Source organism: Coptis chinensis, chromosome 8 (assembly GCF_015680905.1).
Source record: "Coptis chinensis isolate HL-2020 chromosome 8, ASM1568090v1, whole genome shotgun sequence".
NCBI classification, from domain to species: domain Eukaryota; kingdom Viridiplantae; phylum Streptophyta; class Magnoliopsida; order Ranunculales; family Ranunculaceae; genus Coptis; species Coptis chinensis.
The window spans coordinates 28739598-28883776 of NC_141463.1; the positions used below are offsets into that span (position 1 = coordinate 28739598).

Consider the following 144179-nt stretch of genomic DNA (forward strand, 5'->3'; position numbering starts at 1 on the left):
TTCGATTTAAACATATCAGTAATGCCGTTTTCTCAAAGTTCAATATTTGCCGACTCTGTTAATGGTTAGACACCATTTTGAACGACTGCAGTAGATCAATTAGGACGACTTTTGGCATTGCAACTGCCGAAGTCTGGACACCGGTGGCTAATGGCGTCGCCATCAGCAGCACCAAACCGTTCCTTGTTTTTTTGTATGGTTTTTATTTGTTTTGTGGAATTGTTAAATTGTTAACTTTGAATGTTATTGATGATGTTTGGTTGGAGTAGTGAAGAGTTGGATATTGAATTGGGTGCTGTTGGGATGAGGATTGGGTGTGCTGTTGAAGCTCCGGAAGAGCTTCAAGGGTAACCAAACCGTCCTGCATTTTTGAGTGTTTGGATTTTGTTTGGATTAGTTTTGTTTGGATTTGGTTGTGAGATTGTTGTGGGTTGAGGTGGATGTGTTGGTGGTGGATTGGGTGTTGGAAATTGGACAATTGAAGCTTGAAAAAAACCTTTAATGGCGTCGGTCGAATTTTGGCAGTATAACAGAATCAAGTATTGTTGATATGGGTAGCTAGGGTTTTTCTCCCTGAACCAAACCGCTGGGTTTGTTTTAATTAGGGGTGGCCGCTGGTGGCTGTGTGGTGGTCGGTGGTGGTTGGTTGAAATTGGAGAGGAAGGAGATGAACAGTAGCCAAAAACGATTTTGGGCTTGGGCCAAAATCGTGGGCTAATATCTTTTTATTTTGGATTTTTAAAAATTTGACTTTTAGATTAGACTATGGGCCTTAGGATTTGGGCTTTTGGGTTTTTGGAGTTTAGGCCGGGTTGACCAAAGTTGACTGTTGACTTTGACCAGAGTTGACTGTTGACTTTGACCAGGGTTGACTTTGACCAATTGACCCGAAAATTTGACTTTTTCCTAAAATTATGATTCGGTCTATTAGGATAAGTCTAGGACTATTAGCATGTTTGACCTTAGGCTAGGACCTTTATAAATATACATGTGTACGTGTATTTACTGCTTTGTGATTTTTCAGTCTTTTGCGATATACAACGTTATGACACTTATACATTCATGAAATTAATAACGCGTACACCAAAAATTAATTGAATCAAGATATTCCTACGTTCTCTGAAATAATCTATGCAATAAAGTACAATAATGCGTAAACAAAAATTTACCGCACCCTTTTAGAACTCTCCACGCCTCAAGTTTTAGAATTGAATTTATGACTAATGAAGTCATATGTTAGGTGGGCATTTATTGAATGTGCCATAAATGGCCCGTTAGTGTTATATAAGGGTATTCATTGAATGTGCCATGAATGACCCGGGTATTCATTGAATGTGCCATGAATGACCAGATTGCAGTGGACTGCCCTAAAGAGGAACTAAGGTATTCGCCTTGCGGGTTAGTTGTATTCCTTGAGTGTACGGGGATGTAGGATTGGGTATTCCTTGAATGTGGCAGGAATGACCCAGGGCATTCATTGAATGTGCCATGAATGGCCCGTTAGTGATATGATAGGTATTCCTTGAATGTGGCGGGAATGACCTAAGGTATTCATTGAATGTGCCATGAATGACCTGAGTTTTGTGCCCAGAGATGGCTATGATATTGTGGTATTCGGTGGAAGAGAGGCACACAAGAATGTGTGATTTGGCAAATGTGTGGAGTGCAAATTGTGGAGTAGGTACTAAAGGGTGGGTGTATAAGAAAAGTAATTGAGTAATTGACAAGAGAAATTGATTTGTTTATACGAGCGTGCTTGGGTTTACATTTGAATACATATAGAATATCTACATCCATTATATATACAAGTTCTAACTTTCTTTTGCGGGGAGGGTAGGACTTAATAATATTTTGTCTTGAGGGGCCGGGTCCTACCCTTATCTGTGGCAGATATCGGTAAGTGTAATTCAATTATTTAGATATAAAAAGGAGTTATTAGAATGAGTAGTAAGATGGAAGTTAATAAAATGGAAGTTTTGCTTGGGAAGAAATTATGCCGTTTGAGATGACGGAACTACTTGTCTTCCAAGCTGAGAATGATTAGGTTATGATATATTTAAAGTGTTAGTGGGATAAGTAAGGTTTTGAAATGTTTATATGTAGTTAGTCTACTCATACCAGCAAATTCCATTTTGCTGACCCATGTTTGCTTTATTTTGGCAACATGGGTGTGTTCTTGGGAACATAGGTGGAAGGCAGTGGAACCGCGGCGTGTGATTGGGATTCGTGCCTGGAGCGGTCCGTTAGTTTTCTTTTAGGTTTGATTTCTTTGTTGGAAGAATGTAATAACGTAGTTTACCTTTTTCATGGCATGAGGACGTGGTAGTGATGAACTTTATTTGGAGAGTTTGTTTGATGTTTTATTTGGAAGGATGTTATCTTAATAAAGAGATTTCGGATAATTATTGGGATTATTGTTATTTAAGTTGTTTCTTTTATGACATGGCTATTAGGGTTTGTATGTGTAGTATTCTCCGTCATAGTCTGGGTTTTTAAACAAGTGAACCTAGTGATTTTGAGATAATTATATTTCAAATATTCACTTTGTTATTGTTTAGAAATTCGGGCTGTGACATGTAGCGCGGCCTCTTCTCCGACTTGCTCCTCGCTCGAGGGTTGAAAACCACCGTTTCCAACTCCACAGGCGCATCGATAGAACCCCCTTCAGGACGAAAGTTCAATCCTCCAGCCCCTGAGGCACCACCTCTAGCAGGTCGGCTCGCGCCGCGCTGCGCCCTTTGCCTCTCTTCTCGCGTCACCAAGTCACTCGTTCGTGCCTCCATCCCCTCTTCCCTTGTCTGACCTCGAGCTCGATCTTTTTGCGCCTTCCTTTTTTCCCGGATCGCAGGCCCACCCTTCTCCACAAAGAAGTGTGCAACTTCAGGCAGCTTCGCTTTGCTTTTTCTTCAGTCAACCGCGAACCTCTCTATCTCCCCACGATCAGTTCGCTTCTTCACAGAAAACTCTGTAATCAAAGCAAAACAAGGACCTGTTAGAACAACTATCAATCGTTATGTAAAGCAACAACATAAAAATGTTCCTACCCACCGGATATGTTACAAATCCTAGTTCGCAATCTACACCCGTTCACACAGTAGTTGCCAACTAGCAACAACGGCCTCTTGGTCCAGGCCTCATTGCTTACTCCATCGATCACAGCAGAACGCGTTGTCATGGTTTGCAAGCTAAAGTTCAGATTCCCAGATCGCCTTACTACATAGTGCTCCACTATGTCAGATACCCCTATGTCGTATTCCCCACTCACATTTAACAAGTCAAACACCTTAAACAATCTCCAGGTGTTACCAACGAACTGACAAGGAGACTTCCAACAATGGGCCAAGAAGTCACATACCAATTTCGAGAACGGTATTTGCATATGCGCTCTCAGCTGGCCCTCACAGATTATTATGCCACCATTCGGCGGGTTGTACTCCTCACTACGAACATTTTCACTCAACCGTGGTTCGTATATCTCCAGGTCGGGGACATTAATCCCATACGCAGCCCTCAGTTCGGAGAACGAGCTAGCAGCACGATGGTTTACACTTCTAAGGGGCACATCGCTTGATGACGACATCTCCCCTCGACCTGACGTACTGGCGACGCCACCTTCTGACCTAGATCGGGCATTACCCTCATCTATCCTATCCTCTTCATCCAATTCAACCTCAACGCCAACACTCACTGCTTCTTCATCCTCATACTCTTCGCAACTCAAGGATATCTCTCGGACCTCCTCCGATCGCGTATCATCCGACTCAGACATTATAGCAAGTCTTTTTTATCAATTACTCAAGCTTAAACCCTATAACCTTACGATGACCTGCCGACTTACCCAAACGCACTGGACAGAGAGGAAAGTAAATTGAAAATGGAAAGGTAACAGCAGCAGAAGCACTCACCTGAGGAACCCTAGCTTGCGTTTTTGCGGAAGATGAAAACACGCAATACCTTTTCGATGTCCCAAAATTTGATTTTGTATAAACTGCCCGTTCAGTTACCAAGAAGTTATGATTACAGCCTAGGCTCTAGCCCGCACACGTGTTCCAAGGTACTGTCTTTTCAGCAGTTCCGTATAAGGCGGCGACACGTTTCTTCCTCAACTGCTACGATTCTGTCACGTGCATATTATGACACAACTTCCCTTTCCCGCCAAATCATCACGTTACATAACTTCCAAAGTTGCGCCGTCCTGGTCGAAGCGTCCACCATAGCTCGCTCACGTTCCACACGTTCTTCCATTTTTTCTCTCAGCAGAACGTTTCCTGTGGCATAAACACCCTACTGAAAGGGGGCTGTGTAGGGGAGCGATATCCTATCATGCACGCAGCGTAAACGTAGGCTTAACGGGACATCGATCTCCATGACCGAACCGCGTGAGTAGCTCCCTTGAGAACACGCAGTGCGTGAACTCAATGCATCGACCTCCAAGCCCGACCTGTGAGTAGCTCCTTTCAGGTAGGTGGTGCGAACAAAGATGTCTCGGTACGAGCACACGGCTAGAGACAGAACGCCTCGGATAAGGTCACCACCAGGGGTAATCATTACCAAAATCTTGATTGTATTTCCCACCACCGGGAAATAGGGGTGACCTCGCCAACACAATCAGGACACGATTTATAATATAACCAGCCCAACACTCATTCACGATCTCCACCTTACACATGGATCAGAGACACACGTGTCTTCCAGATTGACATTTCCTTAAGCCTATAAATACCACCTGATTGAACTACGTCGGGCTTGATTCCTCTCTCCCCTAGAAGTGGAAAACCAACAGGAGGATACGTAGGCAGTTCGCTCACAAGCGAACTCGGTCCACCCAGAGAATCACAACCCTTTTTCCCCCATTCTTCACAAACATCAACGGAAACCAAAACGCTCCTTTACATTGTCAATTAAATTCCTTTACATGTACCCTGTTAGACTGCAAAAGTACTGAGGGACTCATGCTCGATCTGCATTTCTAATACATAAGATGCACGTTAAAGCTCATTGTCAGCTCTATTTTTCGAAGTTTAGTGCTTCAAATCATAATCAAGAGATGGACAAAGTCGTCAAGGTGTTCCATAGACGCGACCAAACCAAACGATTAGCAATAGCAACTACAAATTGCGTTCTCCAAATGACACATTACAATCTCTATTAATTCAAAAGTAGTTTTGTCCGGCCATTTGTCTCTCTCCTAACAAATTTCTGTTTTCTCGCTTGCCTTAGAAAGTAAGAAAACCCAAAGTAAAAAACAGTGGGTCCCTTCGCATCAAGATTTGCCTATCTTCCACTACTGTGCCGGTGCAAATCACAGTTCCAATCAAAACTTAGCATGTCACCGGTATGGGTAGGGAGGCTCTAAGAAATAGTAGCGATAACCCCACCGTAAGTAGAATCTGGGTTGATGTGTTAAACTTTGTTGATAGCTCGAAATTTTCATGATTTTTAGTTTTCTCTGGCTTGCAAAAATTTTATCAAACCTTATCCGTTTGCGTGTAATTATGCTGGATGGGAAACAGACCTACATACACTTGTCAACAACGCTCAGGATTAGCTTTTATACGTGGGTATCAGTACGAAACAATATCACCATTTATGAAAATTATAAAATCTTTAACAAATAACAGAACAAAGTTTCCAAAATATAAGGCATGAAAATGCTCAAATGCATATATAGATCGAACTATAGAAGTGTCAAAGAATAGGAGTCTCCAAGCTTTCAATGAAAATTAGGGAGTGGTTTCTTCTAACTTAACCATCTCTAAATCATGGCTTGATACAAATAACAATTCTATTTTCCCCCTAGTGGAAGCAAACACTATTTTAATGCGTTTTGATACTGCTTATTGTAGGGCTACGAGAGTTGCAGCAATAGAAGTCTTGGCATGGGATGGGGAAGGAATGCTGTTGGGAGCAGCTACTCGAAGTTTTGAAACTGGAAGTGCAGAGGAGGCAGAGATGGTGGCATTAGAAGTGGTTGCCAAACTAGCTAGGACCACAGGAGGTTTGTCGTGTCTGTTTGAGAGAGACTGCCGTCAAGTCATTTTGGGTTTACAGAACTTGAGCGAGGAGAACTCTATGAACTGGAAGTTATAACCTATTAGATGTATGATTCAGGGTTTATGTCAGCCTTTAGTTTTCTGTCGTTTTAGTTGGATTAATAGACAGTTTAATGGAGAAACTCACCACCTTGCTAAGTGGGCTTTCCATAACCAAGATGTGAGCTCTCTGCCCACATTGCTAAGTGGGCTTTCCATAACCAGTGCTTTGATAAAATAAGACATGTTTCTATCGGAAAAAAAGAAGTGTCAAAGAAAAGGCAAGTCTAGACAACAATCTCTCACGCTAAAGAGTCCATGACACTTTTACGAATCTTAGTTTTTTCTCATTTAGTTCACCCTCTATGAATAGAAAGCTTGGTGGCGAGTAAAGTTAGATAGCACCTTCCAGCGCCTACTCACGGTCATAAAACATTATAAGTTTGTCCAATTGAGTTAAATAACAAATCTGAGCAATCGTTCCAAGAAACTAAATCTTAAAACTTTTCTTAGTAGTGTATCATGTAATCAAAAAAGATGAAGCACATAGTGTAATTCAAAAATAAAAACTTCACAGATGAAATGTGGGTAGATGAAAATCAGTAGTTGCTACCAAGGTTTTTATTCAGGGAATTTAAAAAGGGAGGGGGGGGACTCATGTACAAGGGTCATGGACTCTTATGTAAATGAGAAACAGAATGGTAATGGACTCCTTTCGTATTTGTGTGCTAGTTTTACTGCTACAGGGTATAATGCATGACTTGACGGTGTAGCTGCCCGACTTTTCTATACCTTTAATTAGGGTTAAGAATGTATTATAGGGCCCATCTATTCTTGGAAAATGTACTATCTTGGAAAATGACACCCATCTATTCTTTGAATGTGAGTGGTCTAGGGCCCTGTGGTTCACATCAGAACTGGGCCTGAGAATGGAGGTTCATGGAAGGAATGGGGTCAGAGATTGGATTTATAAGTTCCTAAGATGGAGCTGTAGCAGCAAGCAGCCCAAGCTGGGGTACAAGCATGCTATCTTCTCTATAACATCTGGAAAGCCAGAAATGAAGCCAAATTTGAGCATAGACAACCTAACAGGGAAAGGATAATCAGAAGAAGTGTTGTGGAGGCAGAACAATGTTATGCGAGCTTAGCTGCATGCCAACTTGAGAACAGAGCTTCTACTGCTCATGATCTCCCTGATGCTAACCTTGACTTTGATTCAAAGTTCTCTGTTATACCTAATGAGTGTATTAATATTAGGTTTGATGCCTCCTTTCAGGCAACAACTGGAAAGGCGGCAGCAGGAGCAATTGCTTGGAACAGTGAAGGGATGATAGTGGGAGCTGGCACTAGAAGGTACCAAGCCAGATCAGCAGAGGAAGCTGAGATGGTGGCAGCTAAAGTCGCTATAGCATTAGCACTAAATTCAGGATGGACTGAGCTTTTGGTAGAGAGAGACTGTATAGCAAGTATCAAGGCTCTTAATAGGAAAGATTGCGCTTGGCAGCATGAGAGTCTGAGAAACTATGTGCTTAGATTAAGCTCTTCCTTATCTTTTTGTAATTTTAAGTGGGTTAGCAGAAAAGACAATGGAGAGGCACACTTGTTGGCAAAATGGGCATACTACCAGTAGCAAGTGTGTCATCTCCCACAGTGCCTCCTGAACTACAATGTTTTGCCGGTATCGGTTTAAGTTTTATGATATATATATAAGGTATTATCGAAAAAAATATATATATATATTATAGACCGTGTCACTTGTTCTTAGGGTAGAATGATGTACTCAAATTCATCAGTAAAAGAAGAATTATGTACTTTAGTAACGAGTTTCATAATTTCATGTAAGCCGAGTCAACCCAAGTCAGACTCTAAAACACTTGCCACTGTTGCCAGCCATGCAACTCACGTAACAAGACCTGAGACATGTGTTATGTGTAAACCATATAAAAAGACAACAACCTCTCAAGCTAAAGACTGCATGACTCTTCTACAAATCTTAGTTTTTCCTCATTTAGTTCACCCTCTTTGAATAAAAAACTTGGTGGCGAGTAAAGCTAAAATAGCACATTCCAGCGCCTACTCACAGTCATAAAATATAACAAGTTTTCTGTGTCTAATTAATTTAAATAACAATTTGAGTGCAAGAATCCAGTTTTCATGCAGAGAACATCGGAAGGTTACATCTAAACAAGCATTGTAAGAAGTAAATCTTAAAACTTTTCTCACTAGTGTATCATGTAATCAAAAGAGATGAAGCACATAGTGTAATTCAAAAATCAAAACTTCACAAAACTCCAAGGGCTTGAAACGGCTTTTTGTCAGATTCCCTAGGTGTGCTAATATATGTCCCCAAGTAATTGGTTTCTTTCGAAAGATTAAGAGATTCAAACTTTGATTTGATTCCCTAGGTGTGCTAATATGTGTCCAAGTTATTGTTTCCCTAGTTTTGAAAGATTAAGAGTTTCGAACTATGATTTGATTCGAACTCAAGGGGGGTGTTAGAGTTGATGCATGGCGTTAGGTTTACCAAGTAACTCCTTGTGAAAGCCCTTCACGAGTCACAACAATCTACAACTAGCAGCCGCCTCAGGCCTCTTTTGACAACAGAGCCACAAACACATAATTAAAGCAGAAAACATAACAAATTCATCTGAAGTTCTTGAACAACAAATTCAACAGATTAAAAGTACTGCAAAAAAGTTATATTCCTCTTTCATTATCCACAATTAGTAACAAGAATGGAGCTTAAAAGTAGAAGGACAAGGTTTACTTGATGCCTACTCAACTCCAATTCCAGAGCACCAAAACTAGACTTGGGATGCTCACAAAACAATTCACTATTCCTAGTAAGAGATGCAACAAAGAAAAAACATAAAATCCATGAAACCTAACAAAATGAAGGTGCCGAGTGCTGACACTGAGGTAACAAGAAACACAAACTCTATTATGCCTACCTCAATTCAAGTATTAAATTGATATATTTTACTTGTTCAACTGTCAAAGCAAGAGTAACATACAACTCTGTCCCATTTCCAATTCTAGAACCCGTATAGCACCACAACCTATTGGACCAAAATTAAACAGCCAGAGAGGATGTTTGTTCACATCTCTGTAACAGAAATGAACTTGTGTGCAATTAAGAATAATATACCATACCAAAAAGAATGAAAGACACAAGTATAGACACAGACAAACAATATTCTATGTTTGTTGATGTACTACAAAAATGATGAAGCACGTTGGTGGTAGAATGTGCCCAAACCTTTATTGACAGTACGATCAAACTAGATGGCAAAATTTCTATTCCAATATACCAAAATCCTCAAGTAGTATCATGTACAGGATTTTAGTAATCCACTTTCTTAGTTGTAACAAAATTAGGAGACTTCCAAACTATGGCTTAATTCAATCCATCCTATTAATCTCCATTATCCAATAAGAGACATTGGGTCTAATCAAAACCCGCAAGCCACAAACCTATTTTGTCAGGAACAAGGTGTGCAGGTTTCCAAAGCAACAACCTTTCACGACAATCTACAACTAGCTTTCTAGCCTTCAAAAACAGCACGCATAGCCACAATCACACAATAAAAGCATAAAAACAAGTCCCATTTCATTTCAACCAACAGATTAAACTAAACCAGACAAACAGTAACATAAGCATCTAACAAAATGCCAAACATAACCACAATCATCAATCAACATAACAATATCTCAATAAAAAGGTTCCAAAACTTCAGTATTACCAACATAATTAAAAAGCAAAGGGTCTTAAAACATTTCCCACCTTAACAAAACATAATAAATCCAACTAAAGGTTCCAAAACCTCAATACCAACATAACAAACTAAGAAAAAATTCAGTCACCACCAGCTTTCTGATAAACATAAGTCAAACCACACTTACCACAATAATGCCTATCAAAATGATTAGCCATAAAAGTCCCAGCACCACATTCTTGATTAGGACATTCTTTCCTCAGCTTCTGAACCTTCCCAGAATCATCCACCTTATAAAACTGCAACACAGCTAGCTTAACCTTCTTATGCTTATGCTTAATCTTCTTAGGCTTAGTATAAGTCTTCTTCTTCCTCTTCTTTGCACCTCCACGAAGACGTAAAACCAAATGAAGGGTTGACTCCTTTTGAATATTGTAGTCAGCAAGTGTACGCCCGTCTTCTAACTGTTTCCCTGCAAAGATAAGACGTTGTTGGTCTGGGGGAATGCCTTCTTTGTCTTGTATCTTGGCCTTAACATTGTCGATGGTGTCAGATGATTCTACTTCTAGGGTGATGGTCTTCCCAGTGAGGGTTTTCACGAAGATTTGCATCTTCGATTAGGTGCTTACTGTTTTCTCTCTCTGCGCCTTTTTTTTTTTTTCCGAGGATGGTGAAGAAGATGTACTGATGTTTATATAGAGCTCTTCAAGGGTTAGGGTAGTCGTGAGTTTACGATATTGTCCTTGATCTTTTACCATTTTTGGAGTCAGGGCCCGGCCCAATTATCATTTTAATTTTAGGATGGGTTTGGAAACGAGAAATGGAATTCTAATGGAATCCGATTCTCATGATTATGCGAGAATTATGGTTGTTTGGCAAACTATGATAATTCTCGGTAATTCTCACTGTCAATTTTCCACATGTTGTTTGGCTGCTAAGAATTCTCACATCAATTTCCCAGACCATTTTTGTTAAATTTTTTTTGCTCAAGTATTTCACAAAACCAAAATAATAGTCATTCCAAACACAATGTATAAATGTGAAAATCAAATTTCATACATTACAACATATTATACATCGTCAATCTTAATTTATCTAAGCTAACATATAAAATGGGCATTGTCAAAATTATAGAATATCAATTTATTTCAAAATAGTTGCAACATAAAAATAAGAAACAAATGTCCTGTCATAGAATTTTTACGTACTTTAGACAGAAGTACATAAAAACTTGTTGAAATTACAAAAAAAAAAAAAAAAAAAAAAAAAAAAAAAAAAAAAAAAACTGACTGAAATTCAAAAATCAACTAAAAATATTTAAAAATAGAAAGGCATGTCTTCAATCATCAGGTTGCACTTGATCTACAATCTCCTCAGATAATTGGTTTTCAATAGGGGGTTCATTCTCAATCATTATTTTGATCGTTAAAAAATTCAGCAAAGTGTTGGTACAGGGGAAGTGATCTTCCAAGATATCGTAACAAGTGCCTTCTCTCCTGTTAAATTTACAAAATGTGTCAATCATATGTATATTAACTAAAATAGCATGTAGATAGAATATTTGTATATATAATTTGGTAGTACCGGCATTGTTGATAGAGAGCTCCAAATAGCTTCCTCGGCTTGAACTTAATTTACTTCATCATCCCATGTAAACCCTGCAATTGATATCAATTTTTGTATATCCTCTTTGATCTTTTTCTATTGACGAACCCTACCTGTAATACTGGGACCTGAGACGTCAATACTACATATGCAACTCACTTTATTGGCAATACAAAAAGAAATAATTCTAAAGCCCCTTCTATTTATGTTGTCTTCCAACTCTCTCAATGTGTCCACCAAAACAGAGTTCATTTCAGTTGTCCACATAACATGACGATGTGGTAGGAAAGTTGGCATACCTGTCTAAATAAGTATTAACAACAAATATTTATATATATAAATATTTCATATAACTAAATAATGTTTAACAAAGCAAAACACAAACACTAATAAACAACCATCATTAGTACATCAATTATTTCAAAGACTTAATAAATTAAAGAACTACTTATTAGCCTAAGCAATGTAACCATCTCCTAACGCCAGCTAGAAATAAAAAGTTTAACGAACCTAAAAACCATAAATCCTAAATGTTAAACAAGTGTTTTCCACACTACTTTATTCTACTAAAATGTAGTTCCTTAGTAGAAACCAAATGCCAACTAAAATTGAGTTGGATATGGCATCGGGTTGTAATTAAACTTCCTAACGAGCCATCGTTGACGTTGATGTTCGTCCATATTGAGAAACATTCTTCGCTTCTCAACATCTTGAGCAAACCACTCCATAGCTTCAATTTTAATGTCTTCATCCACATCAGCAAAGACTTTTAAAGCTTCCCTCACAGGAGCCCAAAGAGAATCATTCATTTCATTTGTCGACTCCATAGCACCTGCAATGCGACCAATTTCCTTACGCATTCCAACCATCTCACGTTGCACCCCTGCAATCACAGACCGACGACCCTTTAGTTTGTCATTTGGTTGAGCAAGGATTGGGTTGGATGAAGACGAATCAGGAGTAGGCGGCATTGTGTCTTCATCCCCAACATTATCATCGGCATCCTCCATGTTCACATTATCTTCTGTATCATAAGCATGCATGTCTTCATCAGCCATGGTTGTAGTTGTCTCTCTCAAGCCATTTGCTTGATCATTCCCTACCACTTCAAGAAGTTCTGCATAATTCTCAATTCCCTTGCCCTTTAGTTTTTTCAAATGTTTCCTTCCTTGTCAAATATGAAATAACAAGTGTTAAATGTTTACTTCTTATTAGATATTGGGAAAAAAAAATATGACACGTAATACATAAAACTAATACCTTCAAAGCATCAGCCCAAACAGACTCATCAGCAGTAACAGTTTTCTTACAGTCATCCCAACCAAAATCACTCAAACCTAGTAATTATTGCACTCTGCTCACAATTTTCTTCCATGTCTTCAAACGGTTTCTAGCATTGGTACTCGTGATTTTCATTATGCATATGTGCAACACATTGTTAACCACTGCTGTATATGCTACAACTTTCCATCCCCCTTGGCCTTTGTTACCAAGCAACAATTGTTCACGCAACGTGTCCAACATCACCTGGTCCATCTGGTCATTCCAAAATAAACGACCAGATTGTTGAAACTTTGGTCCAGATTCAGATTGGGATTCCATACATATTTAATAAAATAGTCAAAAATGTATTCATCTAATTTACAACATAAAATTAGTCATATTAATTATTACCCAACCCCAACAAATAAATGGATAAAAAATGAAACCAATCAAGTTCCTCAAAAAAAAAAAAAAAATACTATTAACATACCACAAAGATGAAATTCATAAAAAAAAATTTATCATAAAATCATATCATATAAAGACAAACTAATTATTTCTATGAGGGGGCCGTTCATTCCACATTGTCGTTGTAAGTTGATTCCTAAAATTTGTCCAATCATTATTTGGTTCAAGTGCTGCAATTGCCTCCTGGTCATTTACTAAATCATTGTGTTGCTCCTCAGGCTCGTCTACCCATTCATTGCCATTATCATTTGGATCATCATCTAGTATTATGTTATGCAAAATACAACAAGCAAGTATTAGCTTTATCTGTGTATCAACAGGATAAAACGGGGTTGTCCTCAAGTAAGCGAAACATTTTTTTAACAGCCCAAATACACGCTCAATCACATTGCGCAAAGATGAGTGGCGATAGTTGTATAACTCCTTGGCTGTTTCTGGTTCTCGTCCTAGACGTTCAGCCAGATGATATCTAGTCCCACGATAAGGCGTCATAAAACCAGGAGCGTGTGGAAAACCCGCATCACCAAGGTAATACTTGCCTACGAATCGAATTTAGGAAAATATATGTGAACATGAAATCGATTATATATAATAAGTTACCAAAAAAAAAAAAAAAAACAGTTGAGAGGTATACCATTTGGAACAATTAACTTGTCTCTAACTCTTGTTACAGAGGATCTCAACATCCTACTGTCATGAACTGATCCTTCCCACCCAGCTAAAATGCATGTTATCTTCATATCAAAAGAGCAAGCAACCAAAACGTTATGTCTAATATCACCCTTTCGGTTGCGGTAACGTGGTTGGTCATCTAAGGGTACCATTGCTGCCATGAAAGAATCGTCTAGTGCACCAACACAATCCTATAAGAAATTTAAATGTGAATGGTCTCTAAGAATTTGAGTGCCCTTAAACTTTATGATGTACATAACTAATATTTACCTTGAAATATCTCATGGCCCAAGGTCTTGGGTGTACACTACGACCCATTTGTGGAGAAAAACTTGCACGTGCAGGCTTCACAACTTATTTTCCAAGTTTTAGGATAGCTCGCAAGACATTGTGAAAATGTCGATGCACTGTTTTAGAAAATCTTATGACACCAAATGCACTGTGCCTAATACGTGTGTCGTGGCCAACAATGAGAAGGAATAGAGCCACTTGCTCGTCTACAACAACCCACCTACTAGATTGCAAACCCTTCCCTTTAATCGTGCACACAACCTATGAAATGCAAACCTATTCATTCTGAGCATGTCATGACAATTGTTATCACTTTCCAAGTAAAGCCTCCTAAGAATTTGATGTATCTCTAAATCCCTATTCCTAGATGGTTCTCGATCTATGTATACAATAGACAATCCAATCTGATAATAAATCCATGCAACAATACAACAAATCCATGTAATAGCTTGGTAATCGTTTGTCATTTTCCTACATTTCCAGAGTATATATACAAAAGTAAGTAACAAGTTGTGAGGAAAAAAAATGTAAACAGTAGAGCATATCATCACTAATTATTTGACTGCAATATTATTTACTTATTATTTAGTAAGTAAGTAACAATGTGTTTTCGTGCAAGTTGAACTATATTGGACTCCAACCTTACTCTGCTTATTTTGTGCCTGGGAAGGAACATTTGAAGATGTGGATCCCTGCTGTTTTCCCGACTGGGGGATGCTTTAAGTGACACTTTATAGGTTGAAACATCAAGACACAGACTGTTTACAACAAGAACCACAAGAGAGTGTATGTTCGTCATTTGTCATTAAGTTACGTCACTAAGCAATCATGTGCTAATAGTGACGGAAAGTGAGATGCTTGCCTACTCATGATCGAAGTTTGATACATTCTCTAAATAATAACTCATGCAGATGACTGAGATGAGTCAACATATATATATGGGTGACTTATTCAGTAATAATCCCCCAAGACACTCCAAATGAAAACTAGACTTAGTTTCTAAGCTTGATTGACTCATAGTTATTGAGTGTTGATTATTATGAATTATGACAGCCATTTGAAAATCCTTTTTTTTTTTTTTTTTTTTTTTTTAAATGATATAACAACGCAAGAGGAAGAGTTTTGGAATCATCTTGAGAAGGACGACAATCTAAACTACAATATCCATAGTCTACCACCCAACATTCCTTTGCTTCCTTCTAAAGGCATTCTTCAGCAAACCTTCCTTGCTTCTCTTTACAATCTTCAATAGACTCAGCATGCAATCATTATACAAACCACAACTACTCCATCTCTCTCAGTACTTATATCTAGGATTAATTCAAATAATAAGATAGGAACTATGATCAGGAATAACAAGGTTATTGTCATCATTGGTTTTCTAATAGCGAATTTCATACAGGTTTCATATTCTTCTATTGTATCCGTGGGGGATTTCAACAAGGATTGTTGGTGTGAACTAACAAATATGTCATACTAGATAACTGAAATAACCTTAATACAGTGTAATAAAATTGAAGGGAAAAATCACGCCAACTTGAATACAGAGAAAAAAAAAGACCAAAGGATAAGTAGTAGTACCTGCGAGAGTATCACCATTACTACAAAACGATTTTCGAACCTGCGTATCAACGAAGAGAAAATAATGAAGATTAAAGAAGACTTTGTGTATAACGAAGAAGAAGACATACAATGATTTTTTTTTTACAAGAATAAAACTTTACTGTACCTTGTTGGTTTTAAGTATTATAGACTATAGAGATATTGGCAGTATAAAAACAATCTTCAAGGTCATACCATGGTCGAGGGAAGACCATAAATATAGGGGCTACCAAGTGCAAGTATAGAAATACCCAGCTGCTAGAAACTAATTATGTGATAATTGGTCATTATTGCCGAAAGGAAAATCAACATATAGTTGGTGTGAACTAACAAATATGCCATACTAGATAACTTATGGTAACCTTGCAAGATCATACCTAAAGGGGAAGCAGATTACTTTAATCGAGTAATCTCAAATTTTCGTGGGATGATATGGACTTCTTAACTTAGTTTATTCTAGAGTTGATAGAACTTATAAGCTTAATGACAGCAGACCTATAGGGGAAGCATATTACTTTTCTACGTAGGTGTCTTAGTGAAATCTTATGTTCAATTCCTACAAAAAGTGAAGATAGCAGGTCGCTAAATGGAGTATGCTATGTTCTAAAAAATACAACTCAGTACGAGTCTTCTTTCTCCATTAAATTTGAGTTTCTTCAAAGCTATTTTTACCAACTCAGTCCATTTCAAAGCTATTACTATTATTTTAAAATCTCTTGCCCTTGTAGAATCTTCAAACCTGTACACTAATCAGATCTGTCACTAATTTTTTCCTAAGCTTCACATCACCATATCTTCTTGAACATTTCCCTTCGTTGATACTACTACTCATCTTTCAGATATGTTTTACTATCAGTTGGGTTTAATAAAATGCATCAATAAAGCAATTGAGTTATTCGTTACTATCAGTGTAATTAAGTAACCTTGCAAATTAGGATTAACCCCCCACCCCAACCAGTGTAATAAAATTGAAGGAAAAAATCACGCCAACTTGAATACAGAGAAGAAAAAAAAGACCAATGGATAAGTAGCAGTACCTGCGAGAGTATCACCGCTACTACAAAACGATTTTCGAACCTGCTTATCAACGAAGAGAAAACAAAGAAAATTAAAGAAGACTTTGTGTATCAACAAAGAAGAAGACATACAATGAATTTTTTTTTTACAAGAATAAGACTTTACTGTACCTTGTTGAACTTGTTGCAAAAAAGAATATGTTTGAGGTAGAGGATGAAGCTTGGAGAGTGGAGTTGTTAAATAGATTTGAGCGTAACAAACCCAACTATTCTCGGCAACTAACTTCGCGAGAATTCCCCTAAAATCTTATTCCTGTTTCTCACTCAATTGGGTGCGACTTCGAGTACAGCTGAATGTGGTAGTCCTATTCTCACGAAAATTCTAATTCACGCAGTTGTTTTTACCAAACAGCCCATGAGAATGGTAATACCCACCAAAATCAGTTAATATGAGAATTCTCAAGGTTGCCAAACGCACCCTTAATTGCAATATGCACTTTCCTAAGCCTCGTTATGAAGGCCAGTAAGAGCATCTTTAATTTTAATAGTGAAATCTGAAATTTAGCAACATTTTCAATCAAATAAATCAGCAAACATTTGATGAAAGGTGCTGCAACTTCAATCTTCCCATCTTACCTTATGCAGCAAATGGCGCGCCACTTCAAGTGTAGTTTGGTACACTTCATGCATTTTGCACTCAACAAAAAAATCCAAGTGCCACTTGGCAGTGTCGGCCCTAAGACAGTCTACACAGGTGGGAGGTTTGCCCCCCCCAAACTCATGACTGAAAAAAAGCCTCCAATCCCACCCCATGCCCAAGACATAGTTCTCTCCAGTGTTCTAAAAAACGCTAGGCGGTAGTCGGGCGGTGGGAGAGCGCCTAGTGCCTAGGCCTTCTAGGCAGTGCCTAGACGGGCTAGGCGCTAGGCGGTTTTTTTCCTAATATATATAGTAATATACACATATACTACAAGAAATAAAGAAAATCATTTACCATAATTCAAAAAATAAACACAAACAAAAATACTTATTACAAAAATGTGTAATAGTTGAAGAATATTGACTTCATATAAAAACATACTCTTTGTTACAGTGACATAATTTACATTAGACTTAAGTATTTTAAACTCATTTAAATCTTAAGCCTATACGGGCCTTTATTTTTTGACATTAAAAAAAAAAAAAAAAAAAACTTGACTGGACCGCCTAGACCCGCCTAGCCCGCCTAATCGGTCCGCCTAGACCCGCCTAGTCGGTTCACCAATTTTTTAAACGACTAGGGCCTAGGCGAGTTGGTTGGACACCGCCTAGGCGGCCGCCTAGACCGATTTTTAGAACAGTGGTTCTCTCTATCATACTCAAAGTCTGTCATATATTTATAATTCAAGTTAGTATTCCCCAATGCATTTAGGTCCAGAATAGGTGCTCACCACGTCCAAATCTCATTAACTTTGTAAGCCCACTTTGACCTTCGATTCATTATCCATTTATTTCACTTGCTCAATAGTAAAACGATAAGAACGAAATCCCACAGATTCAAACCTAACAACTAAATGTAAAATTGCACACTTCAAACGATAAGAGCATTTGCAATGCAAGTCATAGTTTTCCCCCCCTCTATCACCGCCACCTCATCACTTTTCACCCCTCTTTTCACCAACCCGGTGAAAAACAAGGTGAAGTTGTGCAATGCAGAGGTGATAAAAAATATTTCGGACGGGATGTTGGATTCCGCCGGAGGTTTTAATCTGAGGCGGAATGTAACATCCCGCCTGATATTTTATAACGAGACAGGATGTAACATCCCCGCCCGATAGCTCAATATCAACGAGACGAACGGGGCTCCATTTTCACTTCATTTCCAGCCAAAATTCCGATTTTGTAGCCTCCATTAACAACCTTTGAACACAAATTTCCATTCATAATGACTTCTCCACCCCCCAACCCATCCCCACCAACCTCACCACATGTAGAGCATTCCCGATGGTTTGGAAATGTTAAAATTTCCAAAAAAAAGGGGCAAAAAGGATCATCGTCGAGAACGCGTAATGTGGGTGAGGAGGACGAAATTGAACTTGGGTTTAATTTTCCACCGCGTTGTGAAATCGAGGACCACCCACCATTAGCGTCAACATCGGTCCGACACGTAGCAAATCGAGTGGCGGAATCTCAAGTAAGTTTTTGATTTTTTTTTTATGTTAATTATTATTATTTATGTTAGTTTATATCAAGTTTGTTGTTGTTTGAATTTGTCGTATTATTTTAGTTTGAATTTGTATTAGTTTATATTAGTTTATTTTAGTTTGAATTTGTCGTATTATTTTAGTTTGAATTTGTATTAGTTTATATTAGTTTATTTTAGTTTGAATTTGTCGTATTATTTTAAAAAAAAAATAGTTGTAATTATATCGTATTGCGTGTTTGTTGAATGTAGGAAGTACACTTATGGAAAGTGCGTTGTGCACTTTCAAATGTTGTGTCGTGGTGGCGTTGTATGAAATCAAAAACGGATCCTAATTTTGTCACGGTTACCGATATTATATCCGCCACACCATTTGGGAGTTTTTTGAATTCTAATTTGGGACAAAATGATCAGGCGTTGTTGTTTGGGATAGTTGAGCGGTGGTGGCCAACTACCCACACATTTCATTTCCCATGGGGTGAGCTTGGGATTACCCCTCTTGATTTCACAATGCTCACGGGTATCCCAATTGGTTATGGAGATGCCGTTCCTTTTGATGAAACTTAAGAGGTTTTTACTACGGCGATGAGTTTCTTTGAAGGTTTTGATTTGGTTGAAGATGATGAGCAAGACGAGTTTTTGAGATTATCGGCTGAGCAGTTTAAGGGAGGAGCTATAAATATGAGTTGGTTTACTTCGAGATATTTGAATAGACTCAAGGAGAAGCCGAAAGACTATCATATTGGTGAGGAGTCGATCACTTAGTATGTACGTGCCTTCCTCTTCTACTTTGTTGGTGCGGTATTATTTGGATATCCGATAGTTATTTACGTATCGGGTGGATGGCGGCCCTCGGGGCGTAGAGAGGATGTGGGATTATGACCGGGTCAATCCATCTTGGCATACCTTTACCGGCTAGACCTCGCATGAGTTGAGACGAAAAGCCGCTAAAGGCAATTTGTGCGGCTTTGTTTGGATTATACGGTAAGTCTTATTTATTAAGTTATTGTTTCATTTCATTTATTTATCTAATTATTAATGTTGACATGTTTATATATATATTGATATTGTATTTTATCTATTGATGACAAGATTGGTGGTAACGAGCATTTTCGGTGTGATGCATCCTGTGTTGAAGAGGTTGGAAGAGGATGAGACTCATGACCGATTCCACGTATTCAAGCATGGGGGCTTCATCGAAGGCAGAGGGGTATGGGGACCTATCACATAATATTCATAACACTCGTCCGCCAGATTGAGCTTTTAGGAGCTAGTCGAATTGAGTGGCAACCCCGGGCCGGAGTCCTTCATCTTCGGACCCTTTACGCGGATATTCCGGATGTTCCGAGAACGGTGAGTACCGTAGACTATCATATATGTGTCATAGAGCAAGGTTTCTTTCTCGTGGCCGAATGATACTTATAGGGTCGATCCACTACATGGTACCTTGGGGACGGATGTTGGCGGCAAGTATCTAGAGAGATTGTTATACCTTACCCACCACCTATGGATATGGACAAATGACCTCGATATTCTTCCCCTTTGTTCTTTCACACTATAGAGCAAACCCAAATGAGTGGCCGACGCATCGCCTTTCGGTTTTACGGCGACTTATGACTTATATTGGAAGAGGGTTGGTCGAGGTCTCTCTTGCTAGGGTGCGTTATACCGGGGGGCACCAATTTTGAAGGGGTTACTTCGGAGCATTGAGGCCCGACATTCATTTCCCGGGAGGAGTGGAGTTGCCACGATCCACAGCCAGGTGTTTCATGATATTCAGATGCATAAAAAGAACTCCCACAGATATTTGATGATGATGACCTTTGGCATTGGAGCATGATTACTTCTCAGGGGCAAGATATGAGAATACCTATTCTACCAGTAGATGCCGCAGTGGTAGCAGATTTGTCAAGATCTGACCGAAAGCGCTTAGCCGAGGTTAGTATGATTTGAATTTATTTATGATTTGTTATTATTAGTATTCACTATAACCCCTAACTTGCATTTGTTTTGTTAAACAGGATGAAGTAAGGTCAGAGCTCCTTAACTACAGCTCTCTCAGTTATGCCATGCGTGAGTCCTTCATGGAGTCCTCTCGTCGTAGTTTTGAGTGCTTACAAGAAGAACGTAATCGAACTTTGCAGCTTCAGAGACGTGTGCAAGAGTTGGAGAATGCTGGAAGTGGAGTACCTCAAGCTCAAGCTCAACCAGAGAGGCGACAACGACGTAGGGGGGAGAGCTCTTCGACCGAGCCTTCTCGTAGGGGGAGGAGGTCTCAGTAGATATTTTTTGTAGTTTGTAATAACCGCGTATGCGCCATTACTTGTCTTATGGCGTTTGGGATTGTTGTTTGTAATGAATTTTTGATTAGCAGGTTTTTCTTTGATGATTTTTGGATATGAATATGTCATTAAACAAAGGAGGTTATGTCCAATTTTTTTTAGAAATTATAAGTTAGTTTTTTTACCGAGTTTCTGTGTTAGACTTGGGTGTTGTTCATGATTGTTGTTTGTCTTATTTATTATTTTCAAAGTATATTAGCAGGTTTTTGATATGAATATGTCAATAAAACAAATGAGGTTATGGCCAAAAAAAATTAAAAATTTATAAGTTCGTATGTTTCCAAAAATGGAACATTCGTTTCGCTCGTTTCACATTCGTTTCACTCGTTTCATATTTGTTTCACTCATTTCCTGTTTTTGTTGAAACAGAAAATTTTTAGTTTGGAATATCACTCATTTTTGCACAAGGTGAAGTTCTGACAGGTTCTGACAGGAATAGTGTATGGGGATGCCGAGACGGAATGTAACATCCCGTCTGGGTTTTTTTGACCGAGACGGAATGTAACATCCCGTCTGGTTTTTAAGCCCTCCTCCCTGCACATTTTACTATTCCAAATAATGCAATTTTATGGAGGAATTATTGAGGGTACATTTGGATAGACATTTGGATACAATGTGTTGTCACTTGGAGAGTGAACAAAAATCTAATAAAATGTGTTGTCAATTGGTAAGTGGACCAAAATCGGAATTATTGAGGGTACATTTGGATAGACATTTAGATACAATGTGTTGTCACTTGGAGAGTGAACAAAAATCTAATAAAATGTGTTGTCAATTGGTAAGTGGACCAAAATCGAAGTATCACATGTGACCTTATCATATGTGACCTTACCTTTCATATTTCGTTTTACTCTTCTTTCTTTTTAGATCAAACAAACAACACGACCATCTTCTTCCCCCCACAACCAAGCTAAAAATAGGAAAAATGTCTAGAGAAGAAAGAATTGCATATAACCAAAGGTTATGGGGAGGATCTAGTAGTAATAGTTCGTCTTCTGGTTTCACCGGGTCGTCTTCTGGTACTTCTGCTGAAGATGACTACATGGAAAGAGTAAGAGATGAGCATAATGATATGATGAGGCGAAGGAGGAGGAGGAGGTTGCAGTTATTATCCACTGCTGGGGCATTAATGACTCAAGCAGCCATTGAAATTGAAGATGTGGATACAGACAAACGCGGTGGATCCGCGGAAGGGCGAGAGTACACGTTTAGAGATGGTGGTGATTTCAGTAAACAAAAGATAATGAGGGATTACTTCACAACACCTTGTAGGTGGCCTCCTCATAAGTTTAGACGAAGGTACAGGATGACAAGAGAGCTTTTTATGTATATGTTGCATACTGTTGCATCATTCGACGATTACTTTAAAGACAAGGTGGATGGATTGGGTCGGCAAGCAATTTCTGGGTTACAAAAGGGACTTGCCTGCAGTTGCACAATTAGCAACCGGTAGTTCTTCCGATTCAACGGATGAGTATTTACAAATTGGAGATTCCACAAGCAAATGTATCTATGAAGCGTTGGTGCAAGGCAATTATCACGGCTTTTTGAGGAAGAGTACTTGAGACGACCAAGTGAGGCGCATTAATCGCTAGGATATTAGCTGAAAATGCGGCAAGGGGTTTTCCAGGAATGCTTGGATCAATCGACTGTATGCACTGGGTGTGGAAGAATTGCCCAAGTGGATGGGCTGGAACACATGTAGGGTACAAGAAGGAACCAACTTTGATACTTGAAGCCGTTGCGCACAAACATTGTTGGATCCGGCATTGCTTCTTCGGCCTACCAGTTCGCGATAATGACATTAACGTGTTTCATCGTTCTCATGTTTTTGAATCATTAGAGCAAGGTGAGGCTCTCCTGCTGTTGCATTTAATGTGAATGGTAATGACTATGATATGGGATATTATCTTGTTGATGGTATTTACCCAAAATGGGGCACATTTGTTCAAGCCATTCGTTATCCAAGAAATAAGCATGAAAAGATCTTTACTCAACGCCAAGAAGCCGCAAGAAAGGATGTTGAAAGGACGTTTGGAGTTTTGCGGGCACGATGGCATATTGTTAAGGCTTCGCGTTGTCATAGTGTTGTTGTTCTTGGAGATATAATGAAGGCATGCATTATAATGCATAATATGATTGTTGAGAATGAACGTGAAAGTGGAGTTTGGAATTGGAAAGGTCGAGGAAAGAAACAATACCGCGCTCTTTCGGGGAAGATGATGGTTTTCATTTTGTCTATCGATGATTGAAGCAAGAAATAAGATCGAAATGAAGTTACACATACTAATCTTCAAAAGGACTTAGTTGAACATGTTTTAATTGGTGGCATTGAAGAAACAGCCAGATCCGGTACCAATTTATGATCCAAATTGGTCGGATCCAGATGAGGGAGAAGGAGGCAAAATTTAAAATGGAAATGAAAATGTATTTCCTATGTATTTCCTAACGTGAACTATTAAGTTCCAACGTATTTCCTATGTATTTCCTATGTAGTTCCTAATGTATTTCCTATGTAGTTCCTAATGTATTTCCTATGTAGTTCCTATGTATTTCCTAATGTATTTCCTATGTATTTCCTAATGTATTTCCTATGTAGTTCCAACGTATTTCCTATGTATTTTCTAATGTATTTCCTATGTAGTTCCAACGTATTTAATCAGTTGTATTTTAATGAACTATATTACAATGTATTTTAATTTTATTGGTAATTGTATTTCTATGAAAATAATTATATTGGACAGAACATACATAGTGCATTAATTAAAAAAAAACAGTTAGATAAAAATACATAGTTCATTAATTAAAAATACAATGAAATTAAAATACATAGTGCATTAATTAAAAAGACAATTGAAATTAAAATACATAGTGCATTAATTAAAATACATAGTGCTTTAATTAAAATAAAATACTAGATAATTAAAATACATAAGCTTAGTTAGAGCTAGAACCACCTCTAGCCCTTCCCCATTCAGCACGTATTTCAGCTTGTTGTTGCTCGATTATAAAAGCGGTATCGGGATGGAGGACACTTGTATCGGTCGCTAAAATCTTAGCTTCATATTGCATCTTTTGAAGCCGATTTTTTTCCAATTGAACCTGATTTTTTTCTGCTTGAATCCGATTTTTTTCTTCTCTTGCCATCACAGTTCTTTGACCATATGCAAGTTCCCTTTCCCTAAGTTCTAAGCATTTTTGTGTTTCATTTGCATCCTGTGAAAATGTATCCTCTAAACGTGTAAAGTAACCCTCCAACATACCAATTGATTTTTCTTGGTTCCTTTTGGACTTGGCTTTCTTCGATCCAAGAGGACGCTCCATTTCTTTTGGACGCTTCTATTTCTTGAGAACCCTCCAATTCAACTCCACCAATACTTGGTGAATTAGAAGTTGAATCTTCACCATCATTTTTTGCGACCTTTTCCCTTTGTGGGGCGGCTTGACCTTGCCTCAAAAACGTTACTCCACTTTGGATTATCCTTGAGTATAACGTAACAATGATCAAGTAAAAAGCCGATTTTTCTTGTAGTTGGTACGCCATCCTTGCCTCGGACAACTAAAAATGGTGGTAATTAGACTAAAATAATCACTAGGACTAAGATAATTAAACTGCAATAATAATTAGACTAAGATAATAATTAGACTAAGACTAAAATGGAAATAATAAATACACTAAGATAATTAGACTAAGACGGAAATAATTAGACTAAGACTAAGATAATTAATAAATTCCAAATTGACAACGCGTTGTAATTACCCGGCTTTGTATTGTTGTACCACTTGCATGTCGAGCCTCCACCGAGATTCACAATTGCAACAAATTTGTTCATCATTTTTGAAATATATTTCCACCTTCCGCTAATTGGATCGGGAGACCTATTCGACCCACGTGCTTGATTGAACTCGTTTGTTACACGATTCCAAAATCCTTTTGCATTTTGGAAAGCACCAACAATAGAGTCTTCACTAATTTTTATCCAAGCAAGACATAGAGCTTGATCATCGGACATGCTAAAGTGAGCTCTCGCTTTTGCTTGAGTGCTACCACTTGATTGAGATGCTTGAGTTGATGCCATTTGATATTTGGTTTTTTTAAGAACTGATTTTAAAGAAGAAGAAATATGAAGTTCTGATTGTTGGAAGTGTGAGTTGAAATGAAACAAATGTTGTATATATACCAAAGTTTTTATTTTGACCGTTTTTGACCGTTTCGACTTTTTGACCGTTGGTAAACTAGCCGTTAGGACTCGGACGGGATGTTGGATTCCGATCGGTGATTTTTGTAATCCGCACGGAATCCAACATCCCGTCCGGTTAACAAGTCGGTGAAAACTTCGGTGGAAGGTTTCACCTCGTTTTGAACTGGGGAAAATTATCACCTTCATTATCACCCTGCATTACACAGCAGTTTTGGACCCAAGTAGGTGATAGTTTTCACTACCCCCTCTCTATCACCTGCATTGCAAATGCTCTTACAAATCAAAATTTTATGCTTTACCTTACAATTTTTTTATCTCTATCTATATATACAGATTACTCCAACTTCTCTGGTTGACTTACAACTCCACTTTCCGTTTTCACTTCTCACACTTTGTCCTATTTCTATTATACTTTTTACCTTTAAAATAAGTTTACCTTTTTGAACAAGACAGATGCAACTAAACATTTTTCTCCTATAAATTGAGAAATATATATTTTTTGTTTAATATAGACCCCATTTTAGGAACTCGCCTAGGGTCCCTACAAACTTAGGGCTGCTCCTGCCACTTGGACAGTTGGACATGAGTTTTTAAAGCTCGTGCACCACTTCAAAAACCGTTTGAGAATATTGGAAAAGTGAAGCTAATCTTATTTAACCGCACTACATTTTGTTTTTCTGTTTTGTACGCCAAGGTTGCCGATAATTTAGTGTTGATAGATGATTGGTGAAGGACAGAAGAAGATTTGGTGTTGATGTTTGAGTTGGTATCACCATTAAAGGTGCTCTAAAGCACTAATTCAATTGCATTTTGAATTAGACTAATGGTGTATAGCTAATTAACATACTATCAAATGCATTAATTAATTCAGTTATGCAAACTACTATTGTTAAATAGATAAGCTAGTAATGGATAATTTAGTATGTGCACCATGGATAATCGGTCACTAGCTTTGAGCACATGGCAAAGCCACTTTCCAAGTGTCACAAGAGAGAGAGATTTTGTTTTGCTTGTTTTATTTGTTTAATTGGTGGGGCCCATAACATAGTTTAAAAAAACAAAACAAAACAAAAAGAAAATAAAAAAAACGACAACAAATTTCAGACACTGTGACAACTACACGACTAGCTCTAATGCGCTGCATTATATACACTAGCAAAATACACGTGCTCTGCACATGAACAATACACAAAACTTATTGAAGAGAATGTGAACATAGTTATCAAGAGGAAACAGAAATGAATCTAACAACAACATCTACTGAATTGAACCAGCTTTGTTAAGTAGTTGTAGCCTTTTCTATAACAAATTATATATTTATCTGACAGAATACTTGGTACAGTTGTTGGCCTTTTATCTACCTGGTACATTTCAAATTCATTATAATACATACAAAAAGTATGCCTTTGGCACTCAGGTTGTCAGGTTGATACATAATCTATGCTAATTCCTGAGGGTAGTTAGTAGTGGAAGTGAAAATTACGCTTATGCCTCTGCAGAAACTTCCTGAGAAGATTCCTGCAAGTTATTCATTTGTATGTAGCTACTCAGGCTGTATTGTGAGACTTCAGATCCATCAATTTGTGCCTCTTAACCAACCTTGCAAGTGAAAGCAAGATGCATATACCAGAAATCAAGCTACCCTAGTTTCTCTTGAGTCGCTTTTTCCCTTGTTGATCATATCCTCAAGTTCCTTAGCTCGGCTGGTGATACCATTGCTAGCATAAGCTTTGATCATGGTGTCAGAGGTAATTCTCATTTCGGCTTTACAACCTCTCTCTATCATCATTTTCGATGCCTCTTTCATCTCTGCGAGGCAACCCATTCGCCCATATGCATCAAGCAGACAATTGAAAAATGTAGTATCTAACGTTACATCTGAGTTCTCAATGAACCTTAATACGCTTCCAATATTCAATTCTCTGCAGATCCTGCTCCCATATGCCTTTACAAGCGAGCTCAACGTGATGCAGTTGGGTTTGATTTTCTCACTTCGCATCAACCTGAATAGGTACTCCATCTGCTTCAGATCCCCTGCCCTCCCGAATGCATCTATAACCACATTGTATGTAGGTCACAATTGTCCATGAGAAGTAGTACTTTTGCATGTACTCCATCACAACACTCATTTTCTCATAGCTCCCAGCCTTCCCATAGGAATACAAAAGTATATTGAATGTCTTAATGTCAGGACGGATACCGGAGTTCTGGAACTTCTCGTAACAACTCTCCATTGTTTCGATCTGTCCACTGCCACCAAAGGCTCATAGTGTTGTGTTCATGGTCCATACATCAGGCTCACATTCCCGCTCACGGAGCATCTCCATGAGTGTTGATTCCATCTCCCCACATATTTTAACAAAATAAACAACAAAATCAATACACCGAATCACTTAAACTTTAAGAAAGCAAAAAGCTCGAGACTACATAGACTAATACAAAAGATAAAAAAAAAAAAACAAAGAATCCTGCCAGGATACCTGCCTGCTCGTCCATAGGCATCAATGAGAGTGTTATATGTCACATTGCTAGGCTTAATTCCTTGGAACATGATACCGATTCGCTGGATAATCCAACAACGCAGATGTACTGGGTTTCATTTGGAGTGTGTTCCTGAGCAGCCTATGAGACGCTTCTCCTAAATGAGGTCCAAAGATAGCTCCCGACACTTGCGGCCTGTAAAAGTAGATACATAAATGTCGCATTCAATTAATAGTGATTAAATCCAGTCAACCAGTGTATAATGTACAATAATGGGTTAGTCAACTTAATCACCATTGGAAACTCAATATGTCCAAAATATGACAACACGAAATCAGATCGTACCAATATCTAACAGTGTTTTGATTGCATGGGAGAATTTTCAATGGTAAACCCGACTTTGTAATATGAAAATATTCGAGCTAGGAGAATCCTGATTTTTCACTTGCTCCAGTTCTCCAATGGAAGTACCGAGGCAGGGGAGTTACGATACATACACTTACTATCACATGGAAAAGTCCCCACTACAAAAGAGATTTATCCATCCCAATCATTTTCTGAAGCACACTACACCATAACAGGCTATTTGCAACGGCAAAAAACCGTTGCGAATAATTTTTGCAACGCTTTTTAAGCGTTGCAAATAGGGCGCGTCGGTAAAGTGTTGGAAATATTTGCAACGGTTATTTACCGTTGCAAACCAAATTTTCCAACGGTTATTAACCGTTGCAGAGTGACAATTACTAACGGTTAAAAAGCGTTGCAAACCAAATTTTCCAACGGTTATTAACCGTTGCAGAGTAACAATTACTAACAGTTAAAAAGCGTTGCAAACCAAATTTTCCAACGGTTATTAACCGTTGCAGAGTGACAATTACTAACGGTTAAAAGTTTAATGTAGTTTGATTTGTAACGATTATTGATGATGCTTTAATATATTTTTTTGCTTTGCAACAGTTTACAACCGTTACTAATTTGTTGATATTGTAAAAAAAATTATTTTTATTTTTTTCTTGCCCTAAATTTGAACCTCCTGGTTTCATATAGAAACAAAGAAAATTACCAATGCTTTTGCAAATAGGACGAAAGAAATTAATCAAAACAGGAGCATTTGTATTATGGTTTGATGACTAAATCTCAAAAGATAGTGAAAGAGGTAAAAGAAACTACCTCATCTATACAGCAACCAAATAAAAAATACAATTTTATGAAATCAAGTAAAATAATGAAATCAAGTAAAATACAATTCTATACTCCCAAGCAAAGTTTTGTACATCCTGACAACTTCAGCTCCCTATCAAAGATGACAACAATAATCCACAATCCTTAAATTGCCAAATGAAGTCATAGTGCAACATGAAGATGAACAAGAGCTGCGAGAAGAAAAACGAACCTTCTCATATACCTGTAGTCAGAAAATAAGAAACCTTTTAGGCCTTGTATAACTTTTTTAGTAAGGAAATAGACAATGGAACTATATGTATCTTTCAGATGAAAGGAATGGCCAACTTAACCAGTTTATCATACTGACCAGGCGGACTCACCCAACAATTTCTCTTTAGAAAAACCCCTTGATTCTTTTCTTCTTCACAAAGTTTACAGAGTTTATCAATTAGTGGTAGAAGGTTTCTCAATCTTTTTCTAATTTTCTCTCTACACTTTTATTAAAACTAATTACTTTTGTTTCTCTCCCTATCTCTCTCTCTCTCAATATATAATTATATATATATATATATATATATATATATATATATATATATATATATATATTTGTTCTCATTGTGGTTTCTTTTGAGGGGAAGTTCTTGGTGTGTAAAGAAATATAATATATAAGGTATTGAATAGAGTACACATAAAGTGGGTTAAACAATTTTTTCAAATACTTGATATAAATGAGAGCTTTCTTTAGATATGTTTTGGAACCAAACTAACCGATGAACCGACCTGAAATTTTTGGTTCAGTTTGGATACCTGAAATCGTGACCCCACTCTGAAATGCAATGTGCTTCATCAACAGCCAACAAACAGATTCCCGTTTGTAAAGAATTAGACCAAAACCTACAATACCGTATGAAAAAAGAATAAATATTACATTTAAATGAATCTTGGCTACCGACATGTAATAGAATAAATTCAAGTCATAAAGCAACATAAATCTTACTTGAGTAAACTACCAGTAGGGACTAAAATCATACTAATATTTGCTTGATGGTCAACTGCATATGATTTTAGTACAATCAAATTATTGAAAAAGGAGAAAATATAAGTTTGTTTTACCTTTCCTCTGCCTTCCTTTTGCCCATAGCCCTGGAATTATCCGGATTTACAATTTCACACAAAGTGATCAACTCACATGTTCTTTACCAAAACAAAAAATCAACTCGCCTGTTGAGTCTCCTACTTTTACATTGGTTTCAACTTTAAAGTGTGCTAATTGTGGGCCAGAAACCTCTCCAACATATAAGCAAATGTTGTACAAATGTAAGTTCACGATTTATAATCTGCTTTTACCAGGATGCCCAACTTGTTGAGGCCTTAAGGGACAAAAACAGTGGGAAACACTCAGACAGCAAGAGTGCAGCAAATTAACTTAGTGCATTTCTCTAATGTCTCAAATCCACCCCATCGACCACGAATCTTGGAGACTGCTAGGAAATCACCATAATGGACATTGTATGGATTGATCATTGTAATCCAAGGCTTATCAAGTTTTTCAAATGATGCTCCCATGTGCTTCTGTAAAAAGGCTGTGTTGGTTCTGACCCCAACCAGAGTTTGAAAAGAGAGGTAAAACATCGATTAGAGACATCAAGGTTCCAAGCATCCCTGATGGCATAAGAAACACAGATATTCTATATATGCTGCTTTACCTGATGAAAAAGCACCAAAACCATCCTCTCTCCGGACATAATTATATTTATATGTTGCAAAAAGCAACAGAGAAGGTGAAGAACATACATATTCCAATTTTGCGGTGCTCTTCCCATGACTCAATCTCCAATGTATGCTCCCCTAGCAGAAAAGTAATAGTCCTGTGTCACCCTATAGGGTGTTGCAAATACATACTGAGATCCATCTGAGTCCAAATTTGTGAGCAAAGACTTGTATGAGGAGAAAAAACAAAATAGAGGGAGAATATAATTGCAAAGTCTGAGTAATGTGAATAATAAGGCAGTGACCCTTATAGAAAGCCATACAGGATCTAATGCAATACGCCTTACACAGATATCATTCATATTTGTAAGCAAGCAAATTAAAGTCGTCAAATGGTGAAAGATACAAATAACCTACAAACAGCCAAATTACAGTGTTGATGCACTAAAAAGGGAAGCATATATGCCGGTGTAGCAATTGTACTAATAACTTTCATGTAAATGAGGTCGCTATGCAGCCAAAGAAGAGTAAGGTAAGATCGTGTTGCGAGACTTAAAAAGTTCCAAATTTAGACATTGAAAATGTTCTCTCCCATCTTAGGCAACTTAGGAGCATTTAAACATACTAACAGGTGAACAACTTTGTGTCTTGAACTCTAATATACTTCCGGTTTGATATCATTAGTATGTCATGAGTCATTTTTACATAAATTTCCAATGCTGCAAATATATGTCCACAGAGGAAGAACTTTGTAGTCTGGTGTTGTAATATACTTTTTGATTTTATATCCTACATAAACATATGTGATGTGAATTAAAGGCGAAAGCAACTTCAATCAACACACCAATGATAAACTAAGGCTAATTCTAATACCATGTAAATAATGTGAACAACTAAATGTGTAAATGACGTGTAGGTTTTCTTCAGAAGGCCATTGCATCCGTCATTCCCTTCGACGTGATTCTAGACTAATAAAACTTGTTATAAGCATTTTTTATTTTTTCTTTTGCTTGAGGGTTTAAAAACGTAATGTTGAGTGTAGTGCTATGACCTCAAACCCAAAGCTACACCAACCAAGCTATGTCATAAGGCTGGTTGTCATACAAATATTTAATTCAATAGAAGCACATTATTACAATATGAACTTTGGGCCATAGGCACTGCTGTCATAAGTAGATATTTAGAATTCAAATAATACCTAACTCAAATATGAAGAAGTTCAATGACATGCATGTTTTCATGTTAATAGCGGCATGTGAGATTGTGAGTACATAGACAATGAAGTAAAGAAGTAAATAACAAATTGAGGATTTAAAAAAAGGTAATACAAACAGAGGGATACATTCATAGATTTCTAAATCGCAGGAACGACATTGATCTCATATGTAATTGAAAGACAATAAAACATAGGTACAAAGCTCTAAATGAGCATCTGCATGGGACTGAAAGGCTTAGGGAGAAAATAGTCTCCACAGAGATGGCCTTATAGATCTTTAAGACCACAAAACTTGTCTATTCGTTCACAAACTTAATAAGAGAGCAAAATGCATTTGTATGTATGATTTTTGCTAAGGATAGAAAGTTTAAGACAAAAAAAACACCCTTAAAGAATGTCCCTTAAATTGAAGTATTCTACCTCTTGTTTATCAATGACTAAACCACTGAAAAGATAATGTAAATAAACTTATTAACAAATAAGTACCTCCTTTTTCTTTAAATCAGCTAAGCAAGATTCTAGCAGTCTATGGTAGTCTGTATATCCACATATCAATGCAGAACCTCTTTGGACCCATCCCATGCTGTAGTGCTACTTGAATACAAAGGTTAACAATGTCTAAACAAATGACATATTACAAAGAAAAGCATACCTCTGCAGCCGCCCCATGGACCGTTGGATGAGAACTCAAGCCTAGATAATCATTTCTTGAAAAGAGAATAAGTTTTCGCAACAACCCGGGTGGTTTCATATTTCCATTACCTCCTATAAAAATCACAAGAGCCACTGTCTTTCAACCCAAAATTTACTCTAACTATCTAAAAAAGAATGAATGGTTACTTACCAGAGCTAGGAACATTATGAACCCATTCCTGGAAAGTGAATTCTGAGAGTTGAATTTCAACTCAAGAACGGTCCCATGATTGTAACCCATCGAAAGCCTTGAAATCTTTTTCATGTGTAGTTGTTGTTGAGACTGAAATGGGTCAGAGTGAACGAAGTAGATTCAGTGTATCTAGTTTAGATACTGCTTTCTCTACCAATGTGTCCCAAGAAGAAGTCATTTTCTGAGACAAACAAAACTAAACCGATTACAGAAACTGATATGAGAAACCAATTTAGAGCACCCCCAATAATTTAAACAACAAAAACAAAAACAAAAACTAAAAACCAACAGAAATACACAAACCTATTGTAACATCGAGAACAACAACAAAACATGTATAGAATTGAACAATAGCGACAATCCATTCAAGAAAATCATAGAAAATAAATAAAAGAGGCGATCACTGTTAAACTTACCAAGTTCTTGAAATCAAAATAGTGAGAAAGTTCAAGTAGATAGTTTTTTCTTCTTGCGAGGGAGAGGGAGTGACATTTGGAGAGACAGGTGATATTAGAAACGATGTCTGGTACCAAAATAAAGTAGGTATCCGATGTGATTCCCAAAAAGATTGAGATTTTCGATAAAATATTTGACTGAAGAACACCATCAAAGGCTTTTAATCTAGTTGCAGTACTATCATTAGCAAAAAATCCACTTCTTTTGCAATCTGAAGCAATTCAAAAAAGAAAAAAAAAATGCTAAGTTCAGAATAGGCGATGGGGGAACTACCAGTCAGATGAGTAGATTCTTTAAGCAAACAGAAGCAGTAACCTGAAACCTAAGCTTTCAGTGAGAAAGAAAAGTCCATAAACTGCAACTGCTGTGCAGACACCCCAGGCACTCGATACACAGATGGAGGAGGGCAACTGATAAAACGCTCTTTACACACGTTTGTTTATTGGTTTTCGCCAGTTACTTATTTTCTTAAGTCCGAGGTCCACAGTCCCAAAGTCCAAGTCAAATTCAAAGTCCAAAGTCCAAAGTCCAAATTCCAACGTCCGTATAGTCGTGCGTTTTAGTCAAGTTACCTTACTCACGTGGATTTGGTAGGATAGGTCGAGTAAGGGATCGTCCAAACCTTAGGGCTCGGATAGGTTCACAACTGGAAATTACAACTTTAAGTGAGTAGGATTTTTAGGTTTCTTTTTAGTTGGTTTTTAATTAAAATAACGGTAATGCAAATAAAATAAATTACTACGGCGATTATATATAGGTAAACAAAATGTAGAGAAACAGGGAGAGAGTTAATCATGCTCATGCAAGAATCATTTTTCAATAATTTTTATTACTAAATCACTACATCTCTAATTCGTCTCGTTTCGGAGACGACGTCGAGTATTGATCCCTAGTGCATGCCCACATCTCTAGGTCGCATTTCACTAGCATAAGGAGTTTCGATAATACCTCATCTCTGGTATATTATTTCAGCTCCTGGCACAAGTTCACATCAGCTGGACGAATTGGAGAGATGTCTGACACCAGAGAGTCACGCGAGACATTTGGTCGGTACAGCGATGACCTGTTCTCAGAGCATCGAAGATCTCAACTTTGTACGATCTCGATCATTTTTGGGACCGGATGTTAATTCTATGCCTAATTCCTAAGTAGTGATTCTAGAATATTAACGAGTCAATCCGGATTTTCACACGAGCAGCATAACCCTCCCCCTGAGGGGATTAGCTCATCATCATAGAAGGAATAATAAAACTTGCTGTATACATTAAGTAAATAAATGCAGGACAGAAATTAAACAAGAAAAGAAATAACTGTTATTAAGGGTAAAATAACTTACTGTATTAAGCTGCTGAAATAAAAATGGCGGAAGGTAAGTACTGAAGAAAGAAAACTAAACGTAGCTAAAGCATTAATATGCTGAAGGCCTCATAATGAAGGCGACCCCTTCATATTTATAGGCATCATAGGATGACCATCCGTGAATGATTTTAATTTGCTTTTGGCCGGTAGCTGATTTATTTGTTCAAAACTTTGAGAATCAAAGTTTTGTTTTGATATGTTTATCTTTTCGTCTTTTAGCTGTTTTAAGTTTCGTTTGTTAGCTAATTTCAATTCAAACCACCTGGTTTGAATTGTCACGTACGTGTCTTCTTTCTTGCCAGGTGGTATCAATTTGAAACCATCATTTGCCACCTACCTATGCTATCTTGACTCTCATCATGCCTTCGGGCCCGAGGGTGTCGATGGCATGGCCGATTTTGGCATTTTTACGACTTTTTGTCCTTGCGCAGAGTTCGTCACCCGGGTCGCTATGGCAGCTTCACTAGCCAACGTCGGCACCTAGATTTATCCGATTTGAGCTTCGGAAGTTTCCTGCCTCTTTATATGTGGTCCGCACTGGCGGTTCTTCATTCTTTTGGAAACCGGCTCTAGTAGTCGCTTTGTTGGGCTTCACGGGGATTGAGTGGGAATTCCAAATATTCCCGTATTCTTGTACTTGGCAGCTTCACTAGCCAACCTCGGCACCTAGATTTATCCGATTTGAGCTTCGGAAGTTTCCTGCTTCTTTATATGTGGGCCCGTTCTGCACTGGTTTTGTTCTTTTGGGAACTTCGGCTCTAGTCAGGCTTTGTTCGGCTTCACGGGGATTGAGTGGGAATTCCAAATATTCCCGTATTCCTGTACTTGGCAGCTTCACTAGCCAATGTCGGCATCTAGATTTATCCGATTTGAGCTTCGGAAATTTGCTGCTTCTTCATATGTGGGCCCGTTCCGCACTGGTTCTGTTCTTTTGGAAATTTCGGCTTCACGGGGTCGAGTGGGAAACTCCAAATATTCCCGTATTCTGTACTTCGATGCATGTTTTATCACTATATTCATTTTAATTGAAAACCGCAAAAAGTACGAAAATATAATTATTACATGATTATTAAACACATAATCGACCAAAATGCTATGTCTCTCGGGGTTTAATATTACAGTTTTGGGTGCTTATCAGCAACATATGAAAACTTGCTGACATGGTGTTTTGCATTTGTTCCAAGTACAATATTTACCCTAATTGAAAATATACAACCTTCATCTAACCTTAGCTCTTCATATCCGATGTGATTCCCAAAAAGATTGAGATTTTCGATAAAATATTTGACTAAAGAACACCATCAAAGGCTTTTAATCTAGCTGCAATACTATCATTAGCAAAAAATCCACTTCTTCTGCAATCTGAAGCAATTAAAAAAAGAGAAAAAAAAATGTTAAGTTTAGAAAAGGCGATGGGGGAACTATCAGTCAGATGAGTAGATTCTCTAAGCAAACAGAAGTAGTAACCTGAAACCTAAGCTTTCAGTGATAAAGAAGAGTCCATAAACCGCAGAATGGCTGCGGACACCCCACTTCCGGACATGTCTTCACCCAACAACGGACTTCAAAAAATCTTTCCCTCATCATGTCAAAATCTAAAAGAAAATCTATTCAGTCGTCTAAAGTAATACACAAATAATTACATGAGGGATACCATTTTCTTCTAAATAAGATAGCCTACACTAAATGAACTCGACCGGATCGACCGCATCGCGGATCATGGGAGTTATTTTTACAACATCAATGTCTTCGCTTTATTTCTATTCTCGTAAGGATTGCCTAACCACGTGCCACTAACTTGGAAATTGACCCGGTAAGAAAGGGGATTTTCAATCAAGATTTACGTTGTTGTCATCTGTAGGTGCCGAAAAAGCGATATCTCCGAGCTTGTAACGACAAGATGCAAACGAATCATATCTACATTAGATTGGTCACCGCCCTGAGGAGAGATGAAGAAGGGTGACAAAACTTCTCCATCCGAAGCTTGTGTATGTTAGTTACGATGAGAAGGCGGTCTACCACAGAGGCTTTGAGGACGTTCAGCCAAGCTGAAAATTTCCTAGAAACATACTTCTGTATGTTTAAGCATTGGAATTGTAGTTAAACTATTAGAGGTGTTCAAAGTGCAAGCTTTTGCAAAGCACTTCAATGGACAAACACATTAAAAGTTTGCTGCTAGTTGAAAGAGGAAAAATCAAAAGCAAAAAATAATTCATATTAGAAGTAGACTTAAAGAAATGGTCCCCTTTTCTTGACATACCTTTCTGTGCAGATTCAAAATCAAATAGTTGAAACATAGCTTAAGTCCTTTTGAAACTGTTCCCTCTTATTTCTTGTCTAATAACGACGTATTCCCCAAAAAAAAAACGTACTCCCCCAAAGCTTCTTTAAACGACTCCATTTAATCAATGATAATAATGCAGAAATATGGCCTCATGATTTTTGTATCTGAAAATCCGAGACAACCCCATTTGCAGTTTGGTTATAATAATTCACCAAGGACTGAAAGAAAAAGAGGAAGTATATCAGTGTATGTTGAGGGAGAGTTCTAGCTTGGCTGTTTTTGAGACTTTTAGTTTTGCTCCTATTGAAAAGTCTCACTATCTCTTTGATGAACTAAGGCCTGATTCTGAATAGAAGTAGGGGAGATTTGGGAGAGAGAAGAAGAAAAGAGACGGTTGGTTTGCTTGTATTTAATTTCGGAATAAAAGGTATTTATTTGGCAATTACTGAAGGGTAAGCCATGAACAATTGAATAAGGGCGTATAGTTGATTTCCGACCTGAATTTACAAATACGTCCTTAAGTGACTATGTAATCTTAGGGGTATAGATGGTATTAAATTTTGAAATGACAAAGTAGTTCTTCTTAAAGGCATTAAATAATTTATTTTAATATTTTATCAAGGGTATTTGATGGTAGAAAAAAGGCTGGTTCAATTTAAATGTCCATGTTAATTATAGTATACTCTACTAATTGAGATAGTTTAGGTCATTTATATCATATAAACCTCCTCCGTGTCTTTGCGACCTACATTATCAACCAAACAACTTTGAGTTGAAACTTTAATATGATTCATTCCACTGCTGATATATATTGTCGGACAAAGTCACACACAAAAATTGTTTTCTTCTCATTAAATAAGATTTAGCTATTAATTATAATGATTATTGTCGTCATACATTATTTTTTAAAGCTATAACGTATGAAGATGAGACTCACAATTTTTGTCATGATATAACAATACACGTAACATAAGAAAATTTATGAACTAAATGTGGGAGGTTGGCAAAACAATTGTTAAATGCTTCAATTATAACATATGCAATCTCACTTGTTTTGACACATTTCGAGAATCTGAAATGTGAGAGGTTTAATGGAATGTTCATTATAGTGTTAGTTCGAAATTATGGTATTGGTTTTTTTTAGGGGATGGGTCATCCACAGGTCTCATACGAACTTGCATTCTTATCATTTTGTTATGTGTTGAAACTGCAAGAGATGATTATTATTGTGTTTTGCATAGATTAATGTTAGAGTACTCTACCTGATATTAATATGCTTTGAATAAATTATTTCATTTGAGAGAGCTTACCATGGTGTATTTTCGCAAAATGCCGTAATTGTATTGTACAATGTTGAGCCACGTTTTGCACACTGCTCTAAAAACACCAATTGCTTGATTGTTAATCTATCTAGATACAATATCTATAAAAACACAAAGATCATAAGGAAGGAGGATTAAACAAGGCTTTTGAATCAAAATCATTAAAACCTATTTTCTTCTCCTCTACGAATCATAAAATTACCAAATGGGATATCTAATGGATTTGAGGGATCAAAATCTTTGTGTAATAAAAAATTATCATCATATAGATACGATACAATAGATTGATGAGATGTTTTTGGAACTTTTTTTTTTTTTTTTTTTTTTTTTTTTTTTTTTTTTTGAAATGAAACTAGTTTGTGAGATATACTGATGGAGGGAAGTCGTTTTGGGTTTTTGTCATGTAGTAATATAGTTAATTATCATGCTACACTTAGCCTGAAAATACATCGATATATGTAAAATATCGATAATATCACCATAAAAAATTGATAAGATGTAGTTGTTAAAAAGACTTGTACGGGTGAATTATCTGTCGAACCCAATTAACACGCAACCTAAACTATCAACATTTTAATCGCATATCGCTTGTTAATCGATTAATTAATTTTTAACAATTTCTCATTTTGTTTCATTAACCCAATTTATCACCAAACTAGCCGATTATCATGATGATCGATTTCTCACCAAATCGAGAAAACTATTATTGAAAATATTGTTCCCACCCAAACATATACGTAAAATTAACAATTGGATTCTTAATCATGAATAATAACAAAATAGCGTAATCAACATGTAAGCTAATTAGTTTTCTTATACTATAAAAAAAATAAAATAAAATAATAGTTTTCTTATTTTCTCCTCTGTGTCTATATGGATGTATAATTTTACACTGCCCACTAGAGATTAATGTGTAATTTTTGTATCAAGTGTTTAGCCCAAAGGACTGGGCTCAATTCCCCAATGTAGTAGGGTGCAGTATAACGAAATTAATCTCTTCTATATCTCCAAATCAATGTTCCTATTTCTTCTCTATTCCAACCGTCACCACCATATCATCAGTGTCAGTGTTCTGAAAAATGCTAGGCGGTGGGAGAGCGCCCGGGCTAGGCGCTAGGCGGTTTTTTTTTCAAATATATATTATAATATATATAGTAATACACACCTATACTACAAGATATGAAGAAAATCATTTACCATAACTCAAAAAATAAATACAAACAAAGATACTTATTACAAAAATGCGTAATAATTTAAGAAAATCAACTTCATATAAAAACATTGAACTTTAGTCTTTTAAACTCATTAAATCTAAAGTCACACGGGTCTTTAATTTTCAACATTTAATCAATTCAAAAAAAAAAACTTGACTGGATCGCCTAGAGTCTGCCTAGCCCGCCTAATCGGTCTACCTAGACCCGCATAATCAGTCCACCGATTTTTTAAACGATTTGGACCTAGGCGAGTCGGTTGGGCCCCGCGTACTGCCTAGACCGATTTTTAGAACAGTGATCATCAGCAGGGCCGGGCCTATTTGTTTACTTTTTCTGGGCTATTGTCTGGGGATTTGTATAGCTTAATAGTTTCGGTTCATCAGATTTGGAATCCGATCTGACGTAGCCGCCGCCAGAGAGAGTTAGTTCTCGAAATGGAAAAAATTCCCGCAGAGTTTTACCCAACCGAACACGACTTGCTCTACGAAGAAGAAATCCTCCGCAACCCCTTCTCATTAAAGCTATGGTGGCGTTATTTAATAGCCCGAACCGGTTCCCCATTCAAAAAACGAGGCATCATCTACGAACGCGCGTTAAAAGCACTCCCGGGAAGTTACAAACTATGGTACGCCTACTTACGCGAACGTTTACAGCTCGTAAGAAACTTACCCATAACACATACACAGTACGACTCTTTGAATAATACTTTCGAACGTGCTTTAGTTACTATGCATAAAATGCCTAGGATTTGGGTAATGTATTTAACTAGTTTAACTCAACAAAGAGTGTTGACACGCGGTAGGAGAACCTTCGATAGGGCGTTGTGTGCGTTGCCTGTGACTCAGCATGATAGGATATGGGACTTGTATTTGGGGTTTGTTAGTTTGGGTGGTGTTCCGATCGAGACTAGTTTGAGAGTTTATAGAAGGTATTTGAAATTTGATCCTAGTCATATTGAGGAGTTTATTGAGTTTTTGTTGAATAGTAAGTTGTGGCAAGAAGGGGCCGAGAGGTTAGCCGGTGTTTTGAATGACGATAAGTTTTATTCTATTAAAGGGAAGACCAAACATCAGTTGTGGTTGGAGTTGTGTGATTTGTTGACTAGTCATTCTACGGAGGTTTCGGGGTTGAAAGTGGATGCGATTATTAGAGGTGGGATTAGGAAGTTTACCGATGAGGTTGGACGGTTGTGGACTTCTCTTGCGGATTATTATATAAGGAGAGGGTTGTTTGAGAAGGCTAGAGACGTGTTTGAGGAAGGGATGACGACTGTTGTTACTGTCAGGGATTTTAGTGTGGTGTTTGATGCGTATTCTAGATTTGAAGAGAGTACACTTGCTGCGAAAATGGAGACGATGGATTTGAGTGACGTGGAGGAAGTTGTTGTTGATGGGGATGATGGTACGGTTGTGGGGGAGGAAGATGGGCGTTTGGATTATAATCTATCTGTTGGTAAGTTTGCGAAGAAAATTCTTCATGGGTTTTGGTTGAATGATGACAATGATGTGGATTTGAGGCTGGCTAGATTAGAACATCTCATGGATAGAAGACCCGAGCTTGCAAATAGTGTACTTCTGCGGCAGAATCCTCATAATGTTGAACAGTGGCATAGGAGGGTGAAGCTTTTCGAGGGTAATCCAACTAGGCAAATTTTGACGTATACTGAGGCAGTCAGGACTGTTGACCCAATGAAAGCTGTTGGGAAGCCTCATACTCTGTGGGTTGCTTTTGCAAAGCTGTATGAGGATCACAAAGATGTTGCTAATGCCAGAGTGATTTTTGACAAGGCTGTCCAAGTTGGCTATAAAACAGTGGATAATTTGGCTAGTGTTTGGTGTGAATGGGCTGAAATGGAAGCAAGGAATTACAATTTCAAAGCCGCCTTGGAGTTACTGAAGCGCGCCACAGCAGAGCCTTCCGTTGAGGTTAAAAGAAGAGGTAAACATTACGATGCATTTCTTATTAAAACGTTTCTATTATTTGCCAATTCCACTGTGTTCAGGATTGCTTTGTTGACAACTTTCTTATTCCCCCACTCCTCTCTCAAATGCATCATTGTAGTTAGTTTTTCTTTTTTGGTCAATGCAATTAGTTAGTAGTTATGCAATTAGAATTATTTCATCACCCTTTGTTGCTTCATTCATTGCAGCAGACCACAATCTTGTTAAATGCCCTGCTAGTTTCCTTGTCTTCATTTATTACTAGCTTTCTGATTAGTCATTTACCAATAGTATTTGCTATGGTTAATTAGTTATTAAACATATTGATCTTAGTTTAAATAATTAGATTGTGTAAAAATGTTCATATGCAGCCTCCTTTTTATGTTTGTTTCAGTAGTCCACTCGTGCTGTCTTGTTGTTGCATTAGCTTTCATGTGAACTTGAGCCCTTGAGCTTTCTCATTAACTTTAATTTCTTCCTCATTATTTCTGTTGGAGTGATTTTAAATGACACTATTACCAATATGAGGGATTTAGATGACGACTAAATTATCTCTTCGTATGTAAGGATCCTGGAACTGAAGGCATGTCAAAGTTTCATGATATTGATGTGCAAGACAAAGCAATGTGTTATCTGCTTATAAGAGACCATAATCTCTGGTTTATCCACCTAGAGGCTAAGGTCTGTCTATAAGCAAGAACAGAGTCTATGCATATAAGAATGTTTGATAGGCAGAAGTGATAGGTTGGATCCACCTAGAGTAAGTAACTAAGGTCTGTTTACTTAATCATTCTCACTAGGTTGGTGATAGTGTTCTTTGTTGATGATTTTTCCTTCCCCAGCGCTGCTACTGTGGTTGGAGACAGTGTTAGGCCCTATGAACCAAACAACTTAATTCATCTTTGTTAGTAGTGTTGAGAATCATTAATTTTTGGTTGTGATGGATTAAGTTAGTTGAATCTTGATTCAGTTATTTTGTTTACGTATAGCTTACATATATAAGAATAGAAAATCGTAGGGTAAAGTGCTAGCAATTTTCCAAAGAGACTAGTTGGGTGGCAAAATAATGTTCCGAACTAAAAGAGGGTTTTTGGCCAAAAGTATCTAATCCAACAATTTCTGTTACTGTTACTCACTTATCACATCTGTTCACCTGTGTGTTGCATGAGGTTCTAACAAGAAGGTGACCCCCCAAAAAAAAAAAAATAATAAAAAAATCCCCGTGGACTCTTCTTCTCCAACCTTCATTTGAACCTGTCCAGGAGATCAGCATGATGTATTATATCAGCATCAACAATTCCACTCTTTTCATTTTTAAATAAGTTTAGTGCATAATACTTATTTTATTGATACAATGTAAGTCATGATCAATGCCTAGGAAGTTAGGTAGGGGTAATATTGCAAGATCAAGCATCCCAATCCTATTTACAAAGCAAGCCCCCCAAAAGAAAAGAAACGACCAACAACAACCAAAAATGTATAAAAAGAAGAGAACATAGCAGCCCAGAAAGAGCCACCAGGCTGACACAAATACCTTCCAATGCACCACTCTCCACCCAACCCTTTATCTGTTACCACCTAGTGATAGTCCTTCCTTCATCAACTTTTGTATTTACCAAGTCATCAATATCTTCCGTTATAAACCCACCCATCTCCTCCTCCACCTTGCGTTCGTCCATCTCATCCACGAGCTTCAATAAACTCCCTTTGTTCTTATCGACAATTCCATCTTTTTACTAAAGTCAAGCAACTACTCCTCTGCTTCACCTGTATCATTTGATCTTTGATCTTTGTCCTTGTTCAGTTGTTTTGTTCTTTTCTCCTGTGTTTCTCAGCTCGTTTCGCTCTTCATGGCCACTTCTCTGTTTTGAGTTCCACCATGTTGTTTTCCTCCCATTCGCCATCACTGCCGAAAACCTCTAGAACCTGCTTCCTCAACTTTCTACCTTTTGGTTCGTCGCCTATACCCCTCCAACCTCCGTTCTCCATCCTTCCTGATCTCTTCAGTTTTTGCTTTGTCAAGAAGCGCTTCCAACCGCTCGACTAAAGTTCTATTTTGCTTGTGCCAGTTCTAGATATATCCATCATTGTTCCTCGTCTTTCTTCCTATAGGGCTTAAAATCTTAAACCTTTTGCCTGGGCATGGTGCACAAACCCTATTGCTTGGGCTTGGTGCACAAACCCTATTGCTTGGGCTTGGTGCACAAACCCTATTGCTCGGGCTTGCTTTGGACTATGTTGCGCTACGAAGAATACCCATTTTATCTGACTAGTCCGGTTTGCTTTTTATGTGAACCTAGGCTTCTTTCGTATCATACTACTTTTATGAGTAAGGTTTATTGTCTTACTGAGCAAAAGAAAAAGGAAAAAAAGGGGAGTGTGGGGTGTGACCACATACATGGTCGGGACTCAGCAGTGGAATTCTGTTGCAACACAACTTATCAAGGCCTGTAAGTGGGTTGCTATGCAACTGTACGACTTGTTCATGTGTTGGCTCTTCCTGGGAGGGTGTAGTGGATGCTATGGAAAGCTTAAAAGGCATCCATGTTCAATGAAGTCCTGGCAACAGTTTTCATGACATAGATATCACTCTTGGATAGTGGCGGGCTATGTCAAAGGAATCTATGTAGGTAGTGGCTTAGGGAATGGGTTCAATGTTGTTTTATACTCATTGGTTGTTCTTTCCTTTCTATGTTGTTTCTTTCCTGCTTTGTTTGGGGTAGCCGTGTATTACTTGGCATGCAGACAAAATTTCTTATTCGCCAAAAATAATAATTGCAGTATAGACCAGGTCTCCTGATTTTAACTTGGTTTGAGTGTTCTATTCTGTGTCAGATGTTTGGCTTCTCAACATAGAAGGAACTTATCCTTTAAAAAAATGCAGGTTGTGGTGATCAATAAGTAAACTTAGTGAGGCTGAAAAAAGTACTATTTTTTTGGTAATCAAGCAACGAGGTTGTTATAGAAGTCCCCTACCCCCTTTTATTAAGTAAAATGAGTGATTACATTCTGACATATTTTTCCTGTTGCATTCTCAAATACAATTTTCTTAATGTCCTTAGCAAAGGAACTTGGGATGATCTCTACATAATTGATATTAGGAACATTAGAAGCTAGAGCATCTGCTAATCTGTTTGACTCCCTATATACATGAATAATGAAAAAAAGTAAAAAAACATGTAGCCTTGCAATCATTGTTCTGATCTCCTTCATCATGTAATTTGCCTGCCATGGAAGCTTCCCCTCATTTGAGATGAATGAAACCACATTGCTAGAGTCTATTCGCACCTGTAAGTTCCTCACTTGATGTGTCATAGCTAACTGAAGTCCTTTAAGTACTCCTTGTAACTCAATCAGTGCAATTGAGTTATATGAAGACCTTCCCTTTGCTGCTGCAACAACTGAACCTTCATGATCTCTTATAACAGCTGCCCATCCCTTAACTCACCATTAAGTGTACGATCTGTGTCAGCACATGTCCTTCATGAACTGGTTTGTTCCATACACATTGCTTGATGTCTGTTACCTCGGGCTGAACTTGAACATTCCAACTTTATTTGCATATGCTTAATCTTTTTAGTTCAGAAAACTGCATGTAGACACATGCTGAGCCAATAAAAAGGTAACCTTTCATTGGTATAAAGTTCTAAAGAGCAAATGGATTTACATACAACATCATGGAATATTTCTAAAATTCATATTTCCTTTGGTATTCTGTGCAGTTGCTGCTGATGGGAACGAGCCAGTGCAGATGAAGCTTTACAAGTCCTTAAGATTATGGGCTTTTTATGTAGATTTAGAGGAGGGTTTAGGAACATTGGAGTCAACTCGTGCTGTTTATGAACGGATACTTGACTTGAAGATTGCAACACCACAAGTTATAATCAATTATGCTTTGCTTCTGGAGGTATGTGTTTCCCTTTGGTATTTTACCATTTTTAATGGTTCTCAGTCGATTTAGAGCTAATTTTTATTTTTTGGTGTTTTGAAGGAAAATAAATACTTCGAGGATGCATTCAAGGTATATGAAAGGGGTGTCAAAATATTCAAATATCCCCATGTCAAGGATATCTGGGTAACATATTTGACAAAATTTGTCAAAAGATATGGGAAGACAAAGTTGGAGAGAGCCAGGGAGTTATTTCAGCATGCAGTTGAAACGGTTTGTAGCAGTCTCATCCTTTTAATTATTAAATTGTTAAGTCTTTATGCTCCTAGTTTGTAATTAGCGTCCAATGATCTGCATTTTCGAAACACTGTTTAACATTATACTGTTTATGCACACATTACAGACAGAGAGGCACCGCACACAGAGACTCAGGGTCTTAAAAAAGTAGCATGGACATTTCAAATATTTAAAGAAGTCCATGTCGGATCCACAGGCACATGGACATTCACGTCGGACGCTTCATATCCCGCATCAGACACTAACACTCATATCTGTGTTAGGGTGACTTAGGTTAAAACACAAGGTTTCCAACAAAAACCCACAAGTCTTTATGATAGTAATAATCTCCTCAAAAAGTACAAATATATAGTGCAATTATCATAATCTGCCAGTGAACACCCAAACTGCTTTTATAGGGAAAACCAAAACTCGAAAAGAACTTTTCAATACTTGAATAACAAAATCTGTAGTACCAAAATTAATTTGGATTCAGTAAGACTTAAGTCTGAATCAGAACCTCCTAGAAGGGCTCTTTTTTAAGATTTGAGCATCCATCGAATGAAAAGAGTTTGTTTGATGCACTAAGAACTCTAAAATTTCTATTGAAGTGAAATATAAAAGCATAATGAACATAGTGTTGAACTTCAAAAACTGCACTACCTAGTTGAAAACAGATCACCTAGTCAAGTTTGTCCGCAGAGAGACTACGAGAGTATAAAGAGAGAGAGAGTGTAAAGCAGAGGTGGCAATGGAAGGAGGAAAAGCAAGACAAAGGGACGAAGGTATATCATTTCACCCTCCGTAACTCATAATCTCGCTTCCCTCGTTGGATTATGACACATGAAGAATTGACAAGGTGAATGACGTGTTTATTGGGTCCACATGGAGGAGAGCGAGCTATATACAAGAGTCAAAAGAAATGTTGCAGGTTGTGGTTCTGTAAAAGCCACAAATAGAAGGGTAAGTGTATTGCTATTGGGAACCTGTTTTTTTACGTTATAAAAAATAATTTCCATTGGGAAAAATAAAACCTTACAACCCGACAACGTAGTTCTTAGCAGGAAAAGGAAGCTAAGGATAGCACCACCCACACTTCAAGTTACAAAAGAAAGTTAGAAAGAACCCAGTATACACCCCTCGACCAATTGTATACCATTTCTTTGACTTCCATCAATAAAGCTTCTGTATCCTTCTCTAGAATGACATTTCCTGTAAGAGTATTCCCAAGACTTTTCTAGGATAAATTTCTATGGCTACAAAAGAATGTAGGACTGAAGATTTACCAACTTGGCACGGTGACTTGGCCGATATAGCTCAGCCTGTTTATGCAGCAAGATGATTGAAGATACATAATTCTGTTTTAATTCATGAAGATAACTCAGGATTTTTTTTTTATTTAAAATTTTCTGGTGTTTTAGTACATATTTTTATTGCGGCTGGAACACTTATAGTTAATACAAGGATGGGGGACTGCCCAAAAGGGCCAGTAAGGGGTGAGCCATCAGCTTGTACAAATCTGAGAAGATATGTCTAAGGGATCTTGAATGCAGAAAAATTTACTCTTAAAATTTCCTCCAAAAAAAATGTCACCTGGAAGTAACACTGCAATCAATGAGGAGATGTAAAATTGCTTTCATCTAGAGAGATATTCATTCTCTGCGAGGGTACATTGTACTGAAAACCTGATTTTTGAGAGGATGGAGTCAAGCAAACAGATTTTTAGCTTAAGCTCTTGTGAGGATACATATTTTTTGTATTGACTTACATGATTAGTTGATAACTTTTCTTGTAATCCACTTTGTTTCTAGTGTATATACTTTGTCTGCTATTTAAATTGAATGTCTTTCAATGCTGAGACTCATTATTTCTTTTATCTGATATACCACTCAGACTCCTGCTGAAAATCTCAAGGTACTTTATTTGCAATATGCAAAGTTGGAGGAGGATTATGGTCTTGCGAAGCGTGCAATGAAGGTCTATGATCAGGCTGCAAAGACTGTTCCCGATAATGAGAAGATGAGCATGTATGAAATTTACATTGCTCGTGCTGCTGAGATCTTTGGTGTCCCCAAAACAAGAGAGATCTATGAGGTAATGTCTATTCACTTCTCCCTTATTTAGTTAATGCAGACATCTTCATATATCTTCTTTGAATATTTTGCTAATATTCTGGATGTCCAAAAATGTAAACAAGCTTCAATTTTTTCTTGAGCCTTGTCATGTAGGTACTTTGTGACACAAATTTCCTAGTTCCATAAAACAAACCTGATAAATATTCATGAAATTTGTAAAGCATTGCCTTTCCTCATTCATATCATATTGCTGTGTTGGGATTTCGCCAATTGCCCAAGATTCAAAACAGCTCCGTTCCCCACAACAAACCCCCCGTGGTAGTTTTCAGCTTTTCATATTGCATTGGGCTTTGGCCCATGGCCGAAGCTTCTCAGATATGCTGATCTGTTTCTTTATACGAAATCATGTTTGCTTCTTTCTTGCATGTGGCTGGTGCATTATGGTGTGGGTGTCAGTCTTTTGGTATGACATTTTTTATCTTGCTAACTGCGGCTAATAGTGTTTTTTGTATTTCTTACAGCAAGCAATTGAATCTGGGCTGCCGGATAAAGATGTTAAAGTTATGTGCATGAAGTATGCAGAACTGGAGAAGAGCTTGGGAGAGATTGATCGAGCTCGAGCAATATATAATTTCTCGTCTCAATATGCTGATCCAAGGTCTGATGCTGATTTTTGGACTAAGTGGCATGACTTTGAGGTGCAGCATGGTAACGAGGACACGTTTAGGGAGATGCTCCGGATGAAGCGCAGTGTGTCTGCTAGCTACAGCCAGGTTTGTTTATACTCCATTTGGATCTGTAATGTATACGAAACAGAAATTTGCTACGATGATTTAATTGGTAAGCATATCCTTGTTAGCGTCGTGGCATAATAGATTCGATCTCATCGTAAAAGAATAGGACCAGATTATCCACCTCGGATGATAATGAACACTATTGGATGGTCCCAACTCCCATCCATCTTAATCCTTTTCATTTTTATCCAATCACTAAAATACATTTCCCGACAGCATAGTGAGTAGAAATGGATGTTATGACAATCTTTCTCATGACACCTTTCTCCTGAATTGCTCCAGTAATATGTTTAGGGTGGATCAGATCAACCATTATGTTTGATTCTGACTACATAGGTTTTTAAATCAGTGTAAAGGCATCTTCTTTGTCAGTATGCTGATTCCAGACTAACCTTCTTTTCCTCACTGTTTTCATCTTCTTGCAGACACATTTTATTCTCCCGGAGTATCTGATGCAAAAAGACCAGAAATTGAACCTGGAAGAAACTGTGGACACTCTGAAGCGTGCTGGGGTTCCCGAAGACGAAATGGCAGCTCTAGAAAGGCAATTTGCTCCAGAATCCAATAACACAGCATCCAAAGATGGCAGTAGAAAACTAGGGTTTGTGAGTGCTGGAGTGGAATCTCAAACGGGGGTGATATGAACACCGGATGGTGGAAGGAAAGTTACAGCCAATGTTGAAGACATTGATTTGCCTGAAGGTAGTGATGGCGAGGATGATGACAAAATTGAAATTGCGCACAAAGATGTTCCTGCTGCGGTGTTTGGCGACTTGGCGAACAAGGTGGAAGAAAACAACAAGGATGGAGATGAAGAAACTGATAGTAAGCTTGGTGCCCTTGAAAGAATCAAGAGGCAGAGACAGGGTTAGTTTGTCTATAATGCGAGTGTTACTGCAAATTTTGGCATTATCTTGCTGAACTACTTGGTCTCTGTCACTGATATGTTTGTATTTCATGGTCAGAGTATGTTTTCTCCTGTATATTAAGAACTTTGTCTTGTACATGATCTTGCAGCATTTCAGTTGTTTTCTGATTTAAAAAGATTGTCATACTGATTGACCATTGCTTTACGCCTTTACTGAGCTTCTTGTATTTCGTTACATAGCTGAAGGAGTTGATATCCGCTTCTATGTATCAACCATCGGGGGTTTGTAATTTTTTATATGCACGGTGAAATGCCACAGCACCTTCGCGTCTTTTGTTTGCTAAGAAAAGGGTCTCCCCGTAATAGCATTTGCAATGCAAGTCAAAATAATCTTCCCCTTATTCACCTCTACGTAGGCACTTATTCCCCCTCATTTTACCAAAACAGTGAAAAGCAAAATCCTCTCCTAGTCACTTCCATGTAGGCATTTATTCTCCCTCATTTTACCAAAACGGTGAAAAGTTAGGTGAAGCTGTGCAATGCAAAAGTGAAAAAAAAATCTCGGACAGGATGTTAGATTATGTCTGGAGGCTTTTTGATCGAGACGGAATGTAACATCTCGTCTGATATTTTGCCTGAAGTTAAAAAAAATCGAAAAAAACACGCGAGACGGAATGAAACATTCCATCCAAAAAAAAAAAAAATCGAAAAAAACACACGAGACAGAATCCAACATCTCGTCCGAAATTAACAAGTCAGCCACTATCTCGGTGGAAGGTTTCACTTTGATTTCAACTGGGGAAAATAATCACCAGTTTTTCACCTCTGCATTGCTCACCCTTTTTTCAACAAAACTGGTGACTCCCAAACCCCCCTTATCCACCTGCATTGCAAATGCTCTAACAATTTACTTCTTCGGCTTATTCAAAATTTCAAAGAGGTATGGTCGTATAGACGTATACATGTAGAGCTCCTTTTAGTTGAAAATGCGAAGTCTTGCTGGCACTTATATTGCATCTTTGCTTTACCAAATAATAATAAGAAGGGTTTGGACCCGGGATCTATTATAATAATAAGAAGGGTTTAGAGTTTTCCATCTTTTCCACAATTGTATTATATTTTAGCCAGAGGAAGTTTCATTCTGTTTAGGTAAGTGTTATACACTTACACTAAATTAGTTTGGATGTTAAATCAATTTTCTCTTGAAAAATAAATAAAAAGGGACAACAAATGTGTCACATCACACGTGCTTAGGTAGGTGCAACCTTTGTTTGGGTACAAAAACTAAAAGTGGCTGTTGAAATTACAATTGTTTCGACTTTCTATAGGGAACCAAGCTTGTAAGGACTAAGGATTTAATAACTGCATATATATATATATATATATATATATATATATATATATATATATATATATAACAGTCTTCTGAGATCACACTAGTACTTTACACTTATATATTGAAAAAGAAAAAAGTTGTATAAAAGAATGAAATAATCAAAAGAGTATTCACTGTTGTATGCCGGTAATTAATGGCACAGAGAAACCTAGCTAGCTAGTTGACAACCATGCAGCTCTTCCTAATCTCCCCTTCTGTGCCTGTGACAACATCAATGGTCCCCATGTGTACCATGGCCGACGCAAACTTGGCAGCCCATGCTGAGGGACGTAGCATATTGTTCCTCACCATCCCTCTTGTTGAAGGACTGGAAAAGAGTGTATGGTCTGAAGTCAATAAACCTCGGTGTTTTTTCAATTCCTTGTAGTACGAGTTATCCAATCTGTAAGGAGTTGCAGCATCAAGTGGCAGTGTGGGATCACGGCTGTCACCATTGCTTGAAGGTGGAGGACACCTAGTTTTCAAAAAAGCTGCGTACTTACGATCCATTGAAGGGTCTTGTGGATGGGTAGAGTTGAAAGAATAAAGACGGTCAGAGAAGGATGAGCAATGAGAAACTCCAATTGAGTGTGCACCAGATAGTGTTACCATCTCGTCAAGAGATAAACCTTTCCTGGCAAAGCTGTTTTCAATCTGCTTAGCATTGAAGGATGGCGGTGGAATGTTTTGTGTAACTTCGTCATTTAGAGAAATGCGCCCATCACGTCGTCCAGCAGGGACAGCATAGTTTATTCCCCCAACTTTATAGGCACTGTCGCGAGCAGCAAATGCAATGATATCTGAGCAGGAAACAACCTGTGGACACTTTGCTTCAAGTTGAGCCTTAGCCTCATCAATCACTTCAAAGCCTCGTAAGCTTGGATTGTTTGCAGGATGGTCTTTCTCTGATGAACTTCCAGGTGTTGAATCAAGTAGCACCGATGCATCACACCCCTGGAAAACAAAAGAAACATAAAAAAACTTTAGTGCTAGTACCAAATCGATCAATGCCTTCTTACACTAGGTTTGAAGGATTATTGGAAGCTAAAACAAATTAAAAGTGCATTAAGTGCACTAAGTACATAATGAATAAACGCACCCTAACAAAACAATCGTGGAAATGCATTCTGATCAAGCCAGCAGCTATTCCCGGATTCCTGGATACATATTTGTTTACAGCACTTCTCACAATTGACTCAGCGGATGGGCATGTTGATTTATAGAAACCAACTTTAAGAGATGATGATGAGGCCAATGCCATCATAGAGACGGCAAGAGTGAAAACTATGTAAATGATCAATGTATTCTTCATTGTAACAATAAAACAATAAAGTTGAAGTATTCAAGATAACAGATGTTGAAGGAGATGGATTTTTTTTAACTGCTGTTAGATTTGAGAAGGTCTTTGAGCCCCGAAATGAGATGAAGAGTTCATGTTGTTCAGATGAGTATTTATAGGATTTGAGAACTGCGGTTGGTTTTACTTTTGTGAGCTAAAACGTGTAGCTTAGCAGCCAGTCTTTGCTTGCAGTGCTGCCGAAATTTTGAACAATTCTTTCTCTATTGATGTCTTCAAATGAAATGGGTAAGAAACGAGAGGATAGCTGGATAGGGTGATGTATAAATTTGACTTCTACCTATGTATGTGAACTGCCATTGAAGACGTCGTCTCAAAGGGAATGAATTCTAGTTAAACCAACTTAAGTCCAAAAACATACAATCTAATGAAAACATAGGCATGTACTAGACACTTGGTCCAGAACCACAGAGAACAAAAACTATATGGTGTCCAGGCCACATTGTATTGGTTCAATATATAGGTTCCAGATTTACCAAAATCATCTAGCAAGAAAGACCGAGAGATAACAAGTTGTACTGATTTTAATTTGGATGTAAATTTATTCTCTTGAACTTTCTCAGAATTTGAACCAATATGATTATGTGAACAATTGGATAATACTTCATAGTTAAACTAGTGAAGGCTAAAAAAATTACTATAAAATAAATGGCAAAACTCAACTATGTAACAGCCATAATCTTTTGTTTTTTAGTAACTAGGTAACAGGCCTAATTAGTTTATATTTATATATCATGATTAGGTTTATAAAGAAATAAAGAGATTAATAAGTTAGTGGGTCAAAGAGTGAGGCCACAAGTAAAAACTAGCTTGCATTGCATATTTGCAGGCGTCTATGCGATACAGATAATATTTTGGTTTAAAAACGGGTTCTGCGATACAGACCATGCAGAATTCGCATTTGTTTATTGAACAAAGGTTAACTAGACCAGTTCACGTATTGAGGGATTCACGTATTGAGGGATTCGTAGACTCAGTCATGGTGAGTATGAAATAATATGGTTCAGGACGATTTAAATCAGTAGAGTCAAACATACTGAAAATGAGATTAATCATCATTAAACCATTTCAAGTTGAACCCAAGAAAACACATTCGTCAATGCAACCAACAGAAAAGTATTTCAAATTTTAACTAAAAGTTCATAAAGAAAATTATAAAGTAGAATACGTCGCGATATTAGATCTAACCGAGTAACCGACTTAATTATATATTAACTAAATGCCCATTGTCCAAATCAATATTAATTTGCCGAATAAGTCAAGTTGGCTGACTTCTCAACTAAAGCACAAACTTACTGAGTTCTTCAACAGTTCAACTAATGAAAGAACCCACGTTCCTCAGTAACTGGGGACTATCTTCCTGAAAAGGTTATGCCATCACCCTTCCATGTATCAGCATCGTCATGTATGAGCATTCTAGACCAAATGATAACTGAAATTTGTGTTACTGCTATATGCAGACATGCAGTGAGTGCCTGAGTTGTCCATGCATGGTCAAACTTCTTCATGAATGCTATTTAACAACTCGATTATCTGCGTGAATGCATCCAACCACAAAATAATTATGCTAAACCTCACCATTATACGGACAGCAGTTATCAGTTATAGCCATGGCAGTATGCACCAAGAGGTTGTTGCTCCAGGCTAAATGCAGTCCACTTACAATCTTACATGTTATCTTGCTAGGAAGAATCATATCTTACTAATTATATTCCCATATTAGCATTTCAGTGTTTAGCTCGGACTCGTCTTATGATTCTCAATCTAAAACCCCTCCATCCACTTCGGAATCCAATTTCACAACCAACTTAACCAATCCATCATTTTGTTTGGAAAACGTGTAGCCGCAATTTTGTGCTGTTTGTGAGTGAAATTGTGAATACCATAGCCAACACCATCTACGCTAGTCAATTCTTACTCCGAGTACCAATTAAAAGGAAACATTTTGAAGTGATAAATAGTAGATTAGTTGTTTATTGATCTTCAGAATGGTAGCCTATTCTGGTTTCATTTCTGCAATAAATTTCGATAAGCCATACACTGATCCAATGACCCACTTAACTACTATCGGGTTTATAAGCCAGTTGCCATACATAATCCAGGAACAAAAAAGTTAAAAAATAAATAAAAATTGTTACGAATAACAATTCAAATGTTGAAACAGGTTAAATTACAACACAGATTACAACGCTTTTTCGGACATCCTTGGCTGAACAAAGAAAAATTCTCCTGTCAAGAGTGCAAAAATAAGGAGTCATATTCTGGGAAAGTGTTAACAAAACCTGTCAGAAGTTGCAGTGGCAACGTTTCTCCTCTCACGAAAATTTGGTTATATCTCTCTATTAAAGAGAGTGCAGCTCTTTGCTGGTCGACTTCACCAAATGTGCCTGCAGTCCATCATCAAAACAGGAAAAAAAAAATTGAAAGATCAGACCTGCAGTCCATCATCAAATACAAATTAACAGCCAGATGCGTAGTCAGTATCAATTACTATAAATTAACCAAGAAGTTGTGGCTACAACAAGCAGGGTGATATTGCAGTAAAAAAAAAGGACTAAAGAAACAACTATCATGGACACAGGCAGGGTATATTGCTGTAAACAAAGGACTAAAGCAACAACTAATATCTTGAAATATCATGAACATCTCAGATGTTCTCCCACTCACCCCTTTGAAAACGGTCTGTCCTTAACATTATGTAAAAAATATCTCCATGTATACTGGTATTTGATGAAGCAGATTCATGAGCCAGACAAGAAGTTGCATACATTAGATGATAGTGACCTTCTACCCAGTTAATAAAGTAAAACACAACAACAATAAAATGCATGATAGAACTTACAATTAAAATTATATTCATCCAAATCTAGGACAACGATAAATCATAATGGTGATTAACTGGTTACTTGAGAAAAGAGTATAACAAGTTCTAAAAGGTTTTCTTCCAATTAGCATAGTTGGGGATTTAAAAACATGCTAGACTCACGACATATTCCCCCCCCCCTGAACGTTTAGGGATCTTTGTTCAATCATTTATCTATTTTTTCTACAACTGCCTCAATAATGCGGCATCTAGACATTCCTCCGTGTTTATTATATCTGGAGTTCCCTCTGCTGCCATTAAGTTTAACATAAACTCAGTCGAAAGCGACATAATTACCTATGGTTTCTTTCATCTCCAATATCAGAACATGCTTGCCTTAAGCTATTCCTGATAGAAATTGCGAAATGACAATATACCCTTTTGTTTCAATATTGATTACTTCATTTGAGGTCTGTATAAAACAAACATAGTTTGCAAGAACCAGGCTAGTCTACAAATTAATTTTCATTACCTCTTTCAATTTCCCATCTTAAACGCTTGTCTTCTTCTTCAGTTTAAACACTACCTTTAATCAACTTTTGAGCTTTAATAAAAAAAACATGTAGCTCAACCCTTGAACTGCAACCTACCTTAGATATTGGAATTTTAGATGCTAGCAAGATATTTAACTTAACTTAGTGGTTCCTGTTCCATTAATAATTTGCCAGAGGCTGATGTGTCTAGTCTTATTTTATGTCATGGTGAAGTACTTGATCACATTTAAGAAACACAGCGAAACAGTTCACAAATGATGATGCTGGAAACTTTCTTCTAGAGCATTCTTCAACAATTGACCTTCACTTATCAGCCTAAGATGTTTAGATATTTAGTGGCCTACTGGTTAAGACTTGGCCCGAGGTCTTATGTTCTATTCCCACCTTCACCGGGAAAAGGGTAATCGAAGGAGTGTGTGTGTGTGTTGGGTTTGGCTGAGGCATCATTTTGCAATTATTAACCATGGGGATGGTTAAATGGACTCCATCTTAAGGTGACTCCAAAAGAACTCTACCTCTAAAAGTAGACTTACAAGATGAATTGAGGGCTGATTTTTGGTGGAGATAGTCTTCCCATAATAGAGAACACCCCCACAAAAAATCAGCTCAATTGAATATGTTTAACCTTGTCAAAAGTTGTTTCATTTTTTCTTAAGCTGTTGGATACATCCATAACATTCTAAGCAATTTTTGAAAAGGCTAAACATCTTCAAAAGAGCGGATTTTTTACGAGGATGATCTCTACTGTGTGGAGAGCATATCCACCCAAAATGAGCTTCTAATTCATTGTTCTTAGTGGTGGAGTTCTTTTGGAGTCACTTTAAGTGGAGTTCATATAACCGTCCCCTTTAACTATTCATATTCATAACTAAAGGGACCTATCAAGATTTAGAGATATAAATAAAATACAACAAGACATGAGAAAATGGAAGTCAGGATATCCAGGAGGTGTTCATTATTGTTGTCAGTATCGCGTCAGCTCTTAGCTGAGTCGGTAAAGCGCACCACAGTTTCAGGGATGTCTTGCGTTTGAGTCACCTTGGGGGACCAAGGTTACTAAGGGATGCTCCCTTACCAAGACGGGGGTGGGTGCCTAGTCTCTGGACTATGAGCCGGTTCCAGCACCCGGTTCATGTCCCTGCATAGTGTGTTGCAAGCTAAATATCAAGTTTCCCAAAAAAAAAACAAAAAGCATCATTTCAGCTGTACTCAGATTATGTGTGGCATTATATTTTACTCATTCATCTTCATGGGATATAGAGTATCAACGTACCAAAGTTCTCAATGAATTTACGTATATTCCTTCAGACTTGTCGACAAAGACTTATTATGAGTTATGAACTTCATCTATCATTTGACGCAACTCCGTTTATTGGAACCTTATTTCTTGTCTAATAAACCACAAAGATGAAGATCAGTAATTTGTCGGGAAAAATGAACTTCAAGCCAGAATCCAGCCAAACACTATAATAGTCCATTCGTCATTCCAATGTGTTAAACTTTGGATCAGGAATGCTTATACATTAGTGCAACGCTTTAAACATCCCATGTGGGACTATATTAAGCATCTCAACACAACCCCTCACGTGTGGGCAGTGATGGACCCAAGATTTTTGCCGAGGGTATCTAAGTCGACATTCAATAACAATTCTACCATTTTTTTAATAAAATTTGCAACTTTTTTTTCCTCTCATAAAGCTTTTGTGAATAAAAATAATTAATAGCGAAAGTTTCGGAAGTTTTTTACTTGTAAATAACACATAAAACTGTATTTTTTTCGAAAGTCAATCTGAACTTCTTTTTCTTTTTGGCTAACCAAACTGAATTATTAAATTATATAGTTGTGGATGCTTGGAAATACAGAAAAGCAAAGAATGTTTATGAAACATACAAGTTTTGTATGTTCTTAAACATAAAGATTATGTACATCAGGTATGTATTAGCATACAAATCATTCTAAAAATAATTCTTCTTTTACTGTGAGTAACTTAGTATCATACTATCATACTCGTGGAGTGATTATGGAGAGACCGAGTTTTTTGGATTATAGGCTTATAACACAGTTGGCCAAGTTATTTAATTAATTAAGCAAGCAAAGTTAAATCCTAAATAGAAATAAGAATAGACGCCAGTGGGTAAAGTTTAAAACTTCAGCAAATGTCGATGTTTCCAACAAACTTGAGGGTATTCAAGTGAATACTTGAGCATACCGTGGGTCCGACGCTGCACGTGGGGTTAGTTGAACCTAACACGTGACTAACATACTTTGGTGACATGCGGTAAACGGGCCCTTTGGGACAAATACTATAGCCTGCTCTAATGCCAATGTTAAACAATGGAGAATCCAACTCAAAACCAATTGGCAATGAGTGGAGTAGCCCTAGGAATGCTATACTATACGTCGAGGCTTTAAACTTCCCATGTTGGACTATCCTAAATATCTTAGCACAATAATAGCCAGGCCATTATCAATCTAAGAAAGAAATGGCAAAAAAAAAATTGGAAAAATATTCAGATGAAATTTACTCTCTAGAAGGATTTTTTGGACTTACCCAATTCCAGCTCCTGGTCCTGATCTTCAACATCCCCTTCTTCCACGTCTATCCCATTTTCTAAGGACATAGACACTTTGGCATACCTGTCCAGGAACTCTTCTTCTGTTTCTTCGCGCTCATCATCCTCAGAATCCTTGACAAATTCAATAAACAGAGTAACTAACTGTAAAAAAAGCTGTTACGATTTTTTTCCTTCAAAACACAGGTACGTTGAAAAATCCTACCATTCCAATCACTACCTTTCGACATCAACTCCTGATTTACCATATCACCCATATGTTTATATCATGTATACAAAAGTTGATTGAATGAGTAAGATATGATAACCTTTTTTTTTGGATTGGCAAACCTGTTTTTAAATGAGACCAGTAACTCAATGATGCTGGAGGGGTTCGATCCCCAGACCTCTTATGTCCTCGGAGATCCAAAGGTGGGGCATAACAGCCGCCACACTCACCCCTCTTGATTTGCAGCACATTAATAGCAATGTCATGGTAGACAACCCACACAACACACTCAATAGATGGTTTGAATGCTTAAAAGATGAAAGTTTTGTAAGTAAGAAATTTGTTTCCTCATACCTCGTCATCATCATCATCATCAGTTTCGTCGTCCTCTTCATCATCATCTGCTTCCTCATCGTCATCATCCTCTTCCCCCTCTATTTCTTTAAGACGTATAACTGCTTCCATTAGAGAGATAAAACAATCTCTTACTAAACCAGACCCTGGATCCCCATTGGTTCCTAGCAGCCTTTCTACCAATTTCACCAGTGCCATCACTGTGAGTGATCATCAAAGAACCATCAGGGACATTACATGCAAAAAAGATAGTTAAATCAGTTCCTTTATGTGGACCATACGATATGGACGAAGAATTGCAACAAAATATGGAACAATATATAGCAAGAGCAAATAAGAAAACAGATGATTATAGGGGAAGATTGTTGGAATTATCTATCTACAGAACAACAAAATGTGCACAAAAAAAATGATGTATCTTGTTGGCGGAAGCTTCAACAATGGATGAACATCAATATGATTTGATAAATCAAACACCTAAAACTAGGGTTTATACCTTCAAACTAGAAGACAATTCTCAAAGAATTAATATTCAATTAGAACCATCTAACAATAAAGGCCTAGATGCCTTTATATAATAAACCTTGTTCCTAATTCTATTTAGAAACCAAAATAGAAACCTTACTAAATAACCTAGATCTAAAACCTAGGTTACATTGACACGCCGTATCGGACACGGATATGAATTGTCGGACACGGCAAAATATCAAAATTCAATGTAAATTACATGCAATATGTGTGGATACGTATCCGACACGGATTTTTTTCAAAATATGGCGTGTCCATGTAACCTAGTCTAAAACAAATAGGAAACTCTTCTACCTTAATAAAATTACTAATAATATAATTAGAAGCTTCCATTCCCATGCATAAAAAAAAGTGACTGCTCTGATCAGTTCAACAGACCAATGTTTCAGCGGTTCAAGCCCCTAATGACAAATATTAGATGATCCGTGTGAATTTCTTGGTGTACGCCAATCCTTGAAAGGCCAACTAAAGAACCTAATGAGGAGTTGTGGCATTGTTCCTTCTTCTATTTTTAATTCACTGATGAATGTAACTTAAAATACAACTGCTAAAGGCAGAATTACAGAGGTCTATCAAATACATTTTCGAAAAGTCACAACTGCTTTGGTTGTACAGCTGCATGCTAAGGACACATTTGCTCTACATGTTCAGGCATCAAGGGACATTTTACATTAGATCTAACAAAGCATATGTAAAAAATACTAACCAATTAACTTAATCTCGGACTCAGCAGAAAGACCAGGTTCGAAAGAACTAGTGGAGATATAACTCAGTGCAGAAGCCCACGCTGTGAACCCTTTCTCATCTTTTTCCAATACCTCCTCAACTATATCAGGATTACACAAATAACAAGACGAAATAACTAGTAAAAGAGGCTTCCAAAGTGCACTAGGTTTGCTTTGGATCTCTCTGAAACGAGACAATGCTGCCCCACTGAAAGCTACCACCAGAGACTGCTGCACTTCAGTTTCCAATGAGATGTTTGGAATGTGTAGTAGTAAATGGACACACGAACAAGCCCTCCATGTTGCAGATGGGTATTGAGTGATAGCCTCTGTAACAAATGCACCAATTCCTTCAATAATGGAACATTGCGGGATAGGTGGAGCAGGGGGAGACGGTATCCTTGTAACAAAGAAGTTCTCCAAGTCACATTTTCTGCACAGATGGACAACTTCCTTGATGCAGTCAAAGATTGATAAATCCTCCAGTTCTTCCCAAGCATGCCAGTCAGCAATCAGGCTAGCCCAAACAGTCAACAGCTCTGATAATTTCATCTCTGACACTTCCTTAGCTTCTGTAACAAATTGCATGATTGATTGGAGTAGTATGGATGCATCATTTAAGCATGATGCAGGGTGCAGTCCATCAGAAATATCTCCTTCCTGTCAAGTGGAATTATGAGGTTAACAGATTACTAAAATTATGAATTTTTTTTCAAACATGAATAGAATGACATGAACTTGTTTGCCTATCAAAATTCAGCTGTATTACAGACAGCACTAAAGTAGGTCAGGATTTAAACTACCAATAGGTTCAATTCAATTCCGGAAATCAGGGTTGGGGAACAAAAGAATTTTCTGTAATTTGAAACAAGCATATGGTAAGTCCGATCTGAACTTCCATTCGCACTACAAACAAATGCTAAAATATAGTTGAAGTTAGCAGATTATATATACAGTATAATAGTTCCTGGTCAAGGTTAATGTATCTAAATCGAATGTGACTATTAAAATGATTCACAACTACATCCAACTAAGTACAAAGAATTTAAATAGCTTGTCCGGGACAAAAAGAGTTCACTACTTTATGAAGTTAATAAACCTATCTTCTGAAATGCGGCATATAATGATTTCTCATATATTCCAAGTTTCAATTAAAACTCAAAAAATCAGCTCCTAATCGCTCTACTGGGGAGGCATTATAAAGTTCTAAATTTCTTCACTATTACAAGTCAATTAGCCAAAATACCAAGAATTTCAAGTAGATTTAAAAATTAACAGTTTTACAATGTAGAATTTGGGCATCCAACTTAAAACCAATTGGTGATAAGCGGAGAGGGCCCAGGATTTATATATTTGAACACAAGGCTGTAGACATCTGATATGGGATTATCAATCTCAACATGCCACCTCACATATGGCGTATTCTTGAGGCTAACACGTGGACAATGTTTTAAATGAATGACGCGGAGTAAATGGGCTCTTTGAGAGAAATAGCCTGCTCTGATACTATGTTGAATTTAGGCATCCAACATAAAACCAATTGGTGATTATAATTTCTTGGGCCTCTCCACTTATCACCAATTGGTTTTAAGTTGGACACCCATCTTCAATATGGTATCAGAGCGGGCTATTCTTGTTGGCCCAAAGGGCATGTTTCCTTTCCACATCACCTAATATGTTGGTCCACGTGTTAGGCTCAACCGCTCAAGTAATGCCACACGTGAAGGGCCTGTTGAGAGATGTTTAGTCCCACATGGGATATGTTAAGCCTTGCATTGAAATATATAATTCATGGGCCTCTCCACTTATCACCAATTGGTTTGAAGTTGGATGCCCATCTTCAATAATATAATTACAATATATTCATCAAATGTTTCTTCATCACTACCATTACCATTATCGTCATTAGTATTTCAAAGATGGATGGACTCCTTAAAGACATTCACCCACCTCTAATTTGGTGAAATTTGGTTAAAAAAAGGAATTATAAAATCTTAGATTTTAATGACTATGGCCATCAAAGCCTAAGGAATAATAATCAGGAAAAAAAAGACGTAATATTAAACTAGTTCCTATCTACGCTCACCAACCACAAATATCAAATCATTTCACTTATTAAAAGGGGAGTCATTAGTAAATATATTCTAGCGAGTGAGGGAACAGACGAGGTTTTTATTTTTTGATAAAGTAAAATTTAATAACTAGGATGTGTAAAGGATACAAATGTGAGAGAAAATCTCATTTAAATGTTGCAACCAGTTATACACTGGAGGACCAGACACCTCCCAAGTCCTAGAGTCCGTTCTAAGAAACTCCTTTATTAAAGACACACCCCTATGACGACCCAAATACAAGCTCCCAATTGACTACATTCAGAATGTCAGACGAGGGATCCCAATTTTCAACCCTATTGCTATCAAATATGTCATCACTAGTCGTATATAAAAATAAAAACCTAATCTGAGCTACTACAAAATTTCATTCTTAGTTCAGAACTTCAGATAGATTCTCCTTCAATTACAAATATCCCTCACATTACAAACAATAAACTCAAAACTTCAAAACAAAGATTAAATCAAGCTTGAAATCAAAATCAAACAATCAGAATAAAATCAGGTACTCTGATCTCGAGGGAGCCTTAAGAGATTGCAGAAATTTGAGAGGTTTAGCAATTACTATGTGTTTATTATCTTATTGGGAAATATATTGTATATGTTATTTGTCAATATGTATCTTAACAAGTTACTTTAACCTAACCTTGAAAACTCTAGAAACCCATTATACTTGTTCCTTGTCGCTTACCTCTACTTAAAATACACTTCCATGTAAGGAATATAGAAGTCTCCTCAAATTTGAAACATCCCCTCCACAAACACAATAACTGTGATCTGAATCTAAGAAATAAGAAACAAACCATTGTTTGCTCGGGTCTCAGCCAAGCCTGCCTTAACAGAGCTGAACATGCTCTAGCGATGGTAGACGAACCAGTTTCTCTCGTTTCATTCTCTTCATCTTCTTCTGGAGCAGAACCCTCCCAAGTTTGAGTCATCGTTGCTAATGCAGAAAAGCCTCGTTCAACCACCTAGCAAGTTAACACTGTCATTTCATCTTTAAGAACCCAGCAGATTAAGAATATTAAAGGAGAACTATTCAGAAGTTCCAAGGAAACCAGAAACATGTAAGCACAATCACCATTATATTCAACACAAACACAACCTCTGGTTAACATTGCCACTGCATGCTTGAACAGCTCCTACTGACACTGATAAAATACTTAACATTTAAGCATTGATATCAAGAACAAAAGCACAACCACACATTTAAGCATGGTGGGCAGGGCCAAGTGCCTGACTTATGCTAAGCACTTAACATTTCTCATCTAACTCCATTCTCCATAGATATGAAACTAGATGCTTAATTACCATCAGACATACCATAAAACAACTGGACATCGAATATAGGAGGATCCACAATGTGCATGCCAAACAATCATGCAAATTAATTCCTGCCAATGAACTGATGTGATGGATAAAAGCTAATTCTCTAATTAACACATTAGGTGACTCTTTACATTTCCGAATGTTTTCCTCACCCAAGTATAGAAGGCTTTGAAAAAATGAGACAAAATTCCCCACAAAAGGTCCCCAACCTGTCTCCTTAACGACTTGTGTTCTCACCTTCACTAACCCTTACCTGCAAACCATTATCTCCTATTCCTTCAAAGTGAGTGTCCAACTACATTAATTAGTTTACTTTCCCCATCATCCCTTAACTTCATGTACTTTAATCTTATACTCACACAATAATACAATATATCTACTGATGGTGGATTCCAAAGCTTGGAATCCAGTAAAGACAGTTTAGAGATAGCTCAAGTACCTGAGGCCATGGCTCTGGAATAGGGGGTATGCGCTTTGAAATAACGCCAACCATGGCCGATATGATGTAGGGGATGTGAACAATAACGTTATCATTGCCTGCTTGCACTATGGTACTCAATAGCTGAAATAAAATGGAGGACTCATTGTCGTCTTCGTTATCTGTTCTACTAATCACAACTTGCAAGAGTGGCAGCCATTCTGGTGGCAAGTAGTCATTCTGCAAAGAACAAAAATTAAAGCTACACAGCGAAAAGGAGTTATTGCAAAATTTGTAATCAATATAATTTAGTAATTCTGTTACCTCAAGAAGCTCAATAATAGCCCCAGCAGCAGAAGCACGGACAGGATAACAAGATATATCCCCCATATCAGGCATAACCAATGCTTTTAGCAGTGAAGAATATATATTTGCACTGATCTCCTGAATCAGATAGGCAAATATTATTTGAAGAAAAACTTCCTTACGTAAGCTGGTAGATACAACATAAGACCCTCATTCGAAATCTCAAGCAAACAGAGTAAGAAGGAAAAAGCCAAAAACCAGCTGGGGAGAAAAAATGGGCATAAGAGATTAAGTGTAAAAGATTTCTCACTTCAGGGTGACACGAAGCAAGCTCTCCAAGTACCCAGTTTGCAGCTGCAACTAAGTAAGGTAAGCATGTAGACAACGAATACAATGGTAGCACCCGAGTCTGAACCAGAGTAGCTATGTATCCAGGATTCCGCTCCATTAAGAACTGTACCAGAAGTTGTACGGTTATAACTCCTTTTTCAACATATTATCAACTCAATAAACTGGAAAATAAAAAATGACGAGATCTCCTTACATCTTGAAGACTCCCAAATGCCATCAGAACTCCATAGTAACTGCCATGTTTAAAAAAAGTTTGGTGAAAAACTTATGCAATACGCATGTGTCATAGGTGTCTTTTTAGGACGTTTTTTTTTTCTTTTATTTTATTTTATTAGATGGCCAATGCCAGCTCCTTATATAGACCAGCTATCCAGACCTAGTAACTGGTCCCATCTAAACACGAATTGCTCAAAACGACAATTTCTAAATTCCTTCAACACCTTAGACCACTGATATAAGAGGGATTTGATAGACATAATGGTCTCCTCCATAGTAGCTGCAGCTCCTTCAAAAGGTCTTGTATTCCACTCAAGCCCTATACCCCACATAATCACAAATGGTAGAAGACTCCATAGCCGATTACCAGATGAAGTAAAAGGTCCAGTAGCCCATCAACCAAACAAACTCACCACCCGGCTGGGACACACCCAAGACAATCTAGACTCAAATGGAAAACAGACCAAATTTTCCACGAAAAAGGACACCCCAAAAGAAAATGATTCACCGATTCCCCATCCCTCCCAGAGTATTTAGGATTTGAGGAGGCAAGTTTTCTAATGAATAGGATAGTAACCTCCTTATTCAGTAGTTAATGTTTTTATTAAAAAGATTAGCATTGTTATTGAGTGATTGTTTTCATTGATAAAGAGAGTATTATTGATTTTTTTTATTCTTCGGCCAATCGATATACAAACTGAGGATGCCTTATGCAAAAATTGAGCAGAACTTACAGCAGAAACACAGAGAAAGGAATAACCACAATGAAGTATATTGCTCTATCCTAGGCCCCTTGAGCTAATTCATTTTCAAATTCTACCATGTGTTAATTCACAGTTTTAGATGGCTCAGGCAATATTGCAATTTCTTTTCAAGAATGTCGGACAATTTCTCATTCAACATTCCTACCATCCCTTGCACTTGCAGATGAACAAACAATAAGAACAAAAGCATATTGCTTCCAGCCAACAGTACATTTCCACTTATGAAGAAAGGCTGATGTTGTCGCTGACACATTCAGAAAATTCCACATGATCCTACCAATGAAAACTCTCACAACTGAAAACGGAAAGTTTTCATACCAGTTGCCTGGGCCAGAACAGTGTGAAATAGAAACTATGCTTTCAGCTAAAACCTAGTTTTCTCAGCAGTATAACTGTGTCTTTGAAGCAACGGTGGCTCAATGAACGTACATCCAGGGCACAAATGTCTGTCCGCAGTAGACGCCAAAAAGGACAGACTCCCATTAAAGGAATGACCGACTGGAAGATAAAATATAAAGTTGCACATGTTCATTGTCACAAACATAATACCTGAATATTTTTCAATCAGGCTCCAACAGGAAATTTCAGAATATAAAAAGATATTATTAAGATGTGTCTGTCTGTGTTGGTGTGTTAAATCGATCTCGCTTAGAATTGATTTCTGCTGTAGTATAATTTTCTTGACAAAATCCCAAACAGAGAATTATTTAAACAAAAGGAAAGGCGGGATTTCCTATGAGTTTTTCTCCTTGCATGAATGTGGGATATATATTATTTACTTGTCTGCCCGGTTTTAGCTAAGGCGTGAAACATTTTCCCCTCATCACTCAATAACCATGGTACTTGCAGGCCGCGGTTATCTATAAAAGAAATCTTACGTTTAACAGCTTCATATAAAGCTTCTTGGCTGATCCAGCAGCACAAACCGATTTTTCATTATTTGTGCTTTTTAGAAAGAACTCAATAATGCAATGGAGGGGTACTCAACATTGTTGAAACAATCTTATGTTTATTGAGCTCAACAAAGCGCTTTTCCGTTGGGATGTGGACACTATTACATTTAGAGGGGTTTAATATCATGAAGTTGTACTCAATTGGGGTTGAATTGTATTGTGAGGTTCGGGGTATGTTTTTTTCACTTTAGTAGCTTACTACAAAGTCTGGCCAATAGGTTTTGTGCTTTCTAACGACTTCCATATTTTGTATCACGATAAAGCATTTCGACTTTTGCCTAATATATATTAGAAGAAAAAAGAAAATTTTATAATGATACTAGCAAGAACAAGATCAATAACAACAATACAGTAATTATGTTCAGAACTAATTATCATTATCAATTTATCATTATATTAACTATAAGTCTATAACAATTAAAATAATTATGATAAAAACAACAACAACTCGCAGCATCAGTGGAGAACAACATTCCAATAAAGGTCCAGATACACTTACTCCTTTGAAATTGAAATAATTATTATTTTTATTAAGATAGTGCTAATGATGTGCAACAAAATAAAAAACAATTTTGTGGTTTATCGGGGGATGGGAGAAACAACAGCTTTGTAATAAAGGTTCCGATACACTTACTCCTTTGAAATTTTAGATTGGCCAACAGTAGCGTCAGTGGGAACTGGAAACTTTGACAGATAAGGAAGCACCAACAACTCCCCTATGGAACTGCGCTCTTTGCCCTTAATCTTGTCACCTTTTTTCCGCTTAACCGAAGATGCAGAGTTGTTATTGCAACTCATTGGAGGACCCTGCATACTACGCAGTTATATTTTTTACCAGGTGTGACTACTTAATTCTGTTAGCACACATCATTAGAGGAGAGCAACCTTTGAGAATGATATAACACCAAGCAAATTTGTAGCACTTTTCCTGGCTGTAAACAAGTCCTCTCTCCATCCAGATACTTCTTCCTAAAGGAACAATAAATCAACATAATCAGCAGTGAAAAGTAAGAAGAAAAAAGGATGACTAAAAGAGACATGCAAAGTTCTTGTCTAGTGAAACAGATTTCCATACAATATCGGAGGGAAGATTCTTTCGTATATACTCATCTGGATCTTCTTCCCACTCCAAAATGTCCTAGCAACAGATCGCACAAACATCAGAGTAGGTAAGCTACTATGTTAAAGTTAGCATGTAAGGTGAGCACTATTAAGACAATAACAATTTATTGAAATAGTGAGTCATAAAGTGTTATCTAGGCAATATGTAAGTGCTGGAAGCATAGTCCTTTAGAATGATAATACCTGTAAAGGGCAAATAAGGGTACAGGTCCAAAGTCCAACATGAGGAAATGCTAGGGTTAAGCTAACGTGTGCATCCAACTAGATACATGTGACAGATTTTTTCCCAGAGATGCTTTCTAGGAGATTAACTATTAATTTATAAAGAAGAGGGAGTACATGCAAACAGTCCATAAGGGCAGTGAATCCTGCACTCTTCTTCCAGTAAATAACTGTAGTTAAGACTATGATTACGTCTGTGGCAGAACATACAAAATTTACCTTATCATTCATTACTAGGGCAGGGAAGATTGCAGCATCCATCAACGATGAAAAATGTGGTGAAACAAGTCTCCAACCCTGTATTTATATAGATTAATCCAAGTGAATTAAAATTTATATTGTCTAATATATTTGATGATCAAAGAATACTAGAATAGAGAAGAACTTACCGGACCTGTCTCCAGAACATGTGAAATAACATCAAAAGCTAATGAAAAAACCCGCTCTGATAGAAAGTCCAGCTTCTGTTTCAAGAGAAATGATTTAGAATGCAAAGAATGGTAGAGCAAGAACGACAATGCATTAGTGGTGTAGTACACCCCAGCAATGTGTAATAACATTCTAGCTTTTGAATGTGTGTATCCACACCATGACCTAATTAAACTGGTATTACCTATATAGGCCATCCCTTTTTTTGTTAAAAATTCTGAAACATGGATTGATAAAAATGTTGTCACGAGAAATGGAGCAAGGCATGTGGCCATTAATTTTAGCACAACATTTTACCATTGAGAATGAAAATCACTGGTGTCCTTCATCCCTATGAGAGAAAAATTCAAAGCTGGACTAGAGAGAATCATCATGTTCAAGCAATACAGTTGTTCTCTGGAATTTAATAATCGGTCATTGTCTAAAATGCAATATTAGTTCTTGGTCCTTCCTACTTTTGGTGAATTTCGTAGAACATTCATCAGGAAGCAAGCATACTAATGTCGACGTTTACCTACATAAATTTAAGATCCATGTATTTAGTGTTTTACTTGACTTGAAGAAACTTTATGACCATCTGTGAGATCAAGCCTAGAGATTCAAGAATAGGAGCGAGGAGGCGTTAGGATTACTTGAAGTTAAAGAAGTTAATCAGTTTCCAAGAGGGCAATAGGAAGAGATAATGGCTCAAACTTTTGGAAGAAAATGACAATAAAGGAGGGAAATGTTCGGCTTTCAGGGACGGCTTGGAAACACTAGGTTGAATAAGATTGGTGATTGAACACGGTATCACAATTGAAAGACAAGTAAAAGCGATGAACTAATTTTCTGAATTATACATTTTGATGTCAACAAATTAACAAAACGCCTTGATTTTTTATAAGCAAGAGAAGGATAGAAAATTAGAAATGCGTTGAACTTACACTGATATCAATGTTTTGCATGACGATGCTGGAAGTACAGTTGATGATGTTTGGCATCAACCTGACAAGGCAAGAAAATAAAATGTGATTTCCTGACATATTAATACTAGGGTTGAAACAAGCGAGGTAGGAGTAAATTATCCACCAACTTGTCAGAATGCTTTCGGTGTCTGGTAACCAAAGCACAGAAGATGAGCAAACTCCTCTTCCCAGTCTTAAACCTCAGCAAATCATCTTCCGTGGTTGTATCAAAACTCAAAGAGTCTAGAATCCGAAATAGATCTTGACAAAACAATGGTAATGAGGGGACAAGAGCAGATGGCATATATGACCTCACCTGGAAAAGTAAATGTGGTAATTCTTCAAAGACAGCAGTACTATAAAAAAAAAAAGGAAAAACTATTGATCTATTCAGAATTGTGTTATAAAATACAATAAGCAGCTGAAGAGACGAACATAAAAACACAACATATAAAGTTTTCAATAAGAATGGTAATAAAGAAAGAAAAAAAATAACTTACAGTGAAATATATGCACTTGCAAACTAGAAGAAGAATTTTCTCAGGTTCCAGCTCTGCTCTGCCTCTTGTTGATAAAGCCTGTTATGCTCGCCCCAAAAAGAAACTTCCTTTGTCACTACAATCTCATTATTTAAAAAATAAACCAAATTTTCTTAAATTTAATTTACTTAACCTTCTCAACAAGATTATGGAATACAGCTAGCAAAGGCACAAGAATATCTTGCGCGATGAGATCTAGTTGGGGTGGAACCGGCTCCTTTGGAATATTTGGATTTAAGAAATACTGCAAATTCACAAATTAGTTCCACCAAGTGAGCTCAACAAAGGACTTGGATTAAATATCAAGAGAAAACAGTAACTCATTCCTTCATGCACTCATATGCCATGTAGATTCAAATATGTATCAAGTATCAGCACATAGAGTCTTATCCATAAAAGAAGCCACAATCGAGTACCTGGAACGGCCTAAGAATTGACTGAAGCACCGTAAGGGCATTAACCGTTTTCCACTGAGAAACTACATTTCCACTAATAAAATTACTATTCTGAATAACGTTCCGCAATTCAGGTACAAGTTCAGGCCATGAATTCTCCTTAACAAATTCTTTCACGACTATACTCCGAAACTGCAAAATTAAAAACACATTCAAATCCAATAACTAAATGAATATACGAGGTTCTCATTGTAAGTAGAGGACAAAATATTGCTTACAGCTTCAACCAAGACTTTTAGTACAGCTGGTTCAGCCAAAAGCGAAGCGTGAACGAGCCGATTCTTGAACTCGACACTGACTTTAGCCACGTCAGCATTACGTCTAGTAAAGTTTTTTAAATAAGTAGCAGCAGCAATTCGTTGTCCTTGATTATCACCACCTGGTTATTAAATCAAAACAAGAAACAGTTGAATTAATATAAGATTGGTAAAATTAGTATGAAAGTTAGTTAGGGTTTTAAATAAAATTACCGGAGCAAATGGAGAGTAGCGCGTAAGGGAAATCGGGATGAAGAGAGAGACGGTCGAGGGATTCGGTTGCGGAGGTAACGAGAGTGTGATTTGGATTAAATGTTTGGTTCAGCAGTTGTGTGATTTGGGGTATTAGGGTACTTTCCATCATTTTTTTTTTTCTTTCTTTTTCGGTTCGACAAGAATGAGGAGTGAGCTTTTGTGGTTGGCGGGAAAATAATGAGGTTGCCCTAACTTGTATTTTTCTTTTTTTTCATATAAAGACACCGCAAGTATTTATTACGAAAGGGCACCACTTTTATAATTTCAAAAAACAACGGACCTCTAAAATTTTATTTGGACACCCTCCCGTGCTCACCTCCATCTTTCTTCCTTTCACAGTGAATTAATGAAGGGTTGTTGATGTAAGCTCAAATAAATCAAGAATGGTTTTGCCCAACGTGATCAAACAGAAATTCACGTCTTATGATAGCAATTAGATTTTCATTGATTTGAATACAATTTGTAATTTAGAGTTCATGTGATTCTCCTGATAAATTGGCCAAGTGAGAAATAGAGGAGGACTACTTATGACTATATATATAATAAAAAAAATAAAGCAAATACCCAATTGCTTTTAAAAATGACTACTTATGCCCTTAAATAAAATGTTGTCTCTAACTTTTGAAAAGAACGATTTAGTCATTTCAAGTTTTAAGAAAGTAAAAAATCAATTACACACACAATTTTGAATTGTTCGCCCGTGAATAAATAAAGTTCAAGCGATTAGAATCCCAGTACCATCACTTTTCTCTATATTTTCTTAAACCTAGTGTATCATTCGCACCCTCTTTACTTCCATGGGAAAAACTAAAAAATAGTCTCTTATTAGTTTTTCTCTATAATATCTTGCAACTCCTTCCTACCGAAACAATCTCTAGGATGAGAGTTATTATTTTCCTGAAACAAAATTATATTCCTCCACATTTAATTTTTGGAGGAAAAAAAAAAAAAAAAAAAAAAAAACAACAACAACAACAACAACAACAACAACGGGATTATACTTTTGTACCTAAGATTTTGTAGTGGCTGGATAAGATTAAGATGCTCTCATCAAACTATTTTTTTTTTCCGAAAAAAATAATAAACCAACATTAATCCTTTTTTTTTGTTACCCTAAAAATGTGAAAGATTAGAAGACTACTCTATAATGTGGGTTCACAATTTACATGGGATTTCATACTTAGGAGCTGAGAGTGCAAGTAAATTATTAAGGGATTGTCTTTTTGTACGTACCCACATTTTGTAGTGGTCTTGGTCGGATAACAACTTAAGACAAAACGCTCCCATCAAACTAATGTTTTATTTTTGTTTCAAAAATTATAATTCTTTGTTGTTACCCTAAAAATGTGAAAGATTAGAAGACTACTCTATAATGTGGATCGTTTACAACTTCACATGGGATTTCATACTTAGAAACTGAGAGGGCAAGCAAATAATTAAGGGATTATCATTTTGAACCTAACATTTTATAGTGGCTATAGTTGAATAAGAACTTAAGATGCTCCCATCAAACTAATGTTGTTGTTGTTTTTAGAAAAATAGAAAAAACTCAACTTTAATCAGTTTTTTTGTGGTTGCCCTAAAAATGAGAAAGACTGGAAGATTACTCTATACCATGGATTAAAGTACAACTTCACCTGAGATTCATACTTAGGAAACTAAGAGGGCAAGTAAATAATTAAGGCTTGTCCTTTTGTACCTAACATTTTATAGTGGTTATAGTTGGATAAGAACTTAATATGCTCCCATCAAACTAATGTTTTTATTTGTATTTATTTTTATTTTGATTTTTTATTTAAAAACCTTGGCATTAACCAACTTTTATGTTGTTAACCTAAAAATGTGAAAGACTATAAAACTACTTTATAATGTGGGCTCACAACTTCACATAGAAATTAAATAATATAATTTTATATTTAGGAATTGAGAGGGCAAATACAAGGTCGTAAACCTTTTATTTTAGGAAACAACGTATTAAACATGGATCGAGCCTTCTAACTAAACAGTAAGAAAGTAAACTTTGCATATCTAACTTGTATTTTCACTTAATTCCTCGTGTTTGCATCCAAAACATGTGATCTTTTATGAGTGAGCATGCACGTGGCAAACTTTTTGTTTTGTTTTAGCTTGATTTTCTCTCAAGTTTTTAATTTGAAACCAAAACATTCCTTTCTCTCCTACACTACACTTTTGACATGCATAATTATTTTTCTAAGAGGAGCTTCAATGTTGGAAGCCTGTAGAATGGTAAAAGTAAGAGATAATCTTGTTGAGAGTAATGAAATATTTTTCAGTTGTTGAGGACCTATTAGAAGATGTTGTACTACCCTGATCATTTGTAAGGATGGTGGTAAGAAATGTGTAGGGACTAGTGTCTTCGTGATTTGTATCAATAGTGTGGTACTGGTACTAGTTGTACATATGAATTGTCAAGCGTGTACTAGGAATAAGTGTATTATCATAATGCAATTTTTATGAATTTGTGTATTATTCTCGAATTTGTGTGTTCTCTTGCAATCTCTACGAATATTCCCGAGGAGCTATGATTAATTTACTTTGAATATGGTATTGAATATTGTTTTATCCTCTTTTATTTTGTTTAACTATTGATCACGATGAATTTGGATGTGTTCTTATATACTTTAGTATCATATTTGATAATTTCATCTCATCTATTGATCATGAATTTAGTGGATTAATTATCGCATGTCTGATTAACTATGTGATAATTTTGGGTTTAGTTGTATTTTTTTTTATATTATCCTTTAATATTTGTTTTCTCTGGGATTGGTTAGGAATTATGCCCATAGGCATTTTCTAATAATTGAACTTTGGTTGAATAACTTGATTTCTTTGTAAATGATTTGGACCTCTTTAATGGAAAGAAAATGACAAACTGATTTGGATTCCATTTGTTTTTTTAGGCACCATGAGTAGCAAAATATAACCAATAGCATGCCACGGAGAAGTAGCTTTAGATGGGCAATGATGGGTTGCTAAGTGTTTGCCAAGTATACCCCATGTGAATGGCTTAGTAGAAGATGAGTTTTTATGTCCTCCTTTAGAGATTATCCATTTTATAGTCAAAATATTTCGGTAAAATTTAATAGCTTCTTCCATTTTTTTCTTTGTTACATCAAAGAGAAAACAATGAATTGAATTTTAGCGCTTTATGGTTAGTTATGATATAGTTTTTTCTTTCTAAAACTTTCTTTGTAACACTTCCTTATGGTTTTATGGGTAGTAAAGTTATAGGTTTTTTCAAGAAATTAGAAGTTGCATTATTTTGTTGTTGACTAGGTTCCTTGTTAGCAATTCTCCGAATAATTCGCGAATAATATACGAATTGAATTTTTGAAGGCCTAAACGTTTAATACTTCCACACTTTTCAATAATTCGGAATAATTCACGTTTTTTTCATTATAAACGTATAAAACACAAATTCCCGAATTATTCACAAATTCATTTCAAAAATACACTTCATATGGTAAAAAAAAAAATGGAAAACCAAATTATTGTAAGGATGAGTAGCATGAAGATACATAAATAAGAATAAAAGAGTAAACTATGAAGGGCATTCTTAGAATCTTAAAAGTTTAAAATCTTTTGTATATCTGTGAAGGGCATTCTTTTTAGCAAATCAAAAGAGTAAACTAACATAGAGATATGGATGTGTTGCTTCTAATTCTTATTTCCCATACAATATAATTTGCAAATCTACATTCTAAAATAAATATGAATATAGAAGAGAGAGAGAGAGAAAGGTGTTAGAGATGAAGAAAATGATTAATGTTTGGACGAGTCAAATACTAGACCTTAACTTACTCACCTAATTCAAAAGTTTAATTTCTAATGAACCTGCTAGACATGGTGATATTTTTTAAAAGCAGCTAAGACAAATGTTTGTGAATTGTGAGTGATAGTTATGTAATTGGTTATTGCATATAATTATTATTGGAGTTTATGTAGAGTAAAATTGGAGGAGCATTTTAATTATATTTGGTAAATATATATTACAAATTTTCTTTAATTGCACCAAAATTTTGAAATCTAAATTTTTATTTCAAAACGTTTAATACTCGTATAAAACATACTACGTATTATTAACGCATTACGAATTTTTGACCGAATTTTTCTAACATGTAAACGAATGAAACTCGAATTATTCTCATATCGAATAATTCCCGTATTCCGAATTACTAACAAGGGCTAGGTTTTCTTTAGGGCTGTCAATAGGCCGGGACAAGCCCGAAGACCGATTGAATCCGAACCAATAAGATAAGGACTTAGACTTTAAATTTAGCCCGATAAGATTATTGGGCCAGGTATGGACATACCTATGTCCGATCCGATAATGGCCCGGCCCGAAATCTATAATAGTTTATGTGTTTTATATTTAATATTATTAATTTGAAAGTTGACATAGAAAATTGGAATCCAAATTGGTTAGTATTGTGTTTGCCACACAAAAGTTGTGGGTTCGATTCTTACCACTTACAAATTTAATTAAATTTCATGTATTGCTAACAGACCTAGGTGTGGCCTGAATCCGAACTTGCCCAATAGGACTTAGGCCGGACTTGTACAAAATATCAAATATGATTTGGGTTGGGCCTGGACCTAGGTGTGTCCTATTCAGGTCCAGCCCGTTGACAGCCCTAGTTTTCTTACAATTACATACAATTCACTATATTCCAAGTAAAATTTTCAAAACATATTGTTAATGAGCCATTATATAAAAAATTAACATTAATTGCCGTCTACAATAATTTTTATATATATATATATATATATATATATATATATATATATATGGGCTAGGGTTATTAGGTAGACCCTTAAATGTATTAATGATCTAAGTTCTTTTTGGTTTAGCATAATCTTTACTTCTTAAGTAACACATATCATTGAGTCACAATAAATAAATAATATGTTAGCATTGATATATATTATTAACTTTGCAAATTTCAATTCAGCTTGTTTTAAAATGACTTTTTTGGGTTTTGAGATAATAAGGCATATGGTTGTATAAATGGGAAGCATATGGTTGTATATATGGGCTAGGGTTATTAGGTAGACCCTTAAATGTATTGATGATCTAAGTTTTTTTTTGTTTAGCATAATCTTTACTTCTTAAGCAACACATATCATTGAGTCACAATAAATAAATAATATGTTAGCATTGATATATATATATGATTAACTTTGCAAATTTCAATTTAGCTTGTTTTAAGATGATTTTTTTGGGTTTTGAGATAATAAGGCATATGGTTATATAAATGGGAGGCTCCTTATGAATAGTTCTCTAGATTTTGCTATTTTGCTAGTTCACTACCACCATACTTAGGGTTTGCTAACTTGATGAGAGGACCAATTGAACTTGTTAGTGATCTGGAGTTGCCTAGGCATTTATTTTAAAAATAATATATATTAATGTAAAACCAGTTATAACATAATGCACATATGAAGACACATATATAGAAATAACTAAGTGAACAGTGTGTAGAAATGCAGTCATAGTCGGGGAAGATCTGCATTTTGGAAACACTATTTAACATTATTATATACAAACAAACTCACTGCACAACACTAATGTATCTTGTCACAATAACAAACGAGGGAACTGAGGCCCGAGTTACTGTATATTTCATGCACTTCATCGAATACAAGACCTTAAAATCTATTAATGCATATGAATGCAGAACCTAATCTTCACGAAAAACAAAAGAATTGTTACCACCTACTTGCTAAAATTTTCTAACCTGCCAGTGAACCCCGAAATTAATTGCTTTTATACTAGAATGCACAACTGGAAAAGGACAATTAAATAACAAAATTTGTACTACCAATAAACCTAATAAAGAATAATTAAGCTTAAGGGTCTGAACTAAAACCTCCTAAATGAATATTTTTGTAAGATTGGAGTGCATCCACGGTTTCCAGTGAAGAAGTCCATTTGGTGCACTAATTAAGAACTCTTAAATTTCTTTCGCAGTGAAATATAAAACTTAACCAACAAACTGTTGAACCTTAAAAACTGCACAAGCTAGCTAGTCGACTAAACATGATGTCTATTGACTACTATCGTTCTCTTGAGTCCTTTTGGTATCATGTGCACATAATTGTATGTGAGAGTTTGAGAAGAATTTCATAAAGTCATTTGAATTTGAGACATAACTTCACCAGTTTTATGTATTCATTTAGTGGGTGTAAAGGAGTGTTTTAGTTATCCCTTACAAATATGATAGGAGAGGAGATTGGATTTAGAAATGGGAAAGACCGAGTTCGTTGTTTGAGCGAACTGCATACGTATCTATCTTTCGATTCTGGGGGGAGAGAAGAATCAGGTCTGACGTAGTTCATGTAGGGGGTATTTATAGCTGCGGAGTATAAGGATCCACTCAACACGTGTACTGACAAACATAGATGTATGGTTGAGATTGAGGAGTGTTTGAATGGTGTTAGTAGGAATTTTGTAATGATGGGGAGTGGTTACAGTGGTTCGTAATTTGCGAGAATGGCTTGTGTAAGTATGTCTCCAATAATTATTGCATCTAAAAGATGGATGATGTCATGAGATGAAACGTTCTGTGTGAGCTCGTTAGTGCGACCTATGTTCTTCTGGACCAAACTGGTAGGACGAACATCTTGGATCGGGTGATGATGTCTTTGCTTGTAGTACGAGTTGAAGTGGTCCACCTACATAAGGTGAGCTGCTCATGAAGCGAACTTGGAGGACGAGGATGCGAGGTTGGCGAAATATTTATGCTTGTGCTAGACGCATGCCTGATCTTCATTAGATGTGAATATTAGTCACTCACCATCTCAGTAGCTCACCATCTCATAAAGAAATATCCACCGTTCTGGAGAGATCGTTCCTTGTAGAAGCGACGAATTGGTGCTGAAATGTAGCAGGCACATGATGGACACATGGGAGAATCTGAGCAGTTGAAGAGGAAAACGTGCTGCCGTTTTTTTCAGGATTTTGATAGGACAGGTCTTTGGTAGACGTGTGGGCTAGGGTTAAGGTGTAATCATGACTTGCATCGGGAAACGAAGGGTCGGTTACACAAAACCAACGTTGGCAATCTGAAGAGCCATTTCTTGCTTCTCTTTCCATAAAAACTTACTACATTGAAAGCTTTCAGGTTAGTTTTCTACCATTGTTGTTCTTCAACTCTCTACTTTGTTCTTGCTTTATGTTGTTGAGTTCTTAGGTCGTCTGTCTTGTTGATTGTTGTGGTAGTTGTGAGTTGTAAGAGAAAGATGTCTGATTTAAATGACACGCAATCTAATGAGATTCGCAAAGTTTCTCTGGGTTGGGATGATGTGGAGGAAGAGAAGGAGGAGTTAGTTGGGTGTGAGAGTGAAAATGGTGATGAGGATAAGGTTAGGGGTGGAGAAGATGATGCACGATCTGATTTTGTGGTTGCTGTAACTAGCACTTTAGGTCGCGATGAGAGATCGTCGTTTAGCGGGCTACCTCCTAGGATTGTAGACAAACGTGCGTTAAGGGCGTTCAACGATCTGAGAAAGACTTACGGGATAAACGTAAGCGATCTGGAGATCCACGAACCAGGACAGAACATACATGTCTTTAGTGATAAGTACGAACCACCGAACTACAGGGTTATAGTCTGTGAGGGGCAGCTGAGGGCTGGTATGAGGATATCGTTCTTGAAGCTGGCCAGTGCATTTTTGAATTTTTGTGGCAAAGCGCCCTGTCAGTTCGTGGGTAACACTTGACGGTTGCTTAAGCTGTTCGACTTGTTGAACGCGAGTGGTGAATATTAGATAGAGGTTGCTGACATTATTGAGCACTACTCAGTAAAGCGATCTCATCTCTTAACTTTAGCTTGCAAACACGAGCAAGAAAATCAAGCGTTCTGGACGGTGTGAGCAATGAGGCTTGGGAAAAGAGGCTATTGCTATTAGTTGGGAACTTTTGTGTTAGAGGGTTTAGTGTGTAGACTAGGATGTGTGACTTTTCTAGTGGGTACCAGTGTATTGTTTTATTGTTCTGATGTTATGTCTGTTGATTTTGTATTTGAACTGTTTCTTTGTTATTTTTGCAGAGCTCGCGATAAAGAAGCAAACTGATCGGAAGGTGATCGAGAAGTTTGCGAGGCTAACTCGAGCTCAAAAACAGGCAAAACTGCATGAGGTTGCACACTTCTTTGTGGAACGAGGAGGTCATGCGGTTAAGGAGAAGAGGAGGAATCAGAAGAAAAGGGCTCGGGGTCTGGTTATCTGTGAAACATCTAGTGAATCAGTGATGGAGAAGCGTAAGAGCGACCTAGTGACAAGGGAAGACATGAGCCAAAGTCGCGCTGGTCCTAAGTGACCCACCGAAGGTGCTGGTGCCTCAGGGGCAGGAGTTGAGAGGGGTCATGAGAGCGTACCCTTCGATCTGGACGATATCTCCTTTGATATGCATGAGCGAAGTCGCTTGCTGAAGAGGAAGGGTGATGAACCTGAGCCAAGGTCGCGAGGGTAGCTGAAACTGCGCTTGGGGGTGGCTCGGGACCTGGTGGTGAAGGGCGAACTAGGGGAAAGGCGCTTCGTAGCTCTAGGTCTAGGTCGCAGATCGACTTTAGTGTTCTGGGTGAAGGGACCACTGAGGTCGTGTCGACCAAGGCTGTGGTAGATACTTCTGGTAAGATGAAGGGGAAGGCTATTGTTAGGGAGATTGGGAAGGGTCACTCCGGTACTGGGAAGGATGAGCTGGAGCGCAACTTGGTGTACATAGACAAGGTGTCTGGCAAGAAACATTTTGTTAAGAGGTCAGATTGTAGCTACAAATCTGCGCCTATAACTGCCTGTTTACTGGAGGGGATGGCGCTGGATGGTGATAGGAAGGATTTGGATTCCAAGGAGCTGGAGTCGAACTTGAGGGCAATGGATAAGGCGTGCTGCTTAGTAAGTACTTCTTTTGTTACGATTTATTTTTCCTTGTTCTGCTTCATGTTATTGCTTGGTACTGATGCTATGTAATGCGCTTACTGGTGCAGTTCATTGCTGGGTACCAAAAGTTGAAAACAGCTGTGCAGATCACTGAGATGGAGAAGGCTGATGTCGAGTCCTTGAAGGACAAGCTATCGTCTTTTCGAGAAGTGCAACAGTCTAAGAAGAAGGAACTGGACGCTCTGAGAGTGCAGCTCACTTCGGTGACTTTGGAGAAGATGGTAGTTGTCAACAAGGTGGTCGACTTGGAGAACGAGGTGGACGACCTGAAGAGAAAGTTGACCACAACGAATGACTTTGCTGAAAAGTGCAAAAAGGTTACGCTGCAGGCAAAGGAGGCTTATGATGACATTCGTTCTGAGGTGGAGCAGCTAGAGAAAAAATATGAGGAGCTGCAAGAGGGACATGAACATGGGGCTCTGGGTGGTTGTAGGAGCGACACACTCGAAGATGCTAGTAATGTTCCTGAGGTCGTGTCTCCTTCCACCGCTGGTGCATCGCCTGACCTGCCTCAGGCTGCGGGCGATCTGGACATGGCCCTCACTGATTTAGCTATGGCGACCTCCGTAGAACCTGGCTCCTCTTAAGTGTTGGATGCGCTCATCACTGAAAGCTTTGATCATGTTGTTTAGAAAATTTTGTGTAAGTTTGTGTTTTTGTGTGGCCATTGGCCTAAAGTAATAGAGTTGGTTTCCTGGGGTAACCTGGGCAGTTCGCCTTTCTTTTTTGGTTTTCAAAATACTGAACGAACTGGCTTCCCGTATTGTTTTGGGAAGCTCATAGAGTGATGAATGGTAGCTAGCCGAGCTAGATTTCCTGAGTAGACTCAGCAGCTCAGCTAGCAGACGAACTGGGGTCTGAGTTTGGTCGGGCAGTTCGTCCTTTTGCTTTTATGAAATGCTTATTTTTGCTTCTCCATTTTGTTTAGCTCCTTGATGGTTTGAATGTGCGATTCTTGATATTGTTGTAATTATCTGGCTGTGTATGCGACCTTTGGTAAGAGCGGGTAAGGCTAAGTAATCTGTGAGCCTGATTGAGCGTTCCGCTCTTTATTCGTCCTTAGCGTTGTAGGTCGTGAATAGCGAGGAGTAGTGAGTCTATACGAACTGAGGAGACCTTAGTACGTATGAATCGTCCTGCATTTTAGAGCTGAGGGTACCTCCACATGTGACACGTGTAGGAATATGAACGGTTGGAGATATAAAATGATGGATGCCAGGTGGCCTGACGTTTGACGTCTCGATGTAATTATGATGCGTCTTGGGAAGGTACGTTACTTGAATATAAAAGAACTGTTACAACCAGTTGAAGGGTATTTGCTCTACTGTTGCTTGACGCTGCTGCTCCAAATTCTTGTGCAAATTTGTTGATCATCTCAGGTGAGTGCCCTTCATTGTTTTGTTCTTCGTTTGAACAAGAAAGCTTTGCTTTTGTGCTAGTTCGCTGAACATTGGTTTGTTTGTAGAATATATTATGGCCAGGCATCGTGTAGATGCTGCTGATGATTGGGGGGGGGGGGGTGTAAAGGAAACATCTCCCCTTATGATGGAAAAGATTGAGTTCATAAACCGTCGCCGGTGTGACCGTGGAAAACACAAGGCTGTTGCTTCTGGTTCAAAGGACACCGAACGTGCCAAGGTGGAAGGGCGCTATACCTCTAGTTTGCGCGAGCAACCTTGAGGTATAGTGTTCTAGTCTCCCAGTCGTGGAAAGGGTAATGACCTGAACCGGGAGGAACCTGGCGACCTGGGACAAGGTCACAATGTTGCTGGTGACAGCTCGTCATAGTGTGTTGGTGATGTGGGGAGCGACTTCTCTTCTACGTTGGGAAGATGGGGAAGAAGCGTATGGTCAAACGCTCTAACTGTAGCTTCCATTCGACCTTTATAGCGACCTACCTTCTGGAAGGGATAGTGTTGGACGGTGATAAGGCGGAGCTTGAAGGTGAAACTCTGGAGACGACGCTAAAGACCACGGACTTGGCATGCTGTTTGGTGAGCTCTTTATTTGTACTGGTTTCTTGATGTTTGATTGGTGAATGTTAACATTGGTGTTTTCTTTGTAGTTCCTTGCTGGGTACGATAAGCTGAAGCAAACTGTTCAACGTACTGATAATGCTGAAAGTGACAAGGCTGAGTTGCTAAGGATGCGTACTACCTGGGAGGTTGATAAGAAGAAGCTGAAGGCATTGATGAAAAAGCATCAGGACGCTTTGGGTGAGAAAGCGGTTCTGGTTAGTTTGATGATCGACCTACGTGAAAAGCTTGCTTCTGTGACTGAATACGCCAAGTATTGTCAAGGTGTAGCACGAAAAGCGCAGAGAGTGTATGATCGAGTTTGTGAAGAACATGCCTTGCTGGAGGAGATGTACTTTGAGCTAAAGGAGGAGCAAGATCGTGAGGCTAGGGGTACCGCTGCACTTGTCGTACTGCGATATGCGAGTAATGCTCCTTCCACCAGTGCTGCTCCTACTGATAAACACGTTGTTGCTGATTCTTGACTATGATTGCTGGGCTTGTCTTTTTGTGAGTACTTTGTGAAAGATTCTAAATATTTTGTCTGTTCTCATCTTAGTACAAGAGTAAAAACAATAGAACTGGTATCCTAGGCTTGCCTGGGCAGTTCGCCTTTTTGGTACAGATACAGAACGAACTGGTTTCCACGTAAGTGGCAGTTCAATATTTGCAAAAGTTGTAGGAATACCGATCTGGATTTTCTGGGTAGTCCCAGCAGATCGGTGGATTCGTGAACTGGTTTCTTGAGTTTATTCAGGCAGTTCCATTGATGGAGGTTTATGGAATGCATGTTGTTTTCTTATGCTTAAGTGCTTGTACTTATTGTTTTGTTCACAATAAATAAGGCATATAGTGGCTGAGAAGCCCGAGAATTAGCTTAGGGAAGAGCGTTGCTCGTAGAGAGCGTTCTCATTTAGTCAACCCTAGATTTGTAGGTTGCCCACTAGTAAGAATTGTATAGGCTGTGGAGCCTGGTAGCTCGAGTGAGCGTGCTAACTTAGGAAAGCGTGTGGCTCGCTGAGAGTGTGGTAGCTTAAGAAAACGTGTTGCTCACGGAGAGCGTATTAGCTTAAGAAAGCGTGTTGCTCACGGAGAGCGTTCTCACTGAGTTGATCCTAGAGTTATGGGTCCTCAACTAGTGAGAATTAGAGAGGCTATGAAGCCTATGAGCTCAAGAGAGCGTGTTAGCTTAAGAAAGCGTGTTGCTCACGGAGAGTGTTCTCACTGAGTTGATCCTAGAGTTATAGTTCCTCAACTAGTGAGAATTGGAGAGGCTATGAAGCTTATGAGCTCAAGAGAGCATGTTATCTTAAGAAAGCGTAGTGCTCGCTGAGAGCGTTCTCACTGAGTTGATCCTAGAGTTATAGGTACTCAACTAGTGAGAATTGGAGAGGCTATAGAGCCTATGAGCTTAAGAGAGCGTGTTGCTCGCGAAGAGCATATTAGCTTAAGAAAGCATAGTGCTCGCTGAGAGCGTTCTCACTGAGTTGATTTTAGAGTTATAAGTCCTCAACTAGTGAGAATTGGAGAGGCTATGGAGTCTATGAGCTCAATAGAGCGTGCTGTTCGCGAAAAGCGTGTTAGTTTAAGAAAGTGTAGTGCTCGCTGAGAGCGTTCTCACTGAGTTGATCCTAGAGTTATAGGTCCTCAACTAGTGAGAATTAGGCTTAGTCCAATGGCTCCCTATCCCCTTAAAAGTAAAGCTAAAGTCAACAAATTTTACTCTCTATCCTCATTTTACTCTGTATATATACAAAGGATTTTACTCTCTATTCTCATTTTACTCTCTATATATTAATGATAGAGAGTAAAATCTGTTGACTTTAGCTCTACTTTTAAGAGGAAATTAATGATAGAGAGTAAAATTTGTTGACTTTAGCTCTACTTTTAAGGGGATAGGGAGCCATTGGACACAACCTTAGAGAGGCTATGGAGCCAATGAGCTCAAGAGAGTGTGCTGCTTGCGGAGAGCGTGTTAGCTTAAGAAAGCGTAGTGCTCGCTTAGAGCGTTCTCACTGAGTTGATCCTAGAGTTATAGGTCATCAACTAGTGAGAATTGGAGAGGCTATGAAGCCTATGAGCTCAAGAGAGCGTGTTGCTCGCGGAGAGCATGTTAGCTTAAGAAAGCGTAGTGCTCGTTGAGAGTGTTGAAAGTTCGCGTATACTGGTGGTGCTTTCAGTGCGAGTTCCATGTCTTGTTGATGAAATTGAACAGAGTTGGTTGTAATAATAAACAAAAGTAAATTATACCTAAATTTGCAGTAAATAAAAACATGGATTGTAAAATATGACACTTTTATTGATACAATTTCTTTAACAAATAAGTGTTCCAAGGGTGCGGCAATGGTTTCCTCTCTTGGGTCTTAATCCAGTACGCTCCATTGCTGACGATGCGTTCCACTATGTATGAACCTTCCCATGTTGGTGCTAGCTTAGAGTCGTCTTGAGTCTTTTTCTGAACTAGGTCACCAGGTTGAAAGGATCGAAGATTGACTCGCTTATTGTGGCTTCTTTAGAGTTTGATGGTAGGATGCCACTCTGATGGCTACCAGGTTGCGGCGTTCTTCTAGGAAGTCGACCTCTCGAGCTAGGACGGAGTCATTTTGTCCAGATTCGATGAGTTTTGACCGAGTCATGGTGACTTTCAGTTCGGTAGGAATAACGGCCTCCGTGCCATAGCATAATGAAAATGGAAACTCGCTTGTGCTAGAGCGAGATGTTGTTCGGTGAGCCCACAAGATGTTTTCCAACTGAGTTGGCCATTGGCTCTTGTTCTTTTCAATCTTCTTCTTCAAATTTTCCAGAATTGCCTTGTTACTGGCTTCTGCCTGGCCATTGCTTTGGGCATACTGGGGAGTGGAAAATGCATGAATGATCTTCCACTTGGCCAGAAACCCCTTGACTGTTTTTCCCTTGAACTGGGAACCGTTATCCATCACCAGTGTGTGTGGCAAGCTAAATCTGGTGATGATGTGTGTCTAGATGAAGCTTCTGACGTGTGATTCTTTGAAATGAGCTAAAGAGATTGTTTCGACCCACTTAGTAAAGTAATCATTTGCGGCCAAGACGAATCAAAAGCCAGTACTTTTTTGTGGGATGAATGGTCCTATGATGTCCAAGCTCCACATGTGAAATGGCCAAAGGCTTGCAATGTTGATTAACTCGCGAGTTGGCTAGATGATATTGTGGCCAAAAGTCTGGCATTTGATGCACTTGAGCACATACTTTTTGGCCTCAACCTGCATCCGTGGCCAAAAGTATCCCTGGGAGATCGCTTTGTGAGCCAAAGAGCGATCTCCAGCATTGTTTCTGCATTCGCCTTCATGAATTTCTGCAAAAATCAACTGACCTTGTTATGGGCTTATGCACCTCAAGTGAGGTCCGTCAGCAGACTTTCGGAATAATTTGTTATTGATTAGGCAGTAACGACGTGTATGATATTGAACCTGTCTGGCTTTGGTACGCTCTTCTGGGAGTGTACCATGCTGGATGTACTCTATGATGGGCTGCATCCATGTTTGACTCATCTGATTATCAGAGAGTGGGCACAAGTCACTGATTTCTAGGACGTTTTCAGCTTGGTAAGTAGGTCGGTCAATTACTTCAATGAGTAACTGTCTAGGGGACCAGTTCGGTGTCTGGGTAGCCAGATAAGCTAAACTGTCCGCGTGACGGTTCTCATCACGCAAGAAGTGGTGTATGGTGGCTTTCTTAAAAGAAAGCAGTAATTGATAAACAACTTAAAGGTACTTAGAAAGGTTACCGTCATGGGTAGTGTACTCTTTAGCAATCTGGCGAACAACCAGTTGCGAGTCACTAAAGATTTTTAGCTCCTGAACTCCGAGCTGAAGTGTCGTTCTAAGTCCCATAATTAGAACTTTGTACTCCGCTTCGTTGTTAGAGGTCGCGAAATCGATGCGAACTGACTTCTCTACCATAACACCTTCTGGTGATACTAGAACGACTCCGATTCCACTTCCGCCGGGATTACTAGAACCATCCACAAAGAGAGACCAGATGGACTTGTCTTGCTTCTTTATGGATGGGATATCTGTTTCTGGATCCTAATTCAGGTCGTCGATTGGAAAATCTGCTAGAAATCTGCAACGACCTGCCCTTTCTGAGAAGTGCGTGGGACGAACTCGATGTGATGTTCCCCGAGTTTTTCTGCCCATACTGCCATGCGAGTTATTTTATTTTCCTTGAGAAGGATCTTCTTCAGTGGGAGGTCGGTGAGTACTTTGATTGGATGTGGTTGAAAGTAAGGTCTGAACTTCCTTGTAGAATATAGTAATGCGAGTACTGCTCTTTCAATGTATGAGTAGTTCTTTTCAGCTAGTGTTAATGTCTTACTTGTGAAGTAGATCGGCTTCTCAAAGTTGTTGTCCTCCTTGAAGAGAACCGAACTGATAGCAAAGTATGACATTGTAAGGTAGAGCCCCAGCATCTCCTCCTCTGTTGGTTTTGCTAGGACGGGTGGTGTCGTCAGGTACTCTTTGAGAGTAGAGAACACTTGGTGGCACTGGTCGTTCCATGAGAAATGTTTCCCTTTTTTAAGAAGTTGCAGGAAAGGTCTGCATTTGTTTAACGCCCTTGATATGAATCGGTTGAGTGCTGCAACCATTCCTGATAGCTTCGGTATTTGTTTCTTTGTCTTTGGATCGAACATTTCCAAGAACGCTCGAATCTGGTCTGGATTGGATTCAATCCCTCGTTGTGATACCTGATACTCGAGAAACTTTTCGGAGGACGCTCCAAAAAGGCATTTCTCGAGATTTAGCTTCATCTGAGTTCGGCGTAATCTGGAGAACGCCTGCTCAAGGTGAGTGAGGTGGTCAACCGTTTTCTTGCTTTTGACCACCATTTCATTGATATAGACTTCCATGGTGTTGCCCAACATGTCCTAGAACATGTCAGTGATGAGCCGTTGATAGGTCGCTCCTGCGTTTTTAAGGCCGAACGGGAGGATGTTGTAGTAGTAGATTCCCTGTTCGATGATGAATGAAGTTTTTTCCTGATCCTCTTCAGCGAGTGGAATTTGATTGTATCCACTGTATGCATCCATAAATGACAAGAGTTCATGGCCGCAAATCTGGTCTACCAGTCGGTCGATTCTTGGTAAAGGGAAGCTATCTTTAGGCGTTTCCTGGTTGACATTCGTGAAGTCGACGCAAAGGCGAACTGTGCCGTTCTTTTTTGGGACTGCTACTATATTAGCAATTCAGCTATCTGGGTAATCGACCTTTCTGATGAAACCGACTTGCTTGAGTTTGTCGACCTCATCATTGATTGCTTTTTGGAATTTCAGGGATAATTTCCGAGGTCGCTGTCGAACTGGCCTAGTATTAGGGTTGACATTTAACCTATGACATGCAACACTAGGATCTATACCAGGCACATCGATGTACGACCAAGAGAAAACATCTTTATTCATTGATAAAAAGTTTACGATATGGGCTTTGAGTGTAGGGTCAAGGTTTGCCCTCACATAGACGAACTTGGGATCGTCCTCTATTCCTAAGTTCACTCGCTCTCTTTCTTTAGTTTGAACTGCTGCTTTTGAAGGTGAAGCGACCTCTGGAGAATTGGTTTCTGGTGGTGATTTGTCATTTTGAGGAATAGAGGTCTTGGTAACAAGAGTTGGAGCGACCTCTGTGGTTATGACAACAAGGGTTGATACATCCGCTGTGGTCATGACAACAGGGGCTTGTGCCCTCAGTGGTGCTGACTAGTGGATTAACAAGTGTCGGGGCGACCTCTGGGGTCCTGACTGACGAATGGAATTTTTTGATGAAACCCCCAACGTTTTGCTTTGGTGCTTTGTTCCAGTGTTATCAGACCCGGCCCGGCCTGGCAGTTTGACCTGGTAAACCGGTCACCGGATCACCAAACCGAGTTGGGTCACATAGTAGATCATCTAAGCAGTTGACCCAGGCCAAACCCAATTAACTCGTTCGGTTTTCTTGTAAACTGCTTTAACCCGGACGGTTTAGTATGAGCCGCCGAACCTTGGGTGACTATTAAACAAGCTAGGATCTCTACCATTACACCATAACAACTTTTCTTGCTAGTTATTAATTATATAAGAAATATAAATAACATCTAATATAGTAAACTAGTAAATAAACATTTTAATTTTGAAAAGCAGTGTTAGTAATCAATTTTACTATATGTTGCAAATTCAGTGTTATGGTGTAGTGATAGTAAACTAGTAAATAAACATTTTAATTTTGAAAAGCATAACCTGTATAGACTTGAACCTTGGTTTATTGGAAAATGAAATGGCTCTAAGACCACTTGGGCCACTAATGAAGTTGTGAAAATGTATGTACTAAATGAATTATATAATATTTTCAACTTAAGTATTGACCCACTGGTCGAACTGGTGACCCAGTTCCTTTGTCGGGTCAGTGTTTGGGCTGGGTCTGATAACTATGCTTTGTTCTTGACTTCAGCGACTAACTCTTTGGCTATTGTGTAGCTGGTGGGCTTGCTCCTCGTATTGATAGACGGGTCAACAGACTTGTTTGCTGATAAGATCTGATTGTAGTGATAAGCTTCGAGCTGATTGCTGTAAAGCTCCATCATACCCTTAGGGCCAGGAAAACAGAGCACCTGATGTAGTGTGGACGGTACTGCTTGTATTTGGTGGATCCAACACCGTCCTAGGATGGCATTGTAGGACGATTGGATGTTTAGAACGCTGAAACGCATATTAAAGTTGACTTTGTCTTCCCTGGATCTAACAGAAACTGGGAGTATGATATCACCAATTGGGCCATTGAACCCATAGAGAGGAGCTATTGGATCTATGAAGACCGATTTAGGCAGGTTCATCTCTTTAATGGTATGGTAGAAGTGTAGAACAAGATGCCACACGAACTACTAGGATCTATCAGGACATGTTTGATTGTCCATTCGCTGATTTTGACATGGACAACTAGTGCATCATTGTGAAGGAGGCAAACTTTGTTGAGGTCGGCTTCTGTGAAAGTTATGTCACCTAAACTGCGACCTGAACTGCGCGGGGCAGGTGCGGCATGTGAAGAGAGCTGGTATACTTCTTGGAGAGTGCCTACACTCCTCTTTTTTTCTCTAGAGGATGCCATAGAGTCATTCGGGAAAATGATCATGTGTATCGTTCTGTCATTATCTCTGTCTGACGAATGTTACTGGCGTTCATGACGAGAACGGTCTCTGGGGCGTCCTCTGCTACGAGAGCGAGCTTGGACACTGTGGTGATTATGGCGAGGTGGAGATCTATTTCGTACCCTGTGAGCCATGAGCTTATGGCACAGATCGCCATCAGGGATGTTGGTGTATATATTGCTTAATATGTCCTGTTTCGATGACGTCTTGGAGGTAATGCTTGAGCCCCTAGCACGCATCGGTCTCATGACATTTTGCTCGGTGGAAGGTATAGTAAGGCTTGCCAGGTCAATCTTTTGGCTGTCGTACGTCAGGTCGGTAATATGCAGCTTTCTTGATCTTGTCCAGTATGTAACTGGGAGACCGTGTGAGAACCATGAACTCGCGGTTATTATTCGTTCTGTTCCCAGACTTCTGTTCTTGCTGTCAGGGTCGCCTTTTTGAAGTTGGGGGGTCATCAGAGATTGCGGCCAGTTCTTGTTCTTCTGATAAACCATGACGTTTTAGGTCTTCTTGTAACTTGATGAGCTTGTCTACTCGAGCGTACAGCTCAGACAGAGTTTCTAGTTGCTCCTTCATGAGCGATCTAGACAGTGTTGTGTTGCGCATTCGGCAGGCATTGGAAAATGCCAATGTGGCAAACGACTCTGTGAGGCCGCTTTCCATGCCAAGTAGTTCGGTTTTGAACCGACCTAGGAATTGGCGAATGGTTTCGTCTTCGCCAAGTGAGAGTGATAATAGGGAAAACGATAGTTTTACCTACGAATAAGTAATTAAACTCAAATGTAAGTAAAACTAGAACTAATTCGTGCTTAATATCAAAGTTATCTACTCTCGTTATCAGTGCAATATGTTTGGAGTAGAGAATTCGTTCCACTCCTAGTTCGTTTAGATGTGAAGTTTCCTAGTTCATGTAAGCTAACAAAATCGTGAGAGTAGTGAAATTGAATTTAACTACGATGGTGAATTAACTAATCAAAGTGTGATAAATGAAATGACGGCAATTCAATACTAAATTGACAATATGAGAATGAATTAGGGGAATTTGATTCCACCTTAATTTGACTTAATAACTTAGCATAGAATTCGTTGTAATCCAAATCTTTACGTTTTCACGTAAATGTTGGGTATTTCTAATCCCTAATTATTCATGGTAATCTCTACCAACTAATAACTAGTATGTGAAGCAATCAAACCTATTCTTATGGTGAACTAATTACTTTCTAGAGTATAATAGAACATTACAACCATTTCTATGCTAATACAATCAAATTTTCATCAAGGCTTTTTCAAACCCCTCTAATGGAGGTTTTTAGTCTTGATTCATTAAACTATCATTTCTAAAACAAGAACAATAAGAACAAATCATTATTGAATGAATAACAATTACTTTATTAATCTAATTTGAACAATAGTCTAATGATTCAAAATAAATTAAAACTAGATTAAAACTAACTTAGAACTAAGATTATGAATAACTAATTATAAATTTAAAACAAACTAAAGCTAACTAAGTATTGAATTAGAAACTAAGTAACTTGAAATATATACTAAGTATTTGATTCTAAAAACTAATTCTATGAATATCTCTAAGTAACTTAAAAGCTAAGGCTTAATCTCTTTATATAGAAGAGGCTAGATCCACAATTTCGTGTATGGGCGTAGGAGCCATATTTTGGGCTGGAAAATCGAGCCTAAAACCTCATTACTTCAGTCCACAAAGGGGTTTTCAGCTGAAAATGACTTCAACAGCCTTTTTCGTCCACTTTTGCTCCTCTGATTGGGTCAAATCTTGGCCTATTAAAAATCGCTTTCTGAGCCGGTCGTTTTGACATATGGTAGGCCCAATTCCAAGGTTTGAGTCCAAAGATACGGCCTTCGAAAGTTCTGTTGACTTTTATGCGTTATTCTTACCCGCGTTGACTTTGACTTTTCAGCTTTGATCGGGCTTTAAAAAGGTTTTTTCTCCTTGAATCTTGGCCTTTAATTATAGAACTTCTTAGCAACCAACCTTTGCTCCTTTATCTCGCAAAAGGGATGCATTTCTGCACATAATTGACTATAATGCCTGAAATACACAAAAACATGATAACAGTACTAACTTTTACTTATTAATCACATAATTGGTCTAAAAGCAATATTGTTGAGGGGTTAAACTACAGTTTTGGGCTCTTATCAGAGAGCTGGAAAAGTGAATCAAGATTGGCTTTTTTACGTCTGTTGTAGACGTATTGACTGGCGAACAGATTGGTGAATTGCTCGAAGTTCTTTATCGAGTCTGGCTCGAGTGAAAAGAACCAATCGAGCGCGCCATCTTTTAGACTGGCTGGAAACAAACGATAATGGAGATGGTCGAACTCTTGAGCACTGTAGAGTGCAAGGCATTGAATGTAACGTGCCACATGTTGATCAGGACACGTGTTGCCATCCTACATTGTAAAACGTGGCTGGATGAAATCCGGAGGAGAAGCTCTACTAAGTACCTCAGCAGTGAATGAGGATGCGCAATACGTTTTCAACATCTTTTGAACGATCTGGGTGGTGTCTTTCTTAACTGCACTTTGGTTGATCCTTTGTGACAGTTCGTTAATCTGTTGATTAACCTCGTTGATACCGTCTCTGCTATGGTACTTGGTGGATTTTGCGTGTCCACTTGCGCATGCAAAGCAACATTCTCCTGCCTGAGTAGGGTAATGTGCTCGTTCATTATACCTAACTGACCAGCCAAACTCTGGATTTGAGCTTCAAGGCTTGCCATACTTCGTGGGCTTGAGGATTTTTCTTTTTGGTTTTGGGATTTGTGAAGTGGTTTCTCAAGAAATCGAGACCACAGACGACACCAATGTAAAGGAGCGTTTTAGTTATCCCTTACAAATATGATAGGAGAGGAGATTGAATTTAGAAATTGGAAAAATCGAGTTTGTTGTTTGAGCGAACTGCCTACGTATCTATCTCTCGATTCTGGGGGGAGAGAAGAATCAGGTTTGACGTAGTTCATGTAGGGGGTATTTATAGCTGCGGAGTATAAGGATCCACTCAACACGTGTACTAACAAGCATAGATGTATGGTTGAGATTGAGAAGGAGTGTTTAAATGGTGTTAGTAGGAATTCTATAATGATGGGGAGTGGTTATAGTGGTTCGTAATTTGCGGGAATGGCTTGTGTAAGTATGTCTCTAGTAATGATTGCATCTAGAGGATGGATGATGTCATGAGATGAAACGTTCTGTGTGAGCTCGTTAGTGTGACCTATGTTCTTCTGGACCGAACTAGTATGATGAACATCTTGGATCGGGTGATGATGTCTTTGCTTGTAGTATGAGCTTACGTGGTCCACCTACATGAGGTGAGCTGCTCATGAAGCGAACTCGGAGGACGAGGATGCGAGGTCGGCGAGATATTTCTGCTTATGCTAGACACGCGCTTGATCTTCATTAGATGTGAATATTAGTCACTCACAGTGGGCTAAAAAGAAAACTCGGAATTCCATGAATGTTCTCCACTCCATCCAAAATAGACCATCAGTTCAGAGTTCCAATTGCAATCATTAAAGACAGACACAAATAATACCACATTAATGTTAAAAAAAAAAAAAAACGAAATTATATATTAGAACTCAAAAGAGTATCACTGTAGTAATGACATGTACTTCTAGTTAATAAACTCACATCTCTTTCTTGTCTCCCATTCTATGCTTGTGATGACGTCAATGGAACCTAAGTGCACCATTGCCAAAGCAAATTCTGCAACCCATGATGACCATGGCAGCCCCACCTAGCTTTCAAAAAAGCTGCGTATTTACGATCCATATCATTGAAAGATCTTGTGGGCAGGTGCCGACTAGCAAAGTCGGTAAAACCTTTGGGTGATGATACCAGAGGTCTGGGGTTTGAACCCCACCAGCATCAAAAAGTTACTGATCTCATTTAAAAACAGGCTTAAAAAAAAAAAAAAAAAAAAAAAAAAAAAAAAAAAAAAAAAAAAAAAAAAAAGATCTTGGGGATATGTAGAGTTTAAGAAATAAAGACGATCAGAGAAGGAAAAGAAATGAGAAACTCTGATTGAGTGTGCATTGCACCTAACCTTTCTTTACAAATTTGTTTTCAATCTGCTTAGCATTATTGAAACATGATGAAAGGTTTTGTGTAACTTCATCTTACAAAGAAATGCACCAATCACGTCGTCTAGCAGCGGCATCATAGTTTATCTGCACAGCTGGAAAACGAGTTCAATACATACATAACAATGTCTTCATAACTTTAAGTATCCACAACAACTAGGGGAATTGAACTAACTTAGCCTACTCCTAACCATGTCTAATAACGTAAGATTACACATTACAACTATATCGTTATACTATGTCGTTCTATATATGTATTGTGTATTCATCACAAATACAACACTTTTCTAAAACTTCAACAAATAGTCTAGGACTTTGACATTAATCTTAATTTTCACCGCTTCAATTAGGTTTGACAATCTTCACTTTTTTGTCTAGTTGCTTACAATCTCAAAAATGTAATGTAGATCATAACGATGCATGTTGGTAGAAAATAGTAGACAGAGAAATTAATTCATCCCATAAGGATTTAAGCGAAGTGAAGTAGACAGATACCGGACGGTTGTCTTGTTTGAGAAGAGTGACAGAATCCTTTAGTTGAAAAACCTTGGGTGCGTTAGTCTGTGAAAAATGGTTACTCAAATCTTTCCAAATATCGGATGCAGAGTCGGCATAGAGAATGCTTCCATGGATATCTGGAGTAACATAATTGAGAATCCATGAAGCAACTAGATCATCATATCGTGACCACTTATTAGCTTTGCCTTTAGGAGTAGTGGGTGGTGTGATGGAGCCATTGACAAAACCAAATTTATTTTTTGCTCGAAGTGCTCTAGAGATAGATCGCAGCCATGTCGGATAATTGTCACCGAATAACAGAGGAAAGACGAGAACAGCCGTGGGGATATCGGAATGGTGCATAAAGAAAGGATCATCAGATCTCGAATGAGAGTCATTGTTGGTGGTGTTAGGTCCGACCATCGATAAGTGAGAGAGAGCGGAAGCTTTGAGCGGCTAGGGTTAGGATTGGAGTTAGGATGATACCATGATAAGTTGAAGAGAATGCAAGTGTATCTTAGACATTCTGTCTAATTATGGTACCACTGGTGGTCGCATATCTGAGTTCCCTACGGAACAGAACATCAATATCCAAATTGACGATGACACATTACTCCAGGATCCTTTAGTCTACCATCACCTAATTGGGAATCTCCTATATCTCATGGTTACACGCCAGATATAACCTACTATGTTCATTATCTCAGCCGTTTCTTGCAGTCCCTACAGACTCCACATCTAAATGCTACTCATCGTATACTCCGTTACCTTAAATATGTGATCAACAAAGGGATTCTCTTATCAGCTACTAGTTCTTTGCACATCTCTGGCTTATGTGATTCTGATTAGGCTGACTGTCCTATCACTCGTCGTTCTACTAGTGGTTATTGTACTTTCCTTGGTTCTAGTCCTATCTCCTGGAAAACAAAGAAACAAAGCACAGTGTCATGTTCTTCCGCTGAAGCAGAGTATCATTCCATGGCCACTCTTGCATGTGAACTTCAATGGTTGAAGTATCTTATGCACGATTTAGGCTTATCTCACTCCTCTCTGATGACCATGTTTTGAGACAATCAAACAACCATCTATATATCTCAGAATCCAGTTTTCCATGAACGAACGAAGCATATCGAATTGGACTATCATTTCTTACGCAAAAAGTACAAGCCAAGTTATTATCCCCTAAGTTCGTTCCATCCTCAGATAAGGTTGCTGACACATTCACTAAGCCTCTCAGTAAGGACAACTTCTTGAAATTAATTCGCAAGTTAGGAGTTCTTGACATTCACTCTCTAACTTGAGGGGGAGTATTAGAAGTCAGAGGGCGCATACCCTCTATTATAGTACAACTAGGGGGCGCCCACCCCTTCCATTCCAGTAGAAAGCACTCACTGCTTGTACAATTTGTTTCCTATTTGTTTTAGGATTTCTATTCACATAGATAGCAAAAATATGTACGGATTGATCTCAATCCCATAGTTTTAGGAACTTGTAAACTCTATATAAACTATTGTGTAAATAGTAGAGATTAACAAGGAAAATATTCTCTCAAATCTCGCTCCGATACCATGTTAAATTGCCAATTTCTCCATAAGCTCGAACTTATGTGAATTGTCAATTCTATTAATATGAGAGGAGGCTCGGGAGATAAATAGATGGGACACACCTAAAAATTGGGGTGGAATAATCTCAACAATGTGCTATATTTATTTTATTTTTCGATAAGTAGGAAGTGCTAAGTTTAAACTAATGCACATATATCAAACTAAATACAAGTGACAGATTATATCCAACAGATGTTGGCGAAAAAAAATATATCCAACAAACGCATAAGATGATCTTAAATAAATTAATTATAAAATGGAAAAAGAAACATGCCATAAGGTCTGAAGTATCAACTATCAAGTATCAAACGCAAGCCTGCCATTTGGCATCATGGAGAGTGACTGCCGCACTCTTCTTCCTCTAATTAGCTATAATTAAGCCTATCAACGATGAAAAATGTGGTGAATCTAGTCTCCAACCTTGTAATGGATAGATTAATCATAGGGAATGAAAAATTGAGTATATTTGAAGGTTAGAGAATACATAAGAAATTACCAGACCTGGGACTTGTCTTCCAGAACATGAGAAATAACATCAAAAGAATGATTTACAATGCAAGGAAAGGCAGAGAAAGAATGGAAGTTCAGTAGTAGGGTATTATATCCTGCAAAAAGCAATACTGTTCTACCTTTTAAATATGCATTCCCACACTATGACCTAATCAAACTGGCATTAACCTACACGGGCCATCCCTTTCTTGTTAAAAGATCCAAAACATAAATGGACAAAAAGTTCTCCCGATGTGGCCATCAGGTTTTTCCCAACATAGTTACTTTCTACATGGAAAATCACCGGCTTCTTCCATTCATACAATATAAATTGAAAAATGGACAAAAGAGAATCAAATGTTCAAGCCATAGAGTTGTTCTCTGAAACTTAATATGTCATTGTCTAAAATGTGAAATTAGTTCTTGGTCCTTCCTGTTTTTGGGAGAAACAAAAAGAAAATAAGTACACTTAATATTTTAGGTCCATGGAATGTGTTTCCAGGAACTACTAAACTTGCCTGTAAGAGGTTGCTGCAGCATCTTCTGTTTGTATCAGGAAAGGTGGTTTGCCATGCCACCAAGCTTTGGTCCCTGTTGCTTTCCTTGTCGTGCACTGGTCTCTGTCGAGAAATTTATCTCCTTCCAAGTGTAAGTGATATTTAGCCATTGTACTATGCTATTTGCCTTGAGCCATGCACTTCTAATTCTCCAATGGACTTCATCTAGCTGGAAGGCATTGACCGCAACTTTCGATTGAGACTCAACCCATATGTTTCTCCATCCCATACTGGCGACCTGTGCAACTCCCTCAAGAATAGCTTGGCAGTTAGCGTTATGAGTTGTATCAACTCCCATTCCCCCAACACCAACACCATGGACCCTGACACGCGCTCCTTTTGTGTGTATGAGATGGTATATGGAGTTTATAGATAGATGATGGTCATTGAACAAAACAGAAGCGTATCAAAACCTAATTATCCCTCAATGAGTAAAGGATGAGTAGGATATCGTTCCACTTTTAAGTATATGTTTTGTTGGTAACAATTGCTGCAACAAGAACAAACTGTTAATATAAAGAAGGCTGGCTGAGGCATGGATCAAACACTTTCTTTAAGGTTGTTTCACATATGTTCCTCTTTATGCAGACAAAGCGCGTCAACCTCCAGGATACAACAACTAGTTATACTCTCCTTTGTTTACTGCAGATAAACCAAAGAAGAAAAGGAAGAACCACGATACTGATCTTATGATTGCCCAAAACCTAGTATAGAAAATAGTTTTTCGCTCATATTATAGGTTGCTGATAAAGGAGTATGTATATAGACAAGAAACATGGAGCACTAGTATATCCGCTTTTATAGGGAACTGCTTCAGTTTCCCAATAAGGATTGAATTCTACAAGTCCACTACGTTTCTGTTTCCCAATCCATATCCAATTCTATTTCCAACCTTATCAGGAAACATGTTTTACCAAAAAGAAGATAAGGGATCAAAGAGCCCAAGCCCAAGCCCAAGTTCACCTCTTGTTTTATTCAAAATAACACAATAATCCCCCACTTATTTTTGATAAAAACAAAATAGAAAATATATTTAAGGGCAATCAATATCAATATCAACATGTTATGCATAGATGAAGGTGTCCGAGACTTAAACCTTTACGTAGTGAAAATTACTCAAAGTATAAGAGCCATAAGTGGCTAAGTCTTAAACTTAGGTCTTGAGTATATAATAAGTTATAATCACGCATAACATATCTAGTGTTCTCCTTTCATGTTCTGCACATTAAAGGCCCTGTGCTCTCTTCCTGGATTCGTGAATGATCTAGAGAATCATCCCTCATCTCATAGAAAGCGGCCTCTACTTTCACATTCACTAGGTGAGTCTATCAAGAGTGCTTCTGTAGCTATGCACTTCGCCCATAAGGACCATAGAACTTCATTAAGAGTTTTTCCCATAAAACCTCAATCTTTATTTATCGCTGCAGGATTTCATACATGTTACTATCCAACTACGGGACAGATAAGTAACAATGCATGTCTCATAACCAACATTCTATGACTTGTTCTTTTCTTTGAACCTAGTTCTTGGGATCTCCAGTCCCTAGGTTGGGTTACCATCATAGATGTTCATCTTTCAATTGGCTTCAGTCCCATGCTAGTAGAGCAGTCCACCCTGTATCTCTAGCTAGAGCTTTAGTTTGTGAATCTGCAAGGTTATCTTCAGATCTCACAAAATCAAAATAATATGGACTCTCCCAGTTATAGCTGTAATGCTATCAACAAAGCATCATTGTAACTAATATCGTCTATCTTAGACTAGTATATGAGTAAGAAAGCCTAGTACTCAACTAGCTTCTTCACTCGTACTAGCCAAAGGAATAATCTCAAACTCCATAGCATACTATGCTATAATGGTCTGTTTCTTGGACTTCCAAGATACAACACCCCCACCAATGCTAAACATATAGCCATTGGTGACCTCGGAGTTTTCTGAAAGGATGTTCCAATCCGAATCTATTGCTTGCTAGTGTACCTACAAATAATACCTACTGTATAGACAATGTCAGGTCTTATACAATCTGTAGCATATCTCAAACTACCAATGATACTTGCATATTCCTTCTGATTCACAGGTTCACCATTATTCGCAAATAATTTAACATAGGGATCAAAAGGAATACTCACAGTCACGTAATCGAAGTAGTTATACTTCTTCAACATTTTCTCAATGTAGTGTGACTGATCCAGCCATATGCCATCAGACGATCTTGTAATTTTGATTCCCAACATTACATCAGCCTCACCTAAGTCCTTCATATCAAAGTTAGAAGACAACATGTTCTTGGTTTCTTTCACAACATGTAAATTGGAACCAAAGATTAGTAGATCATCAACATATAAGCATATAATAACACATATCCCATCAGAATACTTATGATAAATGCACTTGTCACTTTCATTTATCTTGAACACACTGGTAATTATAAAGTTATCAAACTTCTCATGCCACTGTTTAGGTGTCTGTTTCAACCCGTAAAGTGACTTAAATAATCTGCATACCTTTTTACAATTACCTGGTTCCACGTAATCTGTTGGCTAATACATGTAAATCTCATCTTCTAAATCTCCATTTAGAAAGGTTGTCTTAACATCCATATGATGAATAACAAGATTATGAACAACATCAACAGAAAATAATACTCTAATGGATGTTATCCTCATAACAGGTGAATATGTGTCAAATAAACCAAGTTCTTTATCTGTCTAAAACCCTTGGTAACAAGTCTTGCTTTAAACTTGTCCACCAAACCATCGGTTTTAAACTTCCTTCTTAAAACCCATTTGATTCCTATAGTTTTACAACCAATAGGCAAATCAACAAGTTTCCAAGTTTTGTTTTTCATGAGAGAATCAATCTCTCTTGAATGACTTCTCTCCAAAACTCGAAATCAAAAGATATGAGAGCTTCTTCAATGGAGGAGGGATCTCCTTCCAAAGTACAGTGACAATGTCGGGTCCCAAAACCTTAGTAACACTACTACAGAAATGGCCATTTACCACGGTTAGTCAACTGGTATATACCACTGTTTCCCTAATAACAGTGGCTTACAGTCATTTGCCACGGTACAAAATACTTTTCTAGTTTTGGAACAAGCAAATACCACTATTTTTGAAAAACAGTGGTATATAACAAGACATATACCACGGTATTATCAAATATTAGCCTAATTATTTTTTAGTATACGTATACCCCACGTTTTCTTAAAACCAGTGGCTTATATTTTGGGCATAATTACACCTACCGTGAGCAAAAAGCAAACAATCGGAGAAAGTAAAAAAATAATAATTAAAGGTCGAAAATTAAACACGAAAAACAGAAAGAAAAAGAACAAATTGGGGAAAGAAAACACGTACGATAAAAAATCCAATTTCTCCATCTCCCACTTCTCTCTCTTTCTCCCCCTATTTCTACCACTAGGGTTCGAGAGTTGAGAAAAATCAGTCCCCGCCTCTACACCAGTACGGTATCAACTTCCACCCCTCTTATGGAAAAACAACAAAAAAAAATCCAATGGCTACAAGGAAGAATTGCAAACGTTGTTCCGATCTCGATTACAAAGAGAAAGCTGGAGATGAGCAAATAGAATAATAATGTCATTCTCATTCTTCAAGGCTTCAAGAGGCAAAGCACCATTGGAACTGGTGAAAGTGAGCAGAGATAGTTTGGTAGCTCTTGATACCAAAATTGTTGCGGAAGTTAAAGCCCATGAAAAGGTATATTATTTTAATAAATTCATGTTTTGTATATGTTGTTTGTTATGCAAGTTAACATATTTTTTGAGAAATTAGGCATGTAAAAAATACTTGTAAAAGGTCATAAAGATGATTTATTTGAAGCTGATGAATATTTTTTTGTAAAAGGCTTTAGAAGAAGTGGAAAAGAATTTCCTTTCCATGAGACAATTGCTTTCTGGAGGCAGAGAGGTAGAACCAAATTTGGAGCATGTCTCCCAATTCACAATCGAAATATGCAAAAAAGATGTCATTGGCCTCTTCATTCACAAGTTACCTCTACCAAAAAAAAAAGTAAGCCAATGCTATATATACTCACATATTCTACTTTATCCCACTGCCTCCTATTCACTTTGATGGCGTCTAATGCAGGCAAGAAAAGATTTGGTGCACTGTTGGTCGTCCATTTTGTTAAAGCAAATGGTTGGCTCCAGTTATTGCTGCATCGAGTACAGAGCTACTAGACTTCCTTGTTGTGTGGTGAGTTTCTACTAGATGACAATGTTGATTATGTTGTTTTTTTGCCTTTCGCTTTCTTTCCAGCTTCCCTTTATATCACAGTAAGGATGGACCTTCCTTTTTCTCTAAGCCATTCTTGCATGTCTCGACTTGTAAATAACGGGAGAGGTTCCATTAGACTAAGTTGAGGCAATCAGTTAAATAGAGTTTGGATAACGTCTTTTATGGCCTTAAATAGAGTTACTGATCTAAAAACTAAGTTACATTGACATGGATAGGTGTGTTCATATCCGACAAGGATACGATATGTCTGACAGGGCGAAATATCAAATATTGAGGTATATTAAATACAATATGTGTCCAACACGGACACTTGGATACGTATCCGACGGATTAATTTTAAAATATGGCGTGTCTTATGCAGAAAAGGTTCTTTAAATGAGAGAAGGTTATTGAAATGGTTATTTAGTTCTGCTAGAAACAAAGTCAGAGATGGCATTCATTTAGTCTTGTTGACAAACCTTTCTAGTGGTGCATTTATGCCAATTATTGTGATTTTCTTAACAGCTATGATAACAAAGACGTTGCATTGAATTGTTGGAACATGTTGAGGGAATGCATCAAATTTCCGAGCCTTGCAAAGTAAGACATGTTATCTTTTTGCTTAATAGTTCCTGGTTTTTGAGTTTGACATATCCATTTCCTTTTTTATTAGTGTTGTTAAGGTAAACAATGCTTTAACTTATATTCCTTTTTTCTGACTAGTAATCACTATTATGCAAAGTCTTGAGGAATACGCATCCCTGTGATCAAACATTCACCTACTTTTTTAGCATGTTAGCCAACATAGCTTCCGATAGGAAGTTGGTGCTATGTTGGATACAGAGATACGTATATCACGCTTATAAGATGTAGATTATTGCACCATGCAAATCTTGATTGCTTGTTTGTTTTCTGTTCCCATGATAACCTTCACATGAATGTAATTTTCAGCTTTGAGGCACATCTAGATCATGAGTACAATTTATATGAATAGTTTCTCAATCTTGCTTAGGAGCAATTATGCATGCTTTCAAAACATTATGGTCTAATTTGGTGTTCATAAGCTGCCTGTCGCTCCTCCTGAGATGATTCTTTTGTATCTGTGTGGCATAGCATGGTGCTCGATGCATGAGCTTGAAATTGCCTTTTCTCTTTCTTATTCCTTTCGTCAATGGGTCATGATTAGATCTAGACTCCTGTTTTTCATTGACCGGTCTTGATAGTCTGAAAGATGGATACAATAAAATACCAAATGTTTATAGGGACCAATCGATTTACACCTTCTTCAAATGTTGCAAAATTCTTTCAATCTGTAATTGTTATTGGTAAAAAATTACCTAGTTATTGTCAATTAATGAATCTTTATATCTTGTTACTGCTTGATAAATTTTGTTTCATAAGTTCTAGTCAAAATAGTATCCCCTATTTTTGCTTAAAATAACAGGGCTAGCGATTCTGGATTCTCTGGGTTATGTGGAGAACCATAGCCTGTAGGAAGATAAAGTAAATGTTTTCTAGTAGTAGTTTAGGTTTTTGACTGTCAGTCTGTACCATGATTAGTCACTAGTCTCTACTATAATGGTTGTGGTCAAACTAATAATTCAGTCTATTATTTAACACAAACTTTGGAAGCACATCGTATCTGTTGTGAGGCTGTGCTTTTATGTGGACTCTTCTTAGATTGTGCATTATTATGTTAGCACACTCTTTGTGTCGTGCTCGTGTAGTCGTGTTTAATGTTTTAAATTGTTTATCACTTATGGTTGACTCGTCATCGGCATGGAGCATCCAAGTGTTAGGCCAATCTGAGCCTTAAGGAATATAGAGCTAATTCACACTGCTTGTATCACTAATTTTCTGATCAAGGCAATATAGGCCACAGAAGTGACAGAACTGAGTTGTTGATGTTACGTAGATCTTCTATTTTGGGACTGGTCGATTATCTAATGTTTTCTTTTGGTTGCTGGGAGTAATGTTGGTTAGTGGTTGATAAATTGTACAACCAACATTGGAGGATCTAGATCAATAGTCTCACTTTAGGCAACAAACTAATTTAGGATGCCTGGTCCGGGAAACCAGGTGGCCCAGTATAGTTTTTAGTTAGGTTAAGGACTTTGACTGTTCAGTTTGAGTCTGTCTCCCTGTTTGACTAAGCTATGTCGAGATGAGTTAGATGGATGGAATCTTAAAAATTTAAACACAACGAAAATTGTGTATAACAAAGTGAATACCAATTATAGAAATGTAATTCTGGTACTTGGGATGTTTGAATACGGAATTTCAGTATTATGTGGAGTTCTGTATCTTTAGAACCATATGAAGCACGCAATAGCTTTTATCAGTTTTGTGTCGATTTTTGATTTGGCAACATGTGCACCTTAAGTTACAAACACTGGCGATTGTAGTTCTTGTTCTTAAAGGTTTTCCTCTTTCATCCAATATTATTATTTGGAAAGCATGTTTTGAGTTTTCACGCATTTAAATTTTTGTAGTGATCTTTCATATATATATATATATATATATATATATATTGGTAGGCAAGCGGAGTTTTTAACGAGGTCCCCTACCCCTTTTCATTAATAAAAAATAATAATCTTAATACTGTGCTTTTTACAATCTAAGCAATTTTTGTTATGGCCTGGGTAGTAGCTCATTAGACACCTAAGGATTGGATATTAGTAATTGTTGTGAGGAGTTATGCTCTTTGAAAGACAAGATGCTCGAAATGAATTTTCTATACTCCTTTGACTTTTATGGTTTCATATTAGTTGTTATCAAGTTGATGTCGCAAATAGTATGCATTGTATACTCACTTTCTTTGTTGACGTTTAATGGCTTTCAGAGGACATTAAATCCCAAAACAGCCCAACCTCCATCAACACCCAAGTTAGGCAATAATACAAATAAGAAAATAGGAGATTAAGCAACAGGTATGTAAGTATTTTATTTACATGTGATATATAACTCAAATGTTACATTGTCCTAATATTTACACTTTAGATTGTGGAAACAAAAAAAATAAGAAAACAAATGTCAAGCGTCATTCCAGGGGCCAACAATTGATTTAGGGCCGGTAAATTGTAGTTTACACATTATATATTATTAAGATGTCTGCTTGTGCTTATATTTCTTTAGCATTTTATTATTTTATGGTATTTTCGTTATTAAGTTATTATTTTATGGTATTGATTGTGCAGATGACACTTAACACTCAAATATACCTATGCACAAGACGAACTTGATGTTATTCGACTTGAAATTCTGAAGTTCATCAAATGGAATGTTCGAGCCGGTCATGGTATCTTAGCTAGGTTTGGACCCCTTCTAGTTAAGGTTTGGGGATTGATCTCAACATTTGTATTTTTCATTGTAAAACTCATTTGATGTATAGGTGGAACAAATATATTACTCCTTTGATATTTTGGAACGAAGAACAAGTTGGTAATTATTATTTCTTTATTGATGTGAAAATTATCAAATTCTTTTAGCAATTCACTGTTGCATGGTCTAAATTTGTTTCTTTTGTTTGTTGCACGATGAATATATTGTCTGAGCAATGTGTTTTTTAAATTAGTGTGGATACGGTGAAAATATATGTAGGTTGAAATTAAATAATCAGGGGATTTTTTTTTGAAAAAAAAAAAAAAAAAAAAAAAAATATATATATATATATATATATATATATATTTATTACTATTTACCACGGTTGTGTAAGAATAGTGGTTTAAGGGGATTATATAAACCACGGTTTGAATCAAACAGTGGTAATTATTATTACTATTTCCCACGTTTTTGATATCATAATACCTCAGTTTTTCCAAAAACCGTGGTAAATAGCGGATACTTAATACCACTGTTCTGTTAGAAGTATTTGTCACGGTGGTTGTTACCACGGAATGAAAACAGTGGCTAAAGGCTTTTTACCACTGTAAATAACAGTGGTATATATGCTTTTCTGTAGTAGTGTAACTCTAAGCTCTTTTATATCTTCTAGGTTCATCTTCTGTGTCCATGATTCTATCATGCAATCTAGATATGTCACTGTCAGAAACATCAATATTAGGGGCCTTGGAGGATACTACCCCCACTAGCACCCCCACTATTTCTAGATAAATATGGAAATCTATATATCTTCAAGAAACTCAGCATAAGATGATCAACAAAAACATTAGTCTTCATATCTAGAAACCTGTAGGCCTTATTGTTCATAGCATAGCCTAGAAAGATACACTCATAAGCTTTCCTCTCAAACTTTGAGATCTTGGGATCATGTTTCTTTACAAAAGCCAGACATCCCCATGTTCTGAAGTAACTCAAATTAGGCTTCATGTTCTTCCATAGCTCATAAAGTATAACCTTTGTATTAGAATTAACAATTCTATCCAACACATATATAGCTAATAATCAAAACAGCTTCCTCCACAAATTTGAGGGTGCTCTAGAACTAAACAACATAGTAACGATTAATCTCTTTAAGTGTTTTGTTATTACGTTCATCTACTCCATTCATTTCATGTGAATAAGGAGCTGTCATCTAATGAATAATACCATGTGATTGCAAGAAAAGATTAAAAACAGCCGAACCATATTCAGTACCTCAATCACTTTGAATTACTTTAATGTTCATATCGTGCTGATTTTGAACCTCAAGTACATAAGCTTTAAAAGTATAAAAAACACCATTTTTTATCTTCAACAAATAAACATATGTAAATTTTGAGCAGTCATCAATAAATGTAATAAAATATCTTTTACCACCTCTAGTCAGAACACCTTCAAGCTCACAAATATCAGTGTATACCAAGTCTAGCAGATTTGTACTTCTTTCAACTGACTTGTGACACTCCTTTGTGATTTTGGCCTTAGTGCAAGATTCACCGTGTACAAAATCATCATCATTCAAATTAGGAATTAAACCAAGTATGCTCATGTTCTTAACATATTTCCTATTAATATGACATAATCTACCATGCCAAACATTAATAGAACATGAAATCATATAAGTAGATGTATAAGATTATTAAGATCAACAACATCCAATTCGGTTCATACACCTAACAATCTCCACCTTGGATCGAAACTGGTATAACCGAACCATCAGCTTTGTCCCACCAGTCAGGCATGACCAGGGCCAAGCCTAGGGACCATCCATGGTACCCTCATAGATGTCTCACCCAAGACTGATACAGCCCCCAACCTTAGCCATCACTTGGCCCAATCCTCAGTTAGACCTCATCTAAGGTGTGGGGTTCTATATTAATAGGAGTGTAGCTCCATTACTACTAGATGTGAGATCAACAAACTTCAATATCTCCTTACATGCATATCCCTTACCAACAGAGACACCAACCTTGGTGATCATATATGTACAAAAGATAAATTAATCTCAAACAATTATATCTAGTCAATACAAAACCTTTCAATGCATGTTAATCAACACCTAGTGCCACAACATATTGACTAGATAAAAAACTAGAACATATAGACGTAGGTTTTAAATTTCCTTAAATTAAAAACCCTAGCATGTGATTCTATGTTTTAATTCATCTCACAATATAAAACAAAGAATTGCATAGATTTGGTAAGGAATACGATACCTATCCGATTGAAAAATCGGATTACCACGTTTTGCTATTCGACGAGAAAATAATCCATAAAGAACTGTAAAACTGAATCAGCTCTGGATGAATTAGGCTTCAAGCCATACACCGTTGGAAACATCTCTGAGTTAGCTTTCTAATGCAAACAGTGGATTGTGAATCCGATCATCGAACAAAAAGTTATAGCCGTTTTCGTCAGAACTGTCCCACCATTCCGAATTTCGAACTATTTTTCCTTTTTTCGATAATCTCCAATTCTGAATATTGAACTATTTTTTCTTCTTTGTTGGACCCTTCCTAACATGCCCAAAATTTGATAGCTTCGATTTGAAGTCTTCGTCCAACAGCATGTTTGAAGAATTAAAATCACGATATATAACCTGGACTTCTAATTTGGCATATACTCGTAAACCAGTAGGTGTTGTATTCCTCTTTCACCATCTACGCCACAATATCCAATAAGTTTTACTAGATTTGGGTGCTCAACAATTCCAAGAAATTGGACCTCATGCATGACAAAGTATATAAATTTCTTTCCTGGTGACAACCCACCTTATGATTATATATATCGTGAACAACAATAAAACTTTTGAAACCTTGAATCAAGATTCAAGACGTCAAGACGTATTAATCCAAAAGGTAAAAACAACTATTGTATTTGACACCAATATTCATGATCAGCACGTCGATCACAATATTATTATCGCTCGTAATCCTTAACCCATAAACGAAAACCGATAAACAAACCTTAACCTTTCTTCTACATATTCATCGTCAAATAACATTAAAATTGTTGGTAACAATTGTTGCAACAAGAGCAAACTGTGAATATAAAGAAGGCTGGCTGAGGAACGGATCAAACACTTTCTTTAAGGTTGTTTTGCGTATGTTTCTCTTTATGCAAACAAAGCGCGTCAACCTCCAGGATACAACAGCCAGTTATACTCTCCTTTGTTTACTGCAAATAAACTAAAGAAGAAAAGGAATAACCACAATATTGATCTTATGATTGCCCAAAACCTAGTATAGAAAATAGTTTTTCGCTCATACTATAAGCTGCTGATAAAGGAGTATGTATATAGAAAAGAAACGTGGAGCACTAGTAGATCCGTTTTTATAGGAAACTACTTCAGTTTCCCAATAAGGATTGGATTCTACAAGTCCACTACGTTTCTGTTTCCCAATCCATATCTAATTCTGTTTCCAACCCTATCAGGAAACATGTTTTACCAAAAAGAAGATAAGGGATCAAAGAGCCCAAGCCCAAGCCCAAGTTCACCTCTTGTTTTATTCAAAATAACATAACATGTTATATGAATGACAAGACTGGAAAGGGGGTTTGAGGGATTAAAAATTATGATTATAGATATTGTGAATTGCTTAACTAAACTAAACTAAACTAAACTATTGAGAATTTATAAGAGAGAAAATTCAAGAGATTAGAATCTACCGCTATCTTTGATATGTGAGCTTCTATTTCATGGTTGTTTTCACGAGTAGACTACAATTAGGCGATCGAGCGAGTGTTGATGCCCTCTTGGACGAAACATCGTTAACGAATAACTCTACTTAAGATTGTTCCTATATTTATGCTATTAATATCTTTTTTCCTTTTATGTAAGCTCAGGTAGTCATTTAATGTATTACTGAGAGCAACATCAAGGAGTACTTTCCAATAGGGCGGTTATTCAATGAATCACCACTTAAGGCAAACACAAATAATACTTTACCTAGGCAGTCACTCCCTGAGCTACCCCTTCTAGGGTAACACAGAGAATATTTTCCTAACTCTAAATAACTACACTACTAGAAAAAAAATACAGAACACTAACATGATATTAATATTGCAAAATATAAACCATGTTCTATACTTTCATCTCCTGTGTGGGCAATGAAACTAATAACTAAAAACATAAAGAACTAACCTGATTGGAGAACACCATGAACCAAAAGAATCAAACCCTAGGCACCGGCTTCATCTTCTCCCTTGAAGGAGAAGATTAACCTTCTATGAAGTAGGAAGAACACGAAAAACGAGAAGAAGAAGAGTCGAAGAACATAAGACTAGAAATATTAATTTATCAAGACTCGACTAGTTAAAACCGAATATTTTATTATTAATCTCTCTCTGCCTCAAGTTCTAGAGACAAAAATATAAGTGAATTGGCCAGTTTCATGAGGCACTTAGGTCCTCTATTTATAGGGGTTACAATGAGTTCTAAAAACATTCCAAACCGTGGCTTATTTCCTATTACAATTCAATTTCTTTCAGAGTCCAACTTCGTTTCCAAAATAGTAAAAGAGGTGGGCTATAGTGTCGGTTCATGTGTCTGATCCAATATAATATACTAGATCTCTAACTGAAAATAATTTTGTGAAAAATGTTGATCTAATATAAGTAATACATTCAACTATGGGTTTTATATGTGTGGGTAACTTTTTTACTTTTGTGACCAAAACGTGGTTTTCCATTTTAGCACCAAAAAAAAAGGGCGTGGGTAACTTTTTAATTTTTTGTGACCGGAAAAAACGTAGCCTTCAAGTGTATTTTCTAATACATCCCCCCTGTCCATAATTGCACTGGTGTTGTTGTGGTCATTTTCAGGACAATTTAATCATCCACCATACTTTGGTATCATAACAGTTGCAGAGAGACGGTGTGTGGTTAGGGCCAGGGCAAATTCGATCAACTAGCTATTTCCAGACACCAGATCAGTGAACATGATCAATTTGCTGTAGCACTGGATGCAATACGTTCTGATAGGGCCATGTTCAAATATGCTCTACGCCTCTACCAGTGATTGTGGACCAATGAAGGTGACATGCAACGGGCAACAACCTATGTACGCGGTTACACTTCTCAATTTCTCGATCCTCATATCGGGCACACATGAGGTCAGTTTAGTTCATGGTTTCAATGTACCAATGATCGAGCATTAAAGCAAAAGGTGCTTGCCCAACAGTTCGTTGTTCTTATGATCTGCTCATCAGCAGGTATCTACCAGATTTTTAGACCAAGAACGCACGCACAGGGGATATGCTGGTGGATGTTTGAGTCCTCGTGATAAATCAAAGGGCTGGGAGATGCAGCTGAATTGGTGCAGTCCTCCATATTTTATAGATTGGAAATGTTTGCCAATGTTGATTTCAGATGAGTTCAAGAGAATTTGTCCTCTTGCCCCAGGTCAATCCAAGAGAGAAAAACCCTGCAATTTATGAGTGCACAGATTCCACATACACCATAACCACCGTAGCTGCCCCGCACCTTAATCAGGCAGCTTGAGGTCCTAATAGTTAGATAATATATACATTATTATCAGATGTCCATTTAGATGTAACACAATCTTTATAAGGTTACCATTAAATGAAAATGACGATATTTAGGGTCATTAGTTTTAGTTTGTTGCGTGCTATCATAGTTCATAACCGTATCATTGTTCATGACTTCATATGCAAAGTTTTATGGTGGGATGAGCTCAACTTGTGATGGCTAGGTTTGAAACCTTTTGAGTTGAAATTACACATTTTAATTAGTCTGTACTGTATACTAATATTTTTCCAATACTCATACTGTCATACGAGTAGGAAGTAGCTAGCAAACTGGGGAGGAACCTAAATGTTTTTTAGTATTTTGTAAGGTTGGCGAGGAGCTTGGCACAAGAAATAAGTTGCAGGCTAGTTAACAAATTTTAATGACTATGTTAATCAATTAATTAGTTGTTTCTAATAGGGCCCAATCTTAACAGTACAGTGACTTCAGTATTGCAAGTTTTCAACCACTCACCCCGCGTGCTAAACACAAGCACAGAGCCGAGTATTACAATTTAAAATTTTCAAACAACACTTTTGCCTGGTAAACTTTAGTTATAAGCCAACCTCAGCCTTTGTCTTACCGTGAAAGGATCAATATCGTGTGCTCATATTCACATAGGCAGGACAAGGACTACGCCTTTTTTTTCTTTTTTTGGTGAGTAAGTACTGCCTCCATTGACACACACAACTTTGTCCATCAGAGAAACATTAATTAACAACTAACAATCAATAAAAACAATCCAATAAACAATTGTATTAACAAATAAATAATGTCTAAATTAATCAAGCATGTGTCATCTATTGGATTGGAATGGAATGGAAAGGAAATAATTTTAAATGGTATGTGTTTGGTAAACTGGGGAAAAGAAAGTAAAAACTGGAAAAAAGAATAATCACGTTTGTTTGCAAAAGCTATGGAAAGGAATAATTGTATTGTTGGGTCATGGGTGTATTAGTAGTAAGTCCCTATCTATTTATTTCCTTTCCTTTTCTTTCCACAAAAATTTCAGGAGTTAGCTAAGGACACAAAACTTTTTCCATTTCAATAATTTTGTTTCCATATGGAAAAGTTCATTTCTTTTCCATGGGTAAACAAACACCTTATAAACTATGAAAAAGGTGGACCACTCTTATTTTCCTTTCTTTTCCATAGTGTTTTCATCATAACAAACACACCCTAATAACGACTAGATGCGTCCATTGTTTCCAAGATTATATATTAAAATTGTACATGTTGGATAGTAAAATATAGTACTCTCTCTTGGGGGCAAGTTGAAGTACGTACGTAGTTGCTGGCTTTGTCAAGAAAATTGTTTAAGATTTAATTTGTTTAACCCGACAAACATTTTCTGCCAATAAATATAGGAATTGAAGGAAATGACTCCTATTTCACTGTCCTCTTACAATAAAAAATGGAAGAAGCAAAGAAGAAGCAAAGGGAACCATCGCCTTTACCACCTCTGGAAGGCCTGATTACGGCTTTGGTATCTTTTCCGTCAAGCTTCCTTCAACACTTAGCGGAAACTTAACAGAAGAATTAACCGAACGACCTTTAACTGATGGTACTTCCAACAATTTCAATGGTCAGTTCGTTGAAGAAAATGAAGGAACCATCACTTACATCTCTGAAAGAACCGGATCAACCCAAATTTTCTTAACCCGAACCGAAATCCCAGAACCCGAACAACTCCAAACCATACCCGAAAGCCTTTTTCATGATCGTCCTGTTATTAAAAACGGCCGTTTGATATACGTGTCAGCTCATGAGAAACCCGATGTAAGTTTCAAAAGCTGGTCCGCAGTGTATGAAACTCAACTTGATGTTCAAACAACCGTTAGATTAACTCCACGTGGGGTAGTTGATTATAGTCCGTCGATTTCGAAGAGCGGGAAATTTATTGCTGTTGCTTCTTATGAATATCGTTCATGGAATAGAGACATGAATGTACTTGAAACGGACATTGTAGTTTTTCCACTTGCTGATCCGACTCAGCGGAAAATCGTTTGTAAAAACGGTGGATGGCCTACTTGGTCCGGCGATTCGACTATCTTTTTTCATCGTGTAGCTGAAGAAGGTAGTTGGAGTATTTTTAGAGTGGATCTCAGTGGGACATTTGAACCATCTAACGAACAACGGATTACTCCTTACGGGCTCCCATGTTTCACTCCATCGGCTTCTGAAGACGGTAAATATATTGCATTTGCTGTCTTCACGATCAGTGACTTTAATTACAAACGGCATATCGAAATATTATATTTAGGAACGGAGTCGTTTCATAAGGTGACTGCGTTATTACACCCGAATTACGATCATTACAATCCTTTTTTCTCACCGAAATCGGGGTTCTTAGGCTACCACCGATTCCGTGGTAAGTCAGATTCGGTTGACACAATGATTCATCGTGTTGAATTCGTGACTTTGCCTGTAAAGGAACTGAGAATTTCCTTTGTTTTCTAATGATGGGGAGTTTGGAGTAAGGAAGAATTATGATCCAGAGTATGATGATCAACCTGATGGTTCCAAGAAATGGACGGTTATCAAACCCAGAACAACTTTGTCTAATTACTGGAGTACATTAGACAAGGGACTAATCTATGTATCACTTATTGAGTCCACCAATAAAACGGTTCAGGTTGCACGCGTCTCATTCGATCCATCGTATGTCAAGATTCTGACTAGTGAAGATTCAGGATACACGGCGTTTCCCTCTTGCTCGTCGGATGGGAAGCATATTGTATTTCAATCTGATCGGTCGGGGAATAAGAATCTTTGGATACTTTATGCTGTTAATGGTGAAATTAGACAATTAACTGAAGGGCCCTAGATTGACACTATGCCTAGTTGGTCACCAGATGGTGAACTCATTGCATTTTCGTCCAATCGTCACAATCTTGATGGTGATGAATGTTATAGTCTCTATTTAATTCGTCCAGATGGCACTGACCTTCGTCGTGTCCACGTCGCTGGACCCGAGGGTTCAGATGTCGTGGACCGGGAGGGAATATATCACGTCTGTTTTAGTTCGGATTCGAAGTGGCTTCTTTTTACGGCTACCTTGGGTGGTGTTCCGGCTGAACCTGTTTCAATTCCTAATGGGTTTGAGTTTTATGGAGACTTGTATGTTGTGAGGTTCGATGGGAGTGGACTGCAGAGGCTCACTTGGAATGGATCCTTGGTTATAGAAAATGTTGTAGACAAGCTAAAGGGACATTTTGATGACCAGTTTTAGAGTGTGTCATCCAATAATTGTGCTTTTAAACAATGTATTGGGTTTCAATTTGGTGTCATAGTCGAGTGATATTTGAATAAGAGTGGGTATTCTGGAGCAGGTGTACTTGTTTGATTGCAGATATGAAATCCACAAATAATTTTGTGTCTTTAATCTTTTTAGGAACATCTACTATCACCTCTTTCTATATTAAAACAGAATATGTACATCTTATGTGGACAATCTCTTTTCTAGGTGACGCATTCTTGAGACATATGTATGCCACGTGGACACTCTTAATTAATCATAAGAAGTTTCCTAATACAACATGAACTCTTAATCTTAAAAAGTTTTATAATACAACACAACTCTAATTAGGGGTGCCAATGGGTACCCGAAACTGAAACCGAATATTCGGGTTCTGGGTCGTCTTAAAAAGTTAGACTCATTTAAAAGGGGTCATTAAGAACTGAATAGTAAAAAACCCATGGGAACCCGAACCGAAATCGAAACCGATTAGTATGATTTCGATATATAAAATTTAGTATTATATTACATTTAAGATAATCAAACTAATACATTATAGGGGTGGGAATTTGGGTGTAACGACCATAACCCAATCTTGACCGACCCGACCCTAAGCCCTCACAACTAAAGCCCTCACAGAGTTTAGGGCAGGGCCGGCTCGGCCCTAATACCTTATAGGGCAGGGCTAGGGCTAAGATTCTAAAACATAGGCCCGGCCCTAACCAAGTCCTAGTTATAGTTTCACACTTTCATTATAAATATACGTACCATAATTGTTCAACTCTTTGTTAAATATTTTCAATTAAAATAACATTGTCCTTTGTAATTTATCACTTACACCTAAGGGTACTTCCAATAACTTGTCTTATATAATAACAATTTGTCAACTTAGTAGCCATGAAGAACAATGAGCACTAGCCTAATAAAAAATAAGACTTTATTCCTTTGATCATTAAATCAAAGTCTAGAACTTATTATTCTCAATTTCTTTTCCCACTTATTTCTTATAAATTATAGTTTTATTCACATCCAAGCCAAGTCTAAAACTAAAGGTTTCCTTCCACACCATTAAAGCGAAATACAAAGCAGAAATTTGTAACACAGAAACCAAAAAACAACTTTTGTCTGAAAAATGACATTTGTAAAAAGAATAAAATATATAGGCCCGACCCTAAAGCTTTTAAAGAAGGCTTAGGGTAGGGTCAGGGCTTACGATTTAGACTTGTGACCCGGCTCGACCTGGCCCTATACTGACTTTAGGGTCGGGCCGACCCGACCTTAATATCAGAAGGGCTTTAAATGTTTAGGGTCGGGCTAGCCCGACTCGGCCCATTGCCCACCCCTAATACATTATAATATAAACTATGTTTTTTACGTGTCAAAGTGTATTAAATATATACATCATAATAGTGAATGTGTGTTGTTAAATGTATATTTTATAACAATACGATAAACAAGTATATCATAGATGTTAATAATAATGTCAACGTGTATATTCTGAACTAACTAATACATTTTATATTTATTAACTTATGCACGTGTATATTTAAATAAAATACACATGTTTGATATATTGTAGTACACGCACTTATTATAAACCAATATGTAGTGTTCATGTTAAAAATTAGTGATGAGATGTACTTGTCACCTCTCTCTATATTAAAGCAGAGTACTTCTGAGGTGGACAATCACAATCCTAGGTGGCAATTTCTTATAACAGAGCTCTCCCACGTGGATCTACTAAAATTGTCCCCGTAGACTCATCTCTCCACTAAAACTCTATAGACTTTTCACGAAGCAATAAAAAACCCACCCAATTCGTATTAACGTGGGTTTCGGATAGTGTTGTATACAACTAAGGAAACTACTACAAATCCAAATTGTTTTGAATGTACGAAAACAACTTCTAATAGGAAACTACTTAGCGAACAATTTTAACGAACAGAGAACCTGTTTTCCAGGAAAACAAAAGTTTCTTCCTATGAGTGAACAATTTTAACGAACTGAGAACCTGTCTGTTAGGAAAACAAAAGTTCCTTCCTACGATGCATGACAAATAGGAAAGAAATTCTATTAGCAATCGAATCTACGTATGACAAATAGATAACAAATTCTATTAGCAATCGAATGGTGTAGTTCTCTTCTATATTAACAATAATTTTTCCTACTCATCGTCCTGCTCATCTTCTGATTACTATATTTTTTTTTCATTACCATCTATGTTCTTCCTACTCATCTTCATCTTCTACGTTCTGATTCATTGAAAGGTGTTATCTCTTCTCTTTCTCTTTTCCTCATTATCTATTCATCCATGTATCTGCAAATCGACAACATCATACCACACTTCTATGTTTGTACAATTATGTAAGGTGTATGATTGTACTTACCAGACCTACCTGTGATTATTATTATTATTATAATTTTATTTTATTTTATTTTTTTCTAAAAGGAAGATATCTTCTATGTTTTATTTCCGGTTCAGACGTCATGGATTAGATTATTTCGAAGATTAGATAGTCAATTGTACACACCTGTTTATATGCCACCGTGTTTAATAGATAAAAATAGTCGCTAACACCCACCGTGTAGACAAGATCATTATTTAGATCACCAGACTAACCGATGATGTATTCAATTTAGATCAACATGGATAGCTTGGACTGGCAGTAACTTCACCATCAGTCGATAAGAGGTCCACCTTAACCTATACAGACAACATTGGTCGATAAGTTATTAAGTCAGACACACATATATAATGAACAACCATGGTACGGTGTACAATTAAGGATCAAAGAACCAAAGTTTTGAGAAGGGTCCTTTGCAGTCTTTCCAAGGAAAGATGTTCCCAACATGATGGAATGCAACAAGACAACGACACTAGCATAAGCATGAAAAACATGTAAAACTTAGATCTACAGGCAGACAACAGAATCACTACACATAGAACGTAAAACATCTAATATTTTTTAAAGTGAATCAAATGTATATACCTGGAATCTCCAAGCTTCTGATTGTAATATGACTTCGGCAACTTCAATGAAATAACAAGATTCAAATTCTGATTAGGAGCAATAACACGGGATCTTACATATTTTTCAAGTTCAATATTCTCTTTACAGTTCAAGCCACCCACATGACACACTTGGGCAAGACATGATGATGGAAATAACACTTGGTATAATCGAAGTTAAGGTTCTCTGTTATGTGAATCGGTTTTTCATCAAGGTAGTACATTTTAACACCACCTATAACGAATCCCAATACTAGCAAACCAAACAACAAGAAACACACATAAGCTGACCAAAAAAATCCCCAGCAAAACCTCACTACCAACTTCAAAAGAAAACTTTAGTCTGAAACCATACCTCGCAATGCGTCAACATATGCAATTAGATTGGGCACATTCAACATTGTAAGAATCCAGTAGCATTAATTATAGCGTCCTTGATTTGTTTCATTAGATTTCTTTTGGTACTTTTGAGAGCCATTGAAGTGAATATGAACAGTAAATAAAATGGAGAGACTCAGGAAAAAAGTAGGAGTAAAAATAACCGGGTACTGCTACTGCAAAATATTGTCTTTGGGAGAAAGGGAAGTGAAGAGTTTGTTGAAGTCATCTGAGACTTGATCACTAAAGAATACTTGAAACTCAGGGGTTGGAGGGCCAAGGCCTTGCGATTGAAATTTGCATTCTATGGCTTTTACTATGGTCTGTATTGCAAGGAATGTATTCTGTTTTACTGAACATCCCAAGTCTGCAATATAAATAATTGTGTCTGATGGAGAGGAAGAAGAAACATGAAGCTTCTCTCCAATCGCTTCTCTTATCATTCCCTTGGCACCATCCATTGTCCCTCTCTGTATTCCACTGAATACTCATGTAGGCCCTTACATATGCAGACGAACATCTTGCTCCAACTAACTGCACATTAGTGCACAACGGGTATTCCACTTTGAAATGCTTGCAGCTCTTCTAGCTTTCCTTCATGGTTGCCTCACTGAGGTAGGCTTCGAAGTCGGTGGAGGCTCGATGACCTTACCACATAGTTGATACCAAGCCCTGAAAGGGGGGTTTACTCTTTCTCCTCTTTCATCTCAATTCTTACTTTGAGCCTGAAAATAAAGAATGGAACTGACTTATTACCTATGAAAAAATAAAAAATGGAACAATATTAATCTCAATTTCATTTCTATCTTACTGAACTTTCACCATTTATTTCCGGTTCTTCTACATCCATCCTGTATAATAGACGTCATGGATTAGATCAAGGAAGCTAATAAGTGTCTTTATTGTAGTCTGACCAATTACCATACCTTTATTAATGGAAATAATAGTCCTGAGTCAACTCCTAGAACTATGGGTCCTCGAACTAGAAATAAATAGATAGACCTATATCCTTAATTACATTTGAATAAAAATTCCGTTCCGAACCCCAACTCACATTGATTTTTTGTTCAAAAAATTAGAGAATCCAAATTTGATTGTCACATCATAAGAAAAAATTAAAGTAACTTTTGTAGAGAAAGTTCCGGAGAAGAAAAAATCAACAGGCACAAATTTTACAAACGAGACAAGGTAGGAAATGTAACAACCTGATTGGTTTGACACATAGCCTGAGCTTCATAACGTTTGGAAAGATTGATTGTGAAACGAAACCTACGCTTAGGATTCATAACAAATCCACAAAGCTTCCTCCATCTCTCGAATGCTTCATTTGATGAGTTTTCGTTGCTTATTCCTTATATATTAGATTGTGAGGCCTTCATAAGCTGATCTCCATTATTCATAGCACAATAACATTCATAGTAGCACGAGGAGCCAGCCATCCTGCAGAGAGCATGCCATATTAGTTTGTATATATTTATTTTATTGACTAATTTATTTTACAGTGCAGAACTAAATGGATATCTCCAAAAAACTGAAGGCAAAACAAGCACGCATCGAAAGAATGTTTAAGTTGAGAGCAAAAGGAAACCATACACACAAAAGAAGAATGCATAACACACCAAGACAAAACTCACTTGCTAGTCTAGCATTTGGTAATTCTTAACACATTCATTTATCTCAACAACACAAGCATATATGTACAAGCACATGAACTAACATATCTTTATCTCAACAGCACAAGCACATGGATACTTTTCTTCATATCCATTATCTTTTCAGTACAATAGCAACGTGCAATCATCAATGTGCAATCATCCCCTGTGATTTCACATTCACAATACCAGTAGTTTCCTTATGTTCAACATTCAACAGCACAAGCACATGAATTCTTTCCTTTGTATCCATTATCTTTTCAGTACAATAGCAACGTGCAATCATCACCTATGATTAAAACAATGGATGAGTTTTCTCTCCCTTACTTTTTGTTTATATACCCTTACTTTTGCCATTTACATATTTGCCCTTCTCTATTACAAACTAGACACTTCACCCCTTTCACTTTTGCTTTTGCTTTTGCTTTTTGGTGCCTTCCTGACCAAGGTAGGTTTAGGGATAGGTCTTCATAATTTGAAATAAAGGCCTCCATATTTGGTTGTCTGATTTGAGTCCTTTGACTGTTGACTGTTGACCGTTGACTTTGACTTTTTCAACACTTTTCCATAACAGTTACTGGTCTTCATAATAAGTATGATTAAGGCTCTTTTTGGTGCTAAGACGCAGCTTTTATGATAAGTGGTCTGAAATACTCCTTAACCTGAAAAAGGCAATAAGAGCTATGAGTTGTCTTTTCATTAAGCGTAAGAAGGACTGCAATGCAGCAATATATGGGTAATAAAAAGCACATTTGGGAGCTGATCAAACAACATGAAGAAAGAGAAAACAGTAGAGTGGTGTTGCCGGCCAAGGTTTCGATTCCTCACTGGGTAAGTCGTCCTCTCTTCCTTTATCTTGTTTTTCTTATGTTCTTCCCCTTCTTGTTCCTCTTCTCTCCTCCCCTTTCAATAATTAATTTCGGGTTCTAATTAAAAATTGTATCTCAGAGATTAAACGAGCTGTCGCTGCTTTTGTCACTCGATCTGCTCAAGGTAACTAATTTACTCCATCAATTTTATTTTAAAAGTGGGGTTCTTGCTTATGGGTTTTGTCCAACTTTCGATTATGAGATAGAAGACGCATCTTTTATATAAAAGGTGCTTGTTTTTATTAGATTTGTTTACTCTCATGTGTTGTGACTTGATTTACTCAGTGTCAGATTGATGTTTTATCTAACAATATTAATGGTCCATAGTACTATTTTTGAAACTTAAATGCAATATCTGAGTTGTTTTAATATTTTGTCTTGTTTTACAATTTGCAGTAGTACCCCTTTGGTTTGTTCATGTCAAGTTATACCAATTAGTCTCACTTAATGTTTAAAGTTTTAACTATTAAGTATTACAAGAAAAAGAAAAAGAAAAAGAAAAAAGAAAACCCCATTTTTTTTGTGGTTACATAGTATAGTATGGTAATTGACATGCAGTACTGATAAGTGTTTAAGTGTTACCTGTACGTTTGCATATAATCGGATGATTGGAACTTATTTTCTTATTTTGTCTCAAATTCCTTAACTATATATAAACATGTTTTATTGTAGAATGAGTGAGCAAATTCAAAAAGTTTGGACGAAAAAAGAAAGAGGTCCACACTTTATGAAAACGGGGTTAGGGATTTTGTTTCATTTTCCAAAACAAAGTTGGGCAGGTCTACTTGTCCTTGCCCATGTAAAAATTGTAGGAATAGGTTTCAACTAGAATATGATGTGGTCGAAGATCATTTGAACCTAAATGGTATAGATCTCTCATACCGTGTATGGGTTTTACATGGTGAAAGACGCTTGCAGACTTCGATGGAGCATTCGGTGGTGGGAAACATGGAAGAAATAAACACCGAGGAAGAAGGGCTTGGAATAGGGAACTTTGTTGATGCTTATATGGGCCATGGTATTAAAATAGGAGATAATGAACCACCTTTTGTTCTTGAACCAGACTTAGGTAAGAGGTATCTTGACTACAAAAAAAGAGTGAAAGAAAAATTGTATCCTTCTTGTGAGGGACCAGAGACAACACTTTCAGCAATTGTTGAACTTCACAATCTAAAGAAACAGTTTGGGTGGTCTTGTAATAGTGTGACAGCATTGTTGTCCATGTTGAGGTGATGGTTACCCAAAGAAAACATATTGCCAGTGAAATATCCTGTAATGAAGCAAATGTTGAAAGACCTAGGGATGAAGGCCAAGTTCATTCATTTGTGCGAAAATAATTGTATGTTATACTGGAATTGAAACTTGATGAAAATTTGGAGGAATGTCATCATTGTAAAAAACCTAGATATAAAGTCATAGCGGGCCAAGGAGGGAAGGTTTCAAAATAGCCTAACAAAGTGTTGAGACACTTTCCTCTCATTCTGAGACTCAAGAGGTTGTATACAATACCATGCATGGATAGCACGTGACATGACTTGGCATGCTAAATCAAAATCTTCGTGGGATTATACAAGGCATCCAGCTGATTCTAGCCAATGGAAAGTATGTAAAGAGAAGTATGAAGAATTTGTAGAGGAGGAGCGCAATGTTTGGCTTGCTATTACAACAGATGGATTTAATCCACGTGGAGTTCAGCCTACTGGTTACAGTTGTTGGCTAGTCATCATGGTGCCTTATAATCTCCCACCATCCTTGTGTATGAAAGCAGAATTCCAAATGTTGTCTTTGTTAATTCCTGGGCCGAAGGCACCGAGTCAAGACATTGATGTTTTTCTTGATCCACTGTATGAAGAGTTGAAGCAGTTGTGGGATCATGGAGTGCCCGCTTATGACATGTATAAAAAGGAACATTTCACATTGAGAGCTGTGTTGATATAGGGGATTCACGACTTCCAGGCTTTTGGGAACTTATCTGGTTGTGTAACCCATGGATATAAAGCTTGTCCAAGGTGTGGTGACAATACTCCATCTCTTCATCTACCTGTTAGCAAGAAAATTGTTTACACAAACTATAGGCAGTTTCTTAGTAGTGATCACCCTTTTAGAGATGGGAAGTACTAAGGGCTCAAAACAGTGAAAGATAATCTTCCTCTAGAACCACTAAGAGGGGAAGAACTTTGTAACTTGGAAAGACAGTGAGGGCAAGCGAAAAAGAACCTAGGTAAATATCGATGATAATGATGATGGTGGTGAACTTACTAGGGCATGGTATAAGAAGTCAATCTTTTTTGGTATGGGGTACTGGATAGACCATGAAGTCCACCATGTTGTTGATGTGATGCATACCGAGAAGAATGTTACAGAACATTTACCAAATACGATCCTTTGTTGAGTAAAACAAAAGATACTGTAAATGCACGAGAGGATATGAGGCTTCTTGGCATACACAGTGGGCAGTGGATGCAAATCGATTCAAACACGGGGAAAATAGTTAAGCCACATGCTTCTTTTGTTTTTTATAAGAATGAGAAAATGGATTTCTTAAAAACTTTGAAGTACTTAAAGCTCCTTTCAGGTTTTTCTTCTAACTTGAGCAACATTGTTAGTCTCAATCCACCTGGTTTGCTAACAATGAAGTCGCATGACTATCATGTCATCATGGAGTACTTATTGCCTGTTTTGCTTCAACATGCCTTTCTGAAACACCAGGACTTACGGAAAGCTATTCACCAGATAAGCTTATTATTTAATTTATTGTGTTCGAAGGTCTTGATCAGAAAATACATTTAAGAAGCCAAGTTGATGGTTGTACGTCGAGGCATTGTGTGTGTTAGAGAAACACTTTCCACCATCCTTTTTTGATATAAGCATCCACCTTGTGGTGCATTTGGCAAATAAGGATTTGCGTTGTGGACCTACCCAAGATCAGTGGATGTTAGGGGTGGGAATTTGGCCCTAACGACTTAACCCCGCCCCACCATCCTTTTAAAGCCCTCACAACTAAAGCATCCACAGAGTTTAGGTGGTGCATTTAGGGCTAAGATTCTAAAACATAAGGACCCTAATTCAGCCCCTCATTAGCCGAATACAACCTAACCCGAATTCTAACCAAGTCTCAACCAAGCCCTAACCGCCCCTGTTTCACACTTTCACTATAAATACACATACCATAATTGTCCAACTCTTTGTTAAATATTTTCAATAAAAATAACATTGTCCTTTGTAATTTATCACTTACACCCAAGGGTACTTCCAATAACTTGTCTTATATAACAAAAACTTGTCAACTTAGCAGCCATGAAGAATAATAAGCACTAGCCTAATAAAAAATAAGACTTTATTCCTTTGATCATCAAATCAAAGTCCATAACTTATTATTCTCAATTTCTTTTCTCACTTATTTCTTATAAATTATATTTTTATTCACATCCAAGTCAAGTCTAAAACTAAAAGTTTCCTTTCACACCATTAAAGCAAAATACAGAGCAGACATTTGTAACATAGAAACCAAAAAACAACCTTTGTCAGAAAAATGACATTTGTAATCTCAAACCTTTCTCCATCACTTGTTCAAAAGCCAATATTTTCATTTCCATATACAAAGCTTGAATCACTTTTAAATTAGAAGAAAGGTAATATTATATTTGTTTGAATCTATTATAGAAATAATTTATGATATTACAAATAGTTTAACAACTTCCATGACCCTTAACCAAAACTATTATGTTTCTTCTTTATATCTATTACTTCTTCCTTTAAAATGATAATATAATTATTTGTCTATGTATTTCAATGTTAAATGTAATTTTAGTGAGGTTTGAGTACAAGGAAGAACAAATTTCGAACTCTCGATGTACTTTAGTTCATTAGATTGTGGATGTGCATTTTAAATTTTTGGACTTATACAAGATTATTACTAGATTGGTTGGACTTTGAGTTTGTAGATTATTGTACATTTTTGTAATATAAATGAGTTTTAAAACTGATGTAGTAAAAAAAAAGAAAATATATAGGCCCGGCCCTAAAGCCCGACCCTAAAGCCCTTAAAAGGGCTAGGGTTGGTCAGGCTTGAGATTTAGTGACCCGCCCCCGACCCGCCCTATTGATTTTAGGGGTCGGGCCGATCCCGCCCTAATATTTGAAGGGCTTTAAATGTTTAGGGCCGGGCTAGCCCGACCCGGCCCATTGCCCACCCCTAGTGGATGTATCCATTCGAACGGTAATTCACTTTTATTTCAATTGTTTGACTTCATTTGACGTGCGTGTTTTTGAACTTAAAATTTACATATGTAAGTTTGGAATATTTGATTCCAATAGGTCGATGGAAGAGTGTAAAGATATTCCTTACAACAAACAATATGTTGAAGGTTCTATTGAATAATCCTATCTTGTTGCTGAATCTGTTAGGTATGCCATCGAGTACATGTCTAATCCACGAGCCGGTAATCACAAATATAGTCAAGAAGTCTTTTTAGATGAAAATGGTGAGTACAGTGATGAAGGGCCTATCCTAGATGGTAAGGATGTGTTATTATCCCCTCATCAATTTGTACAGATACGTTGATGGGTGCTATTTCGACTTGAAGTCGAAGAGCGCGATACATTCTACAGGTATAAATTCTTTAATCCTTCACTATGTAGGCCTGGAACATGTTTTGTTATTATGTAGATACTTCTATTAAAGCATGAATGAATAAAATGCAGCGAGTATTGTGAGTCATTGCAATCCGATTCACGTGCTAAAGGAAAAGGGATTGCAAAAACAGAGGTAGAGATACAAACAAATTTCATTGACTGGTTATATAACAAGGTATTAATTCTTACAAAAACAATATAATTTAAAAAGACTAAGATAGCTCCTTTACTAGTCATGTTTTTAAATTGTTTTCTTGTGTACTGTTATAGTTGTTGGAGGAGGATGCCACAAATTCTATGTTGAAGCAGTTAGTCAAAGGGCCAACTAAAGCTAAGACATACAAGAAGTACCGCATCAATGGTTTTGTTTTCTCTCCCAAGTCTCATGATGATATTGTTACCACCCAAGACAGTGGTGTTTTCATGAGGGATGCTACTTCTTTTACTGCAAGTAGGAAAGACAAGAATCCCATTGATGCGACAACGATGTGGTATGGGGTGGGGTCATTAAACAGATAATCGAGGTAGACTATACTGAATTTCAAGAGGTGGTCTTTTATTGTGATTGGGTAAGGGTGGAGGACAAGACTAATGGCTGTAAAATCTGTCCAGACTCAAGCTTGGTGATGGTCAACCTCAACAAACTGAAAAGTTCAAGTAACTTTTTGGATGAGCCAGCCATTCTTGCTAGAGAGGCATATCAAGTGTACGTTTGATTGGTTAAAATTTATACATTCTCCAAAGTGGGTGACTTGTCAAGTGGATGAGCTAGATGTACCAACTGACTTCCAATCTACTCTTGAAGACCAGCCCAATTTGAAACCCTTGCTAGAAAGACGACATTAATTAATTGTCTAATATGTTAATATAACTTTTTGCTATGGATGTATCCATTTGTGTTTAGTTTTATATTGGGTGAGTCATGATTTTGTGCTCCAAGTTTGATGATTGTACATTGAAATTTATTTGATGGTTGTGCCTCAAAGTTGAATGTACGTGATTTGTTTTACGTTTTGAAGTGTAGTGATTTCACTTAAAGATTAACATATGCAGTACCCAATATATGCATCCAATATAATTGTCACTATTTGCAGGATATTTTAATGGATTCAAGTGGTCAATTGTCAGATCCTAGTGCCTTGCAGCCACCCCCATCAGGTCAAGCAACACCCCTATTAGGTCAAGTAACACCCCCAGTAACATCTGAATCATATGGAGCACCTTCATCAGTTAATGCTAAGATGTTTGTCTTGGTGTCTAGTAAGGGCACTATTATTGGTCCTTATGGGGCAAAATGGACAACCCGCTTGGGGCATTTTATTTGAGCAACCATCCCATTGAATTACAAGGATTGGAGGCTTGTGAAACAATCCTTTAAGGATGCAGTGTGGGACGCTTTGGCGGTAACATTCAATTCTTGTTAATAATGTTATCATTTTAACTTGACCAGAAATGAATTTCTAACTATTAAAATTCTTGATAGGGTGAGTTTGAATATGATGTGCCCATGGCTTTGGCTTACAAACAACTTTAGAGGGAGTTTTCCACTAAATTCAGGACTGCAAAAAGCAACTACCGAAAAGAGATCATATCATAAAGAAAGCCTTAAGCAAGGAAGCTGCTATTGCTGCTTGTCCAGATGGTATGAATCCAACAATTTGGGGCGAGTTTGTGACCCGTGAATTCAGACCTGAAGTCGTACAAAGGAATGCAAAGAATGTAGCAAATAGGAAAATGAACACCATTGGTCATACTCTTGGGCGATAAAAATATGCCCAAATAAGTTACAAGAAGGTACCGTCCTATCTTAATGTCTTTATTATTAGAAGTGGTATGTAGTATCATTTCGTTACAAGAAGGTACCATCCTATCTCAATGTCTTTATTATTAGAAGTGCTATGTAGTATCATTTTATATATTTTTGTGTAGAAACAAAAAAATCCTAATGTCAAAGTACGTCGAGAGGACGATTGGCTAACCGGTCACAAGCGTCGTGATGGATCTATTTTGGAGAGTGCTCGTGTAGCATATGTAAGTATTTATCCTTTCTACATTTAAATGTGTTAAGAACCATAGTAGAAATTCTTGAATTTAATCATGTATCAGTTGGTGAATGTTTATTTGTCCCAAATTGTATATATACATGGGTGTCCTTTGGTTGTGCTTGTTGTTTTAGGAACAAGTGAAGTCAAAGAAAGGAAAGCTATTGAAGCAAGCATTAGGGGAGAGGAAGATACTAATGAGGTCATAGACCTTGAAGGTGATGTACTGGTTGAGATCTTTGGGAAGGACAAAAAAGGGCGTACTTGTGATGTTGGCTCTCAAATCTCACCTGCACAAGTTGAACATGCTACGGTTGGTGAGTACTTACTTGACAAAGCATTGGCATCATCTGCTAGTGCTAGTCCCAACGTCGAGAAAGAGTTGGTTGAGGTTAAAGCTTCCATTGCCAATTTGACTAACTTATTGTTGGTGAGTTTGTAACTTCTACAATTAGGCATACATATAACTTGTATTTTTCCCTTACATGTGTTTTCTATTATCACAGGCTCACATTGAACTGGGAATTGTCCCCCCACAATCTGTGATGAATACACCTCATGGTTCAAACTCACCTCATAATCCATCTCTAATGTCTCCTCAAAATTTAGCTTCTCCTTTTGATGCGACAAGTGCTCATGTAAGATTGTCTGATCAACTTAGAGTTACCCTATTGGATAGAGAAGGTAATGAAGTAGCCGAGGGGTTTGTGGTGACCGATCCTATGCACAAAGATGTTTGTCATGGCAGAAAAGTGCTTAGAGGTGAGAAAAAGATCAATATTGAGGAAGTATTTATGGGTGATGCATTACTCTATGATGATCCCCAAGATAGAAATAAAACCCTTCATGGTTATGTTGCTGGAGGGTGGTTGATTTGGGCTGATGGGCAGTTAAAATATGATTAAGAATGGTTGATTAGTGCTAATCTTTTTGGAGATATTGTTTAGGAAATCTTTTTGGACATATGGGATGACAAAAACATTAAGTATGGTTAATGTTCTAGTTATAATTTAACAATCTTTTTGGACATATACTTGAATGCAAAGACAATTACTTTTAACATCAAGGACTAGAATGATAAAAGTAGAAAGTAGAAACTAAGTTGTCAACTAGTGTTAGTTTCATTACCTCTTGGACTCACTTAACAGACACTAAACATTGATCATTCTTCCACCAAATGACATGTTCAAAAAATAAATGCATTTGTCGTATAATTGCACTTGAATTATCATTTCTTACTTAGGCTATGTTTTTAGTCACCGGAGTTGTGTTGGATGGTTTGGCAAGGATTGAATGCTACTTTGAAGCAGCATCCGCCTTCTGACTGGGCTACGCACTACATCAGGTGGATGACCAAGTTTGTTTCAGATGTGTTTGGCTGCATGGTCAAATATTCTATCTAGGGTTAAGAATTTTTCTTAAATGTTGGTGAAATGTCATTTTCATAAGGATCATCCAAGGCTGTAAAACTAGTAGATTAAGGTATTAATGTCAAATTCAGAACTAGTAGGTTAAGACTTAAGAATTAATTGGATTTTTGATGATGAGTATTTTGGTTTTGCAGTTTTGAATAAAAAATATAACTCTATCTAAGTTGTATGCTAAGATGAAGTATTGTGTTTCGTGTGCAATTCACTCGCATGTTGTGAGGGTTCGTTCTTGTACTAACAAAAGGAACTGTGAGCCACCACAGAGATTCAGACGCAGGTTATAGCTATTAATTTGGGTTTTTGTTAGTGTCACACCCCGAATTTCGACAGAATTCGGAAAAATAATATTTGTTCCCGACTCTTCGATTTTCGAGGTGTGATGCACTCTCAACTTCCAAAAACCCATAAACAATTTAAATATGCGGATAATTAAAAACCAATAAAAATTTTAACTTAAACAAAAGTCCTCTTCATTACAAAAATTCACAAATAAGATTAGGTTACAAATCTCTTTTCAATAACTCTTTATTTAAAATTACAAATGAAAATACACAAACATTGTCTCAACTGAAAATCTATTTTACCTTAAGGGAAAACCAAACATATCCTGAAATGCGACGCTAACGCAAACCACAAACAGCAACCAACCTTCTTCAACATTAAACTTGTCAAAACTTATCAACTATGTTCATTTAATGAACACACCCGATAAGCAAACATGCAAATTAGGTCAGCATTATAAACAATGCTGGTGTGAGTAGCCCTAAAATATAAATTATACTTATACGTATATATACACAATCCATAAGGCATTTAGTTCCTCCACCGAGGCGCCTTAACTTCCCATGACTAATACAATATTCTTAAGTACCATAATTAAGGCAGGTAGTTCCTCCACTGAGGCACCTTAGCTTCCAATAATAAAAATAATCATATCGATATGCACATACAACATGTAAGGCAGTTAGTTCCTCCCCTGAGGCGTCTTAACTTTCCACTAACCACACAACGAACCATACGCATAATAAAAGGCATTTAGTTCCTCCCCCGAGGCGCCTTAGGTTCTAACTAAACTAATAACCAACCAAGCATATTCTATACGTACCGCCTTTCATGCTCAATTACAGAGTGGGTTGTCTCTGCCCAAGTAATTAGTTTGACCCACCCTTCGGCAAAGCCATATACAATCATATATTTAAAGATATATCATTAACCAACATATTACCATAATTATATTATTTAAGGCTTTCTTTGCATGTCCCTAAAATCACGTCGTATCTATGTCTTACCTAGTTTCCCTGGCTACCACAATCGCTTCCCAACACCGAACATGTACATCCACATGTCTCCCCTCACATAATGAATCACTCCATGCGTAACTACCCTGAACAGGATGCCGCATGATAAGAGCCCAAAACTGTAGTTTTAACCCCTTAACCATCATACTTTTAGACCAATTATGTGAGTAATAATTAAGAGTTAATACTGATTACGTGTTTTTTATGCATTTCAGGCTTCAAAGTCCATGATGTGCAGAAATGTGCCACTTTAGCGAGATAAAAGAGCAAAGGTCGGTTGCTAAGGAGTTCCATGATTAAAGGCCAAGATTCAAGAAGACAAAGCCTTTGTAAAGCCCGGTCAAAAGCTGAAAAGTCGACGCTGGGCGTAAAACAAAGACACAAAAGTCGGTGAGAACTTCCGAAGGCCGTATCTTTGGACTCAGACCTCGGAATTGGGCCTACCTTATGTCAAAACGACCGGCTCGGAAAGAGCTTTCCAATGGTCTAAGAATTGACCTAATCAGAGGAGCAAAAGTGGATGAAAAGTCTGTTGAAGCCAAATCTAACTGAAGAGCCCTTTTCGGACTAAAAGAATTGGGTTTTAGGCCCGATTTTCCGGCCCAAAATATGGCTCCAAGCCCATGCACGATTTTTGGATCTGAAAGTATAAAAACAAGAGTTTGATTCTTTGTAGGGATAGATAGTTAGGTTAGAAAATAAATGAGTTTAGAATAGAAAGTATCCATTAAACCTTAGTTCTAGATCCAGTTTTAGATTAAATTAATTAGTTTTTATTCTTGTTTTAAATTCAGTATTACATTATTGTATTGATTTTTATTAGATTAATAAATTAGTGTTCTTGATAATCTAGTTCATTTCCTTTACTTAATTAGTTTAATTCTTAGATTCAATAGTTGTCTTAATTAGATTGAAATAATTCTTGCATGAGTAGTTGCTATCGAAGTTTAAATTAAGCAAATTTCAATCTTTAGATCATGTCTTGTTCGAATTTGATTGGGAATGATAGCGTGATGATTCTCGGCTAAACCTCTATTAGAGGGGGTTGCGAAGCCTTGATGAAGGCTTGATTCGTGTTAATGTTGAATAGTCGTAATTTCCTTTCCACTCTAGAAATGATTAGTTCACCATGAGAATGGGTGTAATCGTTCACATGCTAGTTATGAATTGGTAGAAATGCTATGTGTAATTAGGGATTAGGAATAACCAGATTGTTCTGCGAAGCAGTTCAATTCGGATTACGATGATTCGTCGTTAGTGGATTAAGTTGAGCTAAAGTGGAATCAATCCCCCTCTAACTCCTTATCATAGAATCGACATAGTATTCCCATAGTTGTTTAAATAGTCGACTAGTTGCATCTTGTGGGTAGTTGCATTGTAGTCTAGTTATCATTTCGTAAATCTCTCATTAGACTTAGAGTAGAGTAATTAGACTAGAAAACACAGCATGCGGAAGGACTAGGAGTGGAACGAACTTCCTACTCCACTATATCTGTTCAATAGATCGAGAGTAGAACAATCTTTGATAAATTTAGGCACGTAATTAAGTTTTAGTTTAGTTACGTTCTGAGTTTTATCGTTCATTTCATAGGTAAACTTTATCTTTTTATGGTTATCACCGCACACCAGGTAACCCTCACACGAAAGCCATTATGTAAGTACTGTCACTATTCGGCATAAAATATCACGCATCTCGTTCTAATTTTGCGAACGGAATAATCAAGCCACTATTCGGCTACGCCAGAAGGGCCATTCAGATTCACTGAAACGCTAGAAGGGCCAATCATATCACATACGCCCATCACTAGGGCCAAATCACATGAGTTGTGGTAGCTAGGTTCTAGGATTTTCGTTATGTAATTTATTCAGGTGTCATACCTTAGTATCTCATAACCATTTCACTCTATCACGTGCCAAATAAATTATTGCACTAAGCCACCATATTTGGAAATATCTCAATAATAATTCTTGTTCTATCTCATGCCAGTATTCTTAATTGTAATGAAGCTCAACGTTTCTTGTTATAATACAATCCACATTATCACGTGCCAATACTATTCATTGCACGATATCCAAGCATCTCTATATCAATTCTCGAAACTTATTATTTCACGTGCCAATCATATATTGTACTACACCATATGGAATATCTCAAGCCTTCATACATACTACAATTCATTTAAGTAGCAACTCATAATAATAATCAATCATGTAATGTATTCGTTCCATATATTTATGTGAACTCAAGTCACCATCAAAGCACGCATAATTATTCGAGTCCAAATCACAAGTCAGGTCAAACTGATCAACCATCAAAAAGCCCAAAACTAAAGTCCATGAATCTGAGTCCATGTGTAGTTTAATTCTCATAAAAACGTATATATCTAAGTCTTATAAGAATTCCCTTCTTGTTACCCCCGTGCCAATATATTATATGATTTACACACTACTCACGTCAAATCTTAATTAGATAATGACAAACCAATTTATACAGGCTTCCATAACATTTTTGCATTTTTTTTGTCTATACAATTTACAACATAAAACGTAACACAATTATACAGTCAAAAGTCCACAATCAAAGCCCAACACCAAAACCCAAAAGTCTAAATATTTAAAGAACCAATTTGGATCTATATTAAGTCCTATGGACTGGCCCCAAACAATTAAACTAAACTGGCCCAACAACTTAAACTAATGTGGACCGGGCCAAACAACCAAATAGAGAAACTGGCCCAAGGAAAACTAATTAGTTTTGGCCCAAAACAACTTAAACTAAACCGGGCCCAAACAAAACAACTAATTTCCGGCCCAAAGAAAACAAATGAAATGTTGGCCCAAACAACTTAAACAAAACCGGGCCCAAACAAAACAACTAAGGCCCAAACCCAGCTAAGACTAGAACCAGGTCGTCTTCTCCCTCCAGCAGCTCTCTCCTCCACCACTTCCAGCCACCATCCACCACTCACCGGCACTCCAAACCAAACCGCACCAACTCGGTTTTGTACCCCCTGAAAAACCTAACATGCCGATACTATCCAACTTAAATTCCATCACTCCTCCAACATCACGTTTCGACGCTATTAATGAATACTCAAGCTTCGACAGCACCTCCCCATATATCAGTACTCACCCACACACTACAATCAACTATAAACCCATCGATTTTAGTCTAAATAAATGCCCCACTACTCTAATTAAACCAAAAACAGCTCAACCAAGTTTTCCCAAAACTCTCCGTCGGCGCCATTAACGCCTTCTTCCACCTGCAACAGCACTCAACCTTCCACCACCACCAATCCCCTATCAACCAATCCCATTCCACAATAACAGCTTCAACAAAATGTATCGACCCCCCACAGTACCACAGTATTTCAATTCAAACATTTGCAGGACACATTTACAGGACAGAGGAGGAGGTTCGCGCCTCCATTAACAACTTCTTTGAGTCTTCCGACAGCACCCACCCAACCATCAAACATATAACCCCCGACATCAAACAACCAAATCAAAACCACAGATCAAACAAAATAGCAGTACGTTTTCTTTATCTTGGCTCGAGACGCCATTAACAGCTTCTCGAAGCTTCGACAGTCAAATGTTGATTTCCGAGTATCAACAGAGTTTCAACATACAGTTTAACCAATTTTAACAACGACATGATGAATAATAATAACCGAATAATGAACCGAAAACATGAGCAGAAACCTTTAACAATAAAGTTAGACGTGAAATAGAAAACTAATCTACTCACCTGTCTTAAAACTCTACGAATCCCTCATCGTCCGAATCGTCGCGCTCCAACGCTCTAGCCAACGAGCTTTTATCTCCGCCTCCATTTTTTATTTTATTTTTATCTCCAAACCCTATTCTCTAGAAAAATATGAATATATACTTGGATTCGAAACCTAAGCCCAATACAGACTCGGGCCCAGAAATCAGACCCACATATCTCAAATCCAATCCAACGAATTTTAAATAAATAATTTAATTAATTAATTAATTAATAAATACGTATTTTAAATACGAGCAATACAGTTAGTTTATATATATATGAAGGTTGTTGGTTTTTACTGTCTTCTTGCATATTATTATTATTATTATTATTATGACGCAGGTTATTATTATTATTGGTTGATTGGTATGTTTGAGAAGCTAGTATGTTGTTGCACACTTCTGAGAAGCTAGCATGTTTCAGAAGCTAGTAATTATTAATTATTAAATGGGATTCTTTGAGTTACACTTTTGATTTTTGCTTGTTTCATTGTTCTGCAGTAGCTGAAGGTTATTGGTTTAGAACCAGTCTTCACTTTCACTTTAGGCAGGTTTGTTTTTAGTAAATGTCTTGCACATTTTTTCTTTCATTAGAGGTATGTCTGTTATTTTCAAGAATGAAATAACATGTATGTATCCTGTGGTTATTGAAAAAGATGAATGCTTGTAAAACTAATGCAACGACATAAGGGACCACCATTATTCTATATGGTTGTTTTTGGGGATTACTTGAGCTTCTACTTGTAGTACTTGTTGTAGGGTTTGATTGTACTTCACACATACAGAAGTACTATGATGTACATGCTTATATCTCTAAACTTTGTGGTTTTGGTCGGAAAATAAAATTGTAGAGAAAAAGAAGTGTGAGGGACTAAGTTCTAGACATCTTGTAATTCTACTTGTTACCACATGCCTAGGTTCAGAACCACAATAACTTATTAAAAGTGTAAAATTGATAACATTATTGTAATATGACAAAGCTTGTCATAAACCCCTTAATTAAGGGTTGAGTTTATGGGAAAAGGTACTGCTTACGATAAGCCTAAGTAAGTGTGCGCTTTTGCCAAATACTTGCCTAGATTCATCATCTTGCATTGGCAGTATATAGTCCTCACATCTAAGGCCTCCTAGGCTCACGTCTAGAGGGCCTAGTGTCTCCTAGGACTAAGGACTAGCCCCTAGGATCACTTGTGCCTTTAAATGCAGCAAGCCACCTTACCTACGCACAAAAAGACATTGCTATATATCAAATCAATATGTATAGGCGTCATGATGTATCACACAGGTTTATGGTATTTTAATTTCATTCTAATGATTACGTATTCTCCTCTTCGTACTTGTAGGTTACCTTAATACACTTCTTGTTCTTATTCTTGTTATCTACTTTTACCGAACCAAGAAAATATGTAATTTAGTGCTTGAAGTTGGTACTAGACATCGTGACATCATCAACTTGCTGCAGAGCTGCAGTTGGCATGCACAGAAGGTATAATCAAACTCTTTACTGTAAAGCTATTTGTTGGTGACTCATGACAAGTAGTTGCACTTGAATGCATAACCTCCATTATACCCAGATGTTTCCCAGCCTCTCTGGCTCATCATTACGCACTTGCTGAAAAGTCGAGTTCGGTTTATTAACAAAAACACTTATATATATAGGTTCGACTTTATGTTTAGCAATGCAAACAAGTTGTGCATTATTAGCCTAATTAAATCACTAAGCCTTAATATCAAAGTCTCGCTATTCCCCACACCCCTTAAGTTCCAGAGGGTTAACTTAAATAGTACTAGAAAATAGTTTGTTAGTTTATTGTTAAAGTAATCTACTGAATAGACATATATATTGTTCATGTGTTCCATTTTTTTCCTTCCATGGTGGTATTCAATGTTTCCATGGTGGAACGAATATGCAAAGCTTTTATGCATCGGAGTCATTTATGCAGTTATGTTATTGTTTATTTGCTTTAGTTTTAACTTTTTGTCGATGAAAATTGATAAACACTTTAACTAGAAGCTTGGTTTTTACTTATTTGTTTAGTGTTGATATATAGGTGATAGCTGGGTGTAATGAGTGGCTCTGGTTGGCGTGGGCATTTAAAACATTTTGTTGTTTTTCATTACATTTCGTTGTGTTGATGAATGGAAGAAATTTAATTACTATAGTTTGTTAGAGTTATAGATAAATAGAAAAACTTAAGTATACATTGTGGCGTAAAAAAAGGTGCAGGTACAGGTACGTACAGGTGGCCCACATATAAAAGGGCCAAAGAAACCAATTTTTTTTTATACAATGAAAATTTGTTAGTAACGGATATAGAACTGTTAGCAACAGAAAATCAAAGTGACGCTTATATCCATTACTGATAGAGGATAAACAAATTTGGTTACTAATACATTCTAACGGTTAAGTATCCGTTACTGAAATTAATTTGACACTTTATATCCGTTAGTAAATTTTGTAACAGATAATAAGTGTTACAGATATCCGTTGACAAGATAACCGTTACTAATATTTTTTGTAACAGATATATATCCGTTACAAATAGACTGTTATGGTGTAGTGAGAGCGGCTGACCTAAGGCAGAGAATATATTCTTAACATTGTATTAGCTATTTAGCTTCCATCTTTTGCAGACTCTGTCATGTAATATTATTGTGCTAGTTTTTAGAAGTTTGGCTAGCCTAAAAGTTTTGTACATGCAGGGAGTTCTCATGCTTTGGCGCCACCTCTTAAGTTTTGGTTTTTGGTAAACTCCTTAAGTGTATCATATTATATTTCCGTTGTTGATGTACTATATTTTGGTGAAAAAAAAAAAAAAAAAAAAAAAAAAAAAAACTAACTGACCATTTGAAAATTTTAAGCATTTGAAAATCATGCATGCTAGCCAATTCATCTATCTACAATTTTTAATTAACGTTTGATAGGGATTGAAATTTGGACAGAAGAAAAAGATAAAAACAGGCCAAAGACAAATCTAATAAATTTAGGTTAAACCCAATCAATTGAATAGAACCAAGGTCATTTCAAAAAACAAGTTTGAATAGAAATTCAATCTGAAGAAACAAGAACAAGATATAGTTGAGAGCTCACCCATCTATATCTCTATATAAAATAAGAAATTAAATCCAGCAAGTCACAATCAAAACAAATAAAGAAAAGAACTTAGCCACAAGGCCTAAAATATTGAAGTCGGAGCATTTCAAAAATCGATATATATTGGAGATATTCATTTTTTATGAAATAATCAAAATATTGATATATATATATCGGTATATAAAAAAAATTGAAGATATACAATGATATATATTGGTATATATAAAAAATATTAGCGATATACAACGATATATATCGGAAATATAAGTCAAATAGTGAAAAAAAAATGATCAACAGTCAAAACAAGTCAATTGATATATATTGGATATATCACTAATATTTATCAAATATATCAGAAAATACAATATATTTTGGCAAAAAAAACACTTCAATATTCTATGGAGATATATCAAAATTTTCAATATAGCGTATACCAAAAACCGATATATATCGGTGATATTTTGGTCCATGCTTAGCCAATCAAAACTAAAACAACATTAAGAAACACCTGATCAAATGCATGGTTGAGTTAATTACATACGTCATAAGAGCATTCCCAATGAAGGTGGTTTTGGGGGTTTTGTGACTATAGTCACCGGTTTCTATAAAAAAGGGGTGTTCAATATAGAGGTGAAAAACTGGTGACTATTTTTCCCAGTTGAAATCAAGGTGAAACCTTCCACCGAGATAGTGGTTGACTTGTTAACTTCGGACGGGATGTTGGATTCCGTCTGGATTACAAAACTCACCAGATGGAATCCAATATCCCGTCTCGCTATATTTCTTTTTTTCCAGACGGAATCAAACATTCCATCCGAAGTCCTAACGGCTAGTTCACCAACGGTCAGAAAGTCAGAACGGTCAAAAATGGTAAAAAATAAAAACTTTGGTATATATACAACATTTGTTCCATTTCAACTCACAATTCCAACAATCATATATCATATTTCTTCTTCTTTAAAATAAGTTATTCAAAAAAACAAAATATCAAATGGCATCATCTCAAGCATCTCAAGCAAGTGGTAGCACTCAAGCAAAAGCAAAAACTCACTTTATAGCATGTCCGAAGATCAAGCTCTATGTCTTGCTTGCATAAAAATTAGTGAAGACTCCATTGTTGGTGCTTTCCAAAATGCAAAAGGATTTTGGAATCGTGTAACAAACGAGTTCAATCAAGCACATGGGTCGGATAGGTCTTCCAATTCAATTAGCGGTAGATGGAAATATATTTCGAAAATGATGAACAAGTTTGTTGCAATTGTGAATGTAGTGGAGGCTCAACGTGCAAGTGGTACAACAATACAAAGCTGGGTAATTACAACTTTGTCAATTTGTCAATTATTGATTATCTTAGTCTTAGTCTAATTATCTTAGTCTAATTATCATTTCTATCTTAGTCTTAGTCTAATCATTATCTTAGTCTAATTATTATTTCCTCATTAGTCTTAGTCTAATTATTTCTGTTTTATTTTTTAGTTGTTCGAGGCAAGGATGATGTACCAACTACAAGAAAAAACGTCTTTTTCACTTGATCATTGTTACGTTATACTCAAGGATAATTCAAAGTGGAGTAACGTTTTTAAGGCAAGGTCAAGCCTCCCCACAAAGGGAAAAGGTCGCAAAAATGATGGTGAAGATTCAACTTCTAATTCACCAAGTGTTGGTGGAGTTGAATTGGAGGGTTCTCAAGAAATAGAACGTCCTCAAGAAATGGAGCGTCCTCTTGGATCGAAGAAAGCCAAGTCCAAGAGGAACCAAGAAAAATCAGTTGGTATGTTGGAGGGTTACTTTACACGTTTAGAGGATATATTTGTAAATGATGCAAATGAAACACAAAAGTACTTAGAACTTAGGAAAAGGGAGCTTGCATATGGCCAAAGAACTGTGATGGCAAGAGAAGAAAAAAAATCGATTCAAATGGAAAAAAAATCATGTTCAATTGGAAAAAAATCGGCTTCAAAAGATGCAATATGAGCTAAGATTTTAGCGATTGATACAAGTGTCCTCCATCCCGATACCGCTTTTATAATCGAGCAACAACAAGCTGAAATACGTGTTGAATGGGCAAGGGCTAGAGGTGGTTCTAGCTCTAACTAAGCTTATGTAATATCTAGTATTTTATTTTAATTAAAGCAATATGTATTTTAATTAATGCACTATGTATTTTAATTTCACTGTCTTTTTAATTAATGCACTATGTATTTTAATTTCATTGTATTTTTAATTAATGAACTATGTATTTTACTTTCACTGTTTTTTTTAATTAATGCACTATGTATGTTCTTTCTAATATAATTATTTTCATAGAAATAATATTACCAATAAAATTAAAATATATTGTAAAGTTCATTAAAACACAACTCATTAAACACATAAGAACTTCTTGGAATTACATAGGAAATACATTAGAAAATACATTAGGAACTTCATAGTTCACATTAGGAAATACATAGCTAGGAAATACATAGGAAATACTTTGGAACTTCATAGTTCACATTAGGAAATACATAGGAAATACACTTTCATTTCCATTTTAATTTTCCCTTCCATCTCCCTCCTCTGGATCTGACCAATTTGGATCATAAATTGGTACCGAATCTACTGTTTCTTCAATACCAGTCCAATTAAAAACATGCTCAACTAAATCTTTTTGAAGATTAGTATGTGTAACTTCATTTCTGATTTTATTTCTTGCTTCAATCACCTGATAAACAAAATGAAAACCATCATCTTCCTGAAAGAGCGCATGTATTGTTTCTTTCCTCTGACCTTTCCAATTCCACACTCTACTTGCACGTTCATTCTCAACAATCATATTATGCATTGTAATGCATGCCTTCATTATGTCTCCAAGAACAACAACACTATGACAACGCTCAGAAGCCTTAATAATATATCATCGTGCCTACAAAACTCCAAAGGTCCTTTCAATATCTTTTCTTGCAGCTTCTTGACGTTGAGTAAAGATCTTTTCATGCTTATTTTTTGGATAACGAATGACTTGAACAAATGTGCCCCATTTTGGGTAAATACCATCAACAAGATAATATCCCATATCGTATTCATTACCATTCACATTAAATGCAATAGCAGGAGCCTCACCTTGCTCTAATGATTCAAAAATATGAGAACGATGAAACACGTTAATGTCATTATACGAACCTGTTAAGCTGAAGAAGCAATGCCAGATCCAACAGTGTTTGTTTGCAACGGCTTCAAGTACCAAAGTTGGTTCCTTCTTGTACCCTACATGTTGTCCAGCCCATCTAGTTGGACAATTCTTCCACACCCAGTGCATACAGTCGATTAATCCAAGCATTCCTGGAAAACCCCTTGCCACATTTTCAGCTAATATCCTTGCCGTGTTTGCCTCAGTTGGTCGTCTCAAGTACTCTTCCTCAAACGCCATGATTATTGCCTTATACCAACGCTTCATAGATACAGCTGCTGTGGAATCTCTAATTTGAAATTACTGATCCGTTGAATCAGAAGAACAACCAGTTGCTAATTGTTCAATTGCAGCTAGTCCTTTCTGCAACCTAGAAGTTGTTTGCCGACCCAATCCATCCACCTTGTCTTTAAAGTAATCATCGAATGCTACAACAATTTTCAACATATATATAAAAAGCTCTCTTGTCATCCTGTACCTTCGCCTAAACTTATGAGGAGGCCACCTACAAGGTGTTGTGAAGTAATCCCTCATTATCTTTTGTTTACTAAAATCACCACCATCTCTAAACATGTAATCTATGCCCATCACAGATCCACCGCGTTTGTCTGTATCCACATTTTCAATTTCAATGGCTGCTTGAGTCATTAATTCCCCAGTAGTGAATAATAACTGCAACGTCCTCCTCCTCCTTCGCCTCATCATATCATTATATTCATCTCTTACTTTTTCCATGTAGTCATCTTCAGCGGAAGTACCAGAAGACGACTCGGTAAAACCAGAAGACGAACTATTACTACTAGATCCTCCCCATAAACATTGGTTGAATGCAATTCTATCTTTTCTAGACATTTTTTTCAATATTTAGCTTGGTTGTGGGGAAGAAGATGGTTGTTTGTTTGTTTGATCTAAAAAAAAGAAGAGTAAAATGAAATATGAAAGGTAAGGTCGCATGTGATAAGGTCACATGTGATAGTTAGATTTTGGTCCACTCTCCAATTGACAACACATTTTATCAGATTTTTGTTCACTCTCCAAGTGACAACACAATCTATCCAAATGTCTATCCAAATGTACTTTCAATAATTCCAATCTATGGGCCACCATTAATAATTCCTATGTATTGAATGAAGAAAAGGCGCAATGACATGGACCTATAAACCAGACGAGATGTTACATTCCGTCTCGGTCTAAAAATCCCAGATGGGATGTTACATTCTGTCTCGGTCTACACCATACACTATTCTTGTCATAACCAAACCTGAAAAAATGAGTGATATTCCTGAAAAATTTCCTGTCAGAACCAAGACATAGGAAATGAGTGAAATGCATTTCTTGAAATAATTTTTGTCAGAACCAAGCCTAGAAAATGAGTGAAATGCAACTTAAAATTCCTTACTGAAAATATTATACAGTATATTTTGGAAACATACTAACTTATAATTCCTGCAATTTTTTTGCCATAACCTCATTTGTTTTATTAACATATTCATATCCAAAACCTGCTAATATACTTTGGAAATAATAAATAAGGCAAACAACAATCCTGAACAACACCCAAGTCTAACACAGAAACTCGGTAAAAAAACTAACTTATAATTCCTGAATTTTTTTTGCCATAACCTCCTTTGTTTAATGACATATTCATATCCAAAACTCATCAATAAACTTGCTAATAAATAAGTCGTTACAAACAACAATCCCAAATGCCATATTACAAGTAATGGCGCACAATTATTACAAACTAGAAAAAAAATATCTATTGAGACCTCCTCCCCCTACGAGAAGGCTCGGTCGAAGAGCTCTCCCCCCTACGTCGTTGTCGCTGCTCTGGTTGAGCTTGAGCTTGAGGTGTGGCACTTGCAGCATTCTCCAACTCTTGCACACATCTGAAACTGCAAAGTTCGATTTAAGCTCTTGTTGTAAGTACTCAAAACTTTGTGAGATGACTCCATGAACGACGACGATGGCATAACCGAGAGAGCTGTAGTTAAGGAGCTCCGACCTTACTTCATCCTGTTTAACAAAACAAATGCATGTTACATGTTATAGTGAATAATAATAACAAATCATGAATAAATTTAAATCATATATACTAACCACGGCTAACTACTCAAATTGTTCTGACAAATCTGTGAAAATGCAGCATTTGCTGGTGGAATAGGTATGCTCATCTCTTGCCCCTGAGAAGTAATCATGTTCCAGTGCCAAATGTTAGACTCATTAAATATTTGTGGAGTTCTTTGCGGTATCTCAATATCATGAAACACCCTGGGCTGTGACTGTGGCAACTCGACTCCTTCTAGGAAATGAATGTCATGCCTCAATGCTTCGAAAGTAACCCTTTCAAAATTGGTGTTCTGGTATAACGCACCTAGCAAAAGACCTTGACCAACCCTCTTCCAATACAAGTCATAGTCTCCCGTAAAAATGAAAGCTGATGCGTCTGGCTAATCATTTGGATTTGCTCTATAGTGTGAAAGAGTTGCAGGAAGAATATCAGAGGCTGTCATATCTATGGGTGGCGGGTATGGTATAACAATCTCTCCAGATACTTGATGCCAACATCTGTCCCCAAGGTACCATGCAGTTACTGACCCTACAAGTATCATTCGCTGCTGAGAAAGAAACCTTACTCTATGACACATATAGGATAGTCTACGATACTCAGTGTTCTCTAGAACATCTGGAATATCCGCATAAGGGGTCTAAAATATGAAGGACTCGGCCCAGGGTTGCCACTCAATTTGGGTAGCTCTTAAAAGCTCAATCTGTTGACGAGTGTTATGAATATTATGCGATAGATCCCCATACCCCCTCTCCCTACGATGAAGCCCCCATGCTTGAATACGTGGAATTAGGTCATGAGTCTCATTCTCTTCCAACCTCTTCAACACAGGATGCATCACATGAAAATATTCGTATCACCAATACTAAATCAATAGATAAAATACAATATATATATAAACATGTCAACATTAATAATTAGATAAATAAATGAAATGAAACAATAACTTAATAAATAAGACTTACCGGTATAATCCAAACAAAGCCGCACAAATTGCCTTTAGCGGCTTTCGTCTCAACTGTGAGGTCTAGCCAGCGGTAAAGGTATGCCAAGATGGATTGACCCCAGTCATAATCCCACATCCTCTCTACGTCTGAGATAGCGGTCATCCACCCGATACGTAAAAAACTATCAGCGTATCCGAATAATACCGCACCAACAAAGTAGAAGAGGAAGGAACGTACATATTCTTAGATCGACTCCTCACCAATATGATAGTCTTTCGGCTTCTCCTTTAGCCTATTCAAGTATCTCGAAGTAAACTAACTCATATGTATAGCTTCTCCCTTAAACTGCTCAGCCGATAATCTCAAGAACTCGTCTTCCTCATCATCTTCTACCAAATCAAAACCTTTAAAGAAACTCATTGCCGTAGTAAAAACCTCTAAATTTTCATCAAAAGGAACGACATCTCCATAACCAATTAGGATACCCGTGAACATTGTGAAATCAAGAGGAGTAATCCCAAGCTCACCCTATGGGAAATGGAATGTGTGGGTAGATTTTCACCATCGCTCAACTATCTCAAACAACAATGTTTGATCATTTTGTCCCAAATTAGAATTCAAAAAGTTCCCAAATGGTGTGGCGGCTATAATGTTGGTAACCGTAACAAAATTAGGATCCGTTTTTATTTCAAACAACGCCACCACGACACAGCATTTGAAAGTGCACAACGCACTTTCCATAGGTGTACTTCATACATTTATATTACACGCAATATAACAAACTATTCAATACGATATAATTTCAACTCAATTTTTTTTAACACAATTCAACAAATTCAAACTAATTACACAACAACAAACTTGATATAAACTAACATAAATAATAATAATTAACATAAAAAAAAAATCTAAAACTTACTTGAGACTCTGCCACTCGATTTGCTACGTGTTGGACCGATGTTGACGTTAATGGTGGATGTTCCTCGATTTCACAACGCGGTGGAAAATTAAACCCAAGTTCAATTTCGTCATCCTCGCCCACATTTTGTGTTCTTGACGACGATCCTTTTTGTTCATTTTTTTTGGATATTTTATAACTTCCAAACCATCTACTACGCTCTTCATGTGGTGAGGTTGGTGGGGAATTATTGGGGGGTGGAGAAGTCATTAGGGATTGGAGAAATTGAAAAAAAGTTGTTAATGGCGGTAATAAAATCGCAATAGAGGCTGAAAAGAAAGTGAAAATGGGCCTGTTTCGCGTATGTGATATTTGACTCACCAGACGGAATGTTACATTCCGTCTCGTTATAAAATACCAGACGGGATATTACATTATGTCTCAATCAAAAAGCCACCAGACAGAATCCAACATACCGTCGTATTAATTTTTTTTCACCGTATTGGTGAAAAGAGGAATGTGGGAGACTGGTCTCTCTTGGCTGCTACGAAAAGCACGTGACTAGTACACGTGGATTCTTTTTCCAAAGATAAGACGTTCCACAAATCCAAACTCTTGTCAGTTGTCGGTTTTTCTGGCCAATATATAATGCAACAAACATGGCGAAACTCAAAAGATTCCACACATTTCATTCACTCTTATCCATCCACCTTCTCCAATCTCCACGAGTAGATCACTCATTATTTCCCTTCCTCTCAAAACCAAGAAAAAACATGGAAGAAGCAAAAGGAAGCATTGCCTTCACCACAGTTGGAAGACCTCATTACGGTTTCGATATCTTCTCCGTTATTCTACCATCAAACCAAAACAGAAATTTAACTGATGAGTTAACTGAACGCCGTTTAACTGACGGTACTTCAGTTAACTTCAATGGTCAGTTTGTTGATGAAGATGAAACACTCACTTACATCTCAGAACGAACTGGATCAGCCCGAGTATTTTTAAACCGACCCGGTAATCCAGAACCCGAACAACTTCCTACCATACCCAAAAGCCTTTTTCACGACCGTCCAATTGTTAAAAACGGGAGGTTGATATACGTGTCAGCTCATGAACAACCTGCTACAAATTTGAAAAGCTGGTCCGCGGTGTATGAAACACAAATTGATCAGAGAAAAACAGTTAGATTAACTCCACGTGGGGCTGTTGATTATAGTCCGGCTATTTCGGAGACAGGTAAGTTCGTTGCTGTGGCTTCGTACGGTTTTCGTACATGGAAAGGTGATTTTAACGAACTTGAGACTGAAATCGTTGTTTTTTCAACTGCCGATCCGACTCAGAGGAAAATCGTGAGTCAACACGGTGGTTGGCCTACTTGGTTAGGTGATTCAACTATATTTTTTCATCGAAAAGCTGATGATGGTTGGTGGAGTATATTTCGTGTTGATTTACCGGAAAATTTCGAAAATGAATATGATATTTACATTCCCCGTCGAGTTACTCCTCCGGGTGTACATGCTTTCACGCCTTCGGCTTCGCATGACGGCAAATATATTGCTGTTGCGACTAGAAGGCGTGAAAGTGAGTTTCGGCATGTGGAGTTATTCGACTTGGAAACGGAATCGTTTCTTAAGGTGACTGAGTTATTAAACCAGAGTTTGCATCATTACAATCCTTTTTTCTCACCGAAATCGGGGTTTTTAGGTTACCACCGATTCCGTGGCGAGTCAGCTCCGGGTGACTCAACGATTCCACATATTGAACTCGTGACGTCACCCGTAAAGGAATTGAGTTTGTTTAGGATTAATGGAGACTTTCCTTCATTTTCTGGTGATGGAAAATTTATTGCAGTTAATTTTGATTTAGATGGTCTTGGGATTGTTAAATCAGATGGTTTGAAAAAATGGAAGGTGATTAAAGATAGAATGGCATTTTATACTTCTTGGAGTAGAACTGAGAAGGATGTAATTTATACTTCAGTTGGACCAATTTTTGAGTCACCCAAAACAACGGTTCAGATTGCTCGGGTGTCATTTGATCCAACACACCTCGATGATGATCGAGATGAGGTTCCAGCGGAAGTCAAAATTTTGACTAGGGAAGACTCTGGGAATAACGCATTTCCAGCGTGCTCGCCTGATGGCAAGCACGTTGTGTTTAGGTCAGGACGTTCGGGTCAGAAGAATCTTTACATTGTTGATGCGGTTAACGGGGAAACTGATGGTGAAATCCGTAGGTTAACTGAAGGGTCGTGGATTGATACTATGCCTAGTTGGTCACCTGATGGAGAACTCATTGCCTTTTCGTCTACTCGTCACAATCCTGATAATGTAGGATGTTTTAGTATCTACTTAATCCGGCCAGATGGCACTGACCTTCGTCGGATACATGTAGCTGGACCAGATGGATCTGATATCGTGGACAAGGAAAGAATTAATCATGTGTGCTTTAGTCCAGATTCCAAGTGGCTTCTCTTTACGGCTAATTTGGGTGGCGTATCGGCTGAACCAATTTCATTGCCTAATCAGTTTCAGCCATATGGCGATTTGTACATAATTAGGTTGGATGGGAGTGGATTACAGAGGCTGACGTGGAATGGATATGAAAATGGAACGCCAGCATGGCACACCTCTGGTGATGTGGATTTGGGATTGTTGTCTT

General features: G+C 37.3%; 6 protein-coding genes, 1 long non-coding RNA gene and 1 pseudogene across 10 annotated transcripts in view; 4 read left to right on the forward strand and 4 right to left on the reverse strand.

The window, feature by feature from the left end:
• Positions 1-9711: 9711 nt before the first annotated feature.
• Positions 9712-10429, reverse strand: LOC147480953 (ubiquitin-ribosomal protein eS31 fusion protein). The gene has a single exon (XM_086575781.1). It carries the CDS (start codon positions 10357-10359, stop codon positions 9889-9891), a length of 471 nt encoding a protein of 156 aa, XP_086431907.1. The 5' UTR covers positions 10360-10429; the 3' UTR covers positions 9712-9888.
• A 21928-nt stretch (positions 10430-32357) lies between these two features.
• On the reverse strand, positions 32358-33714 carry LOC147480954 (uncharacterized). Its single transcript, XR_015206659.1, has 4 exons — positions 33620-33714; positions 33265-33515; positions 32807-33029; positions 32358-32727 (listed from the first exon to the last, which is right to left on the reverse strand). It is a non-coding gene; the product is annotated as an uncharacterized LOC147480954 (long non-coding RNA).
• A 6121-nt stretch (positions 33715-39835) lies between these two features.
• Positions 39836-49534, forward strand: LOC147480955 (Tetratricopeptide repeat (TPR)-like superfamily protein). Its single transcript, XM_086576107.1, has 6 exons — positions 39836-41421; positions 45146-45330; positions 45415-45585; positions 47482-47682; positions 48185-48436; positions 48883-49534. The coding sequence occupies exons 1-6, from the start codon at positions 39918-39920 to the stop codon at positions 49099-49101; spliced, it is 2532 nt and encodes an 843-aa protein (XP_086432233.1). The 5' UTR covers positions 39836-39917; the 3' UTR covers positions 49102-49534.
• A 1241-nt stretch (positions 49535-50775) lies between these two features.
• On the reverse strand, positions 50776-52130 carry LOC147480956 (peroxidase 5-like). Its single transcript, XM_086580746.1, has 2 exons — positions 51800-52130; positions 50776-51654 (listed from the first exon to the last, which is right to left on the reverse strand). The coding sequence occupies exons 1-2, from the start codon at positions 52010-52012 to the stop codon at positions 50878-50880; spliced, it is 990 nt and encodes a 329-aa protein (XP_086436872.1). The 5' UTR covers positions 52013-52130; the 3' UTR covers positions 50776-50877.
• Positions 52131-54106: 1976 nt separating this feature from the next.
• On the reverse strand, positions 54107-70702 carry LOC147480957 (ARM repeat superfamily protein). Of its 3 annotated transcripts, XM_086577263.1 has the most exons (22): positions 70433-70653; positions 70181-70341; positions 69924-70094; positions 69641-69751; positions 69469-69546; positions 69097-69284; positions 68948-69008; positions 67985-68059; positions 67815-67892; positions 67327-67389; positions 67137-67220; positions 66886-67058; positions 64512-64551; positions 64278-64421; positions 63986-64105; positions 63683-63901; positions 62718-62885; positions 59785-60463; positions 58551-58750; positions 57967-58102; positions 54725-54777; positions 54316-54444 (listed from the first exon to the last, which is right to left on the reverse strand). In XM_086577263.1, the coding sequence occupies exons 1-21, from the start codon at positions 70581-70583 to the stop codon at positions 54752-54754; spliced, it is 3126 nt and encodes a 1041-aa protein (XP_086433389.1). In that variant the 5' UTR covers positions 70584-70653; the 3' UTR covers positions 54316-54444; positions 54725-54751. The 3 variants fall into 3 exon arrangements, with proteins under 3 accessions (XP_086433388.1, XP_086433390.1, XP_086433389.1); XM_086577262.1 differs by lacking the exon at positions 54725-54777 and having other exon boundaries at positions 54107-54444; positions 70433-70702; XM_086577264.1 differs by lacking the exons at positions 54725-54777; positions 69641-69751; positions 69924-70094; positions 70181-70341; positions 70433-70653 and having other exon boundaries at positions 54107-54444; positions 69097-69324; positions 69469-69517.
• A 28469-nt stretch (positions 70703-99171) lies between these two features.
• On the forward strand, positions 99172-103630 carry LOC147480958 (uncharacterized). 2 transcript variants are annotated; one of them, XM_086577700.1, is made up of 6 exons: positions 99172-99587; positions 99735-99899; positions 99978-100085; positions 100632-100706; positions 102949-103036; positions 103304-103627. In XM_086577700.1, the coding sequence occupies exons 1-4, from the start codon at positions 99465-99467 to the stop codon at positions 100635-100637; spliced, it is 402 nt and encodes a 133-aa protein (XP_086433826.1). In that variant the 5' UTR covers positions 99172-99464; the 3' UTR covers positions 100638-100706; positions 102949-103036; positions 103304-103627. The 2 variants fall into 2 exon arrangements, with proteins under 2 accessions (XP_086433826.1, XP_086433827.1); XM_086577701.1 differs by lacking the exon at positions 102949-103036 and having other exon boundaries at positions 103304-103630.
• Positions 103631-110408: 6778 nt separating this feature from the next.
• On the forward strand, positions 110409-112396 carry LOC147480959 (uncharacterized; annotated as a pseudogene).
• Positions 112397-142147: 29751 nt separating this feature from the next.
• The window catches only part of LOC147480960 (uncharacterized), a 2235-nt gene continuing 203 nt past the window's right edge, over positions 142148-144179 (forward strand). Inside the window, exon 1 of the mRNA XM_086576706.1 lies at positions 142148-144179. This exon is cut by the window's right edge and continues 203 nt beyond it. Coding sequence (XP_086432832.1) covers positions 142178-144179 — 2002 coding nt within the window. The 5' untranslated portion in view covers positions 142148-142177.

Bases quoted from the DNA above. Each gene is read 5' to 3' on its own strand.
- LOC147480956 (XM_086580746.1), bottom strand. From the start codon at position 52,012: ATGAAGAATACATTGATCATTTACATAGTTTTCACTCTTGCCGTCTCT. The intron at 51,655-51,799 runs GTGCGTTTATTC...TTTGTTTTCCAG, and splicing joins TCCACGATTGTTTTGTTAGG to GGGTGTGATGCATCGGTGCT.
- LOC147480957 (XM_086577262.1), bottom strand. From the start codon at position 70,583: ATGATGGAAAGTACCCTAATACCCCAAATCACACAACTGCTGAACCAA. The intron at 67,893-67,984 runs GTAAGTTCTTCT...ATATAAATACAG, and splicing joins ATGTTCTGGAGACAGGTCCG to GGTTGGAGACTTGTTTCACC. The intron at 64,106-64,277 runs GTGAGAAATCTT...TATCTGATTCAG, and splicing joins TTGCTTCGTGTCACCCTGAA to GAGATCAGTGCAAATATATA.
- LOC147480953 (XM_086575781.1), bottom strand. From the start codon at position 10,359: ATGCAAATCTTCGTGAAAACCCTCACTGGGAAGACCATCACCCTAGAA.
- LOC147480955 (XM_086576107.1), top strand. From the start codon at position 39,918: ATGGAAAAAATTCCCGCAGAGTTTTACCCAACCGAACACGACTTGCTC. The intron at 41,422-45,145 runs GTAAACATTACG...TATTCTGTGCAG, and splicing joins CGTTGAGGTTAAAAGAAGAG to TTGCTGCTGATGGGAACGAG. The intron at 47,683-48,184 runs GTAATGTCTATT...TATTTCTTACAG, and splicing joins AAACAAGAGAGATCTATGAG to CAAGCAATTGAATCTGGGCT.
- LOC147480958 (XM_086577701.1), top strand. From the start codon at position 99,465: ATGTCATTCTCATTCTTCAAGGCTTCAAGAGGCAAAGCACCATTGGAA. The intron at 99,588-99,734 runs GTATATTATTTT...TTTTTGTAAAAG, and splicing joins AAGTTAAAGCCCATGAAAAG to GCTTTAGAAGAAGTGGAAAA. The intron at 99,900-99,977 runs GTAAGCCAATGC...CGTCTAATGCAG, and splicing joins TACCTCTACCAAAAAAAAAA to GCAAGAAAAGATTTGGTGCA.